Source organism: Lytechinus variegatus, chromosome 3, assembly GCF_018143015.1.
Source record: "Lytechinus variegatus isolate NC3 chromosome 3, Lvar_3.0, whole genome shotgun sequence".
In the NCBI taxonomy this organism is placed as follows: domain Eukaryota; kingdom Metazoa; phylum Echinodermata; class Echinoidea; order Temnopleuroida; family Toxopneustidae; genus Lytechinus; species Lytechinus variegatus.
The window spans coordinates 41033636-41161569 of NC_054742.1; the positions used below are offsets into that span (position 1 = coordinate 41033636).

General features: G+C 35.0%; 3 protein-coding genes and 1 long non-coding RNA gene across 6 annotated transcripts; 1 reads left to right on the forward strand and 3 right to left on the reverse strand.

Annotated features, from left to right (window-relative positions):
* Positions 1-646: 646 nt before the first annotated feature.
* LOC121411034 (ATP-binding cassette sub-family C member 9-like) lies at positions 647-44363 on the reverse strand. Of its 3 annotated transcripts, none has more exons than XM_041603501.1 (32): positions 44279-44363; positions 24916-25526; positions 24417-24659; positions 23838-24029; positions 23419-23574; positions 22137-22292; positions 21797-21931; positions 21345-21507; positions 18631-18671; positions 18059-18277; positions 17066-17254; positions 16022-16100; positions 15090-15192; positions 14289-14387; positions 13201-13366; positions 12502-12639; positions 11338-11578; positions 10411-10619; positions 9856-10022; positions 9160-9229; positions 8704-8861; positions 8133-8225; positions 7240-7342; positions 6394-6507; positions 5548-5659; positions 4725-4852; positions 4084-4162; positions 3597-3705; positions 2988-3091; positions 2248-2381; positions 1675-1737; positions 647-1221 (listed from the first exon to the last, which is right to left on the reverse strand). In XM_041603501.1, exons 2-32 carry the CDS (start codon positions 25510-25512, stop codon positions 1084-1086), a joined length of 4698 nt encoding a protein of 1565 aa, XP_041459435.1. In that variant the 5' UTR covers positions 25513-25526; positions 44279-44363; the 3' UTR covers positions 647-1083. The 3 variants fall into 3 exon arrangements, with proteins under 3 accessions (XP_041459435.1, XP_041459436.1, XP_041459434.1); XM_041603502.1 differs by lacking the exon at positions 44279-44363 and adding an exon at positions 25802-25980 and having other exon boundaries at positions 17066-17251; XM_041603500.1 differs by lacking the exon at positions 44279-44363 and adding an exon at positions 25802-25980.
* On the forward strand, positions 36438-66337 carry LOC121411035 (ATP-binding cassette sub-family C member 9-like). The gene is made up of 32 exons (XM_041603503.1): positions 36438-36571; positions 37454-38057; positions 43117-43353; positions 43704-43895; positions 44261-44422; positions 44904-45059; positions 45469-45603; positions 47668-47830; positions 49099-49139; positions 49411-49644; positions 50483-50650; positions 51356-51434; positions 51787-51889; positions 52085-52183; positions 53798-53963; positions 54853-54990; positions 55336-55573; positions 56028-56242; positions 56786-56952; positions 57603-57672; positions 58345-58502; positions 59288-59380; positions 59641-59743; positions 60518-60631; positions 60897-61008; positions 61372-61499; positions 62031-62109; positions 64149-64257; positions 64644-64747; positions 64958-65091; positions 65322-65384; positions 65856-66337. Exons 2-32 carry the CDS (start codon positions 37467-37469, stop codon positions 65991-65993), a joined length of 4689 nt encoding a protein of 1562 aa, XP_041459437.1. The 5' UTR covers positions 36438-36571; positions 37454-37466; the 3' UTR covers positions 65994-66337.
* Positions 44356-52799, reverse strand: LOC121411036. The gene is made up of 3 exons (XR_005969414.1): positions 52376-52799; positions 51797-51843; positions 44356-44440 (listed from the first exon to the last, which is right to left on the reverse strand). It is a non-coding gene; the product is annotated as an uncharacterized LOC121411036 (long non-coding RNA).
* Positions 66338-71002: 4665 nt separating the features above from the next.
* Positions 71003-106558, reverse strand: LOC121411037 (ATP-binding cassette sub-family C member 9-like). Its single transcript, XM_041603505.1, has 31 exons — positions 105625-106558; positions 101158-101397; positions 99527-99715; positions 97343-97501; positions 93034-93189; positions 92322-92456; positions 90067-90229; positions 89288-89328; positions 88437-88643; positions 87462-87629; positions 86663-86741; positions 85559-85661; positions 85068-85166; positions 84374-84539; positions 83972-84109; positions 83267-83495; positions 82209-82417; positions 81641-81807; positions 79975-80044; positions 78830-78987; positions 77956-78048; positions 77507-77609; positions 76859-76972; positions 76344-76455; positions 75645-75772; positions 75095-75173; positions 74770-74878; positions 74263-74366; positions 73344-73477; positions 72319-72381; positions 71003-71746 (listed from the first exon to the last, which is right to left on the reverse strand). The coding sequence occupies exons 1-31, from the start codon at positions 106213-106215 to the stop codon at positions 71609-71611; spliced, it is 4644 nt and encodes a 1547-aa protein (XP_041459439.1). The 5' UTR covers positions 106216-106558; the 3' UTR covers positions 71003-71608.
* Positions 106559-127934: the final 21376 nt, after the last annotated feature.

Sequence of the window (127934 nt, forward strand, 5' to 3'; positions counted from 1 at the left end):
TGAACTGCGGCCAAATGCGGCCAGTCGAGTAATTTCAAATCATGTTTTAAAAAATAGTGCAACATTTATTTTTGCTGTCCCCTGTAAAAGTGAGCAATGTGTCTGCCCATCTCCAAACAGGGGCAGCGTGAAGTATCATTACAAAAGCATGTTTCCTTTTGTATTTCGCCTGTAAGTCTGTAGTTAGGCAGGAATCTTTTTTGTATATGCAATGAAATACATGTGTAACATATTTTATCATTGCGGCATCAAAGTGGCTATAAAGGGAAAGTGTTCGATGGTTCTCCATGTCTTAGGACTCCTTGATTTTTAATTTCCATCTCACTGTCACACATATACTCAAGAAGGGGGAAGCTGAAGAGTGGGGGCTGCACCAGTGTATTACTTTATAATATCATGAACACTTTTCCCACATGACTATGATACTTTTATCATAGAGATGAACTTTGCGTTGTATTGCAAAAGGGTGCTTCATTTTCAATTTTTTATTGTTATTCAGTAAAGCTAATTATTGTACTACATTTTCCATTTGGCGACAAAAATCGACACAACAACCAAATGTTTGAGATTGTTATGTACCTATTTTTTTTATTGACTTAAAGATATACATAATGAATAATAAACCCTTCTTGGCGACCCAGATTGGCTGGCTCCTCCAATGCGCCTTTGAATGTCTTTGACAGATATATGGCGCTATGCAAATGTTGTGCATCATCATCATCTAGCCAAATTTCAGACATTTCTGACAACTGTTCTAATCATTTTTCAGCTCCACCATTTCTATACAATAACTCTCGACTTAAATGATCATGGAGTCTCAATTTTAATCGCAACCTTCGTTAGTAAATAACTTCATACTGGTTTAACATAGCTTTAAAAATGTGCAATTCCATGGGAAAGGGGGGCACCCAACATTCATGTTTCAAAGTGGCTAAAGACTGCAAGTTAGTGAACAGTCATAAAGCAGTCTTTCTATGTAGACTGTATTCTTTTTGCCATCTTCATTTCACTTCTGTTTCAAACGGGTGTCGAATGGGGTGCCTCCAGTCGCCTCACGTTGCTCCACCTAGTGCAAGACTCTCATTACTTCCCAGCCTTGACAAGAGAAGCAAACATGCCAGTGTCTTCTTCAAGAAGTTTGCCTGGTGAGTCGTACTCGATTACCTTTCCATCCTGCAGCGTCAATATGGAATCAGCATTCATGATAGTCGATACTCGATGCTGTATAATAGGGGGGGAGTGTTTTAATTGTTTTAATAATGTAATAATTCAATGAATAATAATTAAGCCGCGTGACTACGGTTAAAAGAGACCAGAAGTTTTCCACGTTGAATCTCTCATGAATTTACAAATATGCCCATGACATAATCTTTTCCCTTTACCTTCCATTTAGTTTTCACTTTCTATTTCAATTTTGTTATCACTTAATTTTGCAATAATTTTAGTGATGATTTCCTATAATTATTTCCACAGGGAAAAATAATTTCTTATTTATAATGAAACAAGAGCAGTGACAGAGACTCTTAACTATGTGAAAGGTAGACATATTTGGTGATTTTAAGATCTTTGTTATAGTTGATGTGGAGAGTTTGCATCGGGCTTCTTAAACTATAATTTTAGCACCACATGTGAGCTGTCTATACACCGAAATTTAAATCCCCCATGTTCACTTACAGCAATGGTCAAGACGGTCCTATCTTGAAAGACATCTGCCACAACATCTTGCAATATCAAATCCTGCGAAAGGAGAGATGAAAAATGAAGAAAAATATAAAATTAGATAGGTAATATATTCTTCTGCGAGAAGTTTATCATTCTTAATTTTAACCGTGATGCAATCTCAATAATTTTTCAACCAACCGGATACATGCAGTTTGCGTAGGCATGGTAGGAGCGCGCATGTAGCCCATGTGTGTGTGTGTGTGTGGGTGGGTGAGTATGTGTACACGTATACTTTTGAAAAAGTATGCGTGTGCGTGTTTGAAATCCAAGGTGAGATGTCGTGTTCAAGTCTTGTAAGGTGTCTGATAAGATACATGAACTTCGTCATGATCATAACACATGAAACGAACAATTTGATAGTCATGACGCTCTTTTGTAATTACAATAAATAATAAAAAAATGCTATTAGGAACTTTTGATATAAACGAGTGTATGTGTTTTGCTTGTAATTCAAACAAACGGTGTATAACAATGTTTTCCATGATACCAAATCGACAAGCAAAGAAGATTAGATCAACTACATACTGTTTCTTGATCAATCGATGCCGTAGCTTCATCCATTACAACAATCTTAGAATTTCTCAGGAAAGCTCTGGCGAGGCAAAAGAGTTGACGCTGTCCAACGCTGAAGTTATCACCTCCTTCAGTCACCTGGTAATCTAGAAGAAAAATGAAACAATAAATTCTGTAGGTAGCTAATATTATTCATCAATGAAGTGGAACAACGACTTATCGAAAAATTATACCGTAACGACAACCACCATCACCTTAAGATCAATGTTGTCATCGTGGAAATGGTCGGTACCATCAAATTGTATATAGGTTTAACATGCTTATGAGGGTCTGGGGACCGTTTCATCAACATTTTTGTCTGACAAGTTGTCAGATCTGACATCTTTCCTTGGTTCTGATTGGCTGAGAGGCACTGTTACTATAGTAACTGTCGGATAAAACGCCCGACAAGTCCTTTCATGAAACGCTCCCCAGGAGAGTTGTTTTATCAATATTTTGTAATTGTAGATTGTCACGCGACGACAGACTCCCTCACTCACATTATGCGCACTACATCCCCCAACCTCACTAAAGAAAAACTCAATATCATATAAATACACATCCACCCTGACGAAAAAAATACACATACGATCTTCCACTCACACGTTATATACACAATTGCTCCAATTTTTTTTTTACACAACAATGCCATATTTTTACACACAACAATTATCTTTTCAATCTTCCATTAAACCTAAAACGAGAGTACAAACCTAATCCCATGCCAAGTTGTGTAACAATATCTTTTAGTTGGGCAATCTCTAGAGCCTTCCATAATTGCTCATCACACTTATCATTCGTGGGGTCGAGGTTGCTCCTGTGACAGAAAAAAAAACACAACATACATAATTATGTCTGACAAACTTAATGAGAGATAGACAAAGAGAAAGAGAGAGCGCGCGAAAGAAAGAAGAATTGAAGGATTTGGAGTCTGTGATTTCTCTTGTAATTAAACGTGATATATATTTTGTTATTTTTTTCTCACGTATTCATTTTTCTTTTATTATCTTCTTTCTGTTTTGATCCCTCTTCTTGCGCCCAATTTAAAAAAAAAATCAGCTCAAGTTATAAGGAAAGTTCTACAGATGAATAACACGAACTGAGAGGAGGGATGTAAATGCAGAAAATATGGAAAGATGGTATTATAAGGGCAAACATAGAATATCATAACACTTAAAAAAATAAGACAATATTTAAAGATTCTTCACAGGCAAAGCAAACAGTAAAATGTTGGTGAATATAGAGAGATGACAAATGAGACAGACCAAAAACGAAGATAAAGGGGTAAGATCTTGGAAGCGATTCGAAAAGTTGGACACTACCTGATAGTTCCAGTGAAGAGGAATGCATCTTGAGGAATGATGGAGATACGTTGACGAAGTGTAAGAAGAGGAACGGTAGCGATGTCGATCCCGTCAATGATGATACGACCTAGTTAACAAATGAAAAAGTATGTAACAAGGTATTACCCACTTAAGTGTGAATTTTGTTTACATTGTACTACATTAATGGTTTGACAAGGGATATATATATGAAATATATTAAGGAAATTTAAATTCAGTGATATTTGTATAAAAGGTCTTTTATTGTTATTTGGGATCTGTAGATTCCGATCTTATTGTCATATTTCTAATATAAGATTTGTCTGGTATCCCAAACTAATCATGACCAAATAAATCAATTAATTTTAAAAGAATGATTTATAAATATTTTGTAATTACAAGAAATATTGTTGCTGAAACACTCATATTTGATTATGTTAATTGATTAATATGAAAGCAGAAGACAATTAAGAATCATGAACCCCACCTTTGAAAGTGTCAATAATACGAAAGAGTGCTAGTGTCAGAGACGATTTACCACTTCCAGTCCTGCCACAAATACCAAGCTAGAGAAGTAGAAAAGAGAAAAGGAGTGGGGAAGACAGACAGAGGGCGATTAATTCAAACAATTTTTTCACAGCACATATCTATCGTAGTCCGCGTCCACAACGTCAATGATTGTAAGAAACACAATTCGTAAGAAAAACAAATCGAACATGAATGAAAAGCATTAAGGAATAGTTGCTCATCAAAGATTTACGACAACCTTTCTTTAAAACATTTCTATTCTGTAAACAACTATTTTCATAACTTGAATAATGTTAGTATACCACACGATTTCATCACATATAAACAGAAGAGATATAAATATGATGTATATAAATAAAATCGCTGGTAGATATAAACAATTGTTTGGTAAACAGGTTTTCGACCGACAAAAACGGTCAAAATCATCAAACTTCTTGGTTACACCCAGAATGTGTGATTGACAATCTTTATACGTCGGGAAAGGTTAATATATCTAACCAATTTTTAATTCAAGAATGTAATTGGTAGTTGTCTATACATGGGTAATGATTACTTGGAGGCGGTGAAACGACCCATATTTCATATTATTGATATACCTACCTTATTTTGATCTGGTATCGTTAGATTTACATCAGTAAGGACTGCATCAAGATCTTGAGCGTAGCGAACGCTAATGTTTTCCATCTTAATGAGACCTTTATCAGGCCAGGTAGAGGGAGGTTCAGTACCTGCAAATGGGTGAGGACACACAGTACTGACATTCTAAGTAATACCAGTGTGGAATATTTTTTCTCGATACAAACCATATGAACAATTAGATGGGTTATTTATCTAAATAAACCTTATGTTTTTACTATTTGGCAGCAAGTAGGTCTTCTTTATCAACTCAACCAATTTTCTTTAATTTGATTAATGATTAATGATATAAATGAATAGCTGTTGCCTGTTATTGGAAAGGATAAAGCTCATCAAAAAATTATTTTTATCGTCACTGATAAAACTGCTCTAAATACCCTTTATTTAAAATTGCCTTCCAGTAGTTTCCTTTCATTGTCAAGACTGTGTTTCTTTTATACTCGTCTCTTCCTGCTCCATATAATTCTCTTATTTCCTTTTCTCACGACCTCGAGCACATAATCATTGTAAATTTGGCGCTGTAGAAATACTCTATAACTATTTGCATAGTTTATATTATAGAATCTGATTGGTTATTCATTGTGCGTTTGATTTTGCTGGGCATATGATTGATATAGAATTTTTTCCCGATATCAATTGTAAAGTCCGGGGTTCAGCACTTGCTATGACCCAAGCATCTTGGCAAATTTACCGGATGCATTTCTGGGGATTTCTAGCCAAACGTCGGTAAAGTAATGTTATCATGATTATTGAAAAAGTAATACAATTTAAAAAAAAGACTGCATACCGCTGTAATCTTCGGTCGACAGTTCCGCGTAGTACTTTACTCGTTCTACAGCATTCATCTGAAGCTCAACTTCGGCTGCGGCTTTTACAGACAAGTTCATGAAAAGTGATATCTAAGCCATGAGAAAATATAATGACGTCATTTAAATCGTTTCATATCGAAGCAGTCTATGTGAAGTGTCTTGCAAGATGTGAGGTTATGAAAAATAACGTACAGACGAAAGGAAAATTTACCTTGATATACATTGTTTCAAAACATCATAATTCACGTAAGATATAACTTGGGACTTCTAAACTATCGAGGAAAATAATTACCCATGATTGATTATGACATTATAATGGCATTATTATGTCGGAAATTGCAGAAGTTACGAATCAAACGGAAATGATCAATGGTACATCGGATGTTTCAAACTGTATTTCAAACTATGAGAATATTACTTTGCGGAGGAATAGCAGTTTTCAAACATGAATTCACTGAAAATTATGAACAGTTACTGACATAATGCAAATTGGATGAATAGAATACTCTTCTCGAATTAACAGTAATGATACTCAGTGCCTTTTCGTGCATGAATATTTATCAGCACGTTATGAAACACAACTGTCCATTCTTATACCCAGTATATTTAGTATTCCTATGTGATCATATTTTTTCCATTATATTCAAACTTATTATGTAAACTTGAACGAAGACATTATTGCCAACAAGAGCAATTAACATTTTGTGTAACGCTAACTTCCCATATTTGATATTGTTCTGGATCATCCGCCCAATTTCTTAGGTGGAGCCAACCTCCATGACTAAGGTACAGACCTAAAATGATGATAATAATTAGATGCTTACCTCCAGTGAGTATGATATTGCGAGTCCCATTAAGCTTACATCGATGCCAAAATAGAAAGCTCCAAGGAGACAAAGCAAACTTGAAAAGAGAACCACAACTGCACCCAACATGTCCTGTAAAGAAATTAACATTTGACAATTAGTGTTCATAAAAAACGACGTTTAGGATTCATTGCCTTTATGTGGATAAGTTAACGGAAGTATTAAACGAATGAAAGCTAAAGCTAAAGTGAATGAAAGTCGCGAAAATCAAGTGATCTGATTTGCTGTCATTTGTTAAAGTTTTTTACTAGTCCTAATTTTGTAATTTTCGACTGACAACCAATCTGTTATGCTAAACTTTGCTATCGGTTTTTGTTTTCCTTTGGTTGGTTTTCCTATTACACAAGCAATCATGGCAAGTACTAATAGAAGACTCGCAAATCTTCCAGAGTAATCGCCCAAAGGCTATAATTTTTTTTGCACTTTGTTTGGAAGATAATATGTCGAGAAGCCTTAATCAATGAAACGTCTCTACTTGATGCTCATTTCTTAAGCTCCGTAAACCTATTTATGCAAAATAATAAAAATAGGCACATTACATTCACTGTCTCAGTCAATTATATAATATCAATATTTTAGTCATCGTTGAAATCATGAACATCAATATCTACTTGCTATACATCAGGTCCCCTAAACGACTTTCTCATGGGACTGTAGTGCTTAGGATGATTTATTTATGTAATATTCAGTATGATCATTAAGACTGCTAACGATACTCCCCCATGATGTCAAACATTTATAATCCTCTAGTTATTATATTTGTTTATCATATAGATTTCTGCTTAATATAGAACAAAGTCTTACTAGTCTGATTCCGACCCATCTTTGAGCTGTTATAAGATAAGTAAATACTCTGTTGTTGGTTAGGATGCGATCCAATGCTGTTTGGAAGAATCGTTTTTCATCCCTTTTCAATCAATGCAAAGGAAAAAAAGATACACGAATATTTAATATCATTACACATTTTATACAATATTGCTTTAAACGATATGTACTTGAAATTACTATATTTGGCTGAGATATAATCTATTAAAAATATATTGCGACATATTTTATTAAAATTAAAATCCAGACGAAGAATTTTTTCGGTTGCATCGACTTGACAAGTATAAAAAGAGAACATTACATTCAAGGACTCTCCGGAATACGAAAGGAATATCTTAACAAAACGTCCTACAAGGTCCTTTTCGTGACCTCTATTATGACCAACACTGTTTACCGTGAAGCCTTTATGTCTATTCTTCTCCATCATTTAAATCTCCAAAATCTATTAAATTTTTTAAAGTTTTCTTAAAATAATGTTCATCTTAAAATAGAGACATAATAATAATAATAATAGCTGGATTTATATAACGCTTTTTGTCTGAGGATACAAAGCGCTTGCTATTATCACCCCGGTTTTAGCTCGAGCTACCATCACCGGCGCTCAGTGCATGCAAGGAATTAATCCTACCGGGTACCCATTCACGTCATCTGGGTCGAGTGCAGCACAGTGTGGATAAATTTCTTGCTGAAGGAAAACACGCCACGGCTACGATTCGAACCCAAGACCTTCTGTTTGAAAGGCGAGAGTCTAAACCACTAGACCACGACGCGACATAGCAGATTCATACTCCAGCGAATCGATATAAAATGCGAAGGGACATTGCGTGATATTTTAAAATGCATAACTTGTTTTGAATTAGCATACAACTTACTTAAAGGCTCTAAGTGTAGGCAATCCACCCAGTGTCTCGGAGAAGTGCGCGAAAATTGGTGACCGCGTGACACTCTCACATCGCTGAAGCTCCCTGTTCATAAGTAAAAATACAATCAAAATGAAAAATTACTGCCATTCAGGTTATCTGCAAATTATCCACTCACCTAATCTTGAATCACTATTGATCTAATAGATCTATTTAATCCTCTTATCAATTAATTACAAAACTAAACACGCCAACCGTAACGCACTATGGTGATCATTTGGTAAATAATTCGATTTCAATTTTCGTAGTTGTACAGTGGTATTCGAGTTTCCTTCGTCTCGATGTTTGACCTCTACAACTCTATTTTGGACGCTATCATGGCTATTGGCTGTAGATAGGTACATTATTCAGGTGATTAAAACTATGGTTATTCGAATTCTGCCTTTCACTTCCTTTCGATTGATTTATGACATGAATATTATCACCATTGTCTTTATGCCATTCGATAGGAAAAATCTGATTTTTACTTTAATTGGCTATATCTCTCATTGTTCACGGCCCGCCCACTGAGCGTTCCCCTTACCTTGTTGTAACTACATAGAATATCATCAAAATGATGAAGACGATGACGATAGGAATAACGAATAATATGAAATAGATGTTGACGGCGATGATGATCACGAATGCTGACAGTAGCACTACGGAGATATTGACAAAGAGACGCATCGATTGCACAAGTCGCTGAGGGTAAGATAAAAAAGGGAAAAAAGTATTTAAATTAAAATGACAAAATTGGCCATTATTAATCAATTTTACTATGACATGAACGGGAAGCGAACATGTCATTGAGTATGAATACCTGGGGGATTTTAAATTATTAAAAAAAAACGTCCCGAAAGAACGCGCAAGTTGAAGTTTGTAGTTCACTTCGTTAAGCGATAAGAAAATTAAAGCTCTCCGAATTGCAAGTTTCCTTTGTTGATTTTTTTTTTACATCACAAAAACTTCCCTACCCACTACTCCATCAATATGAGCTTACTTGATCAATTAGCTGTGTGTCACTTGATAAACGGTTCAGAATTCTCCCAGTTGGCGTCGTATCAAAGAACCTATTAAAAGTACAAGAGAAGGAAATATGATTCCAACGAACTTTAAAAATGTAACTTTTATTATTAACTGGACAGTTAAGATTAGTCATTGCAAACGGTACTTGTATTTGTAAATAAATTCGTCAAACGCTTTACAGCAATACAAGAGAGTCATGAAACTGACCCAAAACCAATGTTGCTCATGATAGGTCAGTTCTGTGTTTTGTCTATCATCTCTTTGTTCTTGTTGTAAGCAGTGTTTTATTTTCCAATTTATAAATAATCTATGAACATGGTGATAAATGGTAATACTAGTATTACATCTACATGCAACCTATGAAATACCATCATCACCACCACCACTACTACTACTACTACTGCTGCTACTATTCCAACTACTACTACTACTACTACTACTACTACTACTACTACTACTACTACTACTACTACTACTACTACTACTTCTACTTCTAATACCGCTACTACTACTACTACTACTACTACTACTACTTCTACTACTACTACTACTACTACTACTACTACTACTACTACTACTACTACCACCACTACTACTACTACTTTATATTTCTACTACTTCTACTTCTATTGGTACTTATACTTCTTTAGTGCATTATTTATACACCTACCTAAGTGGAACTGATATTATGTTGATAAGCATCTGATGGTGGAGCTTTTTGGCGGCAAAGTACATTCCAAAGCAGATGAAGGCGACGTACATCATTCTGAAGAGCACATTAAAAGCAGACAAGATACCGTAGATTTTGATGTAGTAGTTAGCGTCATCAATCGCTTCCTAAAACAGATTATTACACAAAGAAAGTTATTGGCAATGAGAATATAAATTTGATGATGATATCCAGTCATTATCGTTCTCATCGCTACATACATAAACATTATTATAATATATATATATATATATATATATATATATATATATATATATATATATATATATATATATATATAATATATATATATATATAATACATGTTTATGTATGTAGCGATGAGAACGATGATGACTGGATATCATCATCTAATTTTGGCGGTTGATGTGATGGTAATGATGAGGATGAATACAATAGTGATGGTGACGATAGCTTAATTTGATGAAACAACGCCTTTCCTATAGTATATCATGATTTACTCAGAAATCAATAGTTTAAGTATTATGAAGATTACCTTCGTATCATTGGTGTTCAGACTCGCCTCTGACCATGTAGCCAACCAGAAATTAGTACCTATTTCTACACCTGCACCACCGAATGCACCAAGAGCTACAAGCAGTGTTACTCCATACCCGATGGCTTTAATGTAGTAGAGATAGATGTCATAAGAGACGGAGCCCTTTTCTTGATCCTCTGTTATAATTAGACGTCCCCGCTCATCATCTAAATAAAAAAAAACACATCGTATTAGGATTTTCATTGTAGGTGTTCGTTGATTTGATTCTTTTCTTTAAACAAAATGAATATCCATTTCACTTTAAATATATTTCCTTTTTATATCACATAATATTTTTTTTAAACGCTCAAGTTTGTCGAGCAAGACATTCAAGGTGCTATTATAAAACTTTGTAAATATATACACTCTTTTTAGACAAGAAATGGGTTCGATTATTAAATGTCCTTAACAAAATCTTGGATACAGAACTTGATAGCATCAATCAGCATCAATCAAATATCTTGAATATGTATAAATAAAAATTATGTGTCGCGGAGTCACAACCTTATGGGAGAATAGGAAATAGGAAAGGTCGGGGAACGAAGGGTGAAATAACAAATCTCCAGATAATAAACATCCATTTACTGTGTACATACCAGAGAGATAATTAGTATACATCTCTATGGTACATACATACATACATACATACATACACAACACACACATGCATATAAACATGTATGCGCAGATATCTTTGTTATATCAAACACCCATCCTCTTTTCAGGACTCCGTTATGTTAAAATAAAAAACGACCTGAAAAAGGCATTGGCGCTATTTGCACAGACGAAGGATAGGAGGGATATTTCATTGACGGTGGGTCAGTAATGATCCTTTGATGATGACGCTTCAACGTCACTGCTTCACTGAATCAATGGATTTGATACCTTCGGCGTCGTGCGCTGAAGAGGCTTCCTTGGTAGACATGCTGGAGAGATGGGATATTTGCCTCTTGAGTATCCGCCTTTCTTCGAGGAGCGCCTCTGACTCTCCCCCAGATAACTCGGCTTCTGACTCGCTCATCTGCTGGATGGCTTGTTGCCAATCTCTCATCAAACTAGGGTCAGCACGGGCTATCTCATCCGGATCACCGTCTCTAAAGATTGACCCATTTTTCATGATGATGATCTGGGGACGAGCAAAGAGATGCAGTTAGTAAGCTAACTTATTTCGAGTGTGCAACAAAAAATATGGATTTTTAAAGATTTAATCGAGTTTTAGTATAATGTTATTACACAGCAAAAACTGTGGTGTTAACCGGTGTACATAGAGGACCACATCAGTTATTTTACACCGGTGTTAAATTGGTGGTGTTAGTTTTACACCTATAGGTGTTATTAAAACACCTATGGTTGTTACATTTACACTCCTTGGTGTTATGTTCAATCTCTAGGGTGTTATTTTAACACCTCAGGGTGTGGTCCTCTATTAACAGTTTTAACACCACAGTTTTTGCAGTGTAGTCATATAAAAGACTTTAATGTAAATTATACCACTTTTTTTTTATTCCTATTACATATCAATGTTCAATTTATGTTTTATTATCCTGAGTTTTACCAATTTTTATATAGTCCTATAACCATTAATTCATACATTTCGTCCATAAATCGTGTACTTTTTTGGTTGTTAAATACTTAAATTTAATTACATTTACTTTATTTCTTTGTATAACATATTGTAAATGTTCTTGTATTGCATTGTATTATTTTAAACACAATCTTTTAGATATTACTCTGATCTTTATCTCATCTATAATATATTATTGATTTACATGTATTTATGTTTTTAAAGTCAGGACCATGATGTAAAACAGTTTTTAACTGATCTTGTCATCCTGAATAAATATATTTGAATAGAATAAAATAAAAGGCAGTTTTCATAACTTCCCTTTTCAATATCAAATGTTGAAATGAAAGTGGAGAATTAAAGCTCTTTAATTTCCTTCGTATAGCCTTGTCTCTCGTACATCTTTACTTTTACATCGTTTGTCAAGGGGAAGACATCTTTTAAATTCACATATATCAAAATCATTGAATGAAATAAATATATACCTTGTCAGCCTCTGGTAGATACTGTAGCTGATGTGTAACGAGTATTACAGTCCTCTTTTGTTTCTTTAAGATCTTTAAGATTCCATGTTCAAAGAGATGACTCCCAACATGCATATCTAGTGCCGACAAAGGGTCGTCCTTAAAAAAACAATAATTCAGGAATACTGATTAAGTTTTCTTAACCAGATATTTATAACAAAATAAGTAAACCTAAAATATATGTCTGTTTGCATTATTTTCCTAAAAAGGTAAATTAGCAATGTTCTAACACCTAACGAGAAATATGTTACGCTAACGATTGATAGAATTATGGAATAGGGGAAATATTGACCTTCTTCATACCAAATCGATGCCCATTCATTAGTCCATCCCCCTGTCTACCCATGCATCCATCCTTCATTTATTTGTTCATTCCTTCATTTATCTATTCATTCTTTCTATCTTATATCTAGTAATTAATTGATTGTCCATTCATCATTTATTTCCTAACTTATTCAATCAATCAATCAATCAATCAATCAATCAATCAATCAATCAATCAATCAATCAATCAATCAATCAATCAATCAATCAATCAAATCAATCAATCAATCAATCAATTTAGCGTAAAAACTTATAGATTCCAGAGGGAAATGCACAGAAAAAATATACAAATACCACAGACCCACCCCCATCGTGTTAAGAAATGAAATGAATTACCAGTATGACAATATTTCTTCCCGAGTACATAGTCCTTGCTACGCTGACGCGTTGTTTCTGACCACCGCTCAAATTGAGTCCTTTCTCTCCAATCTCTGTTCTATCACCAGCCGGCAACATGTCAATATCTGGAGACAATGCACATGCTTCAACTACCTTTCGGTATCTAATATAGATGGATAATAATATGATAATAATATTCATGGGCTATGTCAAGTGTACCAAAATGTATTTGAAAATAACTTTCGTTAGTTATATCCTTTTAACTTTACTGGGAGATTTCAATGACCTTAAAACACGGTCAAGCTCATTCTGTAAAAAATGGTACCACCTTTTTTTTAAGATTTAGCATATGAATAAAATAGATTGAAACAATGAATATTTAGACCACTGAAACAATTTATGTAAATCTGGGTTTCGTTTTATAAAGGACTTATAATTCTGGTAATTGTTATTATGACAACTACCAAAGCAACAGCTAAAATCAAGGTTCCCATGGGAGTTACCTTAATGCTTGAGTTACAATAATTATAATACTTATGTAATAATACTTTATACTATAATATAACTCTCTCCAAAGAGGATATCATACGATAAATCGAACCCAGGTCTGTTGTCCCTCTTACAAAACAATCGGCAGTACCAGTAAATAACAATTCTTTAATTTTTGAATGAGTAATATCGATCCAAGACTTGAAATAACGAAAATAGTCGACTCGAGTAAAAACATAATGAAAATTTACAATTCAGATAAGAAGGGTCATGACAGTTTAAATAACCTCCAACAACACGTCATAATATAAAAAAAATGACAAGAGTTACGAGCTTTTATTAATCATTATTTCAATCAATTTTAGACGAATTGCATAATGCAATGGAACTCAAATTCTATCATTGGGATAAATGTATTTTCTATTCATTTTTTCAGACATTAATTGTAGTAACTTAACCTTTGAATTCATTAAAAAAATCGCTTTGGGTGAAGAATTCTGAATATCTCCCTGACCTTGTATTTTTAACTAGCCATGGAGGAACATACAATTTTTTTATACGTTATGATCAACATTAAAATATTAAAAGAGACAAACCTTATTGGATCATAACTCTCTCCAAAGAGGATGTTTTCTCTGAGAGAAGCGTTGACAAGCCACGCCTTCTGAGGACCATACGCCACTTTGGATTCTTTACTGTCAAGTAAAAGTTAGTATGGTGAATGAAGAGGCAAGGCCATAATATGTTTCGGGACAGTTTCGACGTCTCTGTTTCATTGGAAATTTTGGGACCCTTAAGATTAATCGTAATATCGTTATACACTGATATTCAATCTTTTATTGAGATTCACAAGTTAATCAAGTGCTATTGGAACATAATGTTATGATAACATAATGCGATATTAACAAACCGTACAATATAAACAAATAAAAAACGTTATATCTGACATTGGCGGCGGAAGCCAAAAATTTTAGGAGGGGACAACCAGATTTTTTTTGACAAGCAAAAAAAAAAAAAAAAAAAAAATTAGGGAGGACGTAGGCAAATAAACTGACAAGCCAAAAAAAGGTCATCAACAACAAACTTAGGGGGGGGGGACCGTCCCCCCTCCCCATATTTAGGGGGGACACGTCCCCCCCCCCGCTGCCTATGATATCTGATATAACATATTTATGAAATATTGGCAACCTAAATATTGTTTTAGGTATTTTAGCCCTTGCTAACCAAATACTAAACATTTTAATGAATAAAAACACAATAGAAAAAGTGAAACACTGGTTGTATATCACTGAAGTTTCAACCCAAGAAGAGTATATGGGAACGATTCTGGAACAAAATGAGATTTAACGTTATAGTCTGATCTAGGAATAGCCATTCGGACTGGAACATTTATATACCTTATTTGTATTCGCCCTTGTAGGGTCGTCATCTCTCCGAGAACTGCTTGCAAAATGGATGATTTGCCACTACCAACTGTCCCCACGATGATCGTCAATTTCCCTGATTATACAGTAGAGTATCATAGTGTTAATTTTGATGATATAATGTAGTTGGAACAACAAAATTTCTTTAATAAGTTGTTTGAATATCATTTAAAACTGATGTGAACTAAGCTACTAGATTTCTGATTTAACATTGTAGAATATTATTCAACTGTTAGTTAATTTTGTGCACAACTGTTTTAAGGTGTAATTTGAAATCAATACACGTAAAATGTAGCATTGGGTTGCCTAACTTGTTTACTTTTTATTTATTAATTCACAGAAGAAAATCAGTAACCATGCATCTTTATGACTGTGGTGATTCATACTTAACTTGATAGTATTTTATAATGTCAAAATAACATATGGAAAAATAATACATAAGTTGTTCAATAAAAATAAGCCACTAAAATTCGCCGAGGTGGCAGTGGAAGCATTTATTTTGATGTTTGATGATATTACTGTGTCGGTGACTTTTCCATCATTTTTCTATATTATAACTCTAAACAAGTACCATTTGTTATTTGCATAAAACAGTAGTCGTAAAATGCAGAGGCGGTGCCAAGGCATATTAGTATAGGGGACAAGATTACATTTTTTCTCATAAAAAAGGGTTATTTTGCAGTTACACGTTTCTTTCTTTTTTTTCTTTCTTTCTTTCTTTCTTTCCTTTTCTTTTCTTTCTTTCTTTTTCCTTTGAACCCCCATTTTCTCATCTATGCTTGTACTGCTACCCTCCTTTTATATGTTGACATCATCACAAACGTACGCTAAGTGTAGACAGTGTCAATATTGTTTTGCTATTGAAAATGAACTTTGGTTTAATAGTTCAAATTGAAGTGTATTACCTGCTGGTATGTCAACATTGATGTCTTTTAAAATGGCTTCGTGTGATTCGGGGTCCCATGTGAAACATCCATCTTTTATCTGTAAAATAAAAAAATGGAATAAGAAAAGAGCGATATAGAATGATGCGTTCATATGTTAAATGTATGATGAACTGAAATAGGGGGGGGGGGGTCGCAAGAAGGGGGAGGAGTATATTTATTTCATGGTTCAAAATGATCAACATGTTGTTTCATAAATTTTATTGATTTTTAATTTCCACAAAAAAAAATTGTATAAGTAATACAGAGATACAAATCTTGACTCTTATTTAGAAAAAAATTAAAGCTAATTATGAGGGCATCTCATCATTTACTTTTTAAATTTAGATAAAAATGTTGATTTTAATAACTAGAGAAAAAACAACCTAGCATAACAATACAAATTTCATCAAATCGGATGTAAAATAAGAAAGTTACGACAGTTTTAAGTTTCGCTTTTTTCCACAAAATAGTGGTATGCACAACTCGGTGACATGCAAATGAGACAGACGACAATGTCCCTCACTCCCCTTTTCTTTTGTTTTTTATTGTTTGAATTATACAATATTTCATTTTTTACAGATTCAACAATAAGGTTCAACTTGACTGAGCCATATAGTATTAAACAATGCTAATTCCACACGTTCAGGGAGGAATTAATCGTTGTTTCACTTGACAATGAGGAGAAAATTAGAATATTTCATATTTTATATAATAAAATACAAAAGAAATAGTGAGTGGATGACATCATCAATCTTCTCATATTCATACCAACCAGGATGTGTATATAACTGTTTTTTTTTTAATTAAGCGGAACTACAAAATATAACTTTCTTATTTTACATCCGAATTTGATGACATTTTTAGTGTTATGCTTGTAGGATTTTTCTCTTTTTATTCAAATTAACTTTTAGTAGGGAAGGACTTGTCCTTTAATGATTCCCTGACTCAATAGCAGACTTTAATTCGTTATCATTCTATTATTACTATCACTAAATCATCCTTTCATTGCTATAATTAACTCACCCTAATAGCAACATCACTTGGAAGGTCATTCTTTGCGGGTAACAAAGAATTATCCATGGAACCGTACATCTTCTTATTGCCACGCCCATCAATCAAAGGAGTGGGCGTGGTGGAATCTAACTCCTCCTCTGCGGACGACAGGAAACCATTGCTTTTTTTGGACCCAGAATCAAACAGAACCTCGTGCTGCTGAAAGAGACAGAGATAGAGGATAAAGAGGGAAGGGGGGGGGAGAATATCTTTGTAATAGTAATGATGATAATTATATAACGTTTATAAGGCGCTTGCTACGGGTGTTTCTAAGCGCATTGTGTTCTGTTAATGGTTTATACAGTATACTTGGGATTAAAGAAAATAAATTTTAAAAAATGTGGAAGGGTAAATGACACAGCTAATGCAACTGAACACTAATAATCAAAACTGGTGAGCACCTCCAATTGACCGACCCGCAACTGTGAATCACCTATTAAACGAGCAGGTTTTGAGTAGGGTTTTGAACTGTTTCACAGATTTGGCATTATATAGATAGTAGCTTATTCAAAAGAAAGATTTGGTATCATAGATGCGAGTAGGCTTCTTATTATAATCATTATTCGAAAATTAATGATAAGTTTTGCCAGGGATTCATAACCAGATTAAGGTACATTTCAGAGAGATAGAATGTCATTAAAAAAATCTCATCATTTTACTGACTCCAAGGAATATACCATTATATCAGAACCATATCCATGATATCAGGTCCCGTGACATGTAAGTTATTCAATTATCATAGCAACTTTGACATGTCTTCCATGGAATACTTAATGTTGATTGGTTGTTTCAAATCGTACTCATTGTAGTTACCATGGGGATACTAACACAGAGGTGCCATTTGAAGAAAAGTTTTCATTTAAGAACTTTCTGCATCCGAGTTGTGTCATAATGCATTGCTTATAAATGAAGATTTACATTTACAACACCTCCTTAAAATACATATATATTTAGGTTATTTACCCTATCGGAGTCTTGTTCCAGCGACGCTTTCCCCTCGATCTCCGGCGCGACCAGGAAGAATTTGATTCTTTTTGTGCTGATGTGAGAGTTGACACCAAGACTGATCACGTAAGGGAAAATGAACATTGGGTCGATGAGAGAATTGAAGAGATACAGGGAGGAGAAAGCGATGTCTGGGCTCAGTGGCTCGCCAGTCAAGGCTGTGTAAGTACTGAAAGACTGGAGAAAGAAAAACCAAATAGATAAAAAAAATAGATAAACAGATTGAGAGAGAAGGAAGGAGAGGGGGAGAGAGGGGAGAGTGGGTGGGTTAAGAAGAGGGCTATTGTAGCTCTATTATTAGAAGTATAAAAGGAAAAAATTGTATACAAGAAAAAAAATTATATAAATGCAAAAAATATCAGCCATATGCTAATACTCATTAGCATATACTGTTCAGTAAGGGTTAATTATACAATTTGAACACATGAATCCTATGTAGGAGAAAAATGTAAAAAAAAAGAGTGAGGGAGAGAGGGAAGGGGTTGGGCAAAAGGGGTTGTAAAATGAATTATTTGCTTGATGTTACTTACCACAAGGTTTACCATTGTAGGAATTCCAATGTTGATGACAACTATAACAGAAATGATAATCATACATAAATATCACTAAACAAACACAATATAATCAGTTAATTTTTGATCGCATTTATATCACTTTATGCAAGATAACCCTTTTATAGATGGCTATATTCTGAGCATAAACTAGTTCAAATTTGAACTAGAAAATCAGCACTCATAGTGCAGTCACTATACGAGCACTGTAAGTGCTAAATTACTTCACTTTTTACAGTGTACATGTATATAATACATATATTAACTACATAATATGAAAATGAATAAGAAGAAAACAGAAATGTTTTTTATGGGACCTTACTTTATTCGTTCAAATATTAGAATTTTCAACCTGAAGTACGCATTTAATATATGTAGGTGTATCATAACTGTTTACAGATCAATTTGACCCTGGGGATGAGATAATCATCACCTTCAGGTTATCGAACTTTAACCGACATGATTATGAAACAACTTGACCAAAGGTTGAACTCGAATCGGAAATCGTTTGTTATACGCTACAGTCACGTCACTGAAGGGAACAATAGACCGATCAAAGCTACCTCATTTTGAATGGTACAGATTCAATAGAGATAGAGATTCATAGATAGAGTCTAAATCCGGTTTCGTTGGTGTGACTGTAAAAAGCATTATATTACAAAATGGCTCATTTGAATAAACCAGTGATGTGTCCGAGTCCAGTCAGTCCGAGTCTAAGTCCGAGACCGAGTCCGGACCGGCATGTACTATTCCGAGTCCGAGCACATGTGCGAGAGTATTACGTAATCAATCAGAACATGGTCGTACTGAGAAATCTTTTGCTGGAGTTGGTAGGACGCGTGAACTTTTTTGGAAAGACTCGAAAGCGTATCCGGACAACTAACCCCCTGGACAATCATCCCCCGGACAATTACCCCCAAAGAAATAACCCCCGGAAAGTTACCCCCTGCGGAAATCACTCCCGAGGACAATTGCCCCCAGACAAAGGGAGAGCACAAAGTCATATGACGGCCGTATACATTTGACGTAAGATGTACTCAAGGCATTCTCGAGTATCTTCGAATCAAATTTCGCGCTCTCATAAGGCTTATTAGATAAGATAATAACATATCCATGAATTCCTTATAATTACATTGTCCTTTTTTCAGACTGGAATATCGACGAGTTCATCTCTAGTTTAGGAAGAGGAATAGGAAGGTAGTCACTTTGTTTTATGTTATGAAAAAATGTCATAACATATAAAAAAAACGTCAACTCACCCTACGCGCTCGCATCATTTATCCCTTTTCCAGATCTGATTGTCAAAATTCATCACCATGCGCTGCGCGCTCGCATTTTGATTTTAAAGTGAGACTTCTTTATAAATTGTCACAATCAGTCATTTAAACGCACCTTAAACGAATTGTATATGCTTAACACTATCATGATTGCCAATTTATACGGAAAACACTGAAATTTTGGGCAAGTTACAGTTGAGTTTATTTATGCTTTATTTGTATGTTATTTTAGCAAGTTATGTATATTTATTTCTGCAATCGTATACTTCAACTGGGAATAACCCCTTTCAAGCTCTCTGTAGCTTTTTGGTTTTTCCAATATTTCTCTTATAAGTTTTTATAATCTCAAATTCATGTACCTGATTTCTATGTAATTCAATCATTAACGTTTTATATTTTGAATGTATATATTTTGTATTGTTTTTATCATGAGAAATAAAATTACTCAATCAATCAATCAATCAATCAATCAAATTTGATTATGTCATATCGTTTACAATTTAGTAATTCGAATTTCCTTCTTTAACGTTTGATTGCTTTTGTGTGTATTATCTTTGCTTTAAGTTATTGTATTAAGTTATACTGTATTAAGTTACTAAGCCACATCTAAATCTGGAATGTGCACCAAAATCATTGTTTCATAATTCTTAGCTTTTAAAATAGCAGTTTCATACTTGTCAGTGTTAGTGTTGATGGTTGCGTTATCGACTCTCAATATTTCTACCTATGAAGGTGTCTTTTTAACGTTTTATCTATTTGCATGATTTTTTTTCCTGAAATGTCACTGATATGTGCATAATCTTTACTACATAACTGTTTTGTGAGAAATTAGCGAAACTTTAAATTGTCGTAACTTTCAAAATTTTCAGTGTTATGCTCGTTTGATTTTTCTCTACTGATTAAAATCAATATTTTTCTGGGGTGGAAATGACATTTATGCCAAATTTTTGTAGTCAATAGAAAAACAAATTTGTAGGAGTGGTTTTTGAAAATATTGTGTACCATTAGCGCCAAAATAACACGGTCTCGTGCCGGAGTCATCGAATCACGGGCCCGAATCCGAGTCCGTTTTAAACGGACTCGAGACCGGTCTCGAAGTCAGAGACTGGACTAACACATCACCGAAGCAAACACATCCGCACTAATTCCAATTTCTAGATTGATTTTTTTCATGCTTGAAAAACGTAGCAATGAATTACTGTAAGGCACTGGGACGGGAGGATAAAACGTTATTGTTGAACAAAGAAAATTATTTCTTCTTCAAAATTAAATATAATTTGATATTAAACTTATAAAATGAAGATGGTTATAAATCCTTGGCAAATTTTATGCGCAGTGAAGGCTTATCACTCTACTAGCGTATCTCCCATTGCGATACGAATATAAGTGATATAATATATACATGTGATGGCTCACAATTCCATGCCTGGATGAAGTACACTTTGGCCAGTTCCCTCATCTCCCTGGCTCTTTCTGCTTGGACCAGTTTGCAATAGATGCGTTCCCATCCGTATAGCTTGAGAATTTTGATCCCCTGGAGCATCTCATTGGAGTATTTCATTCGCTGATCAGAGTTGAGCTGAAAAAGTACAAAGGTTTACAAAGGTTTACATTGATTAAGAAACTGACAAAGGACAATCATTCAAACTAATTGTATATAATCATGGCTCAGATGAAATTTATCGTTTCGCTTTTTCGCAACTCTCTCCATCTTCCCCTCCTCTCATTTATATTTATATCTACATACCCTCTCTCTTTTTTATACTAATTTCCCGCATCTTCTCTCGCATTGTTTCTCACACATTTTCCTTTATTTGTTTTCTCGCTTATGATTAATTCTTAAATAAGAAGTCAGCGTTTGTACTCACCAAGACTTGCTTGATATACTTGGACGTGAAGCCGGCAAAAATTAGTTGAACCGGAAGTACACAGACAAGGAGTGCAGCACCAATCAATGACGGTACTCCAAGCTCAAGATACAGAAGATACAAGGTTACAGCGAACTGTGGACAACAAAAATAGAAAAAAAAGTTTGAAAACTATCTAGAGGGACGAAAATTGCCAAGCCAGATTTTCAAAACAAATAAAAAAATCACTCAAAATGTGTTTCAGATCCTAAAAATAGCTTTAGCAGCAGTCCCCTTATTGATAAAAAACATTAAAGAAGTTTATTTGCAGGGGTAAATAAGTGTAAGTGTGAAAGCATACCTTTATTGGGATTGTCCATAACTCATTAGCCCAGTTGAAGAATTGTTGGACATTGGTGGCATCGAGTGACATGTGATTGGTGACCTGCCCCATGGTCATCATCCCACCCGACATCGCATACGTCGACAGGCGAAGGGACTTTTCATACACCATACTCTATGAACAAAACAGGGTTAAATGAGAAAACATTGTCTGGATACATGGGATAATTCGTTGAGGGTTTGGGTTATCTGCATTATGATCAGTAAAATGAGTATATCTTTGTGAAATACATTTGATATGTGTATTTACATGACATACGGCTATCACTATTTATACTTCTTGCAGTACTCAGACTACCAATTCACCATCATTACCGGACGTGGTGGCTCGGTGGTAGAGCGCCCACTTCATGTCAAACCAAAAACTAACAATTTGATATTCTGCATTCTTGTCAGGCGCTCGACTTATCAGCAAGAGGAGATAGCACGTTACATGTATGTTATGCGGGAAGAATATCTGTTATTTAGGGTACGCCTATGCTCGTTCTCTCCATTTGAAAGCACCCCATATCTCATGTCTGCCAAAAATTTCTGAACCCCCTTCGCGGGCTTTTCCTGCCTTGGGGACCCCCCTAAATCCGGAACACTGCTCAATATACCCCCCCCTTCAGTTGAGCTCTCATTCCAACCCCCTATCTCAGGACAGACACCCCCCTCCTTCATCCCAGGTAAGCTGTCATTAGAATAGAGGTTCCTTGATGTCCTGATGGAGGACAAGCTTTCAAAAGTGGCAGGAATTTCAGGAATTTGATCAATTTTCTATGATATTCAAGATGTTTTATAACCCCCTTTTGAAAGTTATCAGGAGTCCAAAGAAAGAGAGAGAGAGAGAGAGAAAAACCTTTTAAACAAATCTCCGGGTGAAAAGTATAATATACCGCTTTTTTACAATTCGCGGGCCGTACTTGTCTCGCGAAAAAGTTCCCCTTTCACGGATATTTTGGGAACACGCATGCGGTCCCTCCGACCCCGGAAGGGGGGGGGGGGGCTACACTGGGTAAATAAGAGTTATTATAAATAACAATGCTAATGTTGCTACTATTACTACTACTACTACTACTACTACTACTACTACTACTACTACTACTACTACTACTACTACTACTACTACTACTACTACTACTATTACTTCTACTACTACCAACACCACCACCACAACTACTGCTACTGGGATCTTCTTCTTTCTCTCGTTCGTTGTCCACAAAATTAATATCTACTCTTGGCATCTATCTTACACTCACCTGAATAGCGGACTTTACATGAAGACCTTCCATGAAACATAGATACTGGTAACACTGATCGAACATTCCTTTCATCACGGCGGAAATGAAAATACATCCTACCAAGACATACCCATTGGAGAAAAATTCACCAACGGTTGTATAAGAGGGCAAAGCCTACCAATGTAAGCAGATTGAAAACAAGAAAAGTGACAAAATAATGGGAAAAATAATGAATGAAACAGATAATTGTGTAGTGATATACGCATTACTTTACAATATTCATGGAAAGTTAACATATCAAAATACCCCCCCCAAAAAAAAAAAACATGAAGATACGTGGAACATAAGGTGTACAAAGCATCTTGGTCATTCTGTATTACTTTTGTTATCAAATAACCGTGTATATTTATTGGTAGATCTTGGTCAATGTTTGATACCTTATCGTCTTCGGGTGTCCCATTAATCTTGGTGGTTGCGTAGATGATAATAGCACTGATACACAATGGTCCTACATAATTAGAGCAGTCTGCAGCAAGTTTGAACAGTCCTCCAGTCAGCATCTTAAATGAATACGTATCCAAGTAAACTCGATATAGACTGATTTCTCTCCCGCTTCTCGCTGCCCGTTCCTAGAAGTTAGGAGTAAGGAAAGTAAAATCATCAATAGAGGCTAGTCGTCATTCTTGATGAAGAGTGAACAACATATCCCAAGCCCTTCTCTTTATCTCTTTGCTCTATTGTTCTGAGACAATTTCCAAATAGCTTTCTAAAACACAAGTATGATGCGTGAAATTAAGACTATAGCATCTGCGTTACGGCGATATTTGGGTAAGATTGTGCTTTGGCCGACAAAAAAGATGTCATCACAAAAACATTAATGATACCAATAATGATAATGCTGATAATTGTAATATCAGGGTTGCCATTCAACATTCAGAGAAATGAATGAGCAAATTATACCCCGATTTAAAAACAAAGTTCATCAAATTCACCTATAGGCCTACCAAAAATCATACCTTTTCTTTCTCAAAGTTTTTCTTGAAAAGATAATGGTTGTATTCTGACGTGTGGACCTCTGGGATGTTGCCAAGGTCGGTAGGCTCGATAGTCTTCTTGTAACCTAAGATGAACAACCAATTCATCCACCAAAAGGTTACGGACGACAGGAGTGTTGAATAGTCATGGCGATATTTCATGAATGCCGTCTGGGTGTCCTTGTGTTTGGGAGCGTTCAGGGGATCACCACATCCATGACAGGCCTGACAGAATCATAGATCGAAGGATAGGAGGATCAAAATGAAAGGAGTAAACACAAACTCAAACAAAATGAAACAAAATCAAATGATATCTACAAAACCAAAAATGTACAATTTGCCGAAAGAAAACGTTACTAGATAAGAACGAGGTATACAAAATTGTAAAGAAAAGGTAGAAAATATTTTGCAGAATAAAACAAGTTAACCATCGTCAATAAAACAATATTAAAAAAACAAAATATCAAGAAGACTGTCTTACCAAGCTGTATAAGAGTATGAGTTCATTTAAAAACAGAGCTCCTATAAGAACAACCACAACTAGGGTGATGTCGTAGACACAGATCTGCCAGTCGTTGAGACCTTCAAGGCTGAGTTGTACTAATCTCATGACAAAAATAATGATCGACCACATCCAGTACACCAGGAGAAACCAAATCATTGACCTAGCCCTCCACTTCTCCATCATGTGATAGTACACCAATGATGAAACTACCGCAACAATCGTAAATATACCGGGTACGTAGAGATGCGGTTGTCCTGACAACTCATAGGAGATGTAGCTGTTGTTGGTGAGTATTCCCTCCCCAATCATGGCAATGGCAAGTACAATGTATACAAAGGTAAGGATCCATCTCAAGGAATGGCCTGGCAGTCGGAATACATATGGAGATGGCGGGAGCTTGCCGTATGACGTGAAGCATTTCAGGAAGATGGGTGTGATGATAAAGATGATGCTGAAGGCAAATTGAGATGCGACGATGGTCCCGTTCACTTTGCACGTGCTATTGATGAAATCAGCTTCCTGGACCAATGTTGTGTTTATTCCACAGAACCAATGCACATGCTCTGAAGACATCTTTTCTTTGTTTTCTACAGACACAGATCAAGCAAAAAAAAATAATAATATGATGTAAATAACGTCTACCACCTGGCCGCATGGATCTAGGATTTCATTTGTAAAAAAAATACTGAGGACCCTCAGTAAGGGGACCAGAAAAAGGCCAGCCATGAAGGTAGGATGGGTCGACATTTTCCTAAAGGAAAAAAAAACGACGAGCAAACAAAACGATACCAATTTAACAGTGTGTACATTTAGACAATCAGTATATACTACATTCAAACATTTTAAAACAACATTTTCTTACCGTTTATATCCAAACTAAATCGACAATACCCAGGACGTTACACAGGAAGAATGTGTTTCCAGAATCTAATCGGCTCCCATTGTACATTTCGCATGAAATCCAGAAATAAGTATGTTAAATTATAACCTTCTACCTGAAATAAATGACAACCTCTGCAACAGTTTGCAACATCCTTTAGCGTGAAGAACTTTGTCCTCAAACAACGCTCAAAATTTACTCGCGTGAGCGTTTATAATGTATTACAGTGGAGGGACGATTATGTTGCAAGATTTCGGTCCGAAGTCTATAGATGTTAAGATATAAAAATGGTTTCTTGTCAAACGTAGTTAGAACGTATTAGCTTTTGACTATGAACGGGCTAATTTATACTTATTTTTATAAAAACTGTAAATACATATGCTATTGTCAAATATTGAAAGGGGAATTCGACTCAAATGGCAAGCTTAATCGGGCAAACAACGCGTACGAAATTCAATCCAATTAATCCATTTCACGTCCTTTAAAATACAATCACATGCACTGGGATAAATTGGTACAACAAATAAAAGTAAAAGAGCTAAAGTAACAATATAAACAATAAGAAAATAGTAGAAGTGTAAAAGAAATGAAAAGAAAATAAAGCGGATGTGGGGAATCGGGAGTTATTAATCACTATTCCAAGATGTTGTAATTTGACCGCATGCACATTATGTAAAGTCATTTTGTTATTTTGTTATTTTATTTATTTTTTTAAAACCAAATGCACATCTAATTACCAATAATGCATATAGCATTTCCATTTCTTTGAAAGCAGGATAAAGGAGCATTGTAGTTGTAGATTAAATGACTTGCTCACTTACGGGCTTAGGTGCCGCGGCCGGGGATTGAACCCCGGACTTTCCATGTATAGCCAGGCGCCTTACACCACTCGGCCACGGCACCTTATAAGTTAGTTTCGATTCTTCCCTTGATTTACAATACACAAACTACGTACAATGTCACATTTTTAAAGATTCAATTCATAAAAATATTTCAATTTCAATGAGGATACGATTTACCACCTACCTTTATTCACTGTGGCATGATTTTGCTTTCCCACGACTTTTAAAAGTGAGTAATGATTTTGTAATGCAATTTTAATTTTGATTCCAATATTTACAAGAAACCCAATTCATGTTTTTGGAGTAAACACCAAAAATAGGGAAATAAATGTTCGAATTCGACATAAAGATATAGTTTGGATATAGTTAGTTGTAAAATAAATGTGTTTCTGTAGATCCGATTGACTAATTTAAGTCAGGAAGGTGTTGGGTTGGTGAAGGATTGTGAAGGATGGGTAGCCCTAGCAATGAGCTGAAATTCACAAAGTTTAATAACTCAGGGTTATCTTCGAAAGAGGAATCGAGGAGAGGGGAAGACTTCCGATATTAACTATATTTTTTTCATTATCGGATTTACCGCATATTTCTTTCTAAATTAAAAAAGGTACTTGGTTATGTTTGAGAAACGAAATATATATGTTCCAATGAGTGAATAGAGCGACCGAGTTTAAGATACATTATGAGGCGGTTGCATCACGGTGTCCAAATAAGGGAATACAGGCCTTCATTCAAACGCGGTTCAATATTCAATAATGCTTGGGATCGTAGCTATCAATGCATATGATATTTTATCTATGTGAGTAAAATACATACGTTATTATTGTTTATGACCTCGGCTAGGTAAGTCGAAATCGAAACTGTCACGGGTATGCGAATTTACATCCGGGAATTACATCCCTTCGGCAAGAATTAGGGCCGTCTGTACCAGCCCGAGTTGCGAGATTTCTGAACCGACGAATTATCCCGATCTGAACAATTTCGAGATTATTTGTAACGGAGTCCACTCAAGATTGTTTGCAAAATAGCGCGCCAGTTTGCAAATAATTTTCAGTTGACATATATAGAGCCTTTTCACACGTGAATCTCGAATCATCATTGTAATGATGATTACGATTCGTCTTTAGAATCATCGGATCTTTCACACGAAAAATTCTTACCGTAATTTGATTACAAATTAACTGGAATTTCACCTCCAGAGTAGGATTTGAATTCGTAATTGTGATTAGCGTTCGTGATTCAGTTTGGTTTCACACTTGCTAAAATTTCATCATTAGCCTCATTCACTGGAATCATTCAAATTACTTTTTTTACCGTGTGAAAGGGCGGTTAGGATTGCAAGCTCGAGATTAATCCAGCGATCTATCGCGATGATTGCGTCTTAATCTCGATATTGCTAAGATCGGGATAATTTGCCGGATCAGAAATAGCACGATTATTTAAAAACTCGGGCTGGTGCTGGTGCAGACGACCCTAGTGCCCGCTTTTCCAGGACATACATACCACAATGCCTACTGATATGAAACATGGATTCAAGCAGTCTCGTAATAGGTAACCAAAATGCTGTTGATTATGTTAACTAACTAAATGAGAATATAAAGCAATTAAAAACAAATGCATTTTGAATCATGACTTCCCGAAATTAATACGAAAATGGCACAGTTATAACGAAAAATACATGACAATAGCGAAAGTATCCAAACCAGTAGATGTGGTATATCTTGACCTAGCTAAATCATTTGATACCGTCCCACACATACGACTAGTGAAAAAAAATCAAAGCCCATGGAATAGATGGCCCTCTATGATCTCAGCCTGGCTTAAATAAAGGAAACAGATAGTTGTCACCCAGATAGCAAATCATGCTGGTGACAACTAGTTCTGTGGTGAAAGGATCAGTTCCAGGACCCCTGCTGCACCACAAATTGTCACCCCGCGACAATCTGTGCAAAAACTGACACCACAAACTGTCAACCATGTTGCACCACAAATGGTCACCCCAGCACAAATTGTCGCCTCGCGACAATTTATAGGGGGGTTAAAGTTTCTGATGGTCAAAGTTGGTCAAAATCTCTGATCGTCTAATACCATATGAGCTAAAGCAACCTGCTATAGTAGCATTTGGTCTAGCTTCCACTTGGCCCTGTGTATGGGACTTGGTCGAATTCCTGTTTGGTCTCATGACCACTCGGTATAATAGCCAATGGTCTAATCGCCTTTTCGTCAAAAATCCCAAAATGAATATTTTCAGTCTGTGACAGCTAGAATTAACCAAGTGGTGTTAGACCAATTAGATATTAAACCAAATAGAATTACCAAATTAGACCAAATGGAAATTAGACGAAATGGTAAATAGGCAATATGACAATTAAACCAAAAGGTAAACTGATTGTAGACGAATGGAATTAGACCATGTATGGGATTAGGCTAAACGGCCATTAGTCAAATTGGGTTTACACAAACTGGCAATTTACCTTTGGGGAGGATGATATAGAGAACAGCAGCAGAGCCCGTGTAAAATTCCCTTTTTATCCACTTGGTCTAACAACAGTTGGAATAATTCTTCGTTTGCCTAAAAACACATAGGCTTAACCCATTTGGTCTACTAATAATTTTGTCTAATTTGCAATTGGTCTAATGACCAATTCGTCTAATAGCCAAATGGTCTAATCGTATTTTCCTGTAATACCCAAATGAAAAAAAGTTTACACTAGAAAAAGTCCTGTAAAATTATGCATTTGTAATATCCTGAAGATTTTTCCACATTTTAACATTGTTACAGGTCCATTTAAGCAAATGACGATGTAACTGTCGAAAAAAATATTTCCGTTTGAGTGAGCACCACTTACTTTTGAAAAGTTGGTGAAAAATTATTTGCGCAGAACTTTGAAAAAGTTATGCGAATAAAAGTAGACCTAAATCATGAAGAACACATGGAATTTAGCTAGTAAAATTGACTTGAAGATATCTTTTACCTTTTTCAATTTGTTTCCTTGCCAAAAACACTTCGAAGAGTGCATTGCGCCCCACCCCACTCCCCACACACCGAGGCCATCGTGACGATATTTTCTTTACACTGAGCTGTGATTTACATGAAATGGCTTAGGCTTGATTTTCGTTTTGTTTATCATTGTTAAGCTTGTGAAAAGTGTGGAGAAACAAGTATTAAGTGAAAAATGAAACGTAAATCCACTTCAAATGATAAAAACTTAGCGAAAAAATTCTGGAAATGTCTGATATAAAGTTTTGTTCAGATTCAGTTATGTCCTCAGATCCAGCTGGCACAGAAAGGGTAAAGGTTGTGCTTACTAAGTGTTGAAATTTCTATTTCGGTGGCAAAATTGTTACAAAATGCTTGAATGTATCCGTTTTATTACAATTGACTAAAAGTGCAAGGGAAATGTATGAGAAATGTATCACAGGGTAAGTTTGATTTCGCCCTTTCCCCTTGACACAGCATGAAAACGAGCATTTCTGCGCAAACATATTTCTGCGAGCTTTACAAAAATGGACAGTGCTCACTCAAGTGTAACATTCTGTCAAAAAATTTACTTTCATTGGATAGATGAGACCCAAACCCAAGATTATATGTGAAAAAATTATCCACATGTTGTATATTTTTTAATTCCCAGGGCTTTTTCAAAGTGTAAACTTTTTTTTGATACGCACTGTATAGGCTATTACCAGTTTGTTCTTGAGAGCGACTAAGAGGTGATAGATCAAATGGACGGTAAAAGAAATGGGCATTAGACGAAACGCGAATAGGCAAAGTGGTACATAGACCAAAGGTAGTTGGACCGACTGGTTATAGACAAAATGGAATCAGACTATGTGATGTGAGACGAAGAGGACACCGTATCAAAGTAGTCCTAAATCCGTTTAAAAGACGTCTCCAGGACGGAACAAATTTTGGGAACGTCTCTGCGACGGAAACGAAAAGTATCGTATTCGTGACGGGGAAAAAAGTATTAGAGACGTCACTGAGACGGATTTGTGACTATTTTGAGATTCCCGAGACTAATGAAACGTCGTGGGGCCTTGGAAGAAGTCTCTGCAACTAGTTTCAAAATCGTCTCAAAACCGTTTAAAAGTAGTCCAAAATCAGTCTCAAACGTAGGATGCCACCATCAGTTTCACTCAATGTGTTGTTAATTAACTCACACATCCGGAGAAACATCATATTTTATTTTTACGAAATCTACATGACCTATTAAATGTTTGGTGTTCTTGCGTGTGTGTTCAAGTAAGTCAAGTGTTAAGTGAAATGGGGCGACAAATTGTGATGTCCCCTCCTCCACAAATTGTCGCCTGAATTAGGCGACAATTTGTGCAGGGGTGACATTTTGTGGTGTCAGTTATTGTACAAAATGTCATCCAATTGTCAGGGATTACAATTTGTGGTGCAACAATCCCTATGCTTCCTCATATCACATGAACAATATGGAAAATTAGCTTGCCAATGACGCAATCGTCAGTAAAATTGCTAATGATAAAAAACTAATCCATCAAATTCAAAATGTCGATAGAGGAAATATGCAAAATCCATAGATCACCTTCAACGATGGAAAAATACATGGCAAATGAGATAGAATGTAGATTAAAATAAAATCTGGAGTAATACGCTTTGGAAATCTCAACCCTCACATATAGAATGGGCAACATCATGCTCAAATAGATCTCAGAAGGATCCGGGAGCGCTTGCTCACAAATCCTTGAAAGTAGCCTCCAGTTTGCTGCAGCACACTGTTAAAAAAAACCCCTGATTTTACAGAAAAAAAGAAGATTTTGCAGAAAGTAATAACAGAAACATTCTGTAAATTCATAAAACATGAATTTTTCTGTAATTTAACAGTCACAGATCTGTTTAAAAGGGGGGAAAATTTCCTGTAAGATTACGCAATCTTGTAAGATTACAGGTGTTCTCGAGAATCTGCTGCAGGAACTTCTTTATTTTAAGGATAAATTTTCTAACAGTGCAAACATGATATTATAGGTCCATCGTATGCTCAAACGCAATTTCACCTTTAAGGAAGTCATCCTCCAATTATACCAGTCTCTTGTGAGACCATATCTAGACTATGCCATGCAGGCTTGGTGTCCATACATGGAAAAGGACAAAACGATTATGGAAAAGTGGAAGGTCGAGTAACCAAACTTATTCCAAATATCCAGCATCTGCCATATGAAGAGAGACTAGCTCAACCAAAACTGACAACACTGGAGAAAAGGAGAGAGAGGAGAGGCTTACTTCAAAACTACAGGATAATGAAACAAATTAACAAAACCAAACCTGACTTCCAATTTGCTAACGATGACAGAACAAGAACAGATGGAATAATTCTTTAATCGATTCGTTAATTAGTTGTTTGTGAGGTTGTTTTGGTGCATGCTCATATTTGCCAGGACTTAGGGCCTTTTCACACCTGGGGGGCGTTTCATCAATATTTTCGTCCGACAAGTTGTCAGATCTGACAACTTTCCTGGATTCTGATTGGTTGAGAAGCACTGTCACTATAGTAAATGTCGGATAAAACAGGACTTGTCTGATAAAACGTCCGACAAGTCCTTTCATGAAACGCTCCCCTGAATCTTGAATCACCATTGTATTAATGATTGCAATTCTTCTTTAGAATCATCGGACCTTTCACACGCTCACTCGAAAACTGTGATTTGAATTCGAATTCCCGGGCGAAGGCGGTATGTGTCCTTGGTTACACTGTAAAAAATATTGGGCAAAATTTTAACCAGCACGAGGGTAATTATGTATCCAACCAGTTTGGGGCAGCATTTTACCCAATGCGGGAAGCATATTGTCCAGTAAGGTTAAAAATTAAGCAGAAATTACTTTAGAATGGGCAAAATTCCCATCACACTGGATAAATAAAAATGCCCAAAAGAAATACCCAATGTTGGTTGGATACATAATTACCCTCATGGAACATTTTTACCCAATATTTTTAAGAGTGTACTTGTCAATCAAAGTACTCCACTGATACGATGAGTGCATGACATTTGTATTCTATACAGAAGTACTTAAAACGACACGTAAACTATGCCCCCAAAAAGATGTTTTGGAGTTCAATTAAGCCTTTCACACGTAAATTTTGTACCGTAATTTGAGTGAAACTGGAAATCACTTCCGGAGTAGAATTTGAATTCGTGATTGTGATTAGCGTTCGTGATTCCAGTTTGGTTTCACAAGTGCTAAAAATTCATCATTAGCCTATTTTCTTCACTGGAATCATAATTCAAATTACGATTTTTTTTACCGTGTCAAGGCCGGTTAGACTAACTATAACGAAATCCGGTGCAAACTGCAATTCAGTTGTCCCTGTTTTTCCTTCAGTCGTTAATTGTATCGTATATCTGCTTGAAACAATTCTTTCGGTTTCGAAAGAAAATCTTGCAAAAAATCAATTTGTTTTTCCTATCATCTGGAATTTATATATCCTTCACTTTAACTTCTATTGTACATTAGTGTCTAATCTTTGCATGGCCCTTAGATAGATGCCAAGGTTTCCCAGAGTCCAAATAGTTTTGACCTTTAAAGCGTATGCCTTTGTCAGCAGCAAAATAAATTGATTTAAAACGATCTTTTAAACAAGCCTAGTGTCAAATTATGATACACATGCAAGATTAATTAGTATTCCAATATATAAATCAGAACTATTACTCCGCTTCTGCATGCATGCAGTCACACATTGATCAAAGAGTGTTTTGTCAATATGAATACTAAATGGTTTTACACTTGCATGCTTACAGTCAAATGTGCTTGTAGTTCCTTGAAAAGAAGAGGAGATTAGAACCCATTTCTCTTATTTATGATTACAATACACCTGTACATGTCGACGAGGGCAGGTACATCAAAGCCCCTCGGATATATCTTAGTTTTGATAATAATAGACCATAAATTAGAATGGATTATTTTTGCGGTCCTGTCGAGCAAGTTAAACCAAGATATCTCATGTCAAAATTCTAAGTGAATGTAGAACCTTGATTGAATGGCTATTCGGCGTTAAAATATTCATTAATTATTTGAAAATGTCTAATCGAATTGGGAATACAATGCAACGAGAGACGATTGCTCTAATTTAATGATTAAGAACGTTACCTGATGCAATAATGAGCTATACACCGTCATAACTCTCCGAAATTAACTATGCCATAAACATGTAAACTCCCCTATTAACAGACAAGCTGTACTCTGCGTCGAACTTTTAAATGCTTATGGAGAAGTAGAAAACCCCACGTTAGATTTGAAATACGTTGTGTACAATGGCTCTTTTAGACACAATTAACGTAGGAACGCGTGTGTAAATTGTCTGTCTGCCACATTTCAGAACAAAGTACATGTAGAAGTTGTTTTCTTGATAGAGGGCATGGCCATTAATCTTTTCAAAATTAACGTTGCACAGGTCGCACATTTACAAAAGACAAACTAATAATTTTGTGAAGTCGGTCTATTTTTGTTGGGGGGGGGGGTGCGTGCGCTATGCACACATTAAATTAGAGGTCGTATTCCAATTATGGAAAGCAACCGATGACATAGCATGTTGTCTAGATGCTACGATCTCTGTGAACTTAAGGTGATGTATAAGTTTCTGTGTCCGTTATTAAATACCTTTTTCCAGTAAGTCTCATACGAAATAAGATGAAACATTCAAGTCATTTGTTTCCCTTCACATGCTATCCACATATATGTATTTTTAGTTTCGTTTGTTATTTCATAAGAGATCATAGCTAAATCGGGTATTAGGCAATGAAAATAAATCTTTTGATTTCCAATGACACGAAGTAATATCTGATTTTACCTGAGCGTCGATGGAAGAGAGACGTTTCCGCGTCATCTACTAGGTTGTAAATTATACAATTCCTGATTTTCGATCGTGTGCGTGCGCTCAACCAACCATTTCAATAGAATCCATTTTATCATTTTCTAAAACATCCTTTTAACTTCATTACAATATGTTCGAAGAATATGAACTGTTTAAAAAGAATCCATTTAATTATTCAATTTGTTTTAAAATACGTATAAATATAATCCTTATTTAAGATTCTTCTGTTTTTATATTCGTGACGCGCGGGAGTTTAGGGTATAAGCTTTAAAATACCGTATTGTACGAAATATTGAATATGATATGCTGAAATTACCAATTAATATCACACATCATATACTTTGGCAAAACTCAAATACATCGGTAATCAATATGTCGCTTATAAAATCACATTTTAAGATTATCATGATGGAAAGCCCAGTCTTAAAATTTTCCGCTTGAAGTATTTATTGTTTTAAGAGTAATCAATAGATGAATCAGACTTCGGAGCGCAGAAGGTATTGGCGACTGTAACTCATGGGTTTACGAAAACCAATAATCCATTCCAATGCCTGGGTTATGAAATGTATTAGTATATAAGAGCATCTATTTCGTTAGGTATAATATTAGAAGCCTCCATTTAGAAATTACCATTAAGCAACTCATAAAACGAATTAAAACGAATCTGATTAAAAAATGAAACACATTTTATCCGACAGTTACCATAGTAACAGTGCTTCTCAGCCAATCAAAATCCAGAAAAGTTGTCAGATCTGACAACTTGTCGGACAAAAATATGTTGATGAAATGCCCCCCAGAAGGGGGAGGCATCACGCCCCCAGTCCTCGATACATCTCAAATAATATCCTAGTCCTTTCAGGGTTAATATGTGCTCAAGGCGCTCCTATATTACCCCGGCTAACATAGGTTAACATCACTTAGGTTAATATTTTACTACGAACTCTTGACTAACATTAATGATTTGTTTTTCCTCGTCGGAAATCTACGTTTTAGAATCTTGACTACATATCTTCCTATTGAATTCGAATTTGAATGATGTTGGCAAAATATTGAGATCAAAGTTTAGTCATGTTTATCAATTACTTAGAGAGCCAAGGAACCGGAACCGGGAAGAAAACTACAAAGTCATAATGGAATAAATGTCAGATGGGAGAGTTGACCAAAACACTTTTCAGCTTTTGGTTATCTTATTATCTTAAAGGGACATAAATGTCTTATTTTGATGATAGATATATGAATTATCGTTTTACTAGGGTTGAATTTTCTTAATCCTAATAATCACTTAGAGATTAATCGTTTCTCTTCAAAAAGTAGCCCAAGCATTCCAGAATCAAATTAAAGCCCATTTGGGTGTTTTACATGACATATTGCGATTTTGTGAATTTATGTCGAGAGGAATTGCAGAAAATACACGAAAAAAATTAGTAAGGTTTCTTTTCGCTATGGCATCATTTTCTGTCAGGCATGGACACATCAAATATCATAAACCTCTGCGCCATCGACATGCTTGCTATAAAATAATTGTCGCACACCCTTCGAAATGCTCGCGCAACACCATTGGATTCGATAAAACATGGACCTTGATAAAATCACGAGCAAGACTTCAAATTATAAGGTCTCTCTTGAGGAAATAACAATTTGGCATTGCACACTGATCAAAGTCTATTACAGAAAGACCATGGTAGCCCCCCCCCCCACACAAAATATAAGACTAGGTCATACGTGATTTCTAATAGCTTTCATTGAGATATCTTCAATGTGACTTGGATTTTAGTAGTTTTGACACTAAACGACCTTCGTGCTTTTGGGGTAGTTTAGGTTCATGCACTGCATGTGCTTTACGTTGTCTATTAAAGATTCACAAACATTTGAGATATAGTCGCATTAAAAGGCGCTTGAAAATATCTGGAAGGGTCTGAAACCGGTATAAACAGAACAGTGTCTTGCTTGGTGTTTCACCTGCGATTTCAATTTCAGTTTGTTTAGTTCAATATTTTTACACACTGTGCCTGGAAACCTTATCTGATCATCGTGTTTTTGAGGATCGAAGTTCCTTTGTTATTGTCAAGTTTAACAAGGTACGCAATAGTAAGAGTTAGATTGGTTGGTAATTTGCACCTTATAATTGTATGAATTGAAAGTAGGCCTTCCTCAAATCCGATAAGGTATGAAATCAAATTAAGTTTAGAGAATTCGGTTTTAAATATTAATGTAAGGCTATCTTGCATTAAATCTCGTGACGATTGGATGGCGTCCAATATTTCTAACCTGACACAATACATTTGATACTTTCATGCAACGAGGACTTAATTCATGTGATGGTCCATGTGATTGCACAAATATTTGCTAACCAACGTTCACGGACGATTTTTTTTTCATGTCATGGCATTTCCTGCCTTGATGCCAACTCAGTTTTTAATACACATTAGGAAAAATGCTCATTTCGTAAATAAATAGTTATTATTTACATATTGAAATATTGAAACGATTAAAATATGAAGAAAAATTGTTATTCCCTTTTCGTCATAAGAATAAACGTGTATGGAGGAGGAAAGATCGGATAATCATTGGTATTTCGTACGTGTAATGTAATGTTCATAGTAATACACCTGCTTTAGAGAGGTGTCCCTCTTTGAACTTGTTTCAAAGTTCGGCTCGAGGAGCCAATGTGGTATGCCTAGCAAATAACAGTTTAGTTCTTAGTCTCCTGTTGGAATACTCCAAAGCGAAGAGAGATAGCAAATATATCCTTTGGGTCCAAGCCAGAATCAGATAACCCGAAGAAGAAGTAGAAGAACCGAACATACATTGATGCGCTTAGAGACATCATTCCGATGTAAATTGGCAAAACCGTAAACCGAATTTTATTACAATCATTTCGATAGGATTCTCTAAATTGCTCTTATTTAATGTGACAATTACATCGTTCAATGATAATTTCTTCATTCTCGATTTTACAGGACTTCGGTGATCATGTCTTCTGAATGGGACTGGTTTTGTGGTGTGAACTACACTCTTAATTCTGGCACAGGATTGAACAACTCGTGTTTAATCAACGGCATCATCGTAGTCCCACAGCTAGTTTTCGTCGTTATTTCATCCCTCATCCTCATTTTCCTCGCCGTCTGCTCTACCTCTGAGCGACAAAGCAGCTCCAAGTATCTCTTGCGTCTCCCAGGCCACACCCCAAGATGGCTTCTGACCTACGTCCTTCTGGTCCTAACACTCTCCTTCTTAGCAGAAGGTATTCTGACCAACGATACCTACCTCGCCAACTCCTTACCACATCAACCACATCTCTATGTTGTAGGGGTGACGATGTTTATTGGGGCAATACTATCCATTGTTTATTACCACATGATGGAAAAATGGCGTGAACGTCACATGGTTTGGCTTCTTGTCGTGTACTGGATGGTATCATTGCTGTCAATGATCGTTTACATGATTCATATTGTAAATATCGGAGAGGCAGAATGGACAAGACTTAGATTTGACTTGGCACTCGGGCTTATCTTTCTGATGACCATGATGGTCATTATCGAGACAGTACTGTGTACTATCATGGTTAGTATAATGTATTTGACAAATCTGATGTTAGATTTAAGGTACTTTCACAATATTGTTCTCAAGTACATTTTTTTTGCTCTCTCGCTTCGCTCGCATCTTTTTAGAACTTTTGCTCCATTTCATTTGTAATATCTACCCAACAAATGTTAGGCTCACTACGCCTCTGTTGTCGGGTACTCAACACGATCAAACAAGTTCACATGGCTACATTATTTGATTTGATTTGATTTGATTTATTTATTTCCGTTTCACAATGGTATAATGAACATAGCAATAATATAATAAACATAATAAAACAAGGTCGAAAATACTACGAAATATAATATGTATACATAAATAATCATAAATTTAAAGAACACAATTGAGTAAATAAATTTATCTGAAATGACATTTGTATTTGAAAGTAAAATATCATTGCCAAGTACTGTGATATCATTAATATCATTGCCAAGCGAGGGCGATGAATACATACTGCAGAGAAGTCTCAATCACCTGATTTTCTCTCCCCAAAAGGTCAAGATCAAGATTTAAAAAAAGAAAGAAAGCAAAATGGACAGCATGTTAAAATAATAAAGATTTGCTCTCGATTAATCTTTATTTCCCTTTGTATTGAGCATGCGCGAATAGAATTATATTGTTGATTTTACCATCTTTCTTCGCTCCCTTAATGTTTTTGTGCTAGTACGTTTCGTTTAGCCTGGACAGTTCAATCTTGTCAGTCTTATTAATATGTCATGTACAGTATATAGGCCAACCACAGATGATCTTCAATATCGTGTGCTCTAGTCACAAGTCTGCTTCTTCCGGGCAGTATGACTTCACGGTACACATCATGATTTTGTAAAAAAAAAATCAAGGAATCATTTGGGGCATTTCATATTCACATCATTCTCATGATTAGATTATGAAAACTTGTACTAAAAACGTTTATATCTTCTGTAACACCATGATAATTAAAGGGGCTGTGGTGAACCCTTATGCATCCAAAATATCCTAAAACCAGGTTGATTAAAAAAATTGTTTGATATCTGAAAGATTCAATTCAATTCAATTCAAATAAAACATTTATTTTCTTCCATGTCATTACATTTTTCGTAAACATAAATTCATACATAAATCAATTTGTTATAAAAAAATATAAATATGTACATATTGGGTTTAAGGAAGAAGGCGTATACCCTAAAAGCTGAGGCTTGTGGCGGGATACGCCTGTAGACATAAATACAATACAATAAACAATACAAAGGAAAAAAGGGCAGAGAAAAGAAAAGGAAAGGGAACAAGAGAGGGAGACGTGAGCGGGGAGGCGGGCATGAATTACTAAATAAAATAGAATGCTCAACAAAATATCAGTGGGGGCAAACATAAATGCCGCAACAACAATTTGTCATGGTTCATGTTTTCATGTTTAAAGTCAAAAGGAGACATAAGACGGGAAATATTTATTTATAAAACGACAGAAGCAATTTTTTCATTTTATACTTAAAGCTGGTTGTCGACAAAGATTTTTTTATGTAATCCGGAATTTCGTTCCATATTTTGGGGCCAGTATAACGAATATTGTGTTGGAAGATTATTTTTCTGTGTTTGGGAATGAATATTTGATTATTTGAGCGGGTATCAAAATGATGTATGTTGGAAACATGTGTAAATGAATCACGAAATTTTTGTGGAATTTGAGAATTTAAACACCTGTAGAGAAAATGACATTGTTGAAGTTTGTTGATGTCTTCTAATTTCAACAATTTTAGGGAATGAAACAAATTCGTGGTATTTGCTAGTGGTATATTGTCGTCTGGAGAAATTATACGTACAATTTTATTTTGAAGGGAACATAATTTTTTAAGATGGGTTTGATATGTGTTAGCCCAGACTAAATTGCAGTAATAAAAATATGGCAGGATTAAAGAGCAATACAATGTACGCAATACAGTTTTAGGCAAGTAAAAACTTAGGCGATATATTATTCCAATATTTTTTGCAACTTTGTTCTCAATTTCATTTATGTGATGTATCCATGTTAAATTACTATCAATGATAACACCAAGAAACCTAGTATTTTCAACTCTGGGAATAATTTGGTTGTTAAGCTTCACCACTACATGATTAAGATCAATACGCCTTGTGGAGTTACGGAATATAATATAATTGCATTTCTTATTGTTAATGGTAAGCTTGTTCGCACAAAACCATTTACAAACATTTGTTAGTTCAGTATTTACAGTTTCACATAAGTGATAAAGATTTTTATCAGAATAAACAATATTGGTATCGTCGGCATACATAATAAAGGAAAGGAGATTTGACGAACGATAAATGTCATTAATAAATAAAATAAATAAAAGTGGACAAAGTAATGACCCTTGTGGTACTCCACATTCAGTTGTCCTAAGTTCAGACTGAACGGAGTTATATATGGTGCATTGTTTACGATTTGAGAGGTATCTAGAAAAAAGGTCAAGGGCAGTTCCACGAATACCATAGTTATTTAGTTTTGATAAAAGTATATTATGATTAATAGTGTCAAACGCTTTTGACAAGTCAATAAATATCCCTATTGCAAATGAGTCGTGCTCAAAGGAGTCAATTACGGTATTTGTTAATTCAAGAAGCGCTAGTTCTGTTGAGTGGTCACTACGAAATCCATACTGAGATTCAAAAAGACACTTGTTATTTTCAAGAAAACTATAAGCCCTTTTATAAATGATCTTTTCCAATATTTTAGAAAAAACAGAAAGCACTGATATGGGCCTATAATTACCAACTTGCTCTTTGTCACCAGTTTTAAAAATTGGAGAAACTCGCGCAATTTTCATTTTGTCAGGAAATACCCCAGAGGTTAACGATAAATTGAATATATGACATAAAGGTTGGCTTATCAATTCGATTACAAGTTTAACAATCTTGGGTGAGCATTCATCAAGACCTGGGGCTTTATTGTTATCGAAACGCATGACAATGTTACAAATTTCACGTTGGCTTACCAGATTTAAAAACAAAGATTTTGAATTTGGTTCAGATAGATAAGTTCTGAAATCTGTATCATTTTGAGGAGTGATATTAGCTAACTTTGGACCTATTTCAACGAAAAAGTTATTAAAAGTATTTGCTATTTGGAACGGGTCTGTCGACCGACCTTCATCACAAACTATGGTGTTGGAGGTTGATTTTCTTCTTTTATTTAATATTGATTTGATCATTTGCCATGTACGGTTTATATTATTTTTATATTCTTCAAATTTGGATTTATAATAATGTTTTTTAGCCTGCCGTTTCAAATAGTTCACTTCTTTAAGAGAATCCTTGTATAGAATTTCATTTCTAACTGTTGGTTTATGGATATATTTTTTATATAGATTGTTTTTATGTCGAATAGATTGAAGCAAACCATCGGTCATCCAGCATTTCAGTTTAATTTTCTTACTGGGTGTTTTTTTTAATGGAAAATTGTTATTATACAATGTAGTAAATTTAGTTATGAATATGTCGTATGATTGATTAGCATCCTGCATATTAAAGATTTCTTCCCAATTTGAATTTTCGATTTGATTTTTAAATTTCGTAATATTTTGTGTTGTAAAAGATCTTCGGAGTACGTTATTATTTGCCGATTTAGTTTTATTAACATTCATGTAAGTTACATGAAATATTGGCAAGTGATCTGACACGTCAGAGTATATCACTCCACCTTTAGTATCTAAGTCAAATTGATTTGTCAGAAAATTATCTAAAAGGGTGGCACTTGTCTTAGTAATTCTTGTGGGCCTGTGAATTATAGGAAGGAAAAAATTGCTGAAAAGACAGTTCACAAAGTTCTTGGATTGAGAATTAGAGTTGTGTTTTAAAATATCTATGTTTAAGTCACCCGTCAAAAACACCCTTTTATTTTCCCTGGAAAGACAGATCAAAAGGCTATCAAACTCCTCAATAAATGAATTAACGTCCAACGATGGGGCTCTATACAAGGTTCCTACAATTATATTTTTCCCTGAGCACTGTTCCAGTTCGATGAATAAAGAATCGCATGTTGCTTCGCTTAAATTAAGGTCAGTGCGTACCAAGAAATTAAAAGAATCATGGATATACATTCCAACTCCACCACCTCTGGAATATTTCCTATTATTGCAAACGAATGAGTAGTTAGGCATATAAACAAGAGGACTTTCGAATCTTAGCCAGGTTTCGGATATGGCAATAATATCAAATGTAAATTTCAAAGAGTTAAGACAGCTTGAAATGTCATCAAAAGAATTCAAAAGACTTCTTGCATTAAAGTGAATGCTTGAAAATTTACCGCCGCTCGGGACACCAATATTTTCAAAGTTTGTATCAAATTCTTCATAACAATAGTACCGAGAGTCATTTGAACTCTCAGTATAGAACTGGAAGTCTGGGTCAACATCGTCATTTGGGACAATGCTTTCATGTGCTAAAAAGGGATCAAAATGTAAATGAGAAATTCTATCAAAATTGTCTTCTAAGGGTTCATCAGCCGATATTACATCATCGAGCTCGTTATCATTCAACTGGTTGAAAGGAAATAAGTGTTCAAGACAGTGTTTACAACAAGAAAAATATTCGTTCCAGTCATGGTTCCGACACATTTGCTTACACATGTAACAATATATTCGATTATGTAGTAGGTCACTAAATTCTTGTATAGGTTCACTCGTCATCAAAGTAAAAATTCGTCGCTTTATCATGTAGGAATTTCAATCCAGACTGATACCTAATTTGACAAATGTCATTAAAGTATAATAGGTTACATGTTATGTGTATTGTAGTTTTGGCTATGGGAAAGATAACAAAACCTGTGCAAATTGTTGTTGCAAATTGAATAAGTACAAACAAAATGAATACATACTGAACGTCAATTACATGTCGTTTGGTATACACGGTAGAGTCAAGCCCACAAAAACATACATGTGCATCTTAAGTTATTGAGCGTAATGTATATCTCCTAGATCGAGGCCGTTTTTTTAACCTGTCGTTTTCTCTAAATGTCAAATAAGTTATCAATAAGTTATAAGTACCGGCTTCAATTATTTTTTTCTAGATGTGTGGCGCATGCGTGGATTTTCAAAGTTATCCGGCTGACACAAAAAAGGAGAATATGAACTTCTTCCATGACTATGCAGCCTTGCCTTCGTCTTTGACATATTGGTGGATGGACTGGCTCTTTACACTGGGTTACAGAAAACCGATTGAACCAAGTGATCTAGGCAGTATTCCTGACAAGCATACATCAGATGCCATCCATGCAGCATTCAAGAAGAACTACCTTAAAGAGAAGGTAAGATGAGCTTTTTTATGTTTTTATGTGAATGTGTATAGTTGCACCAATCAAGAAATAGTTAAATACTGTATACTACCATACTGCTGATTTGTATTTTGTTATTTGTGTGTGTGAGGCTGTGAGTGTGTGTGTGTGCGTGCGGGGGGGTTGTCTCCATAACTTTCAAAAACATGGTATTTCCAGTTAATTCGTTTTATTTTACATTTCAATAAGACTTTTAAACGAGATGCCTACAATTAATGGCTTATGCGATATTCAATGTTTGTATTTGTACAAACTTCTGAAATACGCACAATCAAATTAATATGAAATTGCCTAAAACCCAACTTGAATGCTTTATTCCACAGAACAGAGCGCATTTAAACGGACAGAACGCCAACCTCTGGCGCGTATACCTTCGAACATACGGACTTCGTATGGCGATAGCAGGCATGTTCAAACTCACCGCCGACATGTTACAGTTTGTCGGACCACTATGTATTAGTGGAATAGTCAACTATGTCACAGATGCACTTTACGTCACACCCGGTGAAATGAAGGTACCACACTGTTTAATTCTTTGTATGTTTGGTTTATAAAAGCGAGCAATCAACAGGTCAGTAACATTAACATAAAAAGAAAGAATTTATATGATTTTTTCAATTTTCTGCATAGGAATTAATTGCATGTTCCACTCAAAAGCATAATAAATGATAATTTATGATAAAAATAGGTATTCCTGGTAGTAGTAGTAAAAGTTTAGTAGTTGCAATGATGTTGGTACTAGTGATCATAATAATAAGGATAATGATCATTATTATAAAAAATAATATTTGTAAATGATAGTAATGATATGATGTATCCAAAAGTGTACGATATACATATATACTCTTCCAAGAAAAACGAGAGTGATTAATTTATTTAGATGATCCCTAGTCCTCACCATGTGACTGTGACGGAGTTCCTGGCCAATGGGTATGTCCTGGTAGGCTGCATCACAGTATCAGCATTTGCAAGGCACACCTTTGATCAGACATATTACTTCTGGACCGCAGTAGAAGGAGTTCATATAAAGTCTGCTATCCAGGTGCGTACGTAGACACTACTGATGAAAAATAAAAGTGGAGAAAAGGGCGATCCTTGACATTAACCATAATATCTGGGACTGATTCCATGAAAGGGTCTTGGCAAATTTGTAACATTTTAACTTATATACTTTGAAAATCATATCATTTAAGATGCATGAAGTATTAAAAGGAATAATTAAGAAATACAATTGAATATAGGTGTTTTGAAGAAGAGAAAATAAACGAATGATGCGTCACAATATTATGTCGTATGTTGTAATATGATTTACTTCCTATGATATTTTGATTTCTATCATAGAAAATCTGTCAGGAGACGATGATGATATAGAATGTAATATTTTAATGGATGTAGGTAAGAAGAAAGGTGGCATTTAGAATATCATATGTAATGGAACGTTCGAAATTTCCATACCTTATTTTGTTACAATGACTTATTTTAGTGGGTAAATTGCATGCAGTGATTTGTATTGTATTTTACAGAGTTTGGTGTACGAAAAGTCCCTCAGACTGTCAACATATGCCATGTCAGGTGGTATGATGTCAATGGGACAGGTGACCAATCACATGTCTGTAGATGCAACCAATCTTCAATTCTTCTTCAACTTCTGCAATGAGCTTTGGATAATACCAATAAGGGTAGGATATTATTTTGAAAATACTGCTAGCTCAAAGCTTTAAAGTTGGAGTTTAGTTGATATGTACCTTAATTCAGTTGCTCTATTTTCTTCAGTTTATTCATCAGTGATTTATTCAAGTACATCATGATCTATGAAATTCATATTTAATATTACAATAGCTGAAAGGTCCCCACTAAGTCTAAAAAGACTTAAGTTTGCACCCTTTACGGTGTACAATGCAGCCAATTGCACCATTGAAGGAGCACACAGATACATAGCTGCTTCACGTGGGGTGCTGCCTTTGTACCAACTCTATAAATTTGAATATTATATCGTAACGTGAACAAGTTTTTTTTAGCAACTAGGTTAATATATTGTTTGGCCAGTACACATACACATTTCATTATATCGTTCTTTTTTGTTTTCAGATTGCACTCACACTTGTTCTACTCTACATGCAGCTAGGTGCCCCATCCCTGATAGGTTCTTCTTTGTTCTTCATTGTAATACCAATTCAAATATTTATAGCAACAGCAACTGCACGATTTACAAAAGAAGTGTTGGTAAGATCAATTAAAACAAACTTAATCACAATAAACAAAAGTGAACTGATAAAAAAAGGAATGTGAGAAGTAACACGAGAAGGCTTAAAGGATAAATTATGAATAAAACGTAACCATAATATTTTACCTAATGAAGAATGTTAGCAAACGATTTCTCTTTAATCAGAAAAACAAAATGTAACTTGCTCGTTAACTTTACTCATCTTTTTATCTTTCTTGAAGAGCTACAATATTCTGTTAATAAGTGGGCTTGATAACTAAAAATTATTGATTGTTTAGTATGCAAGAAGTGTGTTTTTCTTTATGCCAATCAAGGTGAAAAAACCCCAGTATTTGCATGTATATCACTGATGCATTGACCACACTCGTAAATATACACATCGAAGTCTAATACTTATACAACAAATTCTGTTGAAAAGTTTTAGAAAAAATGTATGGCATGATCATGATGATGAAAGTATTGTTGATTAAGACTTGGATTATTATAATTTCCTACATAGAAACCAATGATCATTGACACATAAGACATTTATTAATTTTAATAAACATGCAAATCTGTGATCTTTTTTTCGATGCAAACGAATTTTAATAAGAGCAAAATTACACAACCTATCAATAAGGGATTAGCTTTTGACATGAAGACAAATGTGTGTAAAAATGGCTCGCTCATGGACTCACTAATGACTTACTTGTGGTGTGTATAATTGTGTGTATGTAACAAAAGAATAATATTGGAGATTATTGAACATTGAGGATTGAGAGTTAAAAAAAAATCCTTTCACTACGGTCATTTGATTACACTGAGACAGATAAATGTGTATTGTAATGACTAAATCATGTAAATGAAACGATTTAAGCCAGATGTTCAAATGGTACGTGGCTGAAACTTCATTACTGATTTATGACTAAATCAGTTCCTGCTTGTACCTCCCACTTTGTTTAAACATTCGGGATAAATTTAGTTTTAATGTTGACTGCTATAGATAGGGTTTATATTTGAGTTCATCTGAGTGCATTGCAATGAATCATCACATTTGTTAGGAAATCTTCTTAACTAAATATTAATGGGATCGTATATGTTTAGATGAATGACATCCTTATTTATTGGGCATAGTAGCATTATGATTTATCTTCTACGTCTTTGTTAAAATCGTATGTGAAAAATAGACATCCACAAATCCTAAAATGGACTTTTGAACCGTGAAGAAAAACTTTGGATGCCATAAAAAAAATTTAAACCTTGCTTTAAGTTTCCAGTCATTTTGAATGGGTTCTGTAATTTGATTTTGATTTTAAGTACTCCTTGGCGAGTCTATTATTCAATGTAATCTTATTTTGGTGAGATGTCAAGGTAATGTATGTGCAAGGCACAAGGAGATCTTTGTATCTTATGCGTCAAGCCTATATGTAATCAATTAGTTGTGAATTATTAAAATGCCTTATCATATCGCCTTCATCAATTTATAGTAAAACAAAAAAGAAGTACAGTTGCAACACACATTTATTGTGTGTGTGTGCGTGATGGTGTGGCGAATATACATTCAAGCTATAAGGGAGATTTTCACAAAATCCATTGATCATGAACTGAAACTATAGTTCAAACTATAGGATAAAGAAGAAGTTATAAAAAATGTTATTACATTAGATCAGAGTCAAACAGACAGGAGGTGAAATGAAAGAATTGTAAGACAGACATGTTAAATTTTCGATCAGCATTGTCACATGTTGGAATTTGACTGTTGTTTATGAAACTATATTCATTGCGACTATATGACTGTAAAAACATTTTTTTTTGTGCTCGTCATTGTTTCAAAAGTTCAATGATTGTGCAATAATGAGACATATAAGAGAAAAATACAAATCAAGGAAATACGTTTCCTACTTCCGACTTCCCTTTTTTCGCGAGCGGTCAACTGCACAAGCGAGCAAAAGTCCAGTAATAGCAAAGAGTTGCCCAACTTGGCGTCAAAAGAGTGTTAGCTACCTAAAGTTTTAAAATTCCCATACTTTGGGGTTTACTGAAGACTATAGTGTTTGCCTGATTATCTTTTTTCTTTTATCCAGATTCGCTCCGATAAACGATTGAAAAGTTCTAATGAGTTACTAGAAGGTATCAAGGTACTAAAGCTCTACGGATGGGAACGATTGTTTGAAGAAGGCATCAAGAAGTTGAGAGCATATGAGCTCGACAAACTTTTTCAAGTTTATTCACTATCAGCATTAAATTGTAAGAGAAGCCTCAAGTCTCTTTTGAAACATCCCTTGTAAAGGAGTATATAGTACTTGCCAAGAATATTTTCATGAATAGATCTCTCGTATTAAAATAAGAACGTCGTTTTTACTTTTTTGTTACTTCTATAAATTCTAAGTCCAAGACACCGAGCGAACGGATTTATACAGTGCGTATCAAACAAAAGTTTACACTTTGAAAAAAGCCCGGGGAATTAAAAAAATATAATTTGTTCACATACGATCTTGGGTTTGGGTCTCATCTATCCAATGAAAGTAAAAATTTTGACAGAATATTCCACTTGAGTGAGCACTGTCCGTTTTTGTAAAGCTCGCAGAAATCTGTTTGCGCAGAAATGATTGTTTTCACGCGGTGTCAAGAGGAATAGGCGAAATCAAATTTACCCTGCAGAACATTTCTCATACATTTCCCTTGCACTTTTAGTCAATTGAAATAAAACGGATACATTCAAGCAATTTGTAACAATTCTCCACCCAAACTGAAATTTCAACACGGACATAACTAAATCTGAACAAAAGTTTAAAGCAGACATATCCAGCATTTTTCCACTATGTTTTTATCATTTAAAGTGGGTTAACATTTTATTTGTTATTTAATACTTGTTTCTCCACACTTTTTCCAAGCTTGGCAATGATTAATAAAATGAAAATCAAGCCTAAGCAATTTTATGTAAATCACAGCTCAGTGTAAAGCATATATCGTCAAGATGGCCTCGGTGTGTGGGGGAGTGGGGTGGAGCGCAATGCACTCTTCGAAGTGTTTTGGGCAAGGAAACAAGTTAAAAAGGGTTAAAATTATCTTCAAATAAATTTTACTAGCTAAATTCCATGTGTTCTTCATGATTGTGGTCTACTTTTATTCGCATAACTATTTCAAAGTTCTGCGCAAATCATTTTTCACTAACTTTTCAAAAGTAAGTGGAGCTCACTCGAGCGGAAATATTGTTTGACAGTTATATCGTCATTTGCTTAAATTGATCTGTACCAATGATAAAATGTGGAAAAATCTTCAAAATATGACAAATGTATGATCTTACAGGATTTTTTCTAAGTGTAAACTTTTTTGATACGCACTGTATACCTTGACAGAAAAAGTAGAAAGTTCGTATTGGTAGACATGGGGAACGAAAGTTTGAGATGATTTAACAACTAGTTACTAGAATGTAAATGCGATGCAAATCATATTGTGTGTGATCGTATATCTAATACCAATCATTTCTTCCTCCTTTTCTTATACGGATCAAGTTGTGACGAATTCGGGAACTCCTATCCTTGTAAACTTACTGGTAAGTATAAAAAAAAGATTAGGCAAATATTATTAAGGTTTAAAAGTACACTCATCTCTTTCAGCATATCATCATGTGGGGGAAAAGATGCCAAAAAACTTGTTGCTATCATTTTGCTTGTTCATGAAACAAACAACGCCTTTTATAACTTCCGATGTGTCACATCAACTTGAAAATGTTTGGTTTTAGTTCCCGATGGGTTACTAATTGATTTACTGTTCCTCTTCTCTTTTCTCATAACCATTAAATCTTTATTCTGTTTTATTTTCAGTCGTTCACTACGTACACAGCTATAACGGGAAATGTTTTAGCTCCAGACGTAGCATTTTCCTCGCTCTCTTTCTTTAACAACCTGACATCGCCTATGTTTATATTCCCCTACGTCATAAGTCTTTGTGTGAACGCTCACGTGAGCACCAAGAGGCTTCAGGCTTACTTCAGTGGACCGGAAGTTGAAGGTAGTCTCCTCAATGATTTGCCCAATGGTAGTACAAATTATGATCAGGTAGGCTCAAGTTTCTGACAATAACTTCTAAAGCTTGGCACATACTACCATCTAATATATGAATGAATTTATTATTATTTCCTAATGTGTAATTATTGGTTCGCCGGCTCGGTTTGCATAAAAAAATCATTCCTTAGATATTGAAGACGATACTCTTCTGTTCACAGTTGAGAGCAGTCGCTGATCAAGAACATCTGATAAATTTTTAACAGCATTGGATTTGCAATGAAGGGCAGATATATTGCTATGCACTTGCACAGATCTTTACACAATCATGTGCAAAACATTTTGACCAAACAAGTTGCAGATCTTTTGCAAATCTAATACTGACTATTGGTGACAGAGGCTGATGTTTTCGTAACAATGTCTTAAAATCAATTCATATATTTTTTAACAATTCCTTTTCCATATTTATAAGGTTACTTGTTACCTGATTTAATCAGATAGTTGTATTTTATTTACCCCACTGATTATTTTCAGATATATCCCTATTAAATTTTTAAAATTCCCTACTTCTGTATTTCATATATAATTTTTGGAGGTAAATTATTTCTTAGATTACCAAGTCGTCATAATTGATGAAGCATGAAAGTAATGCAAACTGATATTCAAGAGAAATCATTAAGTTTTCTTGCAGTAGTTAACGTACATCTTGCGAAATGTATACTCTACAATTGCTAAAGATGTCCGAAGCAATGGGACAATTTACTTTACTTTCGATATGAGTGTAAATCCAAAGTCCATTGGTAGAGTTGACAGGGATAAACAGAAGTGTCCATCTTTAAAACAGAAATACTTATCATTTTCTCTTTTTTTTTACTTGAACGAACTACTTTAGATGTCTGTGTCAGTCCGACGCTGTCGTTCAAAGGATCAGACGAATTCCAAGGAGGACGAGCTTGAAATTGAATCTTCTGGGCTGCTGGATAGCCATGGAAACGGTGGATCGAATTACGGATCAATGCAAAAGTCGGCATCCTCATTGCCATCTGATGTTGCCATTAGGGTAAAATTACCGGAATATTATTTTTAAAGTAATTAGATATTTTCGAAGGCACTTACATAATTGAGTATTTCCTAATTACTGTCAAAATATGTTATGAAATTGGAAAATTGATTAGTAAGCAAATGAATAAACTGCTAAATAAATTATTTCTGTGATACAACGTAAAGTTGTTTTTTAATTGATGTCGAGATCTCTATTCATCTATTTCCATGTGCATCATGCAATAAATCTACAAATCTTTTTTTTTCACCAAACAACCCAATTCTACTTGCATTTGTGACATTTACAATTTGGACTATACATTAGGCCTATAGTTAACTGATCGTTTCATCCTCTAAGTAAATGGAATACTTTGAATTTCATTAAATACTTCGCAATGTCCATTATACAACAATCTATTAATCAAATTTTGAGGTCTTTCTTTGACTTATATCCCTTTTAATTTCAAGTTTTCATATTGCACTTACCAAACACTTTAAACAGTTGTTTTTAAAGTGACAGGCTTGACAACAAGCTTAAAAAATTTGCAGTGATCTACTTAGAAATAGATGAACATGCATTTCCTTAAAATGCTGACAGGGTGAGTATTATAGAAATCAAATGGTAATTAATGGAAATAGTTAAAGATATATATATATTTTTGTTTACATATTTACGTAAGTATACTATGCTCGTACCTAAAACGCGCGTTTTTTTTTCTCGTAGATAACTAACGGAAGTTATACTTGGGATCCGTATTCCCCAGCACCTATCATTAGAGATCTCAATATTGACATTCCGGCAGGTAAGCGTAAATAATGTTTATAATAGCGATATTCCACTTTTTCATAACGTTTAATGCATCAGAACGACGCTACAGCGCACTGCAACGCTGTAATGAAAGCTCCACAAATTGGATTTGTCATCAACTTATTGAACATTGTGATAATTTGTAAAAATGATCATGTTTGACATTATAATCGATCTCCATGGTTCTATCGTACCTGTACCTATACATTTGATTTTGTTGATTGAGCTTGAATAGAAGCGACATTGAGAAATCATTGGAGCGATGTTCTTGAATAAAACAATTTTATCATCATATTTGAATAATGATTCACACGTATTTCAATAATCAGTAAAAATTATACTTTCAGGTCAACTTACAGTGGTGATAGGAACTGTTGGAAGTGGCAAATCCTCCTTGTTACAAGCTATAATGGGAGAGATGACGACACTGAGTGGCAATATCAAAATCAGGTACAGACCTCGTCAAGTGTATTTCGATTCGCTTCTGCTGAGTTTAGTGTAGTGGTAGTATGAAGGAGTACATTGATATTTTGATTGCAAACACTGTTATAAGTTCTTGTTTTCTTTCACGATTTAATGTTTTTTCCTAAACACTGTCCATTCGTTTTAAATGTTTACCTTTATTATTGTTATCATTATTCAAAGGGAAGGATCAAAAACTGCTTTTAGTCCCCAGAAGGCGTGGTTAATCAATGCAACACTGAAGGAAAACATATTATTTGGAACTGAAAATGATAAAACCAAGTGAGTACAATTTAAAATCATGAAATAAATGCGACTTTATTTTATTAGATGTCAGATAATTATCATTGTATATTATTATCAAATGGCGGAGTCATGATATTTTAACTGCAGCGGGAGGGGGGGTGGTAGGAGCAGATTACTCAAGAAAACAGGTTTTGTATTGAAAGAAACAAAAACGCCTTATTAACTTACCCCTTGTACCTTGTTTGTTGTCTATTGCTCTTTTCGGCTTTCCTTTTGGCTGATCGCTTTTTCAGGAAAGATAATGCCTTGATAGCCGATAGGAAGATTTCCCGTCCTAGTCCATACCTTAGTTGCTGAATGCTTTTCGGCCGAGAAAGTTTCTTCCTTTTCTGCGCATCGGCGAGAGTTTGTTACGGCTTGTTTTGCTAAATTGCACATTTTAGCAATTTACCAAAATCTACCATAACAGGGATTTTTTTGTTCGTGTTTGAATATACTTGGCAGTGGCTTTCTTGAACGAAGTCGGGTTGCAAAGAAAAGTAATAAAAAAGACGGTACGACTGAAAGAATCGGCGGCCTCCTTTTGGGGTCAGGATACAATATTCAGGCGTGTATCTAGTATTTTGTAGACAGGGGCCCCGAATTTGACCTGATTTTGGCGCCCCTGAACTGTAAGTCCTCATGAATAAACGTTATCCGTTCTTTCAATTTATTGTCCTTTTGCTGCCATTCATTTCTTGCTAACTGCAGAATGATAAAGCGGGTGAAAGCTTTTGAATGGGCTAGGTGAACAATGTACAGCCAAAAGCAGGGATGCATTCTACCGTGAGAACACATTGGCTTACAATGTTTGATCACGTGGTTTGTGTGGGGCGCCAACTTTGATGAAAGGTGGAAAGCTCGCGGAATAAAGACGATCGACTAATGGGGAAGGTTCCCTGGTCAACGTCTTGGACGCACGTTATGTTCGTAACTGATATAAACTGACTGATTTAAACAAAGAGTCACCAAAACGATGATTACATTCATCAACTAAAAATCGTAAAGGCCTCGTCCTCTTCCTGTGGAGTCCCTTCAGGATCTTAGATGATTTATATTTTCTAATGCATTCTGTTACGAGGTATGGTAATTTAATCACATATCGGTACAGCATTGTTTACATCTTTCAAACCACGGATGTTTATTGTGTGTTGTTTTAACTTTGTTGACACATCTATTTTTACAAGGAAGAGTCGTGGTGTAGTGGTTCTGACTCTCGCCTTGGACGCAGAGGGTCGTGTGTTCAAATCCCAGCGCGGTCTAGCGTCATTTGGCCTTTGACAAGGCGTTAATCCACACTTTGCCACTCTCGACCCAGGTGCTAAATGGGTACCCGGTAGGATGCGAAAGTTATTGCATGTTTGAATTTCACATCCCCATTATGAGACTGCGATGAATGCAAGGAATACTCTCCATGCAGGGAATGGAAATTGTGCACTTTTCGTGGGGGATTGAAATGAAACCAATGACCGGGGTAATTATGCTGTAAAGCGCTTTTAGCTGTTATGGGAAAAGCGCTATATGAAAACTAGCTATTATTAATATCATTATTTGAAAATTTCTTAGGTATTACAAGATGTTTGTGCAAAATATCTTTTTTTAATATTTTAGGTACCAGAAAGTCGTAGATGCATGTGCTCTTGGTCCAGATATCGCGATGTTACCTGGAGGAGATCATACAGAGATTGGTGAGAAAGGTATCAACCTGAGTGGTGGGCAGAAACAGCGAGTCAGTGTAGCTCGGACCATGTATTCTGACAGAGATATCGTCATATTGGTATGAATTGTCGCATAGGATGTTTAATCTTCCTTTAAGTTTTCATACCGTTAATATTTTTTCACACGGATGGAAAAGAATTTAAAAGGTTACCATGGTACAATTTTAGATGCACTAATGCACTTGATGAACTTATCGAAAATGGTGGTAAAACAGCTCATTTGTATTCTAAGTATAAATAACTTGGGAATTATTGATCAAAGTTATCAGTATTGATCCTCAGATCATGTTGGAAGTGCGATATGTTATGAGTTCTTGATCGATCATCTTAATTAAGCCTTAAAAAAATCCTTAAAGGTATTGTTTAACTTTGTGAGCAGCCGATTTAAAAAATTCTCAAACCAAGATAAAACATGTGTACAAGTGCATGTATTAGAACTAATAAACCCTGAAAACAACCATATTGAGAATGAAAAGCTAAAACTACAAGGCAAACTCCGATTTTGTAAATAGGCATCTTATAGACGCCTAAATAGTACACATAAGTGTATGGGATGAAATTAAGATGGTGTTTCCGGTCACTTTATATTTCAATTTTTGAAGCACTAAATAATCATTTTCGAACGCATTTTTCTTCTGGGCTTCATTTTTGAAACATATCACAGACACAGGTGACAAGTGTGACCTTCTAGCTCTGATTTTGTAAAACTCAAACCAATGTTAACCAATCACTTTAAAAAAAAGGCCTGCGCTCTTTTACCCTGCTTTCAAAAAAATGGAAATGCTATATGCAACTAGGTGTGCACTTGTTTAAAAAAAGCCTACACACATCAGCAGAGTAGCCAATCTCATACGAAATAAATTTACTGACATGTATTTTATTTGATCCAGACATAATATGGATACGACTATATGAGATTGGCATACTTTTTTTTTGTTTTTTTAACAGGACGATCCTTTGTCAGCCCTCGACATGCATGTCGGAGCTCATCTCTTCGAGAATGGTATTCTCAAGATTCTCAAGAAACAGAAACGAACCATTATCCTCGTCACCCATCAATTACAGTATTTACCAGAGGCTGATAAGGTCAGCGAGTATTTTTTGCGTCATATTATAGGCAAGCCAAAAAAAGATTAAGCCAGTGCTGGGAAATTAGGGAATGGGAAAATTATTTAAAGTTGAAAAAACGTTACGACAGAATTTTCCCATGAAGTTTGTTCCTTATACTCAATATTGCTTACAGCAAACGTGCTGTTTTACGAAAAGTTTAGAATTATTTTTACTTTTCTTTTTTTTATTTCGTCTGCCAATTTATGTTTGTCTACATTACTATATAGGTATGAACGTAGGATTAATCTTGCATAAATTACACTACCGCAAAGTTTCTCATTAGTATGATAACATTAGTTAAAGCTGTTTCTTTCACCAAAGATCATCGTTATGAAGGATGGTCAGATTGAACTCCAGGGTGACCCGGAAGAAATTGCCAAGGCTGACCCTTCACTGTGTGCTGATTGGCAGAGAGCTCTGCGGGTATTTAGTGAATCAGAGGCTGAGTTATCGGGAAATGAATCGGAAGCTCTTCAGGAGGAGAGGTTATCACTCAAGAAACAAGTCGCTAGGTTACAACAGACTTCGATTTTATCCACAGAGTCGTCCCAAAATGAAAGTAAATAGAACATACATTTAACTCAAAAGGGGGCATGCGCCAGTCTTCCTTTTGTTGGATAGAAAAGTACGTTACCATTCTAGCGTTAATACATGGTTTAATATCACGAGTAAAATAAGCTAGGAAAATATAAGTGATCAGAACTAACAAGTCTTAGACGAGCATCTTTCGCGTTTGTTTGTCAGATAAGAAGGGTTCCGCAAGTTTCTGTCTGTGTCATTGTATTTTATTTCTTTGCCCCATTAAGGTTTGGTTCTTCGAACATCTTACTCCAAAGAACACTATTAGCAATGGAATGTATTTATCAATATTGAAATCTAGAATGGAAATTCATTGTACCCAGACTAAAATCATAGCCCAAACAAACTTATTCGAATCCGAATCTCGATGTACATAGAGACAATCATAAGAAACGACATTGCATCCTATATTACAACTCTTTTTCTCTTTCCAGATGCCGAGACGGAAAAGGGGCGACTCATAGTGAAAGAAGATCAAGAGACAGGATCGGTAGATTCCCGAATCTACTTCTACTACTTTAAATCAATGAATTACTGGGTTACATTGGGTATCTTAGTGACGGTGGCAGCAAGGGCAGGTACCCAGATTGGTAGTAATTTCTTTCTTGCCGATTGGTCTGAGATTAGCGTTACTACTAACGATACACAGGTATGTAATATTTTGCATGCAGTAACATTCATCGAGCGCTAAATTTGTTGCACTTTAATCTTAAATTTTCAATTTAATAAATGTAAGAGAATACAGACAATTTCATTCTTGCAAACTATATATAATTGAGTTTGGTAATCGATTACTACGCAGATTTGTGCACGAAATTATTAATTAAAAAAAAGTGAAATTGAAATGATGAAATTTATCTTTTAGGGAGACCTGTATGACAATGAAAAAATAAGCTGGTTAGACAGCTACCCATAAAAGTTATAAAATATTAACTTGCGCACAAATCTATTTTCATTTCATATTTATTGTCACATAATAGATAAGGCCAAGGAGATATATTTGGGGTTGGATGGGGATTTAGATTTAGATGGGGAAATTATGTTTCGGTCCCAAGTTATTTCATTGAGAATGGATATGCAATGGTACATATCAAATTATTTAGAGGACTGACGTTTTTAATTTTATACTCAAGATGTTTGCACTGATCTATCATATCTTTTATACTCTGAAATCATAACTGTGTTTCCATAGGAAATCCTAGACCAGACGAATTTTTACATCACATATTACAGCGTGTTGTCAGCTTTGACCATTCTCATGAGGATCTTTTCCATCATCTTCATTACTGCTGGAGCTTACCTTGCTGCTAAGTCACTTCATATCAAGATGCTTGATAATATAATCTCTATACCGATGAGGTAAGAAGGGGCAGTTGTTATCATCACTCAAAAATAAGCGATTTAATGGGTTTTCCTGTTTATTATTTTAGGGAAGGGGGATCCACAAAAAAATCGGCCAGGAGATGGATTCTGGATCCACGTCTTGGTTGGGATAACCACCATCTACAATACATGTAGTTCAAGTAATAAAAAAGAGAAAGACGATACATAAGAAATAGTAGGAAAAGGTAAATATTATGGGTAAGACCTTTTTTATCTCTTTCTAACAACCAATGTTTTATCTCCAAATTTATATCCCCCACTTTCTGAAAATCTTTGTTCCTTTAGGGAGTCGGAGGAATTCTCTTTGCTCTCAGTTATCATATGTAGGTCTGATAGAGTTTGTAGGATTCCCCACCTTCTGACATAGAGGCCATTAATTTGTTTGAAAAAACAAGTTGATGACTCATATTTACTTTGTCGAAATTTATATCAATACACATTTTTTCTATAAATCTTCCTATGACATATTACTAAGACTTTGGGAAATATCAAAAACATGTTTACAGATTGTTACTTTCAACATAAAATTATTGAGAGTTTTATGGCATCTTAAAAAGTATGAAATGTTTATTATTAAAAAGAATAATCATGAGCTGTAACGTATCTACCCATATTTACCTTTGCAGGTTCTTCGATACAACACCAACTGGAAGATTCATGAATAGGTTGTCATTTGATACCCAGATGATTGATCAGGTATGACGCTATATCCATGAAATGTAAATTTGTGTCACTACGTTCACAGAGTTAGTTTTATACAATTACAAAATAAAATAGTATGTGGTAAATGAATAGAGTGTGTGTATTTTGGTCTCGATTTTGATACAATAAAGCCATTTTTAATACATTATATTTGTTTGTAGGCATGATAGGCCAAATCCATTCGGTGGCATTCAGTCGGGATAGTTCTAAATGCATTTTTAACATTTTTTTTTCATGGGAGAGTTTACACTTTTTAAAATGTAAATTGGTAACGGAATTACATTTGAGCTGAACTCACAGGCTTGAAAACTTAGATTCAACTCATGGGATTGATCACAAAGTAAAAACCGAAAAGAATGCAATAAAAAATGATTAGTCAGATGTTTGTATGATATTTATGAATTATATATCAATTATATATCGTATAATCCCGTTCAATAGACGCTGCTTATTGTTACCCCCCCCCCTTCCCAAACAATCATGGTATTGTGTCAAGGAAATCCTTATCCGAGGCAGTATTAAAACACGTTCTCATGATGTGTGAGTGTCGATGTAGTTACACGGTAATACAAGAATTCAAAATTCAATATGTTTCGTTTTGAAATTATTGCTCACTACGACTACCCACTTTAAATCACCTTATAATTATTTTGCTCTTTTTTGCAGAGGATTATTCAGAGTATAAGGATGTTCATCAATACATTGTCGATGGTTTTATCGTCTTTGATTGTCAACATCGCTGTCAACATCTACTTCATTATCTTTGTCATCCCAACCGTCATCACCTTCATCGTACTGCTTGTTTACTACTTGACAACGTCAAGGTAATCTTATATGAACATTGTTACTACCCCACACGCACCGACACATTAAACACACCCACACCTACACACACCCCCTCTCCCTCACCTTCACGCAAATGTTTTTTTAAAGCACCTCCGCATCCATTTATTATGAGTATGATATAACATGTACTGAAGGGTATTATGTAATGCTTTAGGTTTTCAACTGGAGCCAGGAACAGGCTTGATATTTCTAAATACCACACACGCACTTACACATTCTATCGCATTTCTGTAGATTTGATCTAAAGGTATTCATATCTTCTTTTGATAGCATGTTTTCCCAATTTAGTGTGTGATCACATACACCAGTACATCCAGCTTGACAAGTTCACATTAAGTCTCTCAACCATATACACACATCCCCACACCCCCTCTCTCACTCTCGGGCTCAATTACCCTCGTTTACACAAAATTACACACACGAACCCACACACGCACATAATGATATTCCGCCATTACTTTGGATGATTATAGTACATACATAATTTTCTGTCGGACTGAGAGTAATTCAGAATAGATAATAGATTACATAACACAAGATTGATGAAAGGTGTAAATTGAAATCACTTTTCGTCCATTCCTGGAATGAATAAGTGCTCGTCACGGTCTGTGATGTCTGTTTGTACGTGTTTTCTGCCTTTGTATGTTTTGTAGTTTATATTCATGAAAATTCAGTTAGAACATAATTCAATTTCTTGTTTAGCCATTTTGTTGTTGGATGGCACCGATATTCTTAATAATATCTTTTTCTACCATTTTTGTAGAGAGCTCCAGCGTTGTGAAAGTGTTACACGATCACCAATCTTCGCTCATTTCTCAGAGACCCTTGGAGGACTGTCCACAATCAGAGCATATCAGTAAGCCTTTTTTGATTTCTGAATGATAGCAATATGGAATTGAGGTTAATGATCGTATGCAGTCGTGAGTACACACATTTATTGCTATACTTTGTTTAAAGTACCTTGAATTTACGCTGGTGGTGAGTAATGGCCAGTTGAGTTTACAGACACGCTTTTCTAGTTTCTGGCAGAAACTGTGGATAAGAAAAACGTACTCTGTAGACATTCATTGTCATGTAAAACATTATAAAAATCTAAAATACTATTTCCATTTTCAGGGACGAGAAGAGATTCTTCAAGATTTCTCAAGAAAGAATCTTGGTCAACAACAGAGTGTTTCTCTACCTTGTAGCAGCTCAGAGATGGGTTGCTATAAGACTTGTAAGTCAGTTTCAATAAATTACCGTTCAAAAGTAATTCGGATGTTCAATTGAACGTAGTTAACGGTTATACATACAGGTTTCTGTAAAATTGTATAAATGTTTATTTGTAAATTAAATGTTGACAATAACACGGAACTGCGCGCCGTCAGTCGGGCAAGGCTGTTGAATTGAATGAGGAATTGTGTCTCTCAAACGTCCCTGTCGATATATTTTTTTCATTAGTCAAGAACTTATACCACTTTTGAAAGTGTTTGTACTGGAGTGACAGAATACTCTGTTTCTATATACCCAGAAGAGAGATGCCTTTTTTCTCCCATATATTATAATAATTATCGCCCATTATCACGCAGTAGCCAGAAGCTACCTGTCATACAAACAATATTCAACTATCGACTGAAATATGAGGGCCAAAGTATGACCCAAATGTTTTTTCCTGATTTTTTAGAACTACCTATGACTAATATACTAATGAATAATTGCAATTGTTACAAATGAAATACTGAGCACAACATTCTATTATTGCAGTAAAATGCAAATCAACGTATGGTTATCTCACCTACTACCTAAAACGGTCGAATAAATATGTTTTCCTATTCATCTTCGTGTCATCCGAAGAACGGTTCATAAGTTTACGAAAATACGTATATGAACTTGTTATACAATATATAAAACTGATGTATTTATGTCCTTAGTAGATTTATTAACAACATCTATCTTTGAGTCGCCAGAACTTGTGATTTATAACGATGAAAATGATTGCTTGTCTTCTTAGGACTACCTCGGAGCGCTAATAGTAACAGTCTCCAGCCTAACTGTCCTGATAGGGGCGTTTTATCTTGGTATTGATGTGAGCTACGTGGGACTAGCCATATCATATTCACTTGAGGTAAAGAATTGGGCGTATCGAAGATATAACAATAATCAGAAAAACCGTACATCTTTTCATCATAATGGTAAATGGAAAAAGAGAAATGCTCCCTACGCCATCTTATTATTTTTTCATAATACCATGATTTTAATCTCATGAAAACATTTTTTGGGGGGTTTGGAACTTGTAACAAATCTTTTTTGTAATACTTTTTGTTGCTTTTTAGCATATCTATTGTGTGGTATACTTTTGATACTATGTCATCCCTCTCTTTGCAACACAGATTGCGCTATACTTAAACCGAAACGTAAGGGCAGCTGCTGACATTGAACTACAAATGAATGCGGTAGAAAGAGTGCAGTACTATATAGACGTACCTTCAGAAGATTATACAGGTAGGCCATCGATGAATAAATATACATTGTCTTTTACTTCCAAACGTACGGTTAAAATGGGAGAATGGTACTTTATATTATCACTACACGAAACACTCCAACAAAAACGTTGGTATAAAGAAATAAGTTTGATGTAATGCAGATATGCAGCATCATCTACGATTTATAATCAATTTTTAGCTGCATTCTTTGTCGCTTCTCTTGTGGTTCCATCTCTGGGAGTTTGAGGGTAAAATATGGATTTTATATTGACAAAGCTGTTTTAAAAATAAGATATGAATGGTTATTATATATATATATATATATATATATATATATATATATATATATATATATATATATTTAAATATTCTGATTTGTAAGGTGACGATCCTCCTGATGAGTGGCCAACAGAGGGTAAGATTGAAGTAGACAACATACACGTCAGGTATGGAGAAGAACTAGATACGGTGCTGAAAGGACTATCTCTGTCTATCCCTGCTCAGTCAAAGGTAACCATAACATAGATATATAGATTGTTTCTTAAATGATAAACTAAACGGTGTCTATTATTTATCCAAATATAATAAACGAATTTTAACCTAAGTGTTCATTGCATCTTCCATCTAATAAGTTTTCGTATTTGGTGACAAAAGATGTGACATAGAGGTCAACCCCCCAAAAATCTGTCTTTATACAAGGAAATGTGACAAGGTATTTGGTAACAATTTAATTGTTTAACATGTTCGTTTGGTTATTTATGGCAACGATATTACGCACAATATAAGATTCCGGTCTGAATATTTTTTTTCACAACTCTGGAGAACCTAGTCTATGTGCTAATGTATATGCTGTGATGTGTGTGTTGGTGGCGCGCAGCCATTTATAAAGACAAAGCGAGAATCTTTAAAACTAAGCAATATAAAAAAATACTAAAGAAAAAAAAATCTCGGGGCTTGTAACTGATATGTAATACCCAGAACAATACCTTTTTACCCTTCATATTTTGCTTTTAATTTGCCATCTCTATTTTTTATTTTTAGATCGGTATATGTGGACGTACTGGGAGTGGCAAGTCCTCTTTGACTCTCGCACTCTTTCGAATGATACAAACCTGTAAAGGTAAGTTACAGACGTTCTATATTAGCTTATTAGAGGAATCGTGGTATACTGGTTCTGTCTCTGATGTCGTATTTTAGAGTCGTACGGTGGCACTTGCCTCAATCGACATTTTGTCAATCTTCGTCACCCTAGTACGATAATGGTCCAGGGTAGGATCTTAAAGCGAATTTAGTGGGTGTATAATTTGGAAGGTAACGGAAGGGAACGATTTTGATTTCAGGTATTGATATTTTTCCTAAATACGGCTAAAAGTTATGCTTTTGTTCGGCATTCGTTCTAACCAAATATCGACGTATGCCAACTCACAGGATCAATCAACTGCTTTTGACTGGAATGATTTTTTTTCTTATTGCATGAGTGCCATTTCAGTCACTAGAATGACAATCTTATCGAACATTTCATTTATTTCAGTTTATCAATTTCAGGTTTATTTATAGCACGAAGCATATCAGTTATTCGATGAGATTATTGTTCTAGCTTCGGTTTATGTATATACATAAAACGACGAACACAAACATAGGTCTAAAGGAGTAAGTAAGCTTTTGGAAATGATTTTTGCTTTAGGTTGAAATTCGATTTTACAAAAATATAAACCCATATAAGTCGCATTAAAGCCTGTGTATAGCTTTGGTAAAGGGTCAATAATGTGAATGATAATCGAATATCATCTATTATTATCCATACAGACAATTTTAGAGCCCAAATACAAGTGTTATTTTGTTGGTGCACTCGACCCACTTAAAAAGTTTGTTGAACTCGCCTAATATTTTTTCCGAGGTGACACAATATTGAAAATATTGGACGACTAGAAGGGGAATTCCCGAAGTGTACGCACCACTCATCGCGCGCGCATGCAGTTTTCAATGGCAAATGCGCACTGTGTGTTGAACTGTGACTGCAGAGTGATGAACAATTCCTATTAAATTTTTTCTACAGAGGCTGCAGTAAATCTCTAAATGCAGAGAAAACCAACAACTGTTAGGAAGTTTGGAGTTATATTCGCTTTAATTTCATTTTATCCTATAATAATTTGAATATATTTTAGAAATTGAGGCACAGGAAATACTATTTTTTTGCATGATAAATCGAGTGCGTAGCTTTAGGACCCCTTCTACATCGGGCGGCGAAATTAAGAGGTTTTCGAAAAACACGACGGGATTTTCGTATTAGTGAGTTTTGTGATATTTTCTACTTGGTTAATGATCTTTAGAATGTTTGCCACAAATTAGTGAAATATAATTTGTTGAAATATTGAAATTGGGACAGTTTTTATTGTTTGAAAACAAAGTGCGTAGCTTTAGGTCCCCCCATCATACAGCAGAGTCAGAGTCTCAGGGCGGGAGGGTAAGTTAAAAATTATTTGCTAAAATTCTCTGTATGAATAATAATCATAATACTGGATGTCCCATTTTTCGGTCAATACAAGGAAATATAGGACTCGCTTTGCAAAATATTGGACTCGTCTTCGACTCGTCCAATATTTATGCAAAGCTCGTCCAATATTTCCTTGTATTAACCTCAAGGCCATCCAATATTATATAAATATGACAGTCTTACTGAAGCGTAGAGACCGTTAGATATTTTTCCAACTGCACTTCTCTGAGAAAATTTCAAATATTCAAATCTTGGATATATAGCGCCCTCTCTCGGCGATGCTTGTTTTAAATTTAAAAAATGGGCATTCAAGCACTTATCTTATAAATTTAGTGATTAGATATCCAAAAGTTACAGACAAAGAACATATCTTGAAAGTTTCAGCCCATTCCATGATTTGGAATAGGATTTAATTGAAAGACAAAAACACACAGATATTTTAATTTGATCGGGTGACCCGATCAAGTTAAATTTCCATGTAAAATCGCAAAATTTATCCTGTAAAACACATTTTCATTTCATATCCTCCACATCATAACTGTTATAGGGCATATCCATTCATATTAGCTAGCAATGAATTGGAATAGTGATAGGTGCATTTTGGTGGATTTACCAAAACTATCCACAAGCTTTAATACGAATAAGATTATTTTGATCTTCTAAAGGCCGCATCATCGTCGACGGAATCGACATCGCTACCGTTCCTCTCCGCACACTTCGACAGCGACTTTCCATTATCCCACAAGATGCCTTCCTCTTTACGGGAACTATCAGGTAAGGATCACAGACAGAGTAAGTTGTTTACCAGTCACATATTAAATTGGATTCCACAAATATTAAAATGGAGGTCGAATTACCGCTTAATTCAAAATCACTTTAGTTGAAATATTTTTTCCATCTACTGATATATTTTCATCTACTGACAAGTTTTAGGGAGGATAAACGCATCCAATTTTTTTCATACAATCATTTCCAACATTATGATGTACTCACAATAATTTTGAATATCAATCAAGCTATTTCATATTTCGCATGAGTATTGAAAATGCCAAGATTTAACTTGCTTGCTTTGCTTTCAGAGATTTTTCGTATAGAAGATTTCTTCCCCTAATTTTGTCTTCATTATACCACAGCATTTATCATCTCTTTTACTGCATTAGGAATAATTTGGATCCAACTAGTGTAAAGGGCGATACAGACTTATGGCAAGCTCTTGAGATTGCGCAACTGAAAGATGTAGTACAACAGTTAGACGGTGGTTTAGGTGAGGAAATACTTACATTCATGTCATTAAATGCCATCGCAGATTGTTTGTGTCTAATTGTATCTGTTAGTCCTGTGCGAGTAACTCAGCCCGGGTTTCATGGACGACATCCTAAAAGAGTTTTGATTATTGTCATATGAAAACCTTTGAAACTTGATTTTTTCTACCTCATCAATTTTGTAACCGATTATCCATTTTTTTTAAACAAAGATTACGAAGTAACTGAAGGAGGTGATAACTTCAGCGTAGGTCAGCGTCAACTGTTTTGCCTTGCACGAGCTTTCCTGAGAAACTCCAGGATAGTGATCATGGATGAAGCTACTGCATCGATAGATCAAGAAACGGTATGTATGCTTGGTCAATATGATATATCGAATTTGATAATGCGTTCTAACTCTGTGATTTAAAACAATGGTAGTCTTATCGATTTATCTTTGTAGACTACTAAACATTGGCTCATCGTTTTCATAATATTTGTACTCCTCCTTTCTTTTGAAATGGAATAATTCACTACGTCGTAATTATTGCAAGATGGTCACAAAATAGCAGAATTCAATGTTTGCCTATGTTACAGGATAGTATACTTCAAGATGCAGTGGCTGATATATTTCAAGATCGAACTGTCCTCACAATAGCGGTAAGTTGATTTCGATATTCGAATAGTTTTAGGTACTTTACTTTTCTTAAAACTAATTTGTATGCAGAAACGCAATTAGCCACAAACGTATGGTGTGTGGGGTGGTGCATTCCAGGGTTTCTCAAAATGTTCATGCCCAAAATCGAAATGTCTAGATTAAAATGAAATCCTATCATGGAAAATGATTTAACTGAGAAAAAATGACCGAATATTTTAAGAATATTTAATGAGATATACCATTCTTCATTATATAATAAAACGATTCAGTACAAATGCGTCTTTTTTAATGCCACCATTGTTTGTGTCAGGAATTGTTTAGAATGGGAAATGCCACTAGTGGGAGAATCGACGTTTGTGTTTGCTTTGGGAATTTTACGCAAAGATTGAGTTATGCATGCATGTATATTTAAAAACATAATATATTTTGCTTGATGTAAATCGGGGGTATATTTATATTTATGTAATTTTCAGCATCGTGTTGGAACAATTCTTGACTCCGATACCATCCTGACTCTTCAAGAGGGCAAGATAATTGAGTTTGACTCTCCCACCGTGCTTCTAGAAAGTGAACACAGTGTGTTTGCATCGCTGGTAAAAGCCGGGAAATGATGTAATCAGGGCGTGATGTACAACTTGCAGTGGAAGAGGATACACAAAGGGCTACTTGATTTAATTAGAATGTGAAATACGGTATATGACGAAAATTGATACTCGTTCTTGTAGGAATAGAGACACTTTCATTTGGAAATGTTATGAAATCGATGACTTATTCACCGACTTGCAGGTTTTCTTACGTTTTTCTAGGAGAAACGGGTCGGGTTTATGATCAAACAGTGTCGCCACGCATCGCGAGAATCGTACACTGAACTGAAATTTATCTAAGATATAAGCACCGAAGAACTAGACGGAATTTCGTCACAGTTTTATGGTTTATTATATGAATGTGTAATTTGAACATCTATATTTGTGTTTTTATATCGACATAATATTGAAAGCACAAACCCACAAGAATAGGCTGGTCAAAAGAGAGAAATGAGTAGACCCTTTATAAACCGTTGGCCATTTTTTCTAATGAAGTGTTTGATCCCAAAATTAAAGTTGAATATACCCTACTTACTTGTTTTGATATTAACGGCTGCAGTGGAACCTCGTGTCAAACAGAAAATCTTAGTGCAAAGATTATGAATAGTTTAACAAAATCTGTATTTTCTATTTTTCTTTCCATGTATCATGACGTGTTTTAATCATGGCTTTTTAAACAATGCGTTTTTTTTTTTAAATCTGTTTGCAATTTATGCATTTGTTAAAAGAATGTTACCAAGTATGAATCACTATCCTTTCCATTTAATGAAAATGAATATATTAAGAATAAGTGATGTAACTGATGTAAGGTTTGAATATTTTGGACAATTGTGAATGTTTTAATTCTGATTGCAAAATAATTGAGATTATTGTACCAAAAATATATGGTGAACATTACTTCGAACATTCAAATTATAAATAATTCTATTACCGGTGTTTGTGTATTTTGATCGTTGTACAATTAATAATCTGAAAAGAGGCTTTATTTATTAAGACTGAAATTGATATTTACAAAGGACATAAATCTAATGATTAAAACCCGGGCTGAGTTAATAATTCATTCACTATACTGTATATACACAACAAAAAAAAGTAAGTCCCCCTAAATCAAATTGCTGTAACTTTTGAACGGAATCATTTTGAGATATGATATTTCGTATAGGTGCTTTTCTACACTCATTAAGCAACTCCTGGGGGAAAATGAGATTGATCGGTTGAGATATGCTTGAGCAATTAAAGATTGAATTAAAAATGACCATTTTTGAAAGTCACAAGAGTCGTTTTTTCAGATTGTGCAAATACAAACTTGGGCAAAAGTTGTTTTTAGGTGAATTTTATGGTGTTAATGTTGTTTTACTATCCATCATTTAGCCACTCCACACACAATTTTGATATCGTATGTTCATGGTTGAGTGAGCACAATATTGTAGGGGCCGCGGAAGCAGGGGGGGGGGGGTGGGGGCCACTTCTTTTTTCCAAAAGCATGTACAAAAATGTAAAAATGACCATACGATTGTGATTTTTTGCATAGTCAGCCCCCACCCACTTTTGGCTCAGCACCCCCCCCCATTTTGAAAACCGGTCCGCGGCCCCTGTATTGTGACGTATCATCATAGGGGTTTTTGGTAGTATCCTCTACAACTTGTTAGGTCATATTAAAATTTGAAAATGTTGGTGGCTCCCCCGATTATAAGCCCCTCCCCCATTTTTGAATTTTGGATCCACCACTGATTTGTCCATAAATTAAACTGATCATGAGAAATTGTTAGGAAAGGAATACATTTATGCAGTATAAAGAGTATTCATTTTAAGTTTTCGAATGTGCTCGCTCAACCATGAAAATGTTAAAAGTTCGGAAAGTGTGTGGTGATAGAAATGATGGATAATAAAAACAACAGCAATTAAAGTCACATTTGAAACCGAATTTGCCCCCAATATTCACCTTATTACCCTTTAAATGAGTCTGTGACATTGAAAAATATCAAATTTTCCCACTTTGATGCGTGCTCACTCATCCATAAATAAACAAATCGATTTCATTTTTGCACAGAATTCTGCCCATAGGTTGATTAACATTACTGCCAAATTACATTGCTGAAGACAGCCTTGAAAAAAAGTTCCATCAGTTTGAATAAGGGGTTACTTATTCTTAAACATATGCCCCCACAATGTAAACAAGTCTATGAGAGAGAAAGTTAACATTTTAACAAATATTAAATGAGGGTTTTTTTTCATGGACGGTTTTTGTTACTTCTACCAACAGTTATCTCATGAAACTTCGCAGATGGCTTCAGAGAAACACTATCCAAAATTCGCGCAAACCAAAATAACAATTCGATACGGCACAGAGTGGGGCCAAGGCCTTAAACTTTCTTCTAATTTGCATAATTTCCGAATATTGTGTGCTCACTGATGCATTAAACATCGGGATTTTCATAAAAATCAAATCAATTGAACCATGCAATGAGGTTGGTAACAGATATCCGTAGTTACAAACTGCATTTTTTCCAATAACGTAAAAAAGAGATAATCACATTCCATATGTTCATTCAAGCGTGAATGTTTAATTAAACGCCTTTGAATCATTGAAGTATGTTAATTGGTCATGAACATAACGAAAAAGTTGATAAAAGATTAGTTTCAGTTACCAAAATAAAACAATACTTGCCTGTGATATTTGAAATTCGTATTTTTTGTTTTCAACAAATGTCCATTGAACCGTGAAACGATGGATATTGTTGAAAATACTCTTTCCAAAAATTATTGTCGCCATATTCTATCATTTTTCTTGATAAAAATGTGTAAAAAATCAAATTATGGCAAATTTAGACTTGTGTTTATTCAACCGTGAAGTTTAGCCAAAAAAGTTGTATCGTCTTTCAGAAAATACCTTTTACAAGCCTTCTATTTTTCATGATGAGAATGTGGTATCACTTCCAATAACATTAAATCAAAGTAATGATATTTGGCTTGTGACTTTTTAAAAGTGACATTTTTGCATTATGACGGTGCTCACTGAAACATGACGTAAAATAAGTCCATAACATTTACTCAGAGGGTAGCTTATAAAATTACCTACACGCTCATGTAAAAATATATCAAAAACTCGAATTGGTTCGGAAATTATTGATGTTTGTTCAAGGGGGACTTACTTTTTTTGTTGTGTATATATACTGAATATCATTACGTTTAATGATTTCATTTATAAAAATCTTGATTATCTGTAAAATATATTTTGTATTCTTCATCAAAATAAATCAAAGTACAAAACTTATTTATAAATGTGTATTTATTCATCCTATAATTCTCACAATTGCAATTCTTTCAATGGTAATGTTTTACTATCTGAATTCAAATTGGCATTGAATGATTACAAATTGAACATGAATGTTAGAATATACTAATGAAAATGTCGAAATAAAAAAATGGCAAAGTATCAAGTATCCTGAGTAAAAATGTATCTATTTGGCAATTTTTATAACGATATAGGCTGATTAGTATGCAATAATAAACTATATAGGGAAACATTGAAATTGCACCAATATGATACTGGCTTCATGTACGAAATGTAAAATATACATACATTGTTGGAGTAAAATAAAATAATTAGTATTGAATTTTATCTAAAATTTAAACGTCGATGCACAGTGTTATATGTCCTAGAATCTACAGACACAATATATATATATATACATGTATATATTTCCAGAAAACGTTTGAAACGGTATCAAATACAAAAACATATTTCAGCAAACAAATAATTTGGACTTATAAAAGCCTAATGAAAAATCCCGGATCCTGTAAAAGCAAGGCACTGTATGACAAAACATAATTTCAACTGAGCTTAAATTTTTCGTCTATGGCAAACTATATACACACACGGATGGGTTGTAAATGTTAATTTTCATCTACATAATACTCACAAATATAGGGTAATTGGCGAGCTTGAAGTCATGACTGAATAGTCTCTAAGATAGTGGGTATAGCTATGCGGGGGTGCAAGGGTATTTTGATAGGGGTGGGGGCTACACAACCTAATTATGACGTCACTTACCCTTCTATTGAATAACGGGTGCAATTATAAGTTGCACAACCGAGACCTCTCTCTTAGAACAACTTTAAATTCTTTTCATATCTATTTCCCCTCGTTTTCACAAACTGAAAGATCAAAAGGTTGCCTTCTGCCCCCTCCCCCCCCCCGCAGCCCCTTGGAGTAACTTATTCCCACATCTAATGAACGCTTCATATGTAGATGATTATTCAGTCACCACTCCTTATGCCTTTAGCCACATAGTCTATGAAAACCCAGATTGTGTGGCATTAATAGCTGAAATATATCAAATTTAGTCTAAAATCATTTTTACTTGATTTCCACTCTGGATGAAAGTTCTTATAGACTCAGTTAATCTAACTAGGCCGCGATATTTTAGATCGTAGGGCGAGATGGGGGGGGGGGGTGTTGTAAATGAGGATCTTAACCGTCGATCCTGTGCTTGCGCCGATTTTTTAAACGCATGTTGCTAATTGTTGTAATCTATACAATTATATGGTATTTAAATTTGGTATCAGTATTCTATTAAATAAAAATATAAGATTTTGAATATAATTCTGATTCTCGTCACTCATTGTGGCCTTCTTGGCAAATCTCTTATTACAACATAAGTTGATCATTTTTAATGTACTTCATCGTTTGTTTTCATTTTTTTTGGTATGTATACGACATTTCAAACTCGTTAATCTCTGGACTTGTTAAGTATTTTGTAAAACCCAAGTTGAATTCATTTATTTTTAAACATTATTTTTTTCTGTTTATGACCATTATTAGTTTAGTTTTGATCAACAATATAAAATCGATATCAAGCAATGGTAAAATATAATACAGATTTACTAAATTTAGCTACAAATAGAATTCGCATTGGTCAATTCGCAAAGGTCAGGAATCGGCAAGGCAAAATTAATTTGGGCTTGTTGCACGAAGCGTGAAGAAGGGAGGGGGGTGGGGGCTTGGGAGCAGTGAGTCCCCCGTCTGTAGTTGGTATCAAATATTACGAGACATAATGCCTTGAAATTAAAACAATCTCCGAATACAATCAGAGTTCATTGATCAATTCTTAATTGCCTATATCTTGATATCGCCATCATCGTCATCATCCCCATCGTCGTCGTTATTATCACCACTACCGTCAGAATCATTATTACCCGCGCTGCCTAAAATAATGGATAATATTCGTACACCATCAAGTGGAATAACTGCCTTTTCGTCCATCCGTTTCATCTCATGACCAGTTGGTCTATTTGCCGTCCGTTTAATCAGCTAGGCGATATTGGCAAACCAATGAATGGCAAAACGACGATAAAATGGTATATAATAGCAGCCATAATCAGGACAACACACACAAACTAGATGTGGACAAAATTGGATTATTCCAAAGCCAGGTATTTCTATTTTTCGAAGTGGGGAGTATTTCATGAGGAGTTTTGTCAGTGTTTTTCACAGATTAATTTGCCTTCAGCCAATCAGATGCAATTATTTCCAGTAGCATTAAATATCTGTTGGGGAAAAACATTGACAAAAAATATTCATGAAACGCTTCCCGAAATATTTATGCGCGGTTGACGGCTCTATACATTTCACTTTTCTGTTATTTTCCCGCCTTTACTAGTGAAGCAAATGTGCTATCGGCTCGTTCCAGTAAGTTGGAGGGTGAATCGTATTCGATGACGTTTCCATCACTGAGAGTAAGAATGGTGTCCGACTCGAGAATGGTTCCTACACGGTGCTGTTAGCAATACAAAAATACATAATATTTGTTATACTATCCCCCGTCAAAGCCGTGCCAAATAATCAATTTCTGTTTAAGAATAAAAGTTGAAAGAAATTAGAGTAAATAAATCCATATCAAAGGGTCTAAATAAAATGTACATGTATCTTTAACTGAAATGGTGTAAGAGTGAGAGTCATATAGTTACAATGGCCACTTTAACTGTTCAAATCGTAAAATGAAAAGAAACCTTTTTTCGTGCAACTTTGAGGCTGTCGCTGTGTAAAAAAACGATGTTGATTTCTTGATCTAATGCCCGTTTACTCCTGGTGAGAATGTATTACTCAAAGATTTTTGCTGCTTGGATCAAAGTTATTGAGTAGATAATTATAAAGCCATCTAGGTACGTTCATATTTTGATTTGGATATGTTTGATATTCATTCTAGCAATGTAACCACATCTTTCATATCTACTTCAGTTATTTTTCCCGTTTACAACCAAATAAATTCCATATCTATAATCTTTAATTCATCATCTGGCAGACTTGGGTGCAATGTACTGCCTTGACAACACGGAACCTTATACTTACTGCAATCGTGAGCACTGTCCTGTCCTGGAATACATCAGAAACAACGTCCTGAATAAGACGATCCTGTAAAAAAACAAACAAACAAACACATGAATGTGTATGGAAATTAATTCGACATAAGCTACACAATGGTGCTTTCTCTTAGTCTGAAGGATTACTTGTTGTTCGCCTTCAGACAATTTCTAAATGCTTGAATTATAGGCGGCCCAAGTCTTGACTTATACAAATTCAGTTGGATGCATGGCACACTGGAGGAGGTGACGATGGGCGGTGCCATGATATATTGTTAGGAGAAAGGATTCGATTTTTAAAGGTGAGTTCAATACATCTTTTCATTTTCAAAGTAAGGGTATTATATACACTATTAGAAAAAACAGAATATTTGATAATAATAATAAGTATTTCTAATGCGCACTTTCTAACTGATCATTACTCAAGGCGCTACATATTAAACAAACAAAAACATTGGAAATAATCACAATTAAAATCATCAAACATAACATTCATATGAGGAAAAGACATGGCCTTCACTAATATGATTGTAAAAATAGGTAGTATTTTACACTCGATTGGAATGTCTTAAGAGTGTTCATATTCCTTATAGTACTTGGCAGTCTATTCCACATAACTGGGGCCACATAGCTAAAATTTTACAGAAGAAAAAAATTAAAAACAGATTTTACAAAAAAAATAACTAAATCATTCTGTAAATTGTTATAACAGGAAAAATTGACTACAATTTTTGTACAATTTTACATAACAGGTCTGTTAAAAAAAAAATCAATTTTCTGTAACCTTGCACAACTGCATATGAGATTTCGCAGTGCAATAAGATTTACAGGTCTTCTCGAGATTCTGCTGCAGGAATTTTTTTAAGTAGAAAATATGTAATAGTGTATACTTATACAGACACAACCAAAATAACTACTTTCCATACTTCTTTTTTCCATATTGTTGTATTTATAGTTTTACTGATCTACCTAAAACAAAATAAAACTTAAATTAAAACGATTTGTTTTGTCTACCGTTTCCTGGTCGATAGATGCCGTAGCCTCATCCATGACCACGATCGTGGAGTTTCTCAAAAAGGCCCTTGCAAGGCAGAATAACTGTCGCTGTCCAACACTGAAATTGTCCCCACCTTCTGTCACTTCATAATCTGAAATCATCATGTGAGAGGCAAACATTGAATAAATTTGATTTAGGATTGTTTTTAAGATAAGTCTCAGTTAAATATAGAGTTTATTACTCCCTTCATCCCCAGAATCTATAGAACTGGAATTGGCATAAACTATCGCAATTGCAGCGTATCCGCCAACTTTAAAAGGATGGTCCGGGCTGAAAGTATTTATAGCTTAATAAATAATTAGAATTCACTGAGCAAAATGCCGAAAATTTAATCAATATCGGATAAAAAATAACAAATGTATTGAATTTTTTTAAAGTTTAACAATTTTGTGAAAACACATGAATGTTCATTAGGTGGGCTGAAGATGTCACATTCCCACTTTTTCTTTTGTATTTTATTATATGAAATTAGGTTTATTCAAATTTTTGCCTCCAAGAACAAGAAAAATTGGATTGACAACTGATTTAGTGCATTAGATATTTATTGCTACAACTTATTTCATTATAAGGGAGACATATTATTGACACAAGCATGAAATAATGAAAAAAAAATATGATTTCATGTAATAACATAAGAAAACGGAAAGTGGAGATGTGAAATCATCAGCCCTCCTAATGAATATTCATGACGACTGTTTTCACAAAATATTGCTAAACTTTAAACTTCAATAACTTTATTATTTGTTATCCGATTTTGATGAAATTTTCGGCATTTTGCTCAGTGAATTCTACTCTACGTATTAAAATATAATATTTTCAGCCCAGACCATCCCTTCGAATACGATGGCATCGAAGCATCATCAAAACAAAATATACCTAGTGCTCCTTCAAGTTGCTGGACTACTTCCTTCAGCTGGGCAATCTCCAAAGCATTCCACAATTCTGATTCCTCTTTAGAACCGGTTGGATCTAAATTCAACCTTATAACAGAAACAGGGCGAAAACAAGAAAGATTGAGTATAATCTGCTTGTGAGAAGATAATTTCTTCTGTAACATTTTAAAAACACTCGATTAGCATGTTATAGTTTGTTATTGTTTGAATAAAAGAAAATCATACTAATCCTCGAACGTTCACACTATACTGAATGCTCTATGAAAACATGTTTTAGCAACATGAATCTCATTGGATAGGGAAACATTTTCGGATCCATGCAACTATTTTGTGGAGTTTGAATATACAGAACAGCGTGTGATTTGGTAATATCGATTTATAACTCATGAAAATGCATGCTTTTCTGCTCATCGGCATTGTTAATACCTTAAAGAATATATTTTGAGTTTCTTTTAGTTAAGAATCTATTACAAAATTGTAGTTATCTTACCTGATAGTTCCAGTGAATAGGAAGGCATCTTGAGGAATGATGGAGATACGTTGACGAAGTGTAAGAAGAGGAACGGAAGCGATGTCGATTCCGTCAATGATAATGCGGCCTGTAATTTTGAATATGAAACGATTTTAATGAATTAGCAGTTATGAAAAGTGATGGAGTAAACCAAGAAAGATATATAAATTTAAGAAAATTCAAAAAACATATTAAGGGAAAACACGGGAGGCTCTCCGTATTTACTAAACATGACTTCATAGTACCATTATACCCCATAACACTATATCTTGTTAAAATTGCAACCTGTTATTTTCTTGCGTACCTTTAAATGTGTCAATGATTCTAAATAACGCCAGAGTTAAAGAAGATTTCCCACTTCCCGTCCGTCCACATATACCGAGCTGCAAAAAAGGTAATAATTAACACAAATACGCATTAGATAAATCTATAATTAGATATTTGAAAAGAAAGCCTAAATACAATCATGATCGTCAACCCACCTTATCAATATGTTCTCTCCATATTCTTCATGTATGAATCGGTGATAATACATTTTCTTCGCATTTGTTTGCATAAGGTTTGATTTAATAGCCAATGGCTATTTTTGATGAATTTAACCATTTCAACGATGTATTTTTATACAACATGAACAATTTGATAACTCTTTTATCGAATCGTGTTTGAAAGATGATATTCTTCTTCGTTTCCTGGTTGCCATATTCGAATTGAATACTGATCGATTTGTCACTGATATGATACGAATAAAAAAAACACAGGAAAGTGCAAATAAGGCCTACAAATAAAAATGCAAATACACGTTATATGGGAGCAACCATTTACATCACATTAAAAGGTTAAAATAATCCATTTACCTTTTCTTTTTGAGGAATACTTAGTGTAACTCCTTTGAGTACAGAATCAAGATCACTAGCGTACCGGACACTAATATCATCAAGTTGGATTTGGCCTTTATCTGGCCAAGAATCAGGCGGTTGCTTTCCTAAGATGAGGTGAGAAGAAAAACAAATGATTTGTGAAAGCATATGGCTGTTATATGTACAGTAATATGAATTATAAAAAGTTAATTATTATAAGTATTTGCCAGCAAAAATACATCACCAGGATGTGGGTTTGGTCAAACATAAGTGAATGGGGGGTATTGCTATTTGTTTTATTAAAGAGGGAATGCCATCGCTGTTACCTGTTCCTCTTTGCCAAATTATGGAAGTAATGCCATTTCTTTATGGTATTGTCATTAATATCACTGTCATCCTACAAAATCTATTGCCATCGTCATTATCACAGGTATATCAACCTTCACTACAATCATCATCGCCAATATCATCATCATCATCAACATCGTCACCACCATTCATCATCACCACCATCATCATCATCACCACCATCATCATCATTAAGTTGTCATCATCTTCATCATCATTCAGTCTTCATTATCATTAACGATTGTCGTCATAATTAGCACCATCTTCCTCATCACTATTATCAATACCGTCACACACCTCTTCACCATCACCACCACCACCATCGTCATCATGGTTTGGTATGCTCACCACTGTAGTCTTCTGTGGGTACATCCGTGTAGTATTGAACCCTCTCTACTGCGTTCATTTGAAGTTCTAAATCTGCAGCTGATCTTGCCACGAGATTCATATACAGAGATATCTGAAAGACATGAAAGGAACCAAACAGCAGATTTTTCTACTCTGAAACGTTGAATTCAACATAAAAATGTAGAACAAATTCAAGCACATTAAAATATGATTATATTTCATTACTTAGAAATAAAAACGTTTCTAAGTTATATGATTTTTCCTGCCATACTAACCAAATATTAATCGCGATTAATACACTGGAAAAACATCAGTTTGGATGAATATACATTTATATCCATACATGAAGTCATGTAGGATGATTTGAATTAGCTTTCTCTGAAGAATAAACTGCTGAAAACTTTTAGATTACACAACATGAATATGCTGAGAAGCAATCTTTTCTTGATTAAGTTGTGAAATTACATCTTATCACATGTAAAAAATATCACAAGTTTTTCTAAAAAAATCAGTACCTCTAATGAGTATGATATAGCAAGCCCGACATAGCTAGCATCTATATTGAAATAGAAGGCACCAAGAAGGGAAGCAAGACTCGAGCAAAGGACGGATAGTGCACCAAGATAATCCTGTAAACCCAACAAGAAACAAGGAAAAAAAGCAATATAATATTCAAAGAAATACATTGCTTTCCATCTGTAAACTTCTATATCTAAAAAAAAATTAAATCTTGGCCCCGTATTACAATGGTATGTAACTTAATAGAAATAAAAATTCATTAAATATGTGCATTGTATAACATAACACTATTCTCCAATCACAATCAGTTTGAAATTTACCATGGATTTGTTTTACAAGGTCTAAGTAATGACTTTTTTGAGGGGGTGATAAGAATAAGTGAGCCATGTAAGGGAATATGTTTACCAGGAATTGAAATGACAGAGGTGATCCTATAAGGATGTTTTGACATTTCAAAATTGTAAGTGAAGGTGAGGATGTTCAAATGGATTTTAAACAAATGTCATGGCAATTAAACTTACTCCTTGTCCCCTTTTGTACATAGCCAAAAGAGTTTCAGTCACCAATGACCATTTGCAAAGAACTTAAAATCAATTAAATAAGGATTGAAACATCAACAGACATAACACAACATTAATACTAACCAGTCTAATTGCCACCCATCTCTGTGCAGTAACCAGGTATAGAAACACTCGGTTGTTTTGCAGTATCCGATCAAGTGCGATTTGGAAAAATCTCTTTTCATCACTGGGGTAAGGAATTGAGAGAAAGAAAATATCATATAATAAGAAAATATAATCACAACTTTCTTTCCAAATACTTTCAAAAGAAGCAAAATTATGCTGATCACTACAATAAGCCGATGTATTTAAAAAAAAGGAAGAAAGAAAAAGGCACAAAAAAAGAATAAGACCAAATCTTCTGATAGATAGTAAAGTTATTTTGAATAGGTTTGTAAGTTGTAACATGCCTTCATGACAGTCTGCAGACAGTTTGCAAATATATATCATCGGTTTGATTAGGAACGTACAACATATCCGAGTCGATCGTCACATAAGAAGATAAAAGTAGTAAACCAGATATATATACTCACCGAAAGGCTCTAATGGTTGGCAGTCCTCCAAGGGTCTCAGAAAAGTGAGCAAAGACGGGTGATCGGGTGACGCTCTCACATCGCTGTAATTCTCTACATTCATATTAGTATGGACACATGCGAGCATTGAGAGCTTTAGCATTAGAATGAAGATTTTAATATATCTATAATGCTTTACAGAAGTGTATGACTAATGTAGAGTGAAATACCATCGAAAAATATGAATGTCAAAACTGGTCAATAAAATGTGAATGCTTGGTGAATGTCGAAACTTTACAAACGTATATAGATGCCAAAATTTATTAAGGTAGATTTCAAGAGATAGAACTCACTTTCGACGAATTTGGCATCTTTCTGTGGCAATGAATTTCTTTAAAAGATATTGGGTGAAGTATTTATGGAAACATCACTATACCCAACTGCTTTAATATCAGAACATATCATTACTTCAGCACGAGAGACAAGAATTTTTTTTTTAGTATCGAAGATGAAGAGAATTTACATTTGCCTTTTTGTGACATGAATTATATATCTGGCCGGTGCCTACGAAAAATATTTCATTTTACTTTGAAAACGACTTGCACTGAACTTTGAATTGCCGTAAAAACACTCCATAACAAAGCAATATCCTAACCTTCGGTGTACAATTTCTGTACTAAAAAACAAACGAACGAGCTCAGCAAACATAGCTCTGGTTCCGAAACATCCCATCATTACCTCACTTGTACCCACAGATGATATGACTGATTAGTAATGAATTTCTAAATAAGTGAAAGAAGTGTTCCAAATCACGATTATGCAACATACCTCCACACAAGGTAATAACTTACATGATAATTTTTGAGTTCGACTATCAAGTTTCAAAATGTCTCACCTTGATGTGATGATGTAATATCCAAGAAGGAGTACGAACCCAATGGCGATTGGCACAATGAAACTCAAGAAGTAGAAACTGACTGTGATGATGACGATGAACGATGAGAGCAATTGTGACATAAGATTGACAATCGTTCGTACGGTCTGTAAAAGCCTCTAGAGTAAAGACAAATATCAAGGACAATAAATTGAGTTTACCGGCATGCATAATCTAGAACACGTAACTTTCAATTAACAACACTATTACACATTGTTTTTAGATAGAAGTATCATGACCATTATCATGTTTAATTGTTGGAAATATTGACAAAATAACTTAACATAAAAAAATCTAGAGTATGAGAGTGCCAGGAGCGCGATATCAAGACGGAGTATAGAGGTACAGTGACACCTTTCGTTCGGGGGGGGGGCATACGAAATAATGAAGTGATAAATAGTAGTGGAAAGTGGGAGTGTTATATACAAGCTGAAAAAGGGGGATCTACTCTACATTTAATAAACCCATGCCTTAACATGCTTAATAACAAAAATAATTTCAAACATATATATAAAAGCACTTTTCTTTCGCTCATGTTCATCCTAAAGCTTTCATTGAAATTCCTAGACTCATATACAATGCCTAAGAAAATATACTGTTGAGGGTGAGTTCTCACACTACACAGCAAAAACTGTGGTGTTAACCGGTGTACATAGAGGTCCACACCAGTTATTTTACACCGGTGTTAAATTGGTGGTGTTAGTTTTACACCTATAGGTGTTATTACAACACCTATGGTTGTTACATTTACACTCTTTGGTGTAATGTTCAATCTCTAGGGTATTATTTTAACACCTCAGGGTGTGGTCCTCTATCAACACCAATTGGTGTCAGTTTTAACACCACAGTTTTTACAGTGTTAATATTTTGGAAAATTTAAATAAAATCCTTCATTTTGTTCATATTTAACAAAAATGCATATTTATTAGTAATATTTACAGAATGATATAAAGAAACCAAATAAAATTATGTGCATGTATATTCAAATGTTATCTAAATCAGCTATATCAACCAAAATCAAACATAAAACATACTTGTTGCATTTGATTATGTACATTTTCACCTCAATATTACACTGGTATTGTAATACGAAATCCTTCTAATACCTGATCTATATACTGTGTATCGGTCGAAAAGCGATTCAGTATTCTCCCAATAGGCGTGGTGTCAAAAAACCTGGTTAAAAAAGGGAAAAGGATGCAACATGGTTATGTCATACTCATGTAGGTTTGCTATTTGTTCAGCATCAAAGTCCTTATTCATCTTGAAAAGATATTATTAACCTACTGGCAAATCATATTCTTCAGCTTATAAACGCATATTATTTATAGTATCATCACATGAATATAATGTATTGCAGGAATATTATTGATGATTTAAGAATATAACAATTCATCAGTGATTGGTATGGTCATTGCAAAACGCATTTCTACGAAGTAGATCTGAATCTTAATAATTCTCCCATCATATTTTTGTTACCTAACACATTCCTCCACCCAGTTCTCTCCATTCCTACAAGTCTCCTCCCAACCCATATATCACCATCTTACCATTTCCCTAGTAAATTAAAGAAATTAAGCGAGGAAGCCCGAGTGGCTCTTGGTTGGCCCTTATTCTATCACGATTCTTCTCTATAACCTCATTTACTTGCATGCATCGTATACGGGCATGTGACGCTCCAGTGGGTCGTTTTTTTTGCCAAAAAATCCTTAGACTTGGGTCTTGCTATTGCAAGAAATCCCTAGCTATGGGTCCTATTTTCAACTGAATAACCCTTTGACATGGGTCTGTCTCTGAAAAAAAAATACTTATAGGAATCCCCAGGAAAAGCCCCCGGAAATGTCTATTTTTAAGTAGTGGTCACACCACCAGATATTTGTTGGAGCTGTCCTGGAGCGGTAAAAAAAAATAATCACCGCTCGTTACCGTTCACCACTGTTTAACAGAAGTTGGACACCGTTAAGGCAATGCCGAATACGTTAGGCCAACGCTGATGGTCCCTCCTCCCGCTCCAAAGATATTGACCTGCAAAAAATATTGCGAGCGGTGAGCAGCGGGCAATTATCCGCAAAGTTCACCTGGCTCCAACAACGCCCAGTCAACGTTTGGCACCGCTAGACGCAAGTTCGTGAACGCTTGGGTCCGCTAGGCCAACGCAGAAATCTTGAAAGCTGGACCACCGCTGCGGTGATTAAACTTTGCACAAAGTTTTGTAGAGCAGTTGTATGCGTTTTATGAGCGTAAACGGAATTGCTGGAACGGTGTCGGGCGTTGGAGCAGCGATCCATTGCGGTGATGAACTATGGTTTGCCGTTGGTATGGATATCAACGCTCACTACCGTTCAACCAACGCTAAATCGTCGCCGGCTTCAGCGGTGTACGCAGCCGGGACCCCGGGACAAGTACATGTAGTATTTCCACGTCTAGAAAATGGGTCTATATTTTAAAGAACATGGGTCTATATTTTAAAGAACATGGGTCTGTATTTGGAGAAATATTCTTAGACATGGATACCTGTTCACGGTCAAATGACCCTTAGAAATGGGAAGGGGTTTCGAGCCCCGAACCGCACACACCCGTCCAATCATAATCCAAGTATCCCCCTCCCCTGGGATTTTAACTTTCATCTTTTTATAAGCCGTGAAGAGACAGGCGAAAACTATACAAGTATCACCATTGCAAGAAGTTTTGGCAGAGTTATACACTATAGATCACCGCGATTTATCCGGGTAATCACCGTGGAAGAGGTATTTCATAAGACATTGTTCTTACCGCATGGGTATTGCGATGACATTATCCAGCATGTTGTGATGCATGTTCTTGGCAGCAAGGTAACATCCCACTGTTATCGCACCAACTGAGACAGCTCTCATCACAATATTACCGATCGAGAAAACAGAATATATTGCAACGTAGTAGTTTGTATCATCTAGCAAAGTCTGTTTTGAAATCAACCAAACATACGAGATTTAAGATGGTAAAGACACAATTGCTTAACTTAGATATTATTCTGGTATCCGATTGGTCTGGAAGGGGTCTAATGTAATTCATAGGATTGCATTGTATCATGATCTATGAAGTACTCGAGCTCTTCCTGCGCATCGCTCATTATGTGGTACTCAATTCACGCATAATGTGACGCTGATGCCTTTTAAACAGCAATTTTTTTATATTAATAGAAACGTCAAATTCACTCCTATAAATGCTACCAACGATATTACTACATACAAATAGCGAATAGACATTAGTGCGATGGTGAAATATTTCGCATGGTTTATACAGTACAACTACAATAATCTACTGTGCATTTGAAAATTATATTTCATGGAAAATGTTTTACCTTTGTATCATTGGTTGTCAAACTGTCTTCAGACCAGATTGCTAGCCAGAAGTTTGTGCCTATTTGGATACCTGCCCTCAGTAGGACAGTGATGATGATGAGGAATGCTATGACATAGTTCATCGACTTGAAATATGAGAGATAGACCTTATATGAAACAGAACCCTTCTCTTGGTCCTCTGTCACTATCAGTCGCCCTTTCTCCGTTTCTATATCGGAAAAATAGACGTGATTAAAAAAAATAAGTTTCAATGTAGATAAGTATTTTTTCATGAATTTCAAGACAATCGGATGATACTATACAACGGCATAGCTAAATGTAGGGATACGTACGTGGAATGACAGTGTACCCTCAAGGAATGGTAACATCGTATACTTCACAGACACAATATAAATGAGTCATTAATGAAAGACATGCCGGGAAATGAAAAAAAAATCCTGAGCATTTTGACACCATTAACGATAATATAACATGACGCCATCTTAATATAATGATAACAAAGCATCAGTATTATAACCAGTATAAATTTTGTTGCGAACAAAAAAGTCATTGTCAGAATAAATTATAATCTTAATCAATCCTATCATCTCCTTATGATCACTCCTTATTACTAAGATCATAACGGCATCATCAGTACCAGTATTAGGTATTAATATTGCCATCATCATCGTAGCTGTTGACGTCGTCATTTTTTCATTATTAATCTCATGGACATTATGGTCATCATCATTATAACCACCTCATTGTCATCCTTATCAAAACCACATCCGCCATGAAGAATAAAACAAATTCATCAAATGTATTGTCACCACCATCATCATCACTCCCACCATCATCGTTAACTCCATCCTTATCAACATCCACATCAACGTTATTTTCAAAATAACATCCATAATCATCATCACGGCCACCACGACCATCATCATCATCTATTAAACGATTATCATAATTATGAATTTATTATCGCCCTGCTCTTCATCATCACCACTGCCACAATAATTGCTCATGCACGTTGTCATTATCGTCGTCGTGACTTCCATCCCATGCAGAATATTACCTGAAGCTTCGGAGGGTGTTCTTGATCTAGGGACAAGTCGAGATATTTGTTTCTTTAGAGCCTTTCTTTCTTCTAAGATAGCTTCAGACTCGGCCCCTGAGAGTTCCGCTTCTGATTCGCTGAATGTCTGCATCGCTCTCTGCCAATCATCACACAGTGAAGGGTCAGCCTTGGCAATTTCTTCTGGGTCACCATGAAGAGCGACACGCCCATCTTGCATTACAATGATCTATTGTGACAGAAAATGTAATTGTGGCGTGGCCAACACAGAACGTTATTAAGATATAGCATGTGAGTATAGCCGTAAAAATACGAATGTAGCTGTATGCCGATGGAGAAGATGTGGGGCAGTTATCACTACTGTCTTCTAAGTGATAAAAAACTATATTTTACTGCAAAATGATGATTATGAATAGCATTCAAACCAAATTATTTGCCATAAACTTGATCTAAATCTGAATATACAAAACATGGCCTGTTTGTTTTGGCTCCCTAATATATCTTGTGTTTTCTGCTTCGCTAGGAAAAAATAATTTTGTGTATTCTTTGAAAGCAAATGGAGTGCGTATACTCTTGTCGGTTTATTTTTCCCCTAAAAATACTACATATTGCTACATATATAACAAGAAAAATTATTAGAATTGTACATAGGATTGATTATTTCTTCAATGATTAGTGAATTAAAGATGACCGACACCCGCTCACCTTATCAGCCTCTGGTAAATACTGTAATTGATGGGTGACGAGGATAATGGTTCGTTTCTGTTTCTTGAGAATCTTGAGAATACCATTTTCGAAGAGATGAGCTCCGACATGCATGTCGAGAGCTGACAAAGGATCGTCCTATTAAGAAACAAAGAAAAGAAGAAGAGACATTCTTCAATACCCTTACAATTTCTTTGGAAGAAAGTGAATCTATAATTTGCAAGGAAATTACAGACAACGCTAATCATTTAAATAATAATTTTAAAACAATTACTTTCACAGCCCACTTAACTCCACTTAACTTGCACTATTAATCCCACCGATCTACCCTTAGAAAAACAGATGGGCAATGTGAACAGTACCCGTGATGTGTTGAACCCTTTCACCATAAAGAATTCATACCAATATGACAATATCTCTGTCAGAATACATGGTCCTAGCTACACTGACTCGCTGTTTCTGCCCACCACTCAGGTTGATACCCTTTTCACCGATCTCTGTATGATCTCCTCCAGGTAACATCGCGATATCTGGACCAAGAGCGCACGCGTCTACGACCTTCTGGTACCTGCAAACAGAATAAAAATCGGGACAAAAAAAATGAATATGAGGGTTCCCATTTATTCTTTGAAGCAGTGATCATGGGTGACGTATTCGGAATTGGCGTCATTATAAGTAGAAAATACCAATTCGGGTAAAGAGTGTGTGTGGGAGGGGGGTGAGGGTTTGTCGGGGGGGGGGGGGGGTTGTGTTCTGTATCTACAGCTTTTCCCAGTTGCTGTGTTTGTCTGATTTTTTTACCACAGACTCATGCGACCTCTTGCGCCTGTGACGCAGCCATTGATATAACAAATTCCTGAAGAGACATGCACTACAACCCCCCTGGACCATAGAGGATCATAATAAAGAATGGCTTTCATTTTCTCTAGAATTGCAGAGGTTTGCGTAACGACAGGACACGTGCGATCTGTTACGCATGTACTTGTTTGCTTTCACTTCTTTATATGCATTTCATCAACACCTTTACGCATTAGATGTTTTATGAACGCGATATCACTTATAGTATTGCTACTTTTATAATGTGCCAAATACTTACTTGAGATTGTCAAAAGAAGATCCAAATAGGATGTTTCCTTTTAGTGAAGCATTCATCAGCCATGCCTTCTGAGGCCCGTATGCTATTGTTGATCCATTCCTGGACAAATATTATTCAGAGTTATGTCACTTCATTCACAAATCATTCATGGCGTCAAAAGGTATTCCAATACTATTATATCCCGTAACTTGGATTTGATGTTTCAATTATCATTCGAAGATTGTATATTCCTGTTAACTTCATTTTGTTCTCGATATTAATTAGAATATCAATGGTTTTGAGGATAACAATTATCTTACATGAAAAATCTTTTGGAATAATATAATTTCGAATTCATTCATATGTATGTAAGATATTTTTTTATCACTAGGATTTTAAAAATGGTGGTCGTGACTGGCGATGCAGATATTTTGAGACAAGGGTGATCTATCAAATTGCAATTGGTCCACATCGCTAATACACTTTTAAATGGTAATTATTTTAATACTTACTGTACTAAAACTTGTCCTCTTAATGTCGTCATTTCTCCCATCATAGCTTGTAACAAGGATGATTTTCCACTCCCAACCGTACCTATAATCACTGTTAGTTGACCTAGCATTCCCAATATTTCGATATAAAGATGAAAATTGTAACTGACTGAAAGACAAAGTTATTTTCCTCTATGTAAGGGAGTACGCAAGAAAAACTTACATCATCTATTAAAGGTCAAGTCCAGCCCAGAAAAATTTCGATTTAAAACAACTAATAGAGAAAAGTCGAACGAGTGTAACGCTGAAAATTTGATTTTAAAATCGGATGTAAAGAAAAGAAACTTGTGAAAATTTCCCAAAATACTTATATGAACAAGTCAGCGGAATGCAAATGAGAGAGTCGATGATGTCTCTCACTCATTTTTTTTTTATTGTTTTAAATATGAAATATTTCAATCTTTAAAGATTTAACAAGGACCAACTAGACTGAACCATAAAATGTTTTAAAAATGGTAATTCAATGTTAAGAGAGGAATAAATTTTTCTTTCATATGACAATGAGGGGAAAATAAGAATATTTCATATGATGAAATACAAAATAAATAGTGAATAGATGACGTCATCAGTACCTTCATTTGGATACAGAACAGGATGTGCAGATAAGTATTTTGTTAAATTTCAAATGAAATTTTAAAGTGTCATAACTTACTTATTTTACATCCGATTTTGATGAAATTCTCAGTGTTATGCTTGTTGGATTTTTCTCTTTATTCAAGAGAACTTTTGTTGGGGTATAATTGTTGTTTAACATCTTTTCTGTAAAACAATGACTACAACAAAGCATCAAATATTTTAATATTCAGACTCAACAGTATTTTGACTTATTCTCTCCGCTATTTACTGTAATCGACTGTAAAAACCGGAAGTACAAAAACGGTTTTTTAAACCAAATTTTCACCATTCATCTCATGTCATATATCATACATCCATTGTTAATCCACGTTAATCCAGTATAAATCAGAAGACTATCGTTCATAATATGAATGATCAGCTGATTGGTGACAGATTCTTTATTTTGATATGTCTCAATTAACACAAATTGAATGAGTTATCAATCTTTACCTGCTGGTATGTCTACGTTGATATCTCTTATGACCGGTATTGCGGAATCGGGATCCCATGTGTAAAAGCCGTCCCGAACCTGTAGCACAAACGTTGAATTCTTATGATATAGGACCTACTGTACATGTCATCAAAAAGCATCAAGAGGTAATGAAAAATCATGCTGCATTTTATCGAGGTTCGAGCATTGTTTCAAAAGATTTCATGTATGGAGGACTAGAAATTAGATAATTCATAGGTAGAGCGGGTGTCCCCCTGGGGGGGGGGGGGGCAGAGGGCAGCGACCCTTTTTATTATAAGCTTGTTTGTTGTTGCTGATTAGTGAAAGACAGAAGACAGCATCCAAAAGAGGAATTTTAGACGAGTAATTCTGTATAATATGATACAGGAGAAAATGACATCTTAAGCATGTTTAGCTCGTCTCCCCCTTCTATCAACACTTTCTTCGCGGTCCCTATATTATCAACATCCTCGTCGCTTCTTCTATCTCTCACCCTCTCTGTCTCCCCCATCCCCTCTCTCTTTCAACTCCCCCCCCCCTTTCTCAATCTTCATTAGTATCCATTTCCGGCTTTTCTCTCTTTCTTTTAATTGTCCTCCAATTTTTTTTCTCGTTTTCCACCCCTTCATCCAATCTAATAACAATGTTTCGAGATCAGTGACAGGACCTTTTTTTCTCTATCTCTCTCACTCTCTTCATCGAAATATTGTTCTCCTTACTCCGTTTTTCATTGTAATTTTCCGCTACTGATGTAGGTAAGAGGAAGTCTAAACTCTCTCTCTTTTTTTTTAAACTCACACGTATTGCGACATCTGCTGGAATGAATTCTCTATTGGACCTCGAATCCATGGACCCGTATGACTTCTTGTCCTCATAACTCATTGTCAGTGATTTCGTCATTTGAATCTCGTGATCTTCATGCGAGGCCGATTTTATCTTTCCGTTTTTCATAGTGTCCTCTACCACCTGATAATAAAGCGACAAGAAAAAATCAAATTCAACAATGACGTTAGGGAGCTTTCGTAAACACAACGGAAGTAAGGACGATGGGTTTAGATATAGGAATGGATCTGTGCAATGCACGTGCGTGTATACAGTGGCGTACCGTGGGTCACGGCATGGGGGGGCATCAGCAAATATTTTGAGTTACTTATTGGGCGCGCGAAGCGCACTCAATTTCCAGATATACAGACTTAATAGAGACATTTTTAGGATTGATCCATTAAAGGTTCCCTATTCACAACGTCAACCATTAACAAATTTCACCGATCGTTATAATATTTCTTTTTACAAAATATTTATCTTTTCATTTTCTTTTCATAAAATACTCAATGCTAAGAGATTAAAATATTCCCTTTGGAAATATGTCATTTTAGCACTATAGCAACATGAGTGACTTGTTGGTTTAAAAAAACTGTGTTTAATATTGGTTTATTTGCACGAACAAAAATTTCACATTGTTTGAATTTTCCTATTCTTGTCATATCAAAGGAAATACGAATAACAGACAATATATTATAGAATATATCTTTAAGATATGTAATTACGAGAAAACACAAGTAGAACATGTGAGCCTGGTTTAATTATCTAATTTTCGATGTCATAAAACAATGAAATATCATTCATATGGGAAATGCTGGAGTTTAGGAATACATTTCGCTATCAATAAAAATGAAGTTATTTTTCAATTTTTAACAAATCTATATATAATGCTTATAACATCAAAATCAAATCAACAATTACTCAAGCAATAGAAAATGTTTGAATACCTACCCTTCCAAAGTCATCTTTGGTTTCAATTTCTGGACCACTGAGGAAGAAACTCAATCTGTTCGTGCTCACCCAGGCAGTCACAAACAGATTGATCACAAAGGGAAGAACGAACATCGGGTCAGTCAGGGCATTGAGCAGGGATAGTGATGAAAAAGCGACATCGGGTGTGAGGACCTTCCCAGTAATGGCAGTATACGTTGAAAAACACTGTTATATAAAACAAAAAAATATATATATTAATATCCGAGGGGAAGTGTGCATTGAAACACATGCCCAATGTCAGGATGGTAAGAAGTCTTAACAATAGGGCCTATTACAAAATTTTCCGAAGCATATTGGAATATAAAAAGAAGTATATATTATCGCTACCGATGTATACAAAACAATATAATAATAACTGATCGGAGCGCCCACACCAATTTCATTAAGAAACATTATTTACTCTATTATGCCTATTCTTACCCTTGTTTTCTACTATAATGCCGTTAATGTAACTTTGTAAAAAAAATACCTATCTGACTACGTTCATTCGTTCCGAGAACATAATTATTTAAGTAAAAATGATTCAATTGTTCTGTGTAAGAGCGATCTTGAATATGGATCATAGATTTGATATAACAGTCAAATAATGATAACAATCTGCTGCCGCCCCAAAAGCCAAAAATAATAAAATATTACTCTATGCCCACAAGAAATTTCTCTTAATAATGTCTAATTCTATTGGTACCTATACCAGGAGGTTCGCTATTATCGGGGTCCCAGAATTGACAACAACTGTTGATGAATGAATAAAGAAATTATTTTTTAAAGACAATTATTGTTATCGATCGTCTAATTCTATCGGTACCTACCAGGAGATTCGCTACTATTGGGGTCCCAGAATTGACAACAACTGTTGATAAATGAAGGAAGAAATTATTTCAAAGACAATTATTGTTGTCGATCGTTACACTGTATTCCTATAATAATTTTACCTTTGCTTAAATCCTCATCATTTTGTCCCCCAAGTTTGTTATTAAAAAAATTATCCGAAAGACGTTAAAAGTTTGAACTCCCAGTTCATCTGATTCTTCAGCTGATGTTTCTTTCCTCTACACGGAACAATAGGGTTTGTTATTCTCAATATCAAATTATTTTCGAGATTTATCATTTGTGATTTTTTTTCCTAATTCAAGAACTATAAGGTTCAACAAAACGATTCTGGTTTTATTGGACAGACAGTATACATCGAGTTCACTACAATCCGAAGCAGGTATAGTCCGGAACAAAATACATTCATTTTTTGGTCAGAAAAACATCTTTTTTTAAAAGAAAATATTTATTCAGTGTTAATCCACAAAGCAAATAACCAAATGCAAAATTCATTGATACTTTATAAGGGAGCATTTTTGTTTCTTGGAATATGGAACCTCATTTCAACATCCAATAATGATAAAAAGTGAAATACCGAAAATCGAATTCACAAAACCGTGATAGGAAGGACTGTAACCATCGAAAAACCTAATCTTCGGATAAACGAACATAATCATCACTGCCATTAAAAAAAATGTTTCCATTTTTGAAAACCTATTATAAGGTTAAAGCCACTACCTTTATCGTTGTTTGTTAAAAAAAAATCGACCATGCTTACAGTTAATGGCAGCAAGAAGATAAACTACGGAGAGTTTGTCCAACTCTTTTCCTCTTATAACCTTGATAAATCCTTTGAACATCCTTTCCCATCCATAAAGCTTCAGTATCTTCATTCCTTGCAACATTTCATTAGATGATTTCAATCTTTGGTCTGCTTTAGCCTGCACAGTATCGGAAAAAGGTAAAAACATAAACAACTGTCCTACTAATGGTCACATGATCACTGTCTGGACAATGAATAAGGATTAGTATAATAATACTACATAATAATTTTTAACTTAATAAAATATGTTGAAGAACATCGGCTAGTTTTCACACAAGATTTTCATCATATTTGTTCAGCATGAGGTTTGGATCAATTCACTGGCATCGGCATACGGGTGTGGAGGGGTCGGGGACTGTAACGTCTCCAGAGTATTTTCTTTAATGCAAAACTGGGAATTGCAAATGAATGAATGAATGAATCTTTATTTCGTTTCAAATCCGATAACAAACAACAACAACAACAACAACAGTAAATCAATGTGATACAAGCAAATAGCAAAGAACAAAAAGTAAATATTACAGGATGATATACATAATACATACACCACTTTTTATATAATATACATGTAAGTAACACCCATGAGAATAGATGGAAATGAAAGGTGGTGACCTACTATAAAAGCTTAGCTTGTGGGCCATAGGCCACCAGAATATTAAGAACTTACATTAGCAATCATTTAAAACATCATAGAACAAGCAAACAAAAAAATTGTAGTAACCAAGGTACAGATATACATATTTACAAAAGATACACTAAAAAGTAACAGAAAGTGAAATGCAGAATGCAAACAAATCCTATTAGACCTAAACTATGAGAATCTAAAATTCAAAAGAAGAAATAAAAGAAGAAAAAAAAAATAGGCAGAGCTCTATTTTTGCAGGGACAATTTTGGAAAGAATACAATTTATAAAGTTAGACGAGATATAACAAGCAGGCATTCCTTCACTGATCTAAGTATTTCTTCAGCAAATCGGTCTTTAACTTGTTTCTAAAAACACTGAGGCTAACTGATTGCTTCAAAGAAGAAGGAAGGGAGTTCCATAATTTTGGCCCAGTATAAACAAATGCATTTAGCCGAAAACTAGTTTTGACCAATGGCAAGTGGAGAAAAGAAACTTGTCTTGTATAGTAAGAATGGATTTGGTCATTTCTAACACATAATGAATAAAGGGCAAGAGGAAGTTCTCTTTTATTTAATTGATACATAATGCAACCGAGGTTGAGATCAAATATGTCATGTAAATTAAGGAACTTGTTTACATGAAACAAAATATTAGTGTGACATCGTGAACTAACTCCACATACTAGTCTAATTACCCTTTTCTGCACTTTTAATAACCCATCCAAATTAACTTTAGCAGCGTTACCCCAGGCAAGGATGCAATAATTCAAGTAAGGCAAAATGAGAGTTGAGTACAACATGCATAAAATATGTTTTGTGAATATACTCTTCGATGAATTAATGACTCCTGAATTTCTGGAAAGAAGTTTACATAGGCTAAATGAGATATGTGAACTTTCCAATTCAGCTTACTATCAATGTGTACCCCAAGGAATTTCGTACTCAATACTTCAGTAATCTGAACATCATTAATTTTAATATCATCTGGCAATGTTGATAGGGTATTGCTGAATAACATGTAGTTTGTTTTAATAAGATTTAAGGAAAGCCTGTTAGCAATGATCCATTCGTTAACAGAAATCAATTCTGAATTGATAGTTTGCAATAAATTGCAGGGGTTCTTTCTTTCCAATTATTCAGTGGAAACCCTGGTTCTCGTTTGAAAGAGGAACATCCGTTTTCTATAATGCACTAACAGACACAAATAGAACGCCGAGGATGAAAACAAAAGAAAGAAATGAGACTGAACGACTGTCGCACTGTCCCTGCATAGTGAAAGTATTAAGTTTGTTTCTTTAAAGTTCTGTTCAGGGATGGGAAATCATAAATAGATTTGGGAAGGGCAATATCTGTGTATTTTGAAAGCGGAGACAATTAAAGAGTGACCTAACGGTGAATTTATACTTCTCAATGAATATATTTATATGAATATTCTTTCATATCTTCCGTCTTATACTTTGCCATTTTCTGCTTTATTTTGTTTTGCTAATATCTCTAAAAATCATATGGACGAAGGGGTGGTCGCCCCACTCTGTGTTGCTGCTCCTGCCTAAAGATATTCATTTAGGACGGAAATATGACTTACCATGACCCCTTTCATATTATTCGCATAAGCTGTTGCAATCTTCAATTGTACTGGAACAACGAGGAAGAATATAGCTACTCCAATGAATGCAGGTGGTCCCAACTGGAGATAAAGCAATACTAAGGTTACCGCAATCTGCAAAGGAACAACGGAAATAAATAGAATGATAAGGTTTCTTAAAAGTTCAAGGATACGTTTGATCATAAATATAATTACCTTACTTTCTATTGCCTATAACCAGTCTATATTTCTTTGTTGTGCACATTGGAAGGAAGGTCAAATCAAATGGCGTCTACACAGTCATAGTAGGTCCATGACACAGTGAACATTTAAAAAATGCAATCTCTAACCAAAAGCAGGAAGAAAAAAAAGAAGGAAAAAGAAGTCAGTAGTGACTGAATGAATTGACCATTTGCCCTCCCAACCTGGATGCAAGATTAAGACCAATCGTTCATTTTATATTCCTAAGACACACTTTTTTAGTTTAAAAAATACTAAATTCGCTACTTAGAAGGTTTAATCAAGACAGGGTCAAGTAAAAAAATGAAGTGAGAAAAATCAGTTTTATTTCAATTTTTAAGCCTAAAACATTGCACGGTAGGTATTCTTATCATCTGTTAAAGAATTCCCCTCAAACATGAATACTAAAAAAATACAATACAAAAAAAATAGCCCTCCCCCCTCCAAAAATGAATAATAAAATATATTGTACCCGAATTGGTGCAACCCACACTTCATTGCCGCGATCGAAGAAAAACTGAACATTGGCTGCATCAACTGACATGTGATTGGTCACCTGACCCATCGTCATCATACCACCTGACATGGCATATGTCGACAACCGGAGAGACTTCTCATACACCATACTCTGTCAATGGAGAGTAGATAAATCATGCAAAATTGATGTGATTATCCGTTATCATCATCATCACTATTAATAAGCGAAAATTCCGTCCCAACTTGTATAATCTTAGATTTATTCATTTCCGTTCAACAAAACAAAAAATATATAATTGGTTACATGTTCAAAATAACAGACAGTTCAATGGCATCTTACAGGGCTTATGCAAAAGGAAATTTTAAAAGAAGTAAGAAAACCAAAAGTTTTACAGATATTTTTTTTAGGGTTATCAAAATAAGATATCTATCTACTTTATTAAAGAAGAAGGGAACTGTGGGGGATTATTGAAATGATTAGACAGGGTATTAGGAAACGATCTTGAAACAAAAATCAGTCAAATACCTGTAACTAAGTGAATTTAAAAATCTCGTTATATTTCTTTGGTGATAATCAAATATGCAAATGTTTACAATTGAGAGGTCTTTACTGTCGGTGTATAACGTTTAGTTCACCATTGTCCCTCAAGGTGCAGTTTGTCCTTCAAGATATTTAATGGAAAAAAATTGATAAAACATTTGCCGAGTTCACAAAAAGGACAATCACCATCTTCATAGACAATTTTAAAATATCGAATTTTGTGTACAGAATTGACAGTCGTACTAAGCCTGTCACAATGTAATTACACTTTCAATTGAGGATCGCCATCGAAATTAGAAACAAGAAACTAAACTTCATAAGTAACTTCTCTCTACCCTGTATTTTCTCACCATTTTCCTCAAGGTTTCATCATCCTTTACCTTTTTTTATTATTAATTTCAACTCTAAAAGCCGAATTATGTACACTCTCAAAACAAATCAGTCAAAATGACTAGTTAATAGGATCAGCAGGGTGCAACTGTTATTCTAGTTATATTTGACTATTTTCTAGTTGTATTTTACTACATGGTTATTTCTGACTAGAACATACATCAGGAATGTGACTAGACAGTCGCATGCACCCATCTGACTACTGATCTAGTCAATGTGACTGATAGGAAAATAACTGATAGGAAATAACTGATAGGAAAATAACTGATAGGAAAATAACATTAGTTTGTTGTGCTTTTACGATAGATCGATCTAGCAGAATTTATGAAGTTGTTTTTTTATTCATCGACCCATCATTTTAATTACCTTTTCTTTATATAAAAGTGATGAGGACTTCCCATTCGTTTATCTTTACAAGATGAAAGAAATATACTAGGATGTTTATGCTATAAAGGTACTTTATGCTACAATGAGTACAAGATGTACATAAAAGATCTAGAAATGAGCGACGGCGTTCATCTAAGAGGTAAATGCGAAAGTTGCAGCAAATTCAAACGGAGAATTGAAAGGGCTGTCTCATGAAATGAAGTCTGTAATTCCTTTCAGCTTTATGCGTTTGAAGAACGTGTGCATTTGCGTGACTCTGCAGTTCGTGAAATATAGGCAAACATTCAAACACATTTTATTGACCAGGTAAACAATCCTTCAAGACCTTTGGAATGATTGCACACTATAATGCATTTCTTTATAACTGCTTTTTAAATCTAGCTTTAGCATAACTCTCTGCCACGTTTTTAAATGTGTCACAAAAATTGGAAATAATATATCATGGTACTGGGGTACACCATGATTATTATATTTACATTATAATACGACTGATGAGGCCTACCAATTAAAAAAATGTCACGTGCCCATGGACATCATGCTAAACTAATAAATTATGATTGCACACTATAATGCATTTCTTTATAACTGCTTTGTAAATCTAGCTTTAGCATAACTCTCTGCCACGTTTTTAAATGTGTCACAAAAATTGGAAATAATATATCATGGTACTGGGGTACACCATGATTATTATATTTACATTATAATACGACTGATGAGGCCTACCAATTAAAAAAATGTCACGTGCCCATGGACATCATACTAAACTAATAAATTATGATTGCACACTATAATGCATTTCTTTATAACTGCTTTGTAAATCTAGCTTTAGCATAACTCTCTGCCACGTTTTTAAAGGTGTCACAAAAATTGGAAATAATATATCATGGTACTGGGGTACACCATGATTATTATATTTACATTATAATACGACTGATGAGGCCTACCAATTAAAAAAATGTCACGTGCCCATGGACATCATACTAAACTAATAAATTATATTTTGCAAATAGAGCATAAAACATTATTTGTTTTCATTTATAATAGTTATTCGAAAGTAAAATCAAATTTAACTTTATAATGAATGCAGGGGCGGATCCAGGAATTTTTCCAAATTTTGACAAGCCCCCCCCCAAAAAAAAAAAAAATTGACAAGCAAAAAAAAAAGGTCTTCAATTTCAAAGGGGAGGCACATTTCGGTTTTAATTGCATTTTTACATTACAAATTTTTCTTCTCGAGGGGAGGGGGGGGGGGCACATGCCCCCTCTGTGCCCCCCTCAATGAATGTCAAGTACTTGTACTTGAATAAAATGAAACTTACACATTATTCTTATCGAAAAGAACGATTTCCCCTTGATTCAGTCGAATTAAAAAAAAGATTACTGCATATAATGTGCAAAAACAAAATTGTGGGGTGAAAGCGGAGCTGAAATATATACGATATAATAAATGCTTTACCAGCAGTGAGTTATTATTACTTCTTTATGTCCATGTGAGTTTTTCAGAGTGTAGGCCTACTAGTACTCATAATTGTGTTTGGTTCATAACTGCATACCCAGGGTAGCCACTTCAGCTGTAAGCTGTTCTTCCAGCGGTCCCCGCAATAATAGCATGTTATTATTACCCTTTTCCATTCTCATTCGTCGAGCCCCTGACAATAAGAATAAGATCCCATTTTCAAAATCTTTGGTATGACTCAGCCGGGGAACGAACCCACGACTTACCGTTGATGAGGCGTGCACTCTACCATCTGAGCCAGCCAAAGCATACACACTTACCCCCCCCCAAAAAAAAAAACTGCACACCTAGATTCCTTGAATGCAAATAGCATTTCCATATCTTTCAATTAAAAAAAAGAGCACTGTTAATTAAAGGACAAGTCCACTTCAACAAAACTTGATTTGAATAAAAAGAGGAAAAATCAGCAAGCATAACCCTGAAAATTTCATCAAAATCGGATGTAAAATAAGAAAGTTATGACATTTCAAAGTTTCGCTTCATTTCACAAAAACAGTTATATGAACGAGCCAGCTACATCCAAATGAGAGAGTCGATGATGTCATTCACTCACTATTTCTTTTGTTTTTTATTGTTTGAAATATAAAATATTTTTATTTTCTCGTCATTGTCATGTGAAATGAAGTTTCATTCCTCCCTGAACACGTGGAATTCCATTATTTTAATATTGTGTGCTTCAGGCAAGGAGGTCCCAATCGTCAAACTCGTAAAAATTGAAATATTGTATAATTCAAACAATAAAAAACAAAAGAAATTGTGAGTGAGTGACATCATCAACTCTCTCATTTGGATGTAACTGGCTCGTTCATGTAACTATTTTGTTAAAAATAAGCGAAACTTTGAAATGTCATAACTTTCTTATTTTACATCCGATTTTGATGAAATCTTCAGCATTGTGCTTGTCTGATTTTTCTCTATTGATTCAAATCAACATTTTTCTGAGGTAGACTTGACCTTTAAGTGCACTGCTCACGGACATTGTGCCGTGGCCAGGGATCGACCCCCGGGCTTTCAAATGACTTGCCACGGCACCTCCACACAAACACACACGCACACCTTCCCATACTAGGCGATCCAGGTAAAGGAGACAACCCCTTATGAATTTTTGTAAAAGTAAAAAAAAAAAAGTTAAACGAAGAAAGAAAAAGGAAATAAAAATATTTATACCACCGTGTTTAATTGATAAAACTCAAGAATTCACCTTGAGGTAGTTTTGTCCTCTTGTGCCACTACTGGATTTACCTTCTATGGATTATCTGTTTTTTCTCTCTCTTACTTTTCACATTTACTGTATGCAAGTACAGCATATTGTATCAAGTTTATGATTCTTCTGAAAGTTCAAAAAATGAAAACAAAACAATCCAATCACATTAGACTGATGAGTTTTGTTTTTGTCGTGACAGCTATATATAAAGCTGGATTAATGTTCCTTTTGAAGTTTGATAAACACATTGAATATTCCATACTAACCTGAATTGCGGATTTCACGTGAACTCCCTCTACGGCACATATATAGTAATATGTCTGGTCCATTGTATGGCGAGTTAAAGCTGCTATGTAAATTACTCCGACCAAAACGAAACCATTCCCAAAAAATTCATCAATTGTAACATGATGAGGGCTAGGAACCTGGATAAGAAAAAGATCCATCATTCTAAGAATCTCATAGCTCTTTGTAGGTAATAGTAATATAATGTGATAATGGTTATCATGATGGTGATAATTACAATAATGATAATGATAATAATGTATAATAACGATAATTCTCAACATCAACGTCGTCATCTCGGTCATCATGATCATAAGGATGATGTTGAATAATCATGATAATGGCAATGGCAAGAATAAAGACAGTGATGATGATTAATGACAATTGTGTTGACAATATTCATCAAATTGATGATATTTAAATAAAATATGCATTACTAATATCGAATTATGAAATAAGTATTAGAGTTTGGAATTGAAGATGTTATCGATGGATCTTTCTAGACTTGGAGATGAAGGTGTATCCAATCTTTACAAAATAATTATGAGGTCAAAGACTCGGGAAATTGAAAATATAATTTTTTTTCTTTGTAATAGGATATTACTATTTAAAATTTAACTGATATGACAAAGATTTGGAAAGATCGACCCTCAGAGAGAATTAATCAGTTCTTGGTTGATAATTGGTCCAACATACTTATTAAAATTAAACCTTAATGCTGTATAAAGTAAAGCTAAAAAGGGTGACTATACTCTGCCATGCAAAGGTAAGGTAAAATATATAAACACGCTAAAATGTGCAAACCTATCTCCAATGAAAAATGGATAAATACATAATTATAAAAAAACATATTCGTTATAAGCTCTCTTGCTTACTAATATTAAACATTGCGGATGTCATAAAATAAGCATATATTATAACCATAAGAAAACACTTTGAAAGATAACTTTTGAAGTGCATGGTTCAACACCATAAATCCTTACCATCAGGGTCATAAATAATAATTGTTTGGGTTTTTCTGCATTTGAAATGGGCTGTTCTGAAAGTTATCTAGTGACTATAAATGCTAACGAAACTCGATAGTGATTTCGTAGATTCAGATAGAAATGTGTAGCTTTAGTGAAAATGTCTATGAGACCATATTGATATAAAGGGTTCCTGATGTATTAGTAATCATGTGATCGAAATGAAGAATGTTTGAAACTGGTTCATCTTTTCAATTTAACTTTCATCATATGCCATTTACATTCTCATTTCACCTTTCGCACTTTTGAAATGACACCACGTCACCAAGTGGAGTGCATACATGACACATTGCCCAGAAGCTATACACGAAAATACGACAAGAAATTGATTCAAGTTTCATTAGTCGCGTGCAGACACACGGCAGGAAGTGACACTTGAAAATCGGTTTTTAGATTGAGAATTATAAAATGGATGAATTTATTTTCATTCTGCGTTTGCTACAAAACTACGAGTAAGTGGAGAAATTAGTCGGCACGCAAACTAAAATGATAATAAAAAAGATGTTCCAGATGATTTTTATACAAAATCGTACGTATTTCACACTTTTCTTTCCCTCTTTTTTCTTGGTCGAGCCACCCCCCCCCCCCCGCCAGTGCCATACGCCTTAAAGCTTGTGTATAGTTTTGGTAAATCCACCAAAATGCACCTATCACTATTCCAATTCATTGCTAGCTAATATGAATGGATATGCCCTATAACAGTTATAATGTGGAGGATATGAAATGAAAATGTGTTTTACAGGATAAATTTTGCGATTTTACATGGAAATTAACTTAATCGGGTCACCCGATCAAATTAAAATATATGTGTGTTTTTGTCTTTCAATTAAATCCTATTCCAAATCATGGAATGGGCTGAAACTTTCAAGATATGTTCTTTGTCTGTAACTTTTGGATATCTAATCACTAAATTTATAAGATAAGTGCTTGAATGCCCATTTTTTTAATTTAAAACAAGCATCGCCGAGAGAGGGCGCTATATATCCAAGATTTGAATATTTGAAATTTTCTCAGAGAAGTGCAGTTGGAATCTAACGGTCTTTACGCTTCAGTAAGACTGTCATATTAGATGATATTCGATTATCAATCACATTATTGACCCTTTACCAAAGCTATTCACAGGCTCTAACGTTAACTCACATTCTCATCTTGTGTTCCGTAAAGGGCGTTTGTGACGAATAATACTATTCCACTTATGCACAAGGGACCAACTAAATTCAGGCAATCTCCGCACAATTTGAGTATCCCTGCTGGAATCATCTTTTGAGCGTAAGTATTCCAATACACTCGAGATAGACTGATCTTCTTGTGATTTCTCAACGCTCTCTCCTATACAAGGGGGGGGGGCACAAAGAAAAGAAAAGAAAACCGGATAAAAATGTTGATAATCCACATAATTGGATGAATGAGGTATTATCATACTGTATACTGTGGAGCGTTGTGGTCCAGTGGATTAGTCTTCGGACTTTGAAACAGAGGGTCGTGGGTTCGAATCCCAGCCATGGCGTAATTTCCTTCAGCATGAAACTGATCCACAGTGTGCTGCACTCGACCCAGGTGAGGTAAATAGCTACCGGTATAGGAAGTAATTCCTTAAACAAGATGTGTGCGCTATGAACGCCTAGCTTAGCCGGGTAATATAGGAGCGCCTTGAGCACCTAACAAGGTGGATATGTGCGCATTATAAATACCCTATATTATTATTATGATTTTACTTATAATCTACTCATTAAAACGCTTTACGATGATGTACATTGAAACACACTACTTTTAAGTAAGTTAATTTACTTAAATTTTTTGAATGCTTATATTGACAACGAAACGAATATAAATGAATTATGGCGCAATGATACAAGTTGATGCGAACCAAGTACGTTAAGCAACAAAAACTTATACCTAGCAACAGTGTGTGCTTAACATTTATGAAGATGTATAAATAAAAAGACAAATCGGTAATTGTATAAAGTTTCATTTTACTTTGCTGTTGCTTTTATATGGACATTAAGCCCAAGCCAAGAACTTGTTTGTTTTCATCCCCTCCCGACATATTAAGTCCTCGATAATCAATAGCAGACGGCAACCACCCCACTCACACAAACACACAATCGTGCATGCGTGCGGACACTCACTATCTACATCACACACACACACACACCCCACAAACAAAATACTCATACATTATATTAATTACTTGTGTAACTGAGTTACTGAGACTTTCATCTCTTTGGAACTTAAGAAAATTAATTTCATTGTATACAAAAAAGGCGTAGCCTAGTTGAATGGATCATTATTTCATCTTTCACCAAATGAAGTATTCTGTCCATTGCACGAATGAAAAAACGTTCATTATTTGCTTTATATGACACTTAAAACTTGATTTTTTTTTATATATGAAATTTATGAATTTCGATGCAAAACATGGTCATGCAGTGCGAGTTCGGTCTATTGATTGTTGCGTCATTACAACATGGACAAAATCGTAAAATGGCACGGTTGATGACGTCATTGCAAAATTAGCTAAATGAACTAATGTATATCAAACAACAAATCAAATCACAACGATCTATCTAGGTGTCATATAAAACATGCTGACGTCCGGGACCTACCTACGTATGTTCACACAAAATATCTGCAAACTTTATACTAAAGCGAAAATGAGGAATATTTTAATAAAACAACATCAACATCATCAACAACAATATTATCATCATCATTATCAACATCATCGTCATCATCGTCGTCATCATTTCGTTCCTCACGGTCTTCCTCACCTGTTCAATAAGGAAGTTCTTTTTGAATCTTTCGTGTTGGTAGAGCGACGAATGTTTTTCTGGAATGTTTCCCAGGTCATTTGGTTCGATGTTTTTCTTGTATCCTACAGCAAACAGCCAATTCATCCAAAAGTAAGTGAGAGAAGAGGGCAATGCACTGTAGTCATGGAGATAGTTCATGTCTTCCTTTTCCGTGTCGCCACCGTATAGACCATGCGCTTCGGCTAAGCAACCGAATACCTGTCAAAATAACGCATACACCATCCATTCATAAATTCAACCAGATCCTTATTAACCTTATTAGTTGAGGGATTTTCAATGCCGTAAACCACAAGTGTCGTTTTAAGAATCGACTCGCCAAGCTTACCATAAATACGTGTTTGTTTAAATTATGTTAAGGAGTATGTTTGTATTCCTAAGAGACGCTGAACCGGACCTTTAATTCATGGCGCACTTAGCAACATTCAGTGCACCCTATAGTTCTAAATGATTGCTTCTAGCCATTCTAAAATGATCAATATTTTACCCTTTGAATGATTGCGATTCTACAGCCTGAAATTGATATGAGTTATAAACACGATAAAACATATCTATCTTTTAATAAGTCATTGATATCGGATTGAAATATCCAAGTTATAAATTCATTGAGAATATGCAATGAGTGGGTTGATAATGTCACATTATATTTTTTTCTTTCCTCTCGTCTATCTATTAAAGGACAAGTCCACCCCAACAAAAACTTGATTGGAATAAAAAGAGAAAAATTCAACAAGCATAATGAAAATTTCATCAAAATCGGATGTGAAATAAGAAAGTTATGATATTTCAAAGTTTTGCTTAATTTTAACAAAATAGTTATATAACCGAGCAAGTTACATCCAAATGAGAGAGTCGATGACGTCACTCACTCACTATTTCTTTTGTTTTTTATTATATGAAATATGAAATATTTGTATTTTCTTGTCATTGTCATGCGAAACGAAGCTTCATTCCTCCCTTGACACGTGGAATTCCATTATTTTAACATTTTGTGCTTCAGGCAAGGAGGTCCTAATCGTCAAATTCGTAAAAATTGAAATATTTTATAATTCAAACAATAAAAAACAAAAGAAATAGTGAGTGAGTGACATCATCGTCTCTCTCATTTGGATGTAACTGGCTCGTTCATATAAATATTTTTTTAAAAAATAAGTGAAACTTTGAAATGTCATAACTTTCTTATTTTACATCCGATTTTGATGAAATTTTCAGCATTGTGCTTGTCTGATTTTTCTCTATTGATTCAAATCAACATTTTCTGAGGTGTACTTGACCTTTAAATCAAATAAGATTTAATTCAATAAAAAAATTAACATATGTACATTCATGATATAGACAGCAGAATTATACTTGTTTATACAAAAATAAATCAAATACATAAGCATAGCAAATTAAAATTTTGAGTAAAATAGAAAATAATTGAAAATGGAACACCTGTAGGAATTTTTTTTTAAAGAAGCTTGTAAATGATAGGAATCCAAAAGTTAACAAAATACAGAATGTTAACATACAGTGTAATATAACAGATGGCGCATAATATTTGAATTCACCGTCTTGCCCCCCCCCCCCCCGACCCTGTTTTCCATTCTCCACCCCTAATCCCATCTCTTTCAGGTAGAAGTTTAATGTTTTTTAGTACAAAAATTAAAGCGAAAATAATAAATATACACTTTAAGATTTTTTGTTGTTGAAAATATTCAAAAAGACTGTTCTCGTAATAGAAGTTGTCAATTACTTTCATATTATGGACCCCGTATATCTGATTTGTGCATATATTGTTTATCTATATTCCATATATTTAAGTTTGTACTATTTCGAGTGTGGTATTTGTGAATCCTAGAATTGGCATCAAACATATTGGCAAGAGGTGGCAAAACGGTCCCTTTCATGCATCTGAATAAGAAAATGGCAATTTGATTGTGTGCTAGATACTTTTTAATAACAGTTTAATCTATATGTGATGGGGGTTCTTCATTTATTACTTGCTTCCTATCTTTTTGCTAAATGAAATCTAAATGATTTCATTTTTCGTATATGTGAATGAAACGCAATCCTGGGTAACGAGATAACTTACAGAAGTGATAACCGGTTATTACTTTCAAAAGTTCGAATGTAATTATGTACCATGAAATACAGAAAAAATACACCCCATACACTTTTAATAGGCGAGGAATATAGTCTAAAGAAATCTTATCAAAGGGCCACTCGACAAGATCTATAAATAATGGAAAGTTTCTTGTAAACAAAACCCCCAAACAAACATCTAGTCATATAGAATCTATTAATTTTGAAATTTTTACGGAAATTTTGTGAAGTACCCTTCTTTAATGCATAGCATCTATTTCTAAGAATATATATATTTTTAAATGTACTTTTAATAATGAATTATGTAAATCAGCAATGAACACTTTATTCATAATATAGAAACGATACATAACCAATTGAAGGCAATATATTGTTCGTACTGTCCGAATTAAAATTGATTTTTTTTGTGTTTGTATGGATAAGATGAACTTTCTTTAAAAAAAAACAATTTTGGGAAATACTGTCCTAATGGCTTGTTGTGATTTCAATGAATCCTTACAGTTCTGCTGATAAAGGATTATTATTATACAAAATGTAAGTGTTCTTCTTTCAAGGCTAGAAAAATGGGCCTTGTTCAATCAGAGAGTAGAGATCTTGTTAAGTAAGCTACTTCTATGAATGAAGTAAGCGACCTTATTATTGAGGTTTTTGAAATGGCTTCTCTTATAACACAGAAATTAATCAATTTCTTGACGCTTCTTCTGACCCCGAGAACTATTATCTGTCCCCAGTATACATGTATTATTTTTCCAATCATTTCATATGTTTTGCTTTTATATGGCATCAGTATTAACCAAGTTTTTAATGCTTTATAATTATTTTCAGAGCATGTTTAGTTATCATGAATTTTCCAGCCATTTTTATATGTTTAGCTTTTATCATTGATAAATCATGACTTGTATTCATTTTCTTGTGCTCGGTTGTCCATTATAGAAACATGCATTTACTTTGACATTTTACTTTACCATGTACACATTTACTATTACCATGTATGCACCGATTTGTTCCAATTTACCGATAGATATTTCATGTTGTAAGTTATTGATTTTTTTTAGAACGGTATATAATTTCTTCGTCTTCTTCTTATTATCATTATTATTCTTTTTCTTCTTCTGTTATCTTCTCTGTTGTCTTTTTCTTCTCCCTCTCACTTTTCCCTTCTTCTTCTTCCTCTTTTTTCTTCTCCTCCCCTCCTCTTCACGTTTCAATGATCATGATGATTGCCTTGTAATATTTCATTGATGCTTCTGTTCCATATATATTGTTCGTTAAACACTGATTTTAAAATGTTTACTTTGTCAATTGTATGTTCCACACGGCCCCAATGGAAATCAGTCTGTGAACTTTTTGGGCTTTTTAATCGTGTATAAATAAAATAAGTCTTATATTATCTAACCATAAATTTTGGCAAGGTAGGGAGAATCATAATGGGCTTCTGATGAAAGTCTTCGTTCATTGGGCGCGGGAGTGGAATGAAGGTTCGAGACAACGAAGTGGAGGGGCCTTCACGAAAGGATTTTTAGTAGGTTTCTGAGCCAGTTCGTTTCTATAAAATTGATGTTCGATTTTTCATTTTTGGGGGGTTATTTTTTTTCTTTCCAAGCAAATATGACAGGTTTGTTCAGTGTCTTGTTTGTCCAGCGCCTGGGTATTTTGATAGGGATGGGACACGATGATCGGAAGAAATAAAGAAAGGGATAAGCACAGGGAGAGAGAGAGAGAGAGAGGGAGATGGGAAGAGAGATTTGAGAGGGAGAGCAAGAGGGGGCAATGGATAATAGAATTATAAAATTGGGTGAGGAAGAGAGAAAAGGTGATACGGGCGGAGGGCGTTGAAAGTGAAATTTTACTCGGGACAATACAAATATTGTCGTTAATTAATGTAGTATTGTTGGGATGATATAATTATGATCATTATCATTACAATTTTCAGCATCATTATTAATATTTACATTATTATGATCATCATTACTATTACCATTATTATTATTGATATTATCATTATTAATATTATTATTATCAGTAGCATAATTTGCTAACGTTGTGAGTTAGCAAAAATTTCGACATTTTTATCACAATATAAGATTTTGTGATAGATTTTGAAACAATATTCAGAAAATGATATTTTATTTTCGCCATTTTCGTTTTTTCCTCTTTCTCTTTTTATTTCTTTGTCGTGATTTCTTTTTTGGGGGGAGGGGAGGGGGGCAAGCACTCCCCAAATCTCCCATCGTTACGCCATTAGTTATTATTATTATTATTGATATCATCATTATTATCATCATCATTATGATCATCATTATACATGTAGCACAGAGATATTCAGCAAAATGAAATCCTTACCATATGACAACAGAGGATCATCTCATTGACTAGGAACATACCAACTACAAAAAGAAGCAGCAAAGTGATATCAAAGCTGACGTTCTGAAAGTTAATATCTCCTCTTCTTTTAATGTGCACCATCTCGACTGCCAATGAAAACAAAGTTGTTATCCAATAAACGAATAGAAGCCAAACCATATGACGTTCACGCCATTTTTCCATCACGTGGTAATAAACAATGGATAGTATTGCCCCAAGAAACATCGCCACTCCTACAACATAGAGATGCGGTTGATGTGGTAAGGAGTTGGCGAGGTAGGTATCGTTGGTCAGAATACCTTCTGCTAAGAAGGAGAGTGTTAGGACAAGGAGGATGTAGGTCAGAAGCCATCTTGGGGTGTGGCCTGGAAGCTGTAGGTGATACTTGGAACTGTTTTGTCTCTCAGAGGTGGAGCAGACGGCGAGTAAAAGGAGGATAATAGATGAAATAACGACGAAACCGAGCTGCGGGACTACGATGATGCCGTTGATTAAACATGAGTTGTTCAATCCTGTGCCAGAATCAAGTGTGTAGTTTACACCACAAAACCAGTCCCATCCACTCATCATCGTAATAAGTTAGTTCCTGTAGAATAGAAAAAAATCACTCCGAAATGCAGCAATCTATGATTAAATCCTATAGGTTTCGATGTTCTCAGTGTCACATTTCTATAATAAATTACTTAGCGACATCGGAAATTACTTTAGGCATAATCTCAATGGTTATTATCAGAAGACATTAAATCTTGATGGCATCCAATGTACAATTGAAAGCCAGAATAACTTCCACTGTTCATCTAATAGCAAAGTTCTGAAACGTACCTTCCTGTTGGTTTGTAATTTATTAGAAATATCAAAATTGCTTCTACAAGCATATTCAACAAAAAATGAATAAAGCTTTCTGAAACACTGCATAATGAGCAGAGATCTTTGAAATTTGTTATTTTATAAGACCCCTTGTGATAACGGTCAAAGTCTCATTTTAATAGCTAAGAGGAGGTATCTGATTGACCTGGGTGTTCAAGGTTCTCCAAAACAAATAAGTACTATAACGGAAATACAAACTGAGAGTGACACTTTAAAGAATAGGAACAGGCGTACGGATGGGGGCTTTGGGGGCATCCCCCCGAAGAAAAGTTGCACGATGGAGAACCAAAAAAGGAAGACAAGGGGGGGGGGGGGAGATAGGAGATGAAAGGGAAAAGGGTAACATATGAAATCATTTTCCAAATAATATGATAAAATCTGTCACCCAATAGACCTTTATCTTGAAAAGTCATTTCGTTCTCGCGATTATTAAATGTTCCCCGGTCGCCATGTCCTTCCTCCTTATATTCCATGCGTTTTACCACTGAATATAAGGAGCTGCCCAAATTGGATTGATAATGTTTGTATCACAATTCACTGACTTACTTTATTGGCTTGCGAAGATTTGCCAATGCCTGTTAAGCTCCTTCGATGTCAGTTCGTAGGCTAACCTCCTTTCTTCAAATTGATCAAACAATTTTCCACATAACATTGACCTGATTTTCTTCCCCCCCCCCCCATTATAGACACGTTTTAAAGAACGGTTGTATTCATAACATTTACAGAAACATATTTAATCAAATAATGCATTTCATACCCACCCAAACTTACAACAATGTATTCTGATTTCCTGTCTACTATGTCTACTATGTTTGAAATCATAACCACATTTAACGTGTAAATATTGACATGTTAACATATAAATATCAACATATTTGAATTGGAAATCATAGACATATAATAAACACCGAAATTGTGTTCTAGCTTCGTTTTTAATGTTTACTCGGTCTAAAATAACGAGTTAGTTTCAAACATTTATGTCTTTGTTATTTTATAGTATTCAAATTAAACAAATATGATCTATATGCTCTATAAATGATAAATACATTCAAGTATCTAAAGAAAAGGGTTATTAAGGAGTAACAGACGGGTTTTTTTTTTTTTTTATAAAAAAAGGGTTAAAGTATGTGAAGGGGTAGAGCGTGCCTTCTAGGCTACTACAGGTTCATTATCACACCAACTATATAGAGAAAGGTAAAATAATTAATGTAGGAATAATTTAATCAAAATTGGGTGAAGATTAAGAAGGTTATATACGAAAATGCTGATAATTTGATTGGAGAACATCAGTTTTCAAACCATGCAACACATGCTTCAAATCTTGAGGAAAGATCCGGCCAGCCAAGAATGGCTGGAATGAAATTATATAAGTCTCCGTTTTGACAAGTGAGTAAATAATTGCCCAAATTTGCGTAGATATCGGAAAAGAAAGATGGAGTGTTTTTTTAAATATTATTAGACAATTAAGGGAAATAGTTGTAAAGTTTTGTTAGTAAAAACAAACAGTTTAGAGAAATATTGTGTGACACAATCGGCTCACTTTATACGACCCGTGTTATACAGTGCGTCCCAGAAAAAACGAAACCGAGATTTAGCGATCATTTATCATTACTTAATCATAAATAAAATAGACAAATGACCTACCAATTTAAAGCTTAGAATCTCCTCTTTCATCTGATATTACTTAGATTATTTCTTATTCACGCATGAGTGAGCAAATGCAATTTGAAGAAAGGATATCAAAAACTCATTTGGCGGGGGGTATCTGGGTTTCAAATAGAAAACCACATTTTTGGAAAGTTCAATATCTCCTCTTTAATTTGATACCTAAATTACAGAAAATGGTCACGAAATAACAAAGTTCTGCTCATTTGAAATAAGGCTTGAATTTCAATAATTTCATAAAATGAAGAGGTTCTCCAGGATGGCTTTCAAACTCTCTCGACACTCTGTTTTGTTGACGATCAGCCATGCATTAAATCTTTTGTTCACCATGCGAAAGCTTCTGTGGGAAACCGGTGAAAACACGTTTATCTCATGAAATTATCGAAATACAAGCCTTATTTCAAATGAACAGAACTTTTTTATTTCTTGACCATTTTTTGTAATTTTGGTACCAAATTAAAGAGCAGATATTGAACTTTTCAGAAATGTGGTTTTCTTTTTGAAACCCAGATAACCCCCGTCAAATGAGTTTTTGGTATCCTTTCTTCAAATTGTTTTTGCTCACTCATGCGTGAATAAGAAATAACCTAAGTAATATCAGATGAAAGAGGAGATTCTAAGCTTTAAATTGGTAGGTCATTTGTCTATTCTATTTATGATTAAGTTATGATAAATGATCGCTAAATCTCGGTTTCGTTTATTCTGGGACGCACTGTATATCAATGTTGTCCGTCATATTAAAACCAGGTCCCACTGCTATGGTAAATTTGTCATTATGATATCTACCCTGACAAGAAACGGTGCTAATACCACGACAGCAACGTTACCGTATTGGAATGTTTTTATGAAGAGGGAACTAGAACTGTACATTCTGAAAATGAACTCTACTTTCTTCTATTTAATGTTTAAAAGAAGGGGGATGAACCACAGACTCATAAGGGTTGTGACATTAACAAATCTTCAGTAGATCGTCGAATGGCAGGGGCAGATTACATCGGGAAATCAAAGTTTAGTTTCGATTCCAATTCGGTTTTGTAATAAACAAGTTGCGAAAGATGAAATAAATGGGAAACCGTTTATACTTATTATTGGAGGAGTACTGACTATCACTTTGTAAAAACGGAGCACATTAATTATCCTAAAACGATAGCGCATATATTACTTTTTTGGGGGCAAGCCAGTAAGCATAATTCATAACTGCCATATTATGAACGAATTACGTTTTTGCTAAAAATGCACTATTTTTAATCCGATTCATGTTAGTTTTTTCTTTTCGCTTCATGATTCAGGAGAGGAGGGCACAAATATCCGCCCGTGTGTGGTAATGTCAGAAAAGTTTGCCGTATTTAATAGGGAATTATACCTTTTGACCTGCCTTGTTAGGATCCTGTTTGGTGAGTGAAAGCAACATCCGTCGTAGTCCCACAATCAACCCAAACCAACTCGCATTGCTTTGAATAATCGTTAGTTTTTTTTAGTTTTTTTTTAATGCTTTGTTAGTTCTTGTCAAGATAGAGGGAAGAGCACCATCTATAACCTATCATTAAAAAGGAGAATCCCAGAGCTCCCCCTCCCACCCTCCCTCACCCTCTCACTTCATTCCAGTTATCTAAACTATATAGAGTGTGCCTTTTATTACCTTAATTTGATTCTCTAGTTATCCATTGTTCGCATGACGTACATTTTGATATTGAAAGATCTTTGTTGAAGATCTGGTTGGAAAAGGGATGCAAGATATGCGAAAGATGAGAAGAGAGAGAGAGGAGAGAGAGGGAAAGGGGAGAAGAGGGAGGAGTGAGGAAGGGAAATGTTCTTGTCCAGCAGTCCCATGAATTTCAACGGTAATACCCGGGTTATCTTGTGTATAATAGCTTAAGGAAATAGGAAAGAATAGGCCCCCATTCCACAGAGGGATCATTGAGATCATTGAAAGACCATGGTCTTTCAATGATCTTTCAATGATTTCTCATGAGTTTTACTGTGATCTCCGCAAAATTCTTGAGAGACTGCCGAAAGATCATTGAATGACCAAACAGGCAAAGTCCATGGAAAGAATTCTGAAAGATCACTTGTTGAATAAAAGATCTTTGAAAGACCATTGAAAGATCTCTATAGGACTAGTCTAAGACCAGTAAGACAAGAAATATCCATCAGTCTTTCAGAGTTCTTTGAGGGGTCTTTCTGAGCCATTCCATAGAGATAACAAATTTAAGTGATCTTGAAGACCGCTGTAAGACCTCACCAATATTAAGTCTTTCAGTGGTCTTTCAATGGTCTCCGTTCTGTGGAATGGGGGCCTTTCTGGTCTTAGACTTGTCTTTAGAGATCTTTCAGTGGTCTTTCAGAGATCTTTTATGCAACAAGTGATCTTTCATAATTCTTTCCATGGACCTTGCCTGGTCTTTCAGAGATCTTTTATGCAACAAGTGATCTTTCATAATTCTTTCCATGGAACTTGCCTGGTCTTTCAGTGATCTTTCAATGACCTTTCAATGATCTCTAATGAGTCTTAGAGTGATCTTGAGAGAATGTCAAAAGATCATGGAAAGACTAATACGAACTATGAAAGTTCATCGAAAGACTGCTGAAAGACCACCAAAGACCATTTTCTTGAAAGACCGCTGAAAGACAAGTGTTTTGAACCGTTTCAAAAAGTTTTGGGACTCACAGGGACCACGAAGACCATTGAAAGATCCATCAGGAATCGTGAAAGACCTACGAGATCTTCAAAAGTTTGCTGAAGGACCTTTGAAAGATCAAGCAAGTTTCATGGTCTTGCAGCAGTCTTTTAGAGGTCTTGCTCTTTGTGGAATGGGGGTCACAGGAGATGAACGAATCCAAACTTCAGCACATGAAGACACGGGCTATTGATAATGGTTCTCAAACAATTCTTGCATGGTTCTTTTCATTCAAGAATCAAAGACAAGGCAGTTTACTTGACTTTACACAAGGCTAATTATCGTTTTTGTTTTTTGTTTTGATTTTTACTTGTAAGAGTCTGTGGTTCCTAAGTACGGATTTCATAGGTCCATGGTGATTTCAAGGTATTTTATATAGAAGAATAAACAAGTGAAACGCATTACGACGAAAATCGATTTTTGAAAAATATAAAGATTTTGGATTAGCAAGAAAAATATTTTGTACACCGAATGAAATATGAAATATATTCCCATAAAGTACTGTTCTCTCAGAATATTGAAAATGATGTTTCCTGTGCATTATATCGAAAACACTGAGTGACTGAGCCTAGACCGACTTTTATATCAGCAAAGCATTGAACTTCCGTTTTAACCATATTTAAGTTGTGTTGAAACGCTTTATCTTGAACTGCAACGGTCCCCATGCATTAAGTGCACAAATACGTTGATGCCTATGAATTGAATGTCTGTAAAACATCGGAGAAAGGAATCACTAATTAAAAAAGTTTGCTCATAAAACTGAACATTGAAAATGACAAACTTCCGTATGAAAATGGTCACACATTATCTTTTTCGACAATGACCTTGGAAATGAATAACATGTTTTTCATCAGGAAATGATGTCGCCATTGTGGTAGTATATGAAAATGTTAAGGACCTACCAAAACCAGCCTGAAGTTGCCAATAACTAACATATTCTAGATTTAAGAAAGGGAATAAGATTAAAATGATGAGGTATTTCTCAAAAGAAATTTGACTGTACGCCAAAACCATTCTTCTCTTGATTTCAATTTAGGAAATTCATTGGCAGAACGTGACACCATGTATGATGTAATGGATGTATGCATGGGCAGATCCAAGAACATTAATACATATTAATTACTACTACTTCTACTACTACTACTACTACTACTACTACTACTACTACTACTACTACTACTACTACTACTACTACTACTACTACTACTACTACTACTACTACTACTACTACTACTACTACTACTACTACTACTATTACTTCTACTACTACTACTACTACTACTACTACTACTACTACTACTACTACTACTACTACTACTACTTCTTCTTCTTCTTCTTCTTCTTCTACTACTACTACTACTACTACTGCTGCTGCTGCTGCTGCTGCTACTACTACTTCTACTACTACTACTACTACTACTATTACTACTACTACTTCTACTACTATCCTCATTCGTGCCCTGATTGATTGGATCAATCGTAACTCTTTGTAAGACGGGACTCAGGTTTGACTAATGTTTTGAACAAGTTGCCTTTGGTTTTCCTTCCATACTTCTTAGACCTCCACAAGTTATTCAGTATCACAAATACATTTCTGGCTTTATTAATTCTGTTCTTCATATCATTTTATCATTTTCTCCACCACCCTCTTAACTAATAATTGCGCCAAGATAGGTGAATTCATCTATGTCTTCAATGTCCTTACCAGCTTATTGAATTGCAATGTTTTTCTCGCTGTTCATTCTCAGAATTTTTTTTTGAATTCTTGTAATTGATTTATGGGTCCAACTTTCTTTGCTATAATCCATATCACTTGGGAGTATGAAAATAAAATTTTCATTGCCGAGGACATAATCTTGCCCCCACCCCAAAAATACCGAGCATCCACGTCTGAATTAAGTCAGCGATCTGATTTACTTTGCGAAGTTCTTGAAGAATCTTTTATGGAAGTTAATGATCTAGCATTACTTAATGGCGGAAAACCAACGAGGCTAAACTCGTATTGTTAGATTTATCTATAGTCTCCAAAGAACTAGCTTGTAATATGGAATGGAGTGGCAAGTATTGACCAGTAACTTTGGCAGCGACCATCGTGATGAAATTGATACAGACCCTGCAATAATGTAAATATTAATGAAAGTGCAGATATAGGTTTTAGATGGAGTTTTAGAAACGTAAACTGGGAATATAGAAAAACAACAAAACAATTAAAGGTGAATTGCTGAATATAAAATACAAGAGCTATGACTCGGCATGTAATTTGGCAATTCAAGGACGATATGATATCAATAGTTAAGGCAATCTTGAATGCTTGGAATATGTGTATTTGACGAGTGCGAATAGGGGAAGGAAATGGAAGAAAAATAACTCTCTGATAGAACGAAGCGTGCCAAAAAGCGGTGGCGGAGAGAAATAATATTAAAAATATATTACGAAGAACTGATAGAAATGATGTTCAACTATTAAAAAATAAAGCATTTGCTTAGAAGGTGCGAAGGATAGCACGATATGACTATTGGTCTAAATACTGTGGTAAAATTAATAGAGTTACAAATATTGGGAAAGTATGGAAAAGGTGAAAGGAATGGGAGATAGCATGATGAACACTCATATTTTCCACAAATTAATCTTTGACGGCAATATCATTAGCGATTAAAAATATAACGCTAATGCGGTCGGTCGTTTTTTCAAGTCTATTGGCAGATCCTGTGATCATAATTATGGTGACAATGAAAATAATTTATATAAAGAAATTTCAAATTATGACTGCATTAATGAGGATTTTAATATGAATGAAAAGAATAATTTTTTAGTAAGATTAGAAAAACTTAGCGCAAGGTAAGTATGATATTTATGTGATAATGTTAAAAACTTTCCCCAAGTAGCGCTCGATGTCATACTAGATCTGTACAACGACATATGGAAAACTTCACATTTTCCTTTGTCAGTGGTATGAAGTTGTTCATATACCTATTTTGAAACCTGTAAAGGATCCTAGTTTAATGTCATCTACCGATTTCGTTAATATCAACCCTTTTAAATTAATGGATAATGATTAAAAACGTCTGACTTGGTTTTAGAGAATAAAAACCCTCTTCAATTAGGATTCCGCATAGCATCAAAGATAATGATCAAATATGATCAAATAACGTAATGATCAAATAACAAAACTGAAAGTAAATGCTGGAAATATATGGACTGTTATGAAATCATTATTACCTTGTAAGAAATCAAATTCTGTGATTAAAACTGACAAAGAACAATTATTTGAGCAAAGTGAGAATCTTAATTATTTTGCAAATATCGGTGCTGATTTAGCATCCAAGATTACTATTTCCATGATTTCTTCTGGAATAGTGCCGGAACAATGTAACCTGGGGTGGTATTCTGTAACTCTGTCATAACTTTTGTCATAAATTTTGTCATTTCTCTCCGAGATATGACACCGCTATGATTGTCACAAATCGGTATTCTGAACATTGTCTTTTTCCTATCATATCTCTCAAAGTTCCCACCCACCTTTTCGGAAGCGAGCCAATCAAACTCATCGTTAGTTCCCAGTTGGAGCCCTTCTAGCCAATTGGAAAGCCCCGTGGCAGGTAGGGCGTATCCCAAAAACAGTTGCTGGCATCGCGCAACTACGCGTATATTGATGCGCTTAATTACAAAGAGAGACAGGGAGCTCGGAGCTGTGAAGGATTTTAGAGGAGAAGTAGAAAGTAAGGAAAACAGAGAAAAAAGGAGGAATAAATATGTAGGGCCTAACTAATTGTAGCATGAAAATTTTTTTTTGAAAATTGTCATGGAAGATGAGTGAAACTAATACCACAATCTAATCTAAATAATTATAATTGTTTGCTTGACATTTAGTCGGCAGGGTATCGGGATATTTGGTACTAAAAGATATGACAAAATTTATGACTGCTACCCCCTGTCATAACTTTTGTCATATCTTTTGCTTGTATAAAAGGATTACGCGCATTAAAAGCTGCGTATTTTTGCTGCGCGATAAAGAGAAGAGACAAAATTTATGACAATTTTTGTGACAAAAGTTATGACATCCACCAGAATACCGATTTTGTCATATCTCTGAGATAAGATAAAATATGGAGAAAATACATTGTTAATACCGCCCCAGGATTCATCTTTTTATTTTACAGCAGTAGCAGAAGTGGATGTTTGAAAAGAGATTAAATTATTAAAAAATAAACCTTCTGGTATAGATGGTATTACTGCTCAAATACTAAAAATGTATGCACCTTCCATACTTCCATCACTTCCTCATTTGATCAATAAATCACTACTAGATAGTACGTTCCCACATAAATACAAGATAGCAAAAGTTATTCCAGTTTACAAATCAGGTGATAAAAATGAACCTTGTAACTATATAGACCAATCTCCATTTTATCTTCTATTTCAAAAATTATGGAAAGACTTGTATCCAACCAACTTAAATTTTACATGAAAGAAAATGAAATACTCCGTGTGGAACAGTCCGGATTTATTAGAAAGAAAAATAAAAAAACTGTTAAAATACTTGTGAAGATTAAGAAGCTAGCAAAGATTGGTGTTTCAGAAGATGCTTTGCACTGGTTTGAGAGTTATTTATACAACCGGAATATATGTACTTGTATCGAGAATATTACATCAAACGTATAGAGTATGGGATTCCACAGGGTTCAACCCTAGGGCCCATTCTCTTTACGTTATACTTAAACGATATCAATAAACATGTAAAAATTGTAAACTGCATCTGTATGCAGACGACGCAGTTATTTATTTTTCTGGAAAAAATATCATTGAGATAAAATACTACATAAATATTGATCTACATATTGGCTGTGCCACAACAAACTAAGCCTTAATGTTGATAAAACGAATTCTATGCTTTTCGGAACTAATATTATGTTATCAAAATGTGCAAATATAAATGTTAAATATCTGATAAAATTATTGAGCATTCTAACTCTGTTAAATATTTAGACATGCATCTCGATCCAAAGTTAAACCGGGATACCCATATTGAAGAACTGTGTAAGAAAACTAATAAGCTTGTCAAATATTTAGCACGTCTAAGACATTTCGTAACTGAAAGTAATCTGAAATTATTGTATAATTCAGTTATACTTCCCTTATTTGATTACGCTGATATTGTATACGAATCCACAAATAAGAAATATACTGAACGTCTTCAAAGAATTCAGAACAGAGCTGGCCGTATCATTTTGAAGGTTAAACCGCAAAATCGAATATCAAATAGAGAAATACACCATTCCCTCGAATGGAGGTCATTACAATCAAGAAGAAATATCCATGTGTATATAAAGGTGTTCAAATCATTGAACGGCCTGGCTCCATTATACTTAGCAGATTCATTTAAATATTGTAATTACTCATATAATTTAAGAACTGTAGGTAATGTAATTATACCCAAACCAAATACAGAAAATCGCCGTAGAATGTTCATATAATGAGGTATAATGACTTACCTTTAGATAAGAAATTTATCAAAAACTTAATTACATTTATTACTTCTTTGAGCTCTAGGATTTCAAATTACATTGATCTCTGAGCAACGCGTTGTTTTGCCGGGAGGGGGGGGGGGTGTTTGCTTGTAGCTTGAACTCATAACTTTAAATTTTGTGTTATGTCTATTGTCTGTAGTTTTCATTACTTTATATTTGTTTAACAATGTTCTTTTCTGTTGTTAATGATGTTTTTAATACAATCTGATCTATTTTATTATGTTCTGGACCCCTATAGGCAGAACAGAGTGGTAATAATTACCACTCTGAATGGGCAATCAAGCCATTCATATGTATTTATTTTACTTTGTAATTATATCTGATGTATTTTGTTTGTAGTTTGCATGTTTTTATGAATGGAAATTAAATACAATACAATACAAAAAAGATCATTTAGTCAGACTGGAAACAGATGTACATTTAGCACTAAAGGGAAAAAATATACCGTGGCAGTTTTTCTAGACCTGGAAAAGGCCTATGTTATGGAAAGAAGGTCTCTTGAAAAATTGTCAATATAAGTGAAAAATTATGATTTTTTTTCAATTATGTTAGATATTGTTATGTGTAAATTAATAATAATAATGATAATAACTGGCATTTGTATAGCGCTTCATCAATCTACGACTGTTCAAAGCGCTTCACAATAATTATTACCCGCTCACTGGATTCATAGCATTTCAAGCAGCCTGTTAGGCGCACACTTGCTAAACCAACCAAATTGACGGTTGTTTCCCCGGTACCCATTCCAATTACCACCTGGGTGAGAGTGGCAATGTGTGGATTGACGCTTTGCCAAAGGGCGCTAGGCCATGGTGGGATTCGAACACACGACCCTCCGATTACAAGGCGAGAGTCAGAACCGCTACACCACGGCGCTTCCACCAAATTAACAATAGTATTTCAGAAAAGTATATATTAGAACACGGTATGCTTGATAAGAACGTGGAATTTGTTAATATCAAGGCTTGAAAATGGACATTCCAAGCATTTTGTAATCATGAATAGGACGCAAGGGTGAATGCATTTTCAACTATTAATGCGAGCGCAAATCGCGAGCCGATTTTTTTAAACTTATATAATAATGAAAATGGGATTTGAAGTAGGTTGTTTTAGAATTAGTATATAGGTATACATTACTATGGAAGCTTAAAAGTGCCACCGAGATGTTGAGATAATTATCTCGGGAAGTCGACATCTTGATAGCAAAAGATAAGATGACGAGATCCTGGATCTCATCATGTCGACATCTTTTAGAAGAGATGATGAGATGACAAGATCCCGGATCTCATCATGTCAACATCTTTTAGAAGAGATGTTGAGATGACAAGATCCCGGATCTCATCATGTTGACATCTTTTAGAAGAGATGATGAGATGACAAGATCCTGGATCTCATCATGTTGACATCTTTTGGAAGAGATGATGAGATGACAAGATCCCGGATCTCATCATGTTGACATCTTGTAGAAGAGATGATGAGATGACAAGATCCTGGATCTCATCATGTTGACATCTTGTAGAAGAGATGATGAGATGACAAGATCCTGGATCTCATCATGTTGACATCTTTTAGAAGAGATGATGAGATGACAAGATCCCGGATCTCATCATGTCAACATCTTTAGAAGAGATGTTGAGATGACAAGATCCCGGATCTCATCATGTTGACATCTTGTAGAAGAGATGATGAGATGACAAGATCCTGGATCTCATCATGTTGACATCTTGTAGGAGATGATGAGATGACAAGATCCTGGATCTCATCATGTTGACATCTTTTAGAAGAGATGATGAGATGACAAGATCCCGGATCTCATCATGTCGACATCTTTAGAAGAGATGATGAGATGACAAGATCCCGGATCTCGTCATGACGACATCTTTTAGAAGAGATGATGAGATGACAAGATCCCGGATCTCGTCATGTCGACATCTTTTAGATGAGATAATCTGACAAGATGCTTGCACCTGCACGCATTAACACCGACAGGAATTTGGTTGATATTCGATTTTCGATATTCAAACTGTGAAGTTGGTTCGATATTCAAACGCGTGTGAATTTGGTTAATTTTCGATATTAAAAATTAGGGGCTTTCAAAGCTAAATAGGGGGTTTAACAGGTGCAGCACATCTCGGGCAACCATAAATACACTGGCTTGCCCTATTACGAGGACATTTAGGGGACAAGGTCAGTGAATAAAAGGGCATGAAATTTTTAATTTTTGATTTTTTTTTCGAGGGACCCCTAGAGATTTTCTTTCGCATGTATCTTTCAATTCAATTAACCAGCAAGGATTAATACCCCTCCAATAAAACTTTCATGAACGAAAATGTCTCTTTTAGACAATATCGCGTGACTAATTTCAAAGCTCTTGATTGATTGATCGACTAAATTTCCAAAGCGACTATCACATAATTAGAATTTAATTTCAAAATCATTTTAAAAGGCCAAAATTTTCTAGCTCGCTTCGCTCGCTTGCGACTTTTTCAAATTATTCCACATTTGCTATGTTGTCGTGCCTTAGCATATTTCGTTTATTATCCGCAACTGCGTTGAACTTAATATAATTGTGGTGTATGTACCCGCGATATGATAAAAAAATTGGCCATCTGCAATATTTAAAAATATCACGAGGTTCCGGGGGCTCCGCCCCAGACCAGTGGCGCCACCGAATGGGGAGGCCCCAGTGAGTTACCCCCCCCGAAATTTGAAGAAAAAAGTGTGTTGTAAACGTCATAATTCTCCAAAAATGTTTTTTGTTCTTTAATTTTTTTTTTCCTCCATTCAAAATGTTGCTCGCGCTACACGCTCGCAGTTATTAATGATTGAGATAAGTAAATTATCTGTTCACATGGGGCTTAAAAATCATACGTTATTAGAGTTTTCATTATTCGTTTTAGCGAGATACATATCCTGCGTATTCATAATTTTCATAAATGAAATATTTTCAGCTAATTAGATAGCCATTCAGTTCATGATTAGTATTACAAAAAGTGCTTAGAACGTCCAGGTATCATCCCGGATATCAAAAATTTTCAGCTCGCGCTTCGCGCTTGCATTATTTATTTGGTGAGATATCATCTTTATGACCCGATCAATGCAAACATCTAATCCTTAACAGGTCCCTTTTCAATTCAGTATAGGGACTACATTTTCGAGCTCCTCACTCGATTTTTAAAAAATTGTGTGTCACCACCCCCGGCCCCAAAATGTTTGTTTTTCCTCCTCCTAGGTTAAAAACTTGGTGCCATCATTGCCCCGGACCCGATCCGCATAGCACTCCCCCCTCCAAAAAAAAAATATGATGTCATTTTCTGCATACCATGTCAAAATCAATCTCAAAGTTAAAGGTGATTTTTTTGTCTCGCTCACTTCGCTCGCCTGAGATTTATTATGAAGCAAATTTTTGCTGCGTGCGCCATGGAGTGTCCTCTCTTTTTTTGTCCTTATCACGCATTGAGCTTCGCCCTTATGCTCGGGGCATGATTATAAAATATCCTGTTCATACAATGATACGATCAACCCATCAGTTCTCCCTTTCCTTTCTCTCCCTCCCCCCCCCCTTCTTTCCTATTTCCCCCTTTCGCTTCTTTCTCTTTTTTTCTATCTTTCCTTGTTTTTTTACTGTACCCATTGGCGGTACCAAGGGATGGGGAAAAAGTCAGGACCGTGGTTCCCCATGCTTGAAATAGCCCTATATTCCTTTAATTTTGTTAATTTGAGCCCCCAAAATTTGCATGCGTCAGATGAAGCTAGTGCAAATCTGGTTGCCCGGGTCAAGATCTACAAGTTAGGATACCTGGTTGTCCCGGCTAGGCCGTTGGATATCTCTGGGGGCCCCTTGAAAAAAATATACTTTTTTAAATTAAAAAAGATGCTCTAAATAGCCCTTTATTCCCTTTAATTTTGTTAATTTGAGCCCCCTAAATGTGCATGCGCCGGGTAAAGCTAGTGTTTATCTGGTTGCCCGAGTCGAGTTCTACAAGTCAAGATACGTGGTTACCCTGGCTAAGCCGTCGGGATATCCCTAGGGGTCCCTCGAAAAAAAAATAAAAATCTCATGCACTTTTCTTCACTGACCTTGTCCCCTAAATGTCCTCGTACTAGGGCAAGCCAGTGTATTTATGGTTGCCCGAGATGTGCTGCACCTGTTAAACTCCCCTATTTAGCTTTGAAAGCCCCTAACTTTGAATTTCGAAAATCAACCAAATTCACACGCGTTTGAATATCGACCCAACTTCACAGTTTGAATATCGAAAATCGAATATCAACCAACTTCCTGTCGGTGTTAATGCGTGCAGGTGCAAGCATCTTGTCAGATCATCTCATCTAAAAGATGTCGACATGACGAGATCATGGATCTTGTCATCTCATCATCTCTTCTAAAAGATGTCGTCATGACGAGATCCGGGATCTTGTCATCTCATCATCTCTTCTACAAGATGTCAACATGATGAGATCCAGGATCTTGTCATCTCATCATCTCTTCTACAAGATGTCGACATGATGAGATCCAGGATCTTGTCATCTCATCATCTCTTCTACAAGATGTCAACATGATGAGATCCGGGATCTTGTCATCTCAACATCTCTTCTAAAGATGTTGACATGATGAGATCCGGGATCTTGTCATCTCATCATCTCTTCTAAAAGATGTCAACATGATGAGATCCAGGATCTTGTCATCTCATCATCTCTTCTACAAGATGTCAACATGATGAGATCCAGGATCTTGTCATCTCATCATCTCTTCTACAAGATGTCAACATGATGAGATCCGGGATCTTGTCATCTCATCATCTCTTCCAAAAGATGTCAACATGATGAGATCCAGGATCTTGTCATCTCATCATCTCTTCTTAAAGATGTCAACATGATGAGATCCGGGATCTTGTCATCTCAACATCTCTTCCAAAAGATGTCAACATGATGAGATTCGGGATCTTGTCATCTCATCATCTCTTCTAAAAGATGTTGACATGATGAGATCCAAGATCTCGTCATCTTATCTTTTGCTATCAAGATGTCGACTTCCCGAGATAATTATCTCAACATCTCGGTGGCACTTTTAAGCTTCTATACATTACGCATTACGCGCAGCGCTAGTTGATATCCCTCTCTTTTGACAATTACATATGAAATACACGAAGACAATGGGAACTTGGTAAATCAAAATGCGGCCGCGCAGCGTGAGCCGAAAATGTTGATATTTAAACCATAACACGGACATTTTACAAGAGCACTTTAAAAATCAAGTTGTAAATAAAAAAATAATAATAATGAAAGTTCGATGCCCGAGCTGAAATATATTTTGTATATTGACTTGATAATTGATATTTTAAGCTCCATATCAGCCCATTGAACAAACTATGAATCTCATCGAACAGGCAATGCGAGCGTGAGCGAAAGTTTTATATAGTGACATGAAATATTTCGCAAGTCTTCCCCTCACTTTATTTTATTCACTCGTCTCCCTTTCCTCTTTAATTTACCTCCGTCTCTTCCCGGTTCCTTTTTTCCCTTTATTTCTCCTCCTTTTTTTTTTGCTCCGCCATTTTTTCAGGGGCACCAAATCTCAGGGGGAGGGGCGGGTTCCCCACGCCCCCCGTAAATACGCCCCTGGTGGAATGATTATTTACATATATATACAGATGGATCCAAGCAGGAAAATCTTAGAACAGGATCAGCATTTATTAATAATTAAGCATTTCAGTTTATCTAATGTAAGTATCATCATAATCATGAGAGCGGAACTCGTGGCCATTTTAATGACACTTGAGTGGTTAGACTCTTGATAAATCATGTTCATTGTCATTTTTAGCGACTCTTTGTCAGCACTTATTATGATTAATTCCTATTTTTATAAAAAGCACTATTGTTAATGAAATTTGGTTTAGAATTCATAAACTTAGATTAAAAGATATTTGTGTTATTTTGAGTGGATTCCCTCACATTGTGATGTTAACCATGTTAACGGCAATGAGACCGTTGATAAAGCTGCCAAGAAAGGAGCTACGAAAAACTTTGTAGGCATTGTTTTACCAAACACTATAAATGAACTTACATGCTCACGCTTGACATATATTATAGAGGTATCTGGCAAGCAGATTTGAACGCTTCTGAAAATGGAAGAAAAGGTTATTCTCTCAACAGCTCAAAGAGGAATGCCTAGCTCAACAAATTAGAGTAGGTAAGTGCAAATTAAAGATAAATTCCAGTTCTGGTAACGATCTCAAAATGACTTTTTACAGAATCTAATATAATGACCACCAATGTCTGTTTGTATGAATAAAAAATATGTGCCAAAGGATTCTGGAAGAAATTGTGTAATTGCTGAGAAATAAGCAAAATAAGCGCGAATTCGGTCACTTCCGTCGGGTCTTTATTCCAGCAATAATACACTCTAAAAACAAATCAGTCAAAAATGACTAGTTAATAGGGTCAGCTGGGTGCAACTGTTATTCTAGTCATATTTGACTATTTTCTAGTCATATTTTACTAGAACAGAGTTATTTCTGACTAGAATATATGTCAGAAATGTGAATAGCAGTGATTGCCATATCAGTTGCTCCCAGCTGACTACTTGTCTAGTCAATTTGACTGATTTGTTTTAAGAGTGTAATACACTGTCCCACGTGTGACTATCTGTGTTGGCAATCTTCAGTGTGATCGTATTTCAGCTTAGATTTTATGATTTCATAAAGTTAAGTTTATGTAACTGTACCAGATCTAGATCCACGATGATATAGTCATACTTAACCTTGGTTTTACAGACTTTCTCACGAAATTAGTGTTTTACTGCAACTACGATGTTTCAAATTAAACAGCACTCATCAGGCCTCTGTGAAAATGGGCAAAGTTTTTTAAACCATCGAACATTATATTTTATTTTGTTCAAAATATGAAAAAGAGAGAAGCATTATGTTAAAAAACTTAAAGGTCAAGTCCACCCCAGAAAATGTTGATTTGAATGAATAGAGAAAAATCAAACTAGCATAACGATGAAAATTTCATCAAAATCGGATGTAAAATTAAAAAGTTATGACATTTTAAAGTGATATGCACAACTCAGTGAGATGCAAATGAGACAGTTGATGATGTCCCTCACTCACTTTTTCCTTTGTTCTTGTTTGAATTATACAATATTTCATTTTTATAGATTCTACAATAAGAACCAAATTGACTGAACTATGCTTATTCCACATGTTATTAAACTATGCTTATTCCACATGTTCAGGGAGGAATTAATCGTTGTTTCACTTCATCAATTAGGGGAAAATTTGAATATTTCATATTTCATAAAACAAAATACGAAAGAAGTAGTTAGGGGATGACGTCATCAGTCTCCTCATTTGCATACCGGCCAGGATGTGCAAATAACTGTTTTGTGAAATTAAGCGAAACTTTAAAATGTCATAACTTTTTTATTTTACATCCGATTTTAATGAAATCTTTAGTGTCATGCTTGTTTGATTTTTCTCTTTTTATTCAAATCAACATTTCATTGGGTCATACATGTCCTTTAAGATGAATGACCCGAATCTTAAACAATTATTGTTAACTAACCCCGATTACATACGTTAACTACTAGTGCAACTAACCGTTTTGGTTAGTTCAAAGTATTTATAGAATTAATTGACCCTTATAAGGAACGACATGATTTGTTAAGGTTTTAGTGGTCTTCCTTTCTCTATCTAAATAAGAAAGAAACTATAATAACAAAACGAAAAAATAAGAATATATTCATTCTTTAAAATCTTAACAACATTAATACTTGAAAGGAAACATTTTTTTACAAGAAAGCCCGGTTGCTTTTGTTTCTGCAAATCGGATACTGGGGCCAGTTTTTCAATGCTGGTCAACGGTTGGAGAAAGTCCCCTTCGCGGATGATGATTAGTCTGGAAGAAACGGCCCATGAAAGCACCTTTCGAACTAGTTCAGCTATTCGAGGAGCAGTTCAGTAATACCGGGCTAAATAATGTTAAATAAATTGAGCTTTTGTATCAACCGTAACATGCCAAGCTTTACGTGGTAATTCAATCACTAGCCGGACATGAATGAAGGACTAGTTAAAATTCTCATTTAAAGAAAGTTTGAAACAAAACAAAACAATAGCAAGAAGACCGAGGAAAATGTGAAGAGAGGTGGAATATATTTACATATATATTTTAATAAAAATATGTACATAGAAGTTTGTAAAATAAACACCAAACTAGCTTTGTCCTTTCCATGAATAACCATTTAGTATTACAAGCGTTGTTTACAATTGTGTATTTGTATATATTGAATTGATATTGGCGGAGACTTTATGAAAATCTAATTAATTAATTAATTAGAATGAAGATTATTATGTTCAGTATTCATCTGTCCTTTCTCTCGGCCTCACAATCAGGGTACTAATGGATAATTCGTTTTTCATACCCGTTCAGCGTACAGCGAAAACGGAAAATCAGTACGTGGTTCGCTCTTTGAAAACAAAAAACGAAATCACAGCGTGAAAACCCGTGCTGTGATTTCGTTTTTGTTGCTCAAAAACAGAATATTGAAATCAGAAATGTTTTGGGCTCTCTCTGATTTCTCATTTTATATTTGTGTTTTTATGTATCAAAAACAAAACCAGAACACGATTTTCGCTCTGTGACTTGTGTTTTCATGCATCAAAAACAAAATCAGAACACGCTCTCCGCTCCGTGATTCCGTTTGTAAAAACGAAAACAGCGAAGACGAGATCAGAGACTCCCTTTTCCAGTCCCTGCAACGTGATTTCGTTTTTCGTACAACCTCAAACCTACAGGCATATTAAAGAGCGCCCTCCAGGAGGTGAGGCAAGTTTCAATGGAGGTTTTAATAAACTGTACCACACATATTATGTTGAAGCCAGTTTAAATGGAGGCGAGGCAAGTTTCAATGGAGGTTTTTATAGCATACTCTAAATTATGGTGAAGCAAATTTGAATGGAGGTGAGGCAAGTTTCAATGGAGGTTTTTTTTTAAAAGAATAAACTGCATGTACCACACATTATGGTGAAGCCAGTTTGAAAGGAGGTGAGGCAAGTTTCAATGGAGGTTTTTTAAAAAGAATAAACTGTACCACACATTATGGTGAAGCCAGTTTGAAAGGAGGTGAGGCAAGTTTCAATGGAGGTTTTTTAAAAAGAATAAACTGTACCACACATTATGGTGAAGCCAGTTTGAAAGGAGGTGAGGCAAGTTTCAATGGAGGTTTTTTAAAAAGAATAAACTGTACCACACATTATGGTGAAGCCAGTTTAAAAGGAGGTGAGGCAAGTTTCAATGGAGGTTTTTTCGAATAAACTAGCTGTACTACACATTATGGTGAAGCGGCACCAGTTTAAATGGAGGCTAGGCAAGTTTCAATGGAGGTTTTTATAATGTACTCTAAATTATGGTGAAGCCAATTTGAATGGAGGTGAGGCAAGTTTCAATGGAGGTTTTTTCAAAAGAATAAACTACTACACATTATGGTGAAGCCAGTTTAAATGGAGGTGAGGCAAGTTTCAATGGAGGTTTTTTTTAAAGAATAAACTACCACACATTATGGTGAAGCCAGTTTGAAAGGAGGTGAGGCAAGTTTCAATGGAGGTTTTTTAAAAAGAATAAACTGCATGTACCACACATTATGGTGAAGCCAGTTTGAAAGGAGGCAAATTTCAATGGAGGTTTTAATAAACTGTACCACACATATTATGTTGAAGCCAGTTTAAAAGGAGGTGAGGCAAGTTTCAATGGAGGTTTTTATAACTGTACTCTAAATTATGTTGAAGCCAATTTAAATGGAGGTGAGGCAGGTTTCAATGGAGCTCAGTTTTTTAAAAAGAATAAACTGTACCACACATTATGGTGAAGCCAGTTTCAAAGGAGGTGAGGCAAGTTTCAATGGAGGTTTTTTTTCAAAAGAATAAACTGTAGGCCTACTACACATTATAGTGAAGCCAGTTTAAAAGGAGGTGAGCTAGGCAAGTTTCAATGGAGGTTTTTATAACTGTACTCTAAATTATGTTGAAGCCAATTTAAATGGAGGTGAGGCAGGTTTCAATGGAGCTCAGTTTTTTAAAAAGAATAAACTGTACCACACATTATGGTGAAGCCAGTTTCAATGGAGGTGAGGCAGGTTTCAATGGAGGTTTTTTCGAATAAACTGTACTACACATTATGGTGAAGCGGCACCAGTTTAAATGGAGGCGAGGCAAGTTTCAATGGAGGTTTTTATAACATACTCTAAATTATGGTGAAGCAAATTTGAATGGAGGTGAGGCAAGTTTCAATGGAGGTTTTTTTTTTAAAGAATAAACTGCATGTACCACACATTATGGTGAAGCCAGTTTGAAAGGAGGTGAGGCAAGTTTCAATGGAGGTTTTTTAAAAAGAATAAACTGCACCACACATTATGGTGAAGCCAGTTTGAAAGGAGGTGAGGCAAGTTTCAATGGAGGTTTTTTAAAAAGAATAAACTGTACCACACATTATGGTGAAGCCAGTTTGAAAGGAGGTGAGGCAAGTTTCAATGGAGGTTTTTTAAAAAGAATAAACTACCACACAATGTGGTGAAGCCAGTTTAAAAGGAGGTGAGGCAAGTTTCAATGGAGGTTTTTTCGAATAAACTAGCTGTACTACACATTATGGTGAAGCGGCACCAGTTTAAATGGAGGCTAGGCAAGTTTCATTGGAGGTTTTTATAATGTACTCTAAATTATGGTGAAGCCAATTTGAATGGAGGTGAGGCAAGTTTCAATGGAGGTTTTTTCAAAAGAATAAACTACTACACATTATGGTGAAGCCAGTTTAAATGGAGGTGAGGCAAGTTTCAATGGAGGTTTTTTTTAAAGAATAAACTACCACACATTATGGTGAAGCCAGTTTGAAAGGAGGTGAGGCAAGTTTCAATGGAGGTTTTTTAAAAAGAATAAACTGCATGTACCACACATTATGGTGAAGCCAGTTTGAAAGGAGGCAAATTTCAATGGAGGTTTTTCAAAAAGAATAAACTGTACCACACATTATGGTGCATGAAGCCAGTTTGAAAGTAGGTGAGGCAAGTTTCAATGGAGTTTTTTTAAAAAGAATAAACTGTACACATTATGGTGAAGCCAGTTTAAATGCAGCTAAGGCAAGTTTCAATGGATCGAGGTTTTTTAAAAGGAATAAACCGTACCACACATTATGGTGAAGCCAGTTTAAAAGGAGGTGAGGCAAGTTTCAATGGAGGTTTTTTTTAAAGAATAAACTACCACACATTATGGTGAAGCCAGTTTGAAAGGAGGTGAGGCAAGTTTCAATGGAGGTTTTTTAAAAAGAATAAACTGCATGTACCACACATTATGGTGAAGCCAGTTTGAAAGGAGGCAAATTTCAATGGAGGTTTTTCAAAAAGAATAAACTGTACCACACATTATGGTGCATGAAGCCAGTTTGAAAGTAGGTGAGGCAAGTTTCAATGGAGTTTTTTTAAAAAGAATAAACTGTACCACACATTATGGTGAAGCCAGTTTAAAAGGAGGTGAGGCAAGTTTCAATGGAGGTTTTTTTAAAA

Bases quoted from the DNA above. Each gene is read 5' to 3' on its own strand.
- LOC121411034 (XM_041603501.1), bottom strand. From the start codon at position 25,512: ATGTCTTCAGAGCATGTGCATTGGTTCTGTGGAATAAACACAACATTG. The intron at 21,932-22,136 runs GTATGCTTTCAC...TGTTGTCCACAG, and splicing joins TATGGACAATCCCAATAAAG to TTCGCTGTAACCTTGTATCT. The intron at 11,579-12,501 runs GTATATATTTAT...GCTCGTCCCCAG, and splicing joins ATCTACCAGAGGCTGACAAG to ATCATCATCATGAAAAATGG.
- LOC121411035 (XM_041603503.1), top strand. From the start codon at position 37,467: ATGTCTTCTGAATGGGACTGGTTTTGTGGTGTGAACTACACTCTTAAT. The intron at 49,645-50,482 runs GTAGGCTCAAGT...GAACTACTTTAG, and splicing joins GTAGTACAAATTATGATCAG to ATGTCTGTGTCAGTCCGACG. The intron at 51,435-51,786 runs GTAAGCGTAAAT...TTATACTTTCAG, and splicing joins CAATATTGACATTCCGGCAG to GTCAACTTACAGTGGTGATA.
- LOC121411037 (XM_041603505.1), bottom strand. From the start codon at position 106,215: ATGATGAGTGGATGGGACTGGTTTTGTGGTGTAAACTACACACTTGAT. The intron at 93,190-97,342 runs GTTAGTATGGAA...CTCCATTGACAG, and splicing joins ACGTGAAATCCGCAATTCAG to AGTATGGTGTATGAGAAGTC. The intron at 84,110-84,373 runs GTATGAATTCTT...GTTTCTTAATAG, and splicing joins ACAGAGATATTGTCATATTG to GACGATCCTTTGTCAGCTCT.